The sequence below is a fragment of the Pseudoliparis swirei genome, chromosome 6 (genome assembly GCF_029220125.1).
Source record: "Pseudoliparis swirei isolate HS2019 ecotype Mariana Trench chromosome 6, NWPU_hadal_v1, whole genome shotgun sequence".
Taxonomy (NCBI): domain Eukaryota; kingdom Metazoa; phylum Chordata; class Actinopteri; order Perciformes; family Liparidae; genus Pseudoliparis; species Pseudoliparis swirei.
Genome location: NC_079393.1, coordinates 14,202,071 through 14,346,249, shown reverse-complemented (window position 1 = coordinate 14,346,249; position 144,179 = coordinate 14,202,071). Strand labels below are relative to the sequence as shown.

The 144,179-nt window shown below is 42.6% G+C and overlaps 6 protein-coding genes and 1 long non-coding RNA gene across 9 annotated transcripts; 5 read left to right on the top strand and 2 right to left on the bottom strand.

The window, feature by feature from the left end:
- Positions 1-336: 336 nt before the first annotated feature.
- Positions 337-2,790, bottom strand: LOC130195561 (uncharacterized). The gene is made up of 4 exons (XR_008832087.1): positions 2,723-2,790; positions 996-1,042; positions 495-653; positions 337-367 (listed from the first exon to the last, which is right to left on the bottom strand). It is a non-coding gene; the product is annotated as an uncharacterized LOC130195561 (long non-coding RNA).
- A 311-nt stretch (positions 2,791-3,101) lies between these two features.
- LOC130195601 (anoctamin-2) lies at positions 3,102-19,030 on the top strand. The gene is made up of 28 exons (XM_056417226.1): positions 3,102-3,209; positions 6,182-6,349; positions 6,546-6,851; positions 7,582-7,677; positions 7,906-8,078; positions 8,806-8,860; positions 8,949-9,000; positions 9,111-9,166; positions 9,438-9,485; positions 10,052-10,116; positions 10,502-10,636; positions 10,737-10,897; positions 11,209-11,291; positions 11,623-11,634; positions 12,176-12,250; positions 12,464-12,520; positions 12,855-12,929; positions 13,343-13,544; positions 13,759-13,870; positions 13,955-14,012; positions 14,109-14,209; positions 14,359-14,522; positions 14,976-15,128; positions 15,366-15,418; positions 16,309-16,487; positions 16,723-16,828; positions 17,092-17,671; positions 17,772-19,030. The coding sequence occupies exons 2-28, from the start codon at positions 6,203-6,205 to the stop codon at positions 18,437-18,439; spliced, it is 3,972 nt and encodes a 1,323-aa protein (XP_056273201.1). The 5' UTR covers positions 3,102-3,209; positions 6,182-6,202; the 3' UTR covers positions 18,440-19,030.
- A 3,529-nt stretch (positions 19,031-22,559) lies between these two features.
- cfap161 (cilia and flagella associated protein 161) lies at positions 22,560-26,469 on the top strand. The gene is made up of 8 exons (XM_056417550.1): positions 22,560-22,631; positions 24,009-24,098; positions 24,209-24,426; positions 24,531-24,612; positions 25,118-25,153; positions 25,359-25,481; positions 25,620-25,693; positions 26,195-26,469. The coding sequence occupies exons 1-8, from the start codon at positions 22,560-22,562 to the stop codon at positions 26,379-26,381; spliced, it is 882 nt and encodes a 293-aa protein (XP_056273525.1). The 3' UTR covers positions 26,382-26,469.
- Positions 26,470-34,988: 8,519 nt separating this feature from the next.
- LOC130195541 (high affinity choline transporter 1-like) lies at positions 34,989-47,123 on the top strand. The gene is made up of 8 exons (XM_056417128.1): positions 34,989-35,172; positions 35,274-35,387; positions 38,494-38,649; positions 38,753-38,901; positions 40,121-40,267; positions 43,771-43,924; positions 44,936-45,153; positions 45,986-47,123. The coding sequence occupies exons 1-8, from the start codon at positions 34,989-34,991 to the stop codon at positions 46,499-46,501; spliced, it is 1,638 nt and encodes a 545-aa protein (XP_056273103.1). The 3' UTR covers positions 46,502-47,123.
- Positions 47,124-50,106: 2,983 nt separating this feature from the next.
- igf1ra (insulin-like growth factor 1a receptor) lies at positions 50,107-122,348 on the top strand. The gene is made up of 21 exons (XM_056416107.1): positions 50,107-51,138; positions 58,955-59,518; positions 99,559-99,859; positions 100,796-100,932; positions 101,736-101,880; positions 102,551-102,759; positions 102,958-103,084; positions 103,652-103,887; positions 104,027-104,194; positions 104,697-104,904; positions 108,359-108,645; positions 108,759-108,901; positions 109,204-109,369; positions 109,488-109,590; positions 109,823-109,893; positions 109,975-110,204; positions 110,952-111,056; positions 111,279-111,438; positions 111,662-111,791; positions 113,527-113,661; positions 116,790-122,348. Exons 1-21 carry the CDS (start codon positions 51,033-51,035, stop codon positions 117,376-117,378), a joined length of 4,320 nt encoding a protein of 1,439 aa, XP_056272082.1. The 5' UTR covers positions 50,107-51,032; the 3' UTR covers positions 117,379-122,348.
- Positions 122,349-124,812: 2,464 nt separating this feature from the next.
- Positions 124,813-133,090, top strand: synm (synemin, intermediate filament protein). The gene is made up of 4 exons (XM_056417619.1): positions 124,813-125,727; positions 127,152-127,276; positions 128,912-128,991; positions 129,192-133,090. Exons 1-4 carry the CDS (start codon positions 124,930-124,932, stop codon positions 131,435-131,437), a joined length of 3,249 nt encoding a protein of 1,082 aa, XP_056273594.1. The 5' UTR covers positions 124,813-124,929; the 3' UTR covers positions 131,438-133,090.
- ttc23 (tetratricopeptide repeat domain 23) lies at positions 133,077-143,750 on the bottom strand. 3 transcript variants are annotated; one of them, XM_056417628.1, is made up of 11 exons: positions 143,472-143,750; positions 143,063-143,231; positions 142,095-142,218; positions 141,649-141,805; positions 141,425-141,550; positions 136,469-136,640; positions 136,210-136,315; positions 135,750-135,877; positions 135,378-135,527; positions 133,653-133,735; positions 133,077-133,503 (listed from the first exon to the last, which is right to left on the bottom strand). In XM_056417628.1, exons 1-11 carry the CDS (start codon positions 143,528-143,530, stop codon positions 133,389-133,391), a joined length of 1,389 nt encoding a protein of 462 aa, XP_056273603.1. In that variant the 5' UTR covers positions 143,531-143,750; the 3' UTR covers positions 133,077-133,388. The 3 variants fall into 3 exon arrangements, with proteins under 3 accessions (XP_056273603.1, XP_056273602.1, XP_056273604.1); XM_056417627.1 differs by lacking the exon at positions 143,472-143,750 and adding an exon at positions 143,347-143,448; XM_056417629.1 differs by lacking the exons at positions 135,378-135,527; positions 143,472-143,750 and adding an exon at positions 143,347-143,448.
- Positions 143,751-144,179: the final 429 nt, after the last annotated feature.

Genomic DNA, 144,179 nt, shown 5'->3' with positions numbered 1-144,179 from the left:
ACAAGGAAATGTAAATTGTCACTGTGTCCACACAGCTCCACACAAACACACACACACACAGATGCGCGCACACGCATACACACCATTCTAGTAAACATAATATCTTAGATACACCTTTGGAGAGAACATTTCTTCAAATTGAAGGTTGAAATTTGGTGGTCAAAGGTCACTGTGACCGTACAATACATAAAACTCTGGCCATAACTCAAGAATGAATATGCTAATTATGACAATTTCACACAAATGTTGAGGATAAGATGCAATTATAAGAACTTACAAAGCAGGTGTGGTAGAAGTGACTTGGGTCATCACCAAGCAGAACAGGAGGCCTCGAGACGAGGGTTCGCATTGCCGTCACATCTGATGTCTGGAAGTGGATAATTTGAAAAAAGTACATTGTTATGCAACATTAAAATCTGACAGTACGAAGCTGTTCGTCAATGTGACAATGAAACAAGTATCATAAGAATGTTTGTTTGACAGTACAGACTTACCCGCAAATCAATTTGCTGCAATAACTCAGCCAATGTCTCTCCAACGCTTCCTTTCTTGGACTTGTAGATTGCTACAAAGCGGGATGTGAAGCGGTCCAGAGCATCAAAGAAGTTATTATGCAGGTTTGTGGTGGAGATCCGGTTGAACTCGGCAAACACCTAGAACACAGGAAAAAAACATACAGCGACTAAATCAGCTTGGACCATTGTAGAAATTTAAAAATATATATAATCTGCAAACAAGAGCTACGTCATTACACTGTTCATTTGTAGGTAAAAACTAAGTTGATATGGGTAGTTGGGATTATTCCCTCAAAATACACTGCTTACAGTTCCACTGCATCTGCAAGAAATAATTTTAATTGGGGAGAATCTATTAATTATCATATAATTGTACCATTGTAAACCCTTTGTCAAAATCTCTAACAATGCTCTATTGCTGATTATAACTTATAAAGAAGAAATATCCTCCAAATTAAAGGCTATTGGCTGGTGTCTTACCTTTAGTGAACGGCCCCTCCCTCCGGCAGTTGACGTCAGCACTTTCTCTGAAAAGGACAAAGAAATTTAAAAGGAAGCTGTACTTACAGTATATACATATACATAAACACACTATTTGTATACATGTAAATGCATGTACATACATATATTTGAGGCCATGTTCATAAACAAATTCAAAAATTGAAATAAACACAAGTAAACATAGCTGTCTTGTCATACTTCCTGAGGAGTTTATACAGGTCAAAGAAGATAGCCAAGACCACCAATATCCCCTGTCTAATGTTAACATAAATTGCAGATTGAGATTACACCTTGATTATCTTTTACAGGCATCTTATTGTAGCTGACAGCTCAAGAGGCGCATATAAAAGGTCAAATTAATTTGCGCATTCTCTGAGGCTTAAGAGGTATGCATGCGCAACTGCAGCTTTAATGGGGACTTTCACCACCGGATGAATTAACGTTGCATGAAGCTGATGACTGCTCGCGTGTTAACTATGGCAGTTCAGATTACTGTATGAAATCATTTCGGTGATGCTAATATTCAGAATAATGAAGCTATTTGATATTTGTGTAGTATGTATTTTCCACAATGCAGACAGTCCCTGCGCCCCTGTGCGCACGACTCTCGCAGCTGGCCGCACATTGAAACCAATGTTATTCGCCCAGCTCGGAGAACCACCCGTTTTGGTCAAATGAAGGTTAGCTTGTTGTCTGCCAGAGAGGTGTTCTTTGTGTTTTAACACCGTTTCGCTAATGAGTTATTTATCCGGGAAACCCAAATCTGTGAATCTCTTTCCAACTTTACCGAACTAACTTTGGCAGTGTGTTGTGTTGTAAAGTCTTAGTTACAACGGCACTAGTCATTCATTAACTAAATACACAGGAGTAGCAAAGACCAACCAAAGTGTAAAACCCCTACATTACATGCAATATATAGCTCGCTGCTAGCTAACCAACGTTACACATGTAGGCTAACGTCTTACACCAATCACTTAGAGTTAGCTAGTGTAAAATACTATAATTCCCCCGCTAACAGTGGCTTTAGTGACAAGTTACCTTCCTGTTGCTGCAGCCCTCTTGCACATCTTCAACACAGTTGCCAGAGAAACAGTTGTTGGCTTTACAAACAGTACAATGTGTCTCTTAATGACGTGGGTGCCACCCGTTTCAACAACACCTTAACGGAGCTTCAGCAGAAAGCACGGGCATGCTGCATTCACTTGTAACTCGGACTTTCCAGTGTCGCTCAATGTCGCGCGCCCTGTGACCAAAATGCGTTCGTCAACTTTTGTTCAGGAACAATTCAAATCGTTTGCCAGGCGACCCGGGAGCAGTGTGTGTGTGTGGAGGGGGTGGGGGGAGTCAATCTTAAGGTGACCGCCAAAACACGCCTGAACAACTCTGCCAATCGACTAGCAGGGCTCAGCTCGATGACATTGCGGGGGGAGCCCGTGCGGCTCTCTATAATACGCTTGCTACTGCGCGCGCCTCTCTTGGCAACCGCACGCCCGTTAACCGCGACTGGATGTAGAAAGCGGAATATAGCGCCAAAACACGCCTGAACAAAGTCTGCTTATAGACTAGCTAATGGACAGTGAGTGTAAGCTAACGCTAAGTCAGCTAGATTTGGCTAGTTACCTTAGCAAACTCACGCTAGCTAACATTAGCAGCAGTAATAAACACTAAACATTGTACACACAGTTATTGTTTGCTTGATAACTTACCTTATTGTTCTTCAGAAGACAAAATGAGACTTTTCACAACTTAAGTCTTTATTGCACAGCTTCCAGTCGTGTCTTGAAGATGGACTGACTGTCCGCGCATGCTCAGACCCCAGCCGTTATTTGTTACTTGAGTGTATCAAGTTAGCTTTACTCAAAACAATTAGTAAATTGGTTATTTTCTACCTGTAAGTAACTGTTACTTGGTAAAAACTAGTAAGAAGTGATATTTTTGATCGCCGAGTAAAGTATACTCATTTAATGTAAGTGTCGACCACTATTACATTTTACAGTGTAATATGCAGCACCGCTTCTTTCCCGACCGTATGAAACGGTCAGGGAATTAGCCGCGCTGTGCTCGCGCGTGTTAAGCCATCGATACCGGGAGCGCGCGCGGATTGTCCACCATCTCAGCACCTCGCCAGGCTGTGATTTCCACGCGTCTTATTATCTATCTCCATTGAGAAGCCCTGATACTCCACGAGCACTGGTGAGTTCACTTTTTCCACTTTTCTTTCATGTGAAGTGTGATCTATAAAAGTGCGCAGTTGACGTTGATCACTCTTACACTCTCACTCCCCCTGTCGGCTTTGACAGCGTCTTTTTGCACTAGTGCGTTCATTAATGAGTGCGTGTGTGTCCAGTCGGCCTCCTCGTGGACAAAGCGTCCACTGAACGCCTTTACGCTTCCTCTCCCCGCCAGGCTGCTGAGGCGGGTTAGTTGATCTCCGTCTGGGTGCAGACAACTGTTGCGTCCATGAGCGTTTGAATAAACGCTCATGTGTCGAATAAACAGCTCGTGACACCTGCTCGACAATACATCAGTCATAATGGAAATGAATTAGTTTGATGTACGCTGTGTTGTGGATGTTATATATAACAATGATTCTTACAGACAGGTATAAATTCAAAGTTTGCTGCAAGTCTATTTGATTTTGATTTGATTAATCACATAACATAAAGACATAGGCTACTTTCAAACTAAGGTCTTTGTTTGAGTTGTACGTTTTCTGTTTTCTATTACGGCAATAAAAAGCAAGCAGCTTTTATAATGAGCAATGTGTAATCTGTTGTTTTCCGGGAGAGGCAGCATTAGACCTCTGGCCCGTTAATGTTACTGAGAGTGTGCAGCTGACACTGTTGCCTCGCCTTTGAGCTCTCAGAGGGCTTTAGGCCTTTAAGCCTCGCGCAGAGACACACACTTGGACGCATGTTCGGGTTCCTGGAAGGATATCAAATAAATGATATGTGGGCCTTAAAATAACACAAACATTATCTGGTAAGAAATCTAACATGAAAACTAGAAAAATATTAAAACACAATGAGGTCTATGTAATATTGGACCTCATGGTAAACATTTTTTACACGTTGTTTTGGCAGAATTATATGATAAATAACTATCATATCTGACAAAAATAGAGTAATAACATATTCATGTGTGAATTTCCAAAACCCAAACATATTGTATATTTGGTTGTAGTGTAAGGAGAGTAAAAAATAAGAATAACAAATAAAAGCTGCAGGACATGGTAGTCTGTCACTTATTCTAGAGATGCTTAAATCATGTTGCTACAAAATGTGCATGCAAATTGATTACCATGAGCAATATGAACATTCTTGGGAGCTGCAAGAATAAACTCAGCCATTGTAGAAAAGGTATCATGACAAATAAGCTAAGTGACGAATGTACCATATGGAGCATGCGGCTATAGCATATGCCTTCAGTTGGTTTTTGGCAGGTTCCAAGCCAAAGAGTTGGGGAACCACTGATACTGTGTGCTGGTGGAGCCATCATTTACATAACATCTTTTCCACCAATTGAACTCTAAGAGACACATTCTCCATTTCCATCTGGGCTCTGTGTTTGCCAACACAGGGTAAACTGGGATTATTTTGTATGTGTGGGCATATGTAAGGGGATTAACGGTTGAAGCCCTCTGTATGTGCTTATGTGGTTGACTGTTGGTATATCTGCATGTCATGGCTTTCCCCGGTGTCTCCGGCGGCTAGAACATGAAGTGTAAAACTGTTGTGGGACCATTGTTGCATGCAATACTCTTTTTCTTTCAATCCCCTTTATAACACGTACTAATGGAATCTGTATCGCACCTTTTACTCTGTGTTAATGATATATCCGGTACATGTGTCAAAATAAGATTTAAGTCCAAAACTGTAGCTTTCACTTCTTACTGCCTGATCACAGGGTAGAACATTTCCACTACTTGTTATATATCAAATAATTTTATTTTAAAAAGCAGTAACAGTCACAGGTAAGAGGTGTGAAACCCAAAGCTATAGTAACAATGCTTCGTGTCACTGAAAGATACATTTTGTGACAAACATGAGATGATCAAAAAAATGAAAAATGTGTCTCATTTAGAAGTAAGCACATTTGGCATTGAATTGATGGGCAGACTGCCTTTGAATGACCGATGTGTCACGAAAAAATGCCACAATGGTCTCCAAAATCAAATAAATGTCTTGCAAGCACTGAGAAACATGTTTGTTGAGAAAATTAATTTGACCTTTTAAGGAATATTAGCTATGTTATTTTCACTTAAACACTTGAAGCCTGGGGATCATCATGTGCTTCTGTCAGTGTGAACTTGTATACTTGGTTTCCTCTTAACACATCCTGCTTGATCTCCAGAGAATGAGCCCAGTGACCAAATTACCCCAACAGATTGTAAACTGTGCCGCTTGGATTGAACTGTGAGATTAATCTGAGCCTACATCTTCAATTGGGTGAAAAAGAGAAGAGACAGCTTAACCTTGGCTCACTCTGTCACTCTAAAACAACAACTACTACTGTGTGTGATATTGCAAACACGTATATTAAAGTAAAATCAACGTCAAATGTATCTAGGTGTAATGTATTTTAGCTGGATTTACACACGGATAACTGCCACATGCCATAATCGATCCTTCAAAATAAAACAAATGCTGTTCGTTCAAAGCAAAATGCAGCATATTGGATAAAATAGTGTCTGAAACAAATGTAAGCACATTTTGCTCCTAGAAAACATACTTATAAGCAAATAAGTCATAGTTGTGAAAATAAAAAGGCTTAGTAATATGAAGAAAAGAGGAATGAATTGAACACTTTTTCCTCCAAGTGTCATTCATGGTTTTCTATATTAACCAGAAATTCAGGAATTGTGTTTATTTTGTCAGAGTTTGCTCTGTTTACTTAATTCCTTGAGAATTGTTGGATTTTACATTTATCATTTTTAAACCAGGAAAAAATGTACTACTCTACAGTTCAGTCACAATCGTCGCACAAAGACTTCACTTCATTTTATAAAAAAACATTCGGGATCAATGTGATCAAATATTTTGTTCCTACAAGGAAAAATGTTTCATCTGCAAATTTAACCTTTTTCTTAATTTGCAGCCTGAGCTGGCAGGTCATCACAATGTCTGAATATTGAAATCTTTGTTTTTATCTTCATATACCAACAGTGATGAAACGGAAAAGAGCGTATGCCTGTCACCACAGAAATGAGTGAGTCGGCGTCTTTTAACTCAGTGAAGCTTGTGTCATTGGCCCGATCGCTGTCCGAGCTCGGGCTGGATGCTGCCAACGGACGCTCTATCACCCCCCCTGACAATGACGAGCCCCCTCTTCCGGTACGGTCTCCTCAAATCCTGAAGCTTTAACATCCTACTGCAATGTGTCGGCTCAGGTTTCCCCTCCCTGAGCCGACACATGAAGCATTATCTAATTGTCCTGCTCTTACATTATATTTCTCCCTAAATGATCTTCTTGTAACCGTCATCGCTGACCTCGTTAATTACCTGTGTGTGCTTTTGGGCTTTTGTGTAGGAGTCTGGCATCGACCTCGGCCCTGGGCTTTTTTTTGCCGATGGCCAGAGAAAAGTGGATTATGTCCTTTGCTACAAATACAAAAAAAGGTTTGCGTCCAAGGCACGCCTTTCCATTACATCCAATGGGACTATACCATTTCCAATATCGGGCCGATGGGAAACGGAAGCAGAGTCTGTGGAGGCAGGTGCACCAGTAGGAGATGTGGAGGAGTCAAAGCTGTCCGAGGAGGAAAAGGCTGTAATGAGGGAGGAGTTTGAGGCGGGTTTATTGGATGCTGGGCTACAGCTACAGCGTGATAAAGAGGTGTGTATGCTTTCACCATGATTAATTTTTCGTCTGCTGTACACTCCTATAGACAGTTATGGGCCAGATTACAGGGCCTTGATAGAGAGTGATCCAATACTCGGAGGTGTGTGTGCTGACATATGAATGCACATTAGGGGAGATTGGTAGGTTACATTTAAATTTAAATGGGTCAAAGAGGGACAGTCACTGTACACCGTGTGCTGTATCATGTGTTTCTGTGTGAGGTCAAATATGATTAGAGTTTATTTGGAATATAATAATATATGTATTTATCCTTAACTTTAACTTGATAAATTTGAAAATTTCTGATCAGAATTAAAGTAGTTTGACACAGATTTTAGATTTGAATGCGACCACCATATTAGACATTAGACATTTGAGGTGTAGCAGGAGTTGGTTTAACATGCACAGTTGTATCTGCCTTGCATTAAGGTAATTACAGCAATTTAAATGGTGCTGGGCTTAAAATAATGGGATTTCATACCAACCAACAATCTTCATTCGAACATAAAGTAGCATAATTACAGGTTTAGGGAAAGCTCTTATGGCTGCTTTAAAACAAGTAGCGGGAGCAATTACATGCACACAAAAAAAGGGAGTGAGGAAGACAGATACACAATCAATATGTCCATTTAGGCCTGTAATCTAAATCTAATATGAATATGTACAGTTGTGAATGTTAAAATATGATTTAAATCTGTATGTTAATATGTGTGTTTATTTGCAGAGGGCAAATGGCCTGGGGTTTATTCGGCTGCATATACCATGGCCAATACTGAGCCGAGAAGCCGAGCTTCAGAAGATCAAAGTTGCTGTGAAAAAGGTCAGCAGCCATTTACACACCCTGGTCTTTAATATTCTATAATATACCATATATTTTGTATATTTGCATAAGATTAATTTGGGTGCATATCAAAATCCCATATAAAGACTAATAAAGTTGTATGTCACAAAGTTGGGCCATTACATGAATAGTAACAGATATGTGGAGTGGAGTAAATACAACACAGTGTGACTGAGTAATTAATCCATGCATGTTTTCATTGAGCAGAAGTTTGAATTGCGGAAACGGATGGGCATCGCTGGAATATGGGATTCCATAATGGGCAAAGTCAACATCCCGTTTCAACCAGACGTCCCTGAGTTTGACATTCACAGAGATTCAGAGACACACGTCCGCTTCAAAACCCTCAAACACCCTTTTATCAGAGACAAGCTCCACCTGTGAGTCCCTGGACTGTCATGCACACATGCACACATGCACAGATGCACACATACTCACATGCACACATGCACACACACTCACAAGCACACATACTCACATGCACACATGGATACATAAACACATGCACACAAGCACAGATGAACACGTGCACACATGTACACAAGCACACACGCTCACATGCACACGAGCACACATACTCACATGCACACAATCTTACTTGCACACAAGCACACATGCACACATGTAGTGGAGTGGAATCGACAACCTACCCCCCTGTAGGAGTGGCCTTTGCTGGGGACACACATTCCTTTCAGTTCAGTCATGGGCAGTGACTTAGATACAACCCTGATATCTACGTCACCTGCAAGCGGCGTGCTTTCATCATAACATGGTGGAGCTTTCATAGAAATTGAATCTTTACTTGTATTTGCTTTGTCCATAAATTGTATTTAATCTTATGTTTTTAGTTTTTTTGTTGACATCTGGCTCTCGGGACTACAGATGAAAAAAAAGCCTCTTGGCTAACTCTGGCACATTTATAGAAATGTTTTTATTAATGTGCACTGTCCCTTATTAAATATGTATACCAAAGTTTAAAAAACTTAAGTTTACCAAACTATTTGACTCAACAAAATGTCAAAGAGCAAACAGTGATCCCGCTATGATCCATACATTTGGTTAACACGTCTATTTTTAATATTGAACTGTTATCGTCATTTCTTGCAGGTACGACATCAACTCAACAGAAACTTTATTTGATAATGCAACACGCAGCAGAATAGTGAGTCCAAGAACAAATATATTTTCATTATATATTAAGAGGAATATGCTGAGTATGTATTTGGACTTTTTGCTTTGTTTGTGTCTAGGTCGTTGAGATTATTTCACGTACTACCTGCAGACAAACTTGCCAAACCACTGGTGAGGTCTAACTTGCTGTCGTGTTATTATGTCAGTCATATTTCATGCTTTCAGTCACAAAACTGAACGTGTCCATGACACTGTGTGGCTTTTCCTCTTTGTGTCATAAGGCATCAACTCATTATTGGCTCGGGGTGTCTACGACTCTGCCTTTTCTCTGCATGATGTGAGTATAACAAGAAATGCACCTCCACTGGCCGATGTGAACATACATTAGTGTGTGCTACATCTAATGTGCACAGAAGACTTTGTTGTGTCATGCAGGACAGGTAAGTCAATGTATCTGCAGGATGGACGTTCATACAAATAGGGGGAAAAATGGAAAATCTGAACAATCTCAATGGAAATATACTCTTCCCAATCCAGAGTTGCATACAACATGGCATTCAGTTAGGAAGTGCATCTCTATTTAAAGATCCTACATATTTTTTCTTCAGGGGTCGTTCACAAGGAGAGGACGGAAAGATCAGCGAAATGACAGACAGGTGAGATGAGTGTCCTCTAATGGGTCTTTGACAAAGTGTTTTCAAAACTACCCTGCTCCTAGTATTAGTCATTGGAGATGAGGCCAGTGACTCTTCCTAAGGCGAGAACCGACAGATGTTTGTTCTGATTTTACCATGACAATTTATGGTGAGCTTGTTCTAATCTTGCAAAATAGGGCCATCATCAGTTGGCACACATTATCTCTTTAGTATGTCGTGGTTTTGGATTATAATCTGCGGCATCACTGTTGAGCTTCAGACTCGTCAGACCTCCCACATAAATACATCAGACATGTTTGATTTTCTACAATCTAGAAACAGTACAAATCTGAATTTGACACTGTAGTTTGAGCTAATTAACAGTTTTAATGTTATTACTTCTTGAGAATTATAATATGTTGATGTAAAGGGAGACTTACACATCAAATCTAATTAAATTGTAGATCAGGTAAAAATGTATATGAGCCTAGTTGCTCCTAAAAACAACAACATTACATTGACAGAATGTGTAGAATATTGTATTATTGTGTCATTAACTGTTTTTACTGTGCTCGGATTTCCTTCAGCTCCTTCATGACGAATGGGCTAACTATGGAGTCATGCATAAATACCAGCCTGTGGACCTGATCAGGTATTAAGCAAACAAGTGAATTAAAGTCTAGACAGACTAAAGAAGTGTTGCTGAACTAATATATTGATGATTGAGTGCAGCTCAACATTTAAAATTGTCCTAATTGTAGGTCAATAGTGTTATGACCACTGCAGAGATGAACGATTGCTTTTTTTTTCCTCTGTTGTTTTTTTAAATGGTGTGTTTATTCTTTGTCTTTTGTACTTGTTAATTTCTATGAATCCTGTCAACTTCAATGGAATAATTGTTTCTCTAGCCATGAAGATACTGTTTACCACTGGATTCCATCATTAAACCGTAGGCTCTGTCGTAAGAGGGGCACATTATGAATCTGTGAACCTGCAAACCCAGACAGCTCGTTAATGCAATGGCTTTACCTTAACAGGAAGTACTTTGGAGAGCAGATTGGGTTGTATTTTGCCTGGCTGGGTGTTTACACTCAGCTCCTCATCCCTCCCTCTGTCCTGGGCATCATTGTCTTCCTGTACGGCATATTCACTGTGGATGACAATGTGCCAAGGTAAGTAGATAAAAAGCTCTTCATACTTGTCAATGCATATCAAAAGTACATTATAGTGTCAATATGCATGTGTTTATATGACTTTATCTGTGTTGTTCAGCCAGGAGGCATGTGATGACAACCTGAACATCACCATGTGTCCCCTGTGTGATGGAGTGTGTGACTACTGGCGTCTGAGTACGGTGTGCTCTCTGGCAAGAACGTCATACCTCTTTGACAATGGAGCCACGGTCTTCTTCGCCATCTTCATGTCTCTGTGGGGTAACTAAACATCCTTATGCACAGCAGGCTTATTTGAGTAGACAAGCTCCTAGAGACTGACAGGAGGAGTGACAGTCAGAGAATGATGGGACACTATGAGAATCACTCGTTCTAATCGTTGTATTTAGGTAGAAATCAACATTATGCAGCTACCCTGCATGTTAATGTACTTCAGGTCAACTTCAAGGTGGCTCATGTTTCTATGAATTATAGAGGAATGTGTTTCTGCATTGTTTTGAGTGTTTTTTTAAAATCATTTTCTGAATATGTATATATATACAGTATATATATTTCTGTGTATCGTCTTGTAGCTGCCTGTTTCCTTGAGCACTGGAAAAGGCGACAGATGTGTCTGAAACATATGTGGGACCTGACGAGCTTGGAGGATGAGGAGGTACTAAAATAGATTCAAGAATACTGTCCAGAGCAATAAACACACACAGATTAATGTAGTCTTAGTCGGTCTAGCCTTCACTTGCTTTGTCATTATAAGTATGAATCTTTCTGTTTGTGCCTAATCAGTCAAAGGGAGAGTGTTAACCTCCTGGTCAATCATGACGACAGTTGTGGTTTGCCTTGCAGATTATCATTTGTGTCAGAACAGTGCCCGCCCCCTAACGCACACATAAACATATACACATGGCCACCCATGCATTAACCCTTTCCCTCTAAGGGGCAGTAACTCTCTCTCTCTCTCTCTCTCTCTCTATGTCTGCCGCTTGAAGGAGCGAGTCCAGGTGAGAAGGTGTCTTGAAGTAAACACAATCTGGTTTAAGAAGCTGTATTATATTTTATTTTATAAAAATATCATGGCTATTTTGGGGAATATTTATAAGCAGTTGAAAATCAGATAACACAAATCAACCCTGCAAATTGATTTTTGGAGTCCAAGCTTTTCTCTTGTATTTGAGAAGCATATTCTGAGGTGTTGATGAAGAGACCCTGTTTACTCTTGACGGTGGTGAATTGTGACTTCTAATGAAGAAACCGGAAGCAAAAGAGCTTTTGTGTGTTTGGAGAAAATATATAATCAAAATCAGTCCTTTTACAAATATTGTTGCTTGAACCCATCTAAACCTAAAACTGCAAATGTCATGTAAAAGCCACAAATCATGTCTGAATATAGCTGTGTTGAGTGAGTGTGTAGCTTTAGATTGATTTGGCTGCATGGATCCACCAAACTGGGAATTTGCGATATTAAGGATTTCTTTCATACTGGGTGTGATCCCTTGTTTTAACATGTGCATGTGTTTAAACTTGTACACGTGTGTGCTACAGGAAGAGCTCAGGCCTGTATATGAAGAAGTCCTCCAGGAGAAGAAAGCTAAGATGAAAACACAGTCTAAGAAGAAGGTATTGTGTCTGTGTGTGTGTGTGTGTGTGTGTGTGTGTGTGTGTGTGTGTGTGTGTGTGTGTGTGTGTGTGTGTGTGTGTGTGTGTGTGTGTGTGTGTGTGTGTGTGTGTGTGTCTGTGTGTGTGTGTGTGTGTGTGTGTTTCAGATACATTTGTATGACTTAGTTGAAATTGACAGGTTTTAACTGACAATTGTTTCTCATTGTGTTGCAGTTGACTCAAGCTGAGGAAGGTTTGGATAAAGAAACAGACCAGATGCTGGCCTCACAGGTAACGCTGCATTAAGTGGACAGAGTTGCTCGTTGGAGACGGTTTATTTTGGTGGACAAAAATGAAACGCCTTCACCTGCAGACTCACCGGTGGTTGAGTCCAAAGCTGTTTACCTTCCTGAGATTAGCCCAGATTACTGATGGTAGCGAGAAAAGGGAGGAGGGAGAAGGGAAGGGGATTTCTGTCCTATCAGATGGCAAACATGCAACTGCCAGACAGAAAATATAATATGTGCACAGAACACGTGCTCAGCATTACTGCACATAACATATGTGTGTGTGTGTGTGTGTGTTTGCACGTGCGCCCAAGTAATATGCATATTTTTCTCGACAGCGAGAACCAGAGACCTTGGACATTGAGGATCACCTGTCAGGTTATCTCATCAATGTGTCCACCTTACTCCTCCTGGTACTGCATTTAAACTCTTTCCATGTTTTCACATCACTCTAAATTCTGTCATTTATTATGAACATACTAGTCATTTTACAGAAATGTGCAGTGTTTCCTTTTGTTGACATTATATCTGTGAGTTTACCAACATATTTGAATATTTATTATAGGTAATGCTTCCCTTAACGTATCCATCAATTTCTCATAAATCTAGTAGTGACCGGATACATTTTTTTTATTGCAAAAGAAATTATTCCAGAATGAGATAAATCCATTCTTACGATAAAATTGATACAAACAAGAAAACAAAAGAAATATTTCTATGAACCAATTAATAATAATATAATTTCATCATAAAGACTTCTCTTTGAAGAAAGCAAATATTCTTCGTCATCAGAGTCATCCAACTTGTTTCAATCTTGTGTGTCCAGATCTTCGTAACCTTCTCAGCTGTGTTTGGGGTGGCAGTTTACCGCATCTGCATGTTAAGCGTTTGGTCCATGAACCCTGATCCTGAAGCCAAGGCCAGCGTGAGGATGACCGTCACCACGACGGGCATCATCCTGAACATGCTGGTGGTTCTGGTGCTGGAGGAAGTCTATGGAGCCATCGCTGTGTGGCTGACTGAGCTGGGTATAGTATTTCATGATAACTCACATCGTTATATGCTCCACTGGAAACAGAATGTGGCAACATGTTAGTAGAGCTATGGAGCATGAAAGGCCATGTTACTGGTTTAGGAAGCACACGTTTGGTTGAAAGTCACTCACTGTGATTGTAACATACTCTTATGAGCAGGTCTGCTGAGCATGATGTGTTTACGTTGGTTGTGTCTCTCTTCCGATAGAACTTCCAAAGACGAAGGAAGAGTTTGAAGAGAAGCTGATCTTTAAATCTTTCTTCCTCAAGTCAATGAACGCCTTTGCACCTATTTTCTATGTGGCCTTCTTCAAGGGCAGGTGTGTGTCCTTTTTTAAGACTCACTTCCCTCCAGTGTCTTTCTTTCCCTTTTTATCATGTGACTTGGTCCTCTCTTCATTCAGGTTTGGTGGGCGGCCAGGCGATTATGTTTACGTCTTTGGAGACTACCGCATGGAGGAGGTGTGCTCAGTTACACACATTAGTTGTTATTGTTTATGTATATGTGCAGAAAATGTGCACCCATGACTTGAGTACATGTGTGTTTTTTCTCCACAGTGCGCTCCACCGGGCTGCCTCATCGAGTTGTGCATCCAGCTCAGCATGATCATGCTCGGAAAGCAGCTCATCCAAAACAATTTGTTCGAGGTTCTCATACCGTATGTATTATATCTATATACGATATATATATCTATACATTTATATATTGTTTACTTTTTCCTGCAAAGAATACACTCACAAAACATTTATAACATTTAAAGTATTTGCTCTGACGTCCTCTGTTTCGGGTTTTCCTTTTTTTTTGCAGTAAGCTGAAAAAGATGTACAGAACAATGCAGGAAGAAAAAGTAAATAAAAGAGCGGCAGAGAAAGAGCAGAATGATCCGGAAGAGAAGAGACCAAAGCAACAATCGGACAAAGATTTCGCTCTCGAACCCTATGAAGGCGTGACCCCGGAGTACATGGAGATGAGTGAGTCTGTTTTAGGCCATGTCTACACGACTGCGTTTCTATTTTAAAAGCCTTTCTTTCGCTACCTTTACACTGAGCGTCCCACTGCGCCAACGTTTTGGAGCACCGAAAATGGATTTGTTTAGAAACGCTCCCGAGGACAGATAAGTTTGAAATCTCCCGGGTGGTCACGTCCTTGTGTAGACGGGCGCAAACGGATAAGTTTAGAAATGCTGACGGAGACGGCCACGTTTGCTACTTAATTGGGTCTTAGCAGTCACAACCTGTCCTTCCCTGATTTGTCACGCCACGATCACATGACCCTTTTCTGTAAGAAAACAAATGGCCAGGTCTACCAGTGATTCATTTCAGCGTGGATGACATGTTTCTCTGAGCAACAGTTAATTAATGGTGTGAATGTAGCCTGAGTATAATTATTTAACTATGTGTGTGTTTATATATATGTAATTACAGTTATCCAGTATGGGTTTGTGTCTCTGTTCGTGGCCTCCTTCCCGCTGGCGCCAGCGTTCGCTCTGCTCAACAACATCATTGAGATTCGACTCGATGCTTCAAAATTTGTCACCGAGATCCGACGGCCGGATGCTGTGAGGTGTAAAGACATAGGTACAGACGACGTGTGAGAGTGCATCCACTGTCTGTCTCTGTGTGAATGTGAATCAAGCTCTCCTGGGACTTTTAATCACTTTGTCTTCCTTTCCTCCACTCTCCCCCTCCGTTTTTGTCTCTTTGTCTCCATGTCTGTCTGTCACTTTTACACAAATACACACACTCACGCACACACACACACACACACACCTCCTTTTCCCGCTCTGTCTCTTTTCATGCACATGCTTTGTCCAGGGATTTGGTACAACATTCTCTGTGGAATCAGCAAGTTTTCTGTCATTACCAATGTAAGTGTGTGAGTGAGTGAGTGAGTGAGTATTACCACTGTGCCCATAACCTTTGACCTCTGGCAGAAAGTGTCCATAGAAGTTTTCAAGGAAGGAACAATTTGCTTGAATGAATTTACCTTTGTGTTTTCTAGCTGGCTGTGTTGTTCTCCTTTGTTGGTGCTTTGCTACACTCCATCACCTGAGCCACCTGTCTATCACTGGAGTAGTAACACAAACCAGTGGCAGGAACGTGTATCACATCACAAAAAGGGGACTACTCATAACTTTAGACCATCTTGTGATGGGATTGCACCAGCGGCGTGAGGGGGAGGGGCAAAAAGACCTTTTAACACAGCAGAAATGTTGGACTTGTCTGGGCTTGAGGAATGGCACAGGTGTATTCAATAACATTAGTGATGGCTTCAATCCACTTAGAGGTCCCGTTATGGTGCATGCTGGCTCACTGGAACAGCTTACTGTGACAGCTACTGTCAATTCAACATTAACAGTCAATTTCTCCATGATGACAAACACACAGACTTACAAGATGAAAGGAATACCAGCGCTGTCGGTCACGGCTGGTACAAACATAACTCTATATCACTACTGATGGTCAAATATGTCACAGAGTACCTTTAAGTCTATGTCTGAGTCAGCCTCAATAATCATGGGTACAATGTCATCTGACAGTAAGAGAGAGAGTAATAGAGGAATTTGGAAATTAAAAAAAATTATTATTCAAATGAATCTAGTTGTTGGAGGTAGATGTCAAAATAATTATATGAGTACAGTTTAGCCTTTTAAAGTGGAATATAGCTGAAGACGAGTCAATGTGCCGGCAGTAACTGGTACACAATGATGTTTCATAATACAGTGTTGTCATTTCCACTCCTTGTTTGTCTTCTCAGGCGTTTGTCATCTCCTTCACGTCAGAGTTTGTTCCACGCATGGTTTACCAGTACATGTACAGTGTAAATGGCACCATGAATGGATACACAGATCACTCCCTGTCCTACTTTAATGTCAGCAACTTCCCACTGGGCAGCGCGCCCACCACCACCCTCATCACCGGAGTCTCTATGTGCAGGTCAGAGTGACTCATTTAACCCAGACACACCTGGATTTTCCTTTGAATCCTTGAGCCCAGCGGCTTAACTCTTACTTACTAAATCTTAAACATAACTGGAGTTTTCTGAAACTGTCAAATGTGGCTTTATGCATGGTTTTACTGAGGCAAATAAGAATAAGGATAATGAGATTGTTTTCTTGTGGTGTTAACGTGTTCAAGATTCCTCCTTGCAAATACACTGTTTGTCTTTCAGGTATAAGGACTACAGAGACCCACCTTGGGACCCAGATGCCTACACCTTCTCTAAACAGTACTGGTCGGTCCTGGCTGCAAGATTGGCCTTCGTCATATTCTTCCAGGTATGGAGCACTTTATTAGCACTTAAATGGCACTTACCTATAGCACTGTGTAGTATAGCTTTATTGAGGAAATTGTACTTTCTTGATTCTTGTTGTTCTGAGTGTGTACTCCCATGGTTGAATGCACTTATTGTAAGTTGCTTCGGATAAAAGCGTAAGCTAAATGAAATGTAATGTGGGGACATACTATTTACAATTGTGCATATGTTAATGTCCGTCTGAGGTCAGGGATCTCTCAGGGAAACCTTTCTTTTCCCTTTTAGAACCTCGCCATGTTCCTCAGTATGTTGGTGGCCTGGATGATACCAGACGTACCGCGATCTCTGCGAGAACAGCTGAAGAAAGAGAACATGATGCTGATGGAGTTTCTGCTGAATCAAGACCAAGAACAAGAAGCACGTGCCAAATCTCACTCCCCGAAACGCTCCATCCACTGCTTTAGCGCCAACATAGAGATTGTGGTGGAGGCACCCCCGGAAGAAATAGAGGAGCAACAAGTGGAGGAGGAAAGGGTTGAGATCAATCTGGATGAACCGAGGAGGAGGAGCAATGACGGTGATCCAGAGGTCGGGAAGTCATTTGAAGAAGTCGAAGAAAATGGACCGGAGAAGCAAGGAGGAGAGGGAGAAGAGGATGGTGCAGAGGTAGAAGGGGGAGAAAAGGAAAAAGATGAAGACGTAAATAAAAAGGATGGAAAGGGAGATGGTGAGGAAGAGGGAGGAGAAGAGAAAGAGAAGGTAGATGAAAGAAAAGAAGAAGAAAAGGAAGTTGACGATAAAGCACTTGAGATGGATGATTTTACTATCGACCTGGACAAACTCATGAGCGAGCTGGGCCTGTTAGGTGAGAGGAGAACACCGTATGTCTCTGTTGTCTACTTTCACTGGTCTTGTTTATGTCTTGAGATTAATTTTTTCTTCTTCTTTCTTTTATGCTCACATAGATGAAGAACTCATATCGAGCCCAATCAAAGATACAGAGTTTCCCCGCTCAGACTCCCAACAGGAATGCCAGAAACACCAGAAGTCTCTGTCACATCCGTCATCTACAAGAGGCTCATCTCAGAGTCTGAAGAGCTCCGGGGCAGAAATGGCATCCGATAGTGAAACTAGGCTTTTCTCACTACTTGCTCCTCCTCCCAGAGAGCAAGGCTCAAGGGCAAAGGCCCGCTGTTCCACCCTGCCTTCCCGCCACAAAGGGGCTGAGGCTTGCTACAGCCTGCCGCGGCCAAGCCACTCCACCAGCCTCACGAGGTTCCAGCAGGCAGCCACACTTATTCCCCTGGTTCCCCTGGTTCCCCTTGGCTCTACATTGTCAGCCTCAGCCAACCCGTTCCCTCCCCCACACACACCGGGGTCAACATCATCTCCGCATCCCACAGAGTCCCCATCAGCCCAACAGCCCACAGAGTCCCCATCAGCCCAACAGCCCACAACTCCCAGTGAACTATTCGCGCTGAAAGGCCCTCCGACTCAACAGCCACGCTCCAGGGGCAAAGCACGGTGCTCCACCCTGCCTCCACGACACAGAGTCCCTGGTCCTGAGGAGCGCTCCACCAAGCCCAGCCATTCCGCCAGCTTCACAAAGCTGCATCCCCCCTTTCCCCAGTGAACTGAAATGCAACACGCCAGTATGAGGAGAGCTGGAAGACAAGGGAAAGGGACACATTGTGGCAGAAGGAGGGGGAGGAGTATCCAGATAAGCTTCTCCCGTCTGTGCCTGGAGACCTCCGTCTGTCCTCCGTATTTGCATAGATAATACCTGGGGTCTGAAGAGAGACCATCCAGATCTACTGAACGTCCTTTTGATCCTCTTAATGTTCATGGAGATGTTTACGCCACTCCGTGGTTTAGGGCTGACACTGACAAGGAGACTACTTGACAATTCAGAGAAAGACTGCTCAGAAACTCTCCCGACCATGCTCGAGAAACAATACCAATTGAACTTTAACCTCTTCTATTTCCATATTTTGTATTATTCTTATTATATTTTTTTGATGGTTTGTTTTCACAGCTCAATAGCCACTGCTCCTCTGTTTATCATCCACACATATGCAGCAGTGCTGCCTTGTAGACCAGATCAATAAGGACACATATACAGGACAGCTAGTATATACACTGATGCTTGTAGCTCTACTGTTTATTTTTAGATGTTTTGATATATAAAAATGTGAAATTACAATTAAAAAAGGACAACTTTTTATATCTGCTTTTCTCTCTGAAATCTCAAGGTCATGGATTTTTATTCTGGATTTATTCACTTTGATAACTGACAGCAAAGGCAACATTGGCACTATTATATTTTTGCAGAAGAATTCCTCCATATTCAGAAAATATAAAAGACGCTTATTAACAAAGCACCTTTTTTAGAGATGGCAAGCTGATTAAAGTTGTTAACACGAGACTAACAGCAACACACCCATCATTCATACAGAGTAAATCCTGATTGGGAGCTGATGACAGTCTACTGTGTTGTATTTGTTGCCCCCCTCTGGTGTGTAGTGAATGATTGAGCAATTATTCTGTATGCTGTATTTTGATATGTATACTCAGTGTGTTCTTCAAAATATTGAGGGAACAAAATTATTGCAGGTGAGAGTATCTATCCCACATTTCAAAGACTGCTGCAGCTTCACATTTACAACAGCAAACATACACTACCGTTCAAAAGTTTGGGATCACCCAGACAATTTCGTGTCTTCCATGAAAAATCACACTTTTATTTATCAAATGAATATAAAATATAGTCAAGACATTGACAAGGTTAGAAATAATGATTAATATTTGAAATATTAATTTTGTTCTACAAACTTCAAGCTCAAAGGAAGGCCAGTTGTATAGCTTATATCACCAGCATAACTGTTTTCAGCTGTGCTAACATAATTGCACGGGTTTTCTAATCAGACATTAGTCTTCTAAGGCGATTAGCAAACACAATGTACCATTAGAACACTGAAGTGATAGTTGCTGGGAATGGGCCTCTATACACCTCTGGAGATATTTCAATAGAAACCAGACGTTTCCACCTAGAATAGTCATTTACCACATTAACAATGTATAGTGTGTATTTCTGATTAATGTTATCTTTATTGAAAAAACAGTGCTTTTCTTTGAAAAATAAAGTCATTTCTAAGTGATCCCAAACTTTTGAACGGTAGTGTATATATGCTACTTGAGCAATTTCGGGGAGTCCAGCGATGAGCAGAGCAGAGTGGGGGGGAAGGAGCCAGTTGCTTCTGTCCAGGTGAGCGACCACACGCAGGCTCAAAAAGTCGACATGCTCCCTGGAGCCTGCATCCTCACACACAACATGAGGTGCAGTGTGCAGAAGGAAGCATTCACTCATGATTACATATTTACCCTTTTTCTCTTTTACTTTTTATGCTTTGAAGAATGGCTCCACATTAGCTAAGACTGAACATACTGTCTATAATCTATTTAGGGCTGTTATCGGATGTGGATTATGAAGTGCAGTACATGAACTTGAAGTAACCGACTGGCTTCCCACGGGCCGGTCCCTGTAAGTCTCACAGTGGACATACTGAAGGTGTGTGTGTGTGCGTGTGTGTGCGTGTGTGTTTAAGTGTTAATGAATGTACATACATTCATTAAAAAAAATATTCTTTAAACATGCTACAAAGGACTGAATATTCAATCCCTTTTTAAGTAAACTGGAGATTTTTTGTTTAGGTTTAGGTTCCACACTATATTTTACTTTAATGGACTTTGTCACACACACTCTGTCTGGGTCATCCATCTTCCTCAGCTTCCCTCTCTTCGGGTTGGTACTTGTCAAGACCAAACTGCTGCAGGTATGTATACTCCTTTTCTGATGCTGACTTATTAACTAAAATTGACGTTCAGAGACACTACTTAATATGCGTAATATTGCATTCCAGTGAAGAAATCTAGCCATTACAGGAAATATATTGAATTATTTATAACCATGATTTCTCCTTTTAATGGTAGTTTTCTAACTATTAATAACATGTTTTTATCTACACTCTGTTATGGGCAGAGTCCAGAGAAAGGACTTTACTTCTCCTCTAATCTTTTCCCCTTTCATTGCTCTTGACCCTTCTTTATCTTCCTTGGCCTTTGTTATCTATTGTACTCAAGTAACTGCATGTTTTCAGAGTAGGTGTACTGTAACAGAAGTGGCCACCGCTGAAAAAAAGTGCTGGAGATTCAAGAAAAAATATGATTTTGTTAACTGTATCAGATGACACTGAACAGTGGCCAATGTCCGCAATACTAACATCATAAATGAGGGATATTTCTGGAGACATTACAGCTGCTCGCTAAGCCGCAGCACTCCCTGTTGAAATGGGATCAGAAGCATCAGTGTGAGCATCACATTGCATAACACGGACAGTTTTATAACACTGACAGTTTTAGGGAGCTGAGTGGCTTCTAGCAAATCGGGCACGAGACACCGTTGAGAACAGAGCCAAAGTCGTGCACTACACCGACAGCATAACGGCAGTCTTTAAATGTGAACTGTTTTGTCAGAAACGCGCTTACAGGCTTCCGTAAGAGCCACACATCCTGATGCCAACTGAGGGTCATACGATGAGACTACAGCAAACTACCAGTTCCCCATGGACACATCTGTCCAGCACCTGTATCTGCAAGATTACAAGTTTACCACTTCTAAGTGTTTGTTCCATCACAAAATAATGTGTCACCGGATGGGATTCTTTTTCCAATCCCTGGATTGTAGTATAATTCAATTAAATTAAATTCAGTTTTTTTGTATTGCCCAATTTCACAAATTACAAATTTGTCTCAGAGTGCTTTACAATCTGTACACATAGACATCCCTGTCCCAGAACCTCACATCAGATCAGGAAAAACTCCCAAACAACCCTTCACGGGGAAAAAAGGGAAGAACCCTTCAGGAGAGCAACAGAGGAGGATCCCTCTCCAGGATGGACAGGTGCAATAGATGCCATGTGTACAGAATGAATCATTATACACACATTAAAACACAGTAACAACACAATCAATGAATATGACAGAGTGTATGAATAGTTGGTAGTATTCCACGATCCAGACCTTGATGATCCATCAGGCAGATGGAGGTAGAGAGGAGGAGTGGGTGGAGTCTCAACAGTAAAGCTGCAGGCCAAGGTCCCAGAGTTGTTATTTGCTTTTCTATCCAGGAATAGGGTGATCAGAACGACACTACTGCAAGTCAGACATGACATACCGATGATAAGATAACATTTACTAATTGGGTTTGGTGAGTTCACATGGCCATGTCTGCATATGCTCGTGGTTAAGCGATAGTATTTATCTCAAGAACAACATGATAACATGATTGCCACAACAATAACAGGTTAATCCTAGATGTGGGAATGTGATGGTTTGGCGGGGCACATCAAGGCAAAGCCAAAGCACAACAGGAAATGTTTTGGGAAATGAGAGTTAATGTTTGTGTATTTATGTTTAAAAACTTTATATTTCAGTACTTTCTCATGACTTGACCTGCTCGCTTTGGACACAGAGTGAGCAAAAATATCAAGAGATCTCGCCGTCTCTGGATATCAGTTGCTGTACCAGCGCGCCCTCTCGCGACAATAAACGAGAACTGACCGAAGACGACTGGTCATCAGTTACCATCGAAACCACAACACACACCACGCGAATGCGACACTCACAACGTCCAACACAGTAGGTAAACGTGTTATATTATTAGTTTACAAATAGTTGTCAGCAATATTGCCAGAATGGCTCATATCAGTACTTATCGCTCCAACGTGAAGATCGGAAACTGGAACGAGGACCTGCGCTTAGAAGAGGTTTGTTCAAAGTAAAGCTCTCAACTTTTAGCGAGCAAGGCCGACGTCCAGTGACACAACATGTCGCCACGGAGCCAGTGTGTTATGGACCATTAACGAACGGTTAACATTATACAAAACACATCATATTTGGGTGGATTTTTTTTAAAGGCTTGGTAATCGAAAATATCTACCTTTGTAAAGAAATGAAACAAATGGGAATATTTCACAAGAAGAAAAGTGTTGCTTTTATGCAGCGCAAAATGTAGTCATCGTTTGTTAAATTGCACATTCAGTTTGGCTCTTCAGTAACAAAGAAATGGATGGAAGAACACTGCGTTCATCACACTGCCAATATGAGGAGTTTAGAACAAGAAAGATGCCTGAAACTTGACCCGATGATGACACAATGATATTGTTAACATCCCTTCAAGATCCAGTTACCCCCTTTTTATAGTATTATTCATAACTGTCTGACTCTTCCCCAGACATAAATATAACACTTTACTGCCGTAATCCTGCATAATTCCCCACTGCGGGATTATTTTACGTTATCTTATTTTAACAACTATATGACAAGGGCAGACCGACAGGACAGGTATTGAAAGAATAGGTATACATATAATTACTATGTAAATATATGTAAAAAGGAGCAACGGCCAACAGTGAAAGAAGAAATGTCACATCTGCAGTTCAAGTGTTCTGTAAATTGTAACCAATATAGAACAGAAATAAGTACTTAATGGATGGCTGACACACACCCTCCTTCCACGATCCTGAATGCAGGTGCAGTGGGGGGGGGGGGGGGGGGGGTGAGAGAGGTCCAGGTAATCGTTTGATGTCGTAGTCAGAGCAGGTAAAGATCTGCAGTATAACACAGGGGCCGGTTAATGGGACTCTTGAGTGTGGAAGGATCGTCTTTTGTAGTAGGTGATGTCCTTCCAGGTTTTTCACACTGATAAAGGGTCGTTCTTTTTTTTCTTCCAACAATCGGAGTAGCTCCTCTTCGCCACACTGATATTCTTTGTCAGTGTGTTTCTGTCCTGGCTGTACAGGAGTCTGTGTCCACTACTGTACGCCTCCTTCTTGGCTGACCTTTGATTCGGCACATATACATTTCCTCACAAAAAACAATGTAACATGTCGCAGTGTAAATCGAGACATCTGAGGCCTGTAACTCCGGCTCTGCCTTGTTGGTCGTTCTCTTCTTCTTTTCCCGAGGCTGAGTAGATTTGAGTTAGTAGAAGATGAACCAGACAGTGATCAGAGCTGCTCGGGGAGCAGAGCACTAGGGGTCCTTCAATGAGGTGTAGCAGGGGCCCAGTGTGTTATTATTGTTGGTGGGACACTTGATATGCCGTCTGTAATTGTAATTATATATGTTGATGTTTTTTTCAGGATGCAAAGAAAGACTATCTGGAGAAAAAGGAGAAGGGGGAGCTTGTTGCCCAGAAAGTAGACTTCCTCAAACAGAACATTTTGAGACCGGTAAAAATACATTGAATCGACAATAACAACACTAATATCACAACGATGAAGGTCATGGGAATGATGATGATGATGATGATGATGATAAGGGTGTTTGTTCACGTGTGTAGGTGAATCTCACTTTGACAAATGATGGGAGATTGCACTTCGGGGATGTTGTGATGCTGGTGAACATGGGAGGAGGACAGAGGGAGCGCAGTGCAGTGAGCATCAACGCTGACATTAACAGTTTGAGGAGGACTCCTTCGCCGGGCGTTCAAGCTCCATGTGGAGTCAGTGCAGGAAGAGGTATTCAGGCCTGCGTGCGCACCGCCTTCGTCATTACCAGGTACACGCACAAACACACACAAAAACTGCATCGACAAACGCCTCAACACACACGGCAACAACTCTCCCAGATGTGAACCTGTGATGCTGCTTGTGTGACGACAGTGTCGATGGCAGTCCTGAAGGGTCCACTCTGCACTTTGAGCAACCTTTTGCTCTGAAAACAACAAGTGGCTTTGCCGGTGGTGTAAGTGACACTCACATGCACACACACACACACACACACACACACACACACACAAACGCACATGTAACTAGGTACTTTACACAAAGACTGACAGCTATATGAAAGAGGCACCCCGGTTATTTGACACTTGGAGTAATCCGTGAGGACTAATCCGCAGCCTGTGATAACAGTTGTGTCACATCCTCTGTTGCTCTGAGGGGAGCTTTTTAAAGTTTAAGAAAATAACCTATTATTATGAAACCTGTTATTATGGATCAAAGTTATCTCTGTTGGGCTTTGAGGCTAGGTTTTAATGATTTAGTTTATTGTATGTGTTCTTTGTGTGTGACTGCAGGGTGGTCATTTAAATTCAGTTTCACAAAAAGGTGGCATGGTTATGTTACACAGTGATTTTTGGACGACAAATATAACGAAAAATTGTGTCCATCAATATTTCTTCTGTCTGTCCGTCTGTCTAGAAACTAGAAACGTTGTTTTCGTTATTTTTCTTCCTTTGTCTCCACAGCTTTACCTGATTAGTGACCTGCAAACTTTTCAAAAGGTAGATACATTTTTAACGTGTAGTATTCATTGAAGATCATCGGAATACATTCCACTGAACAGACACCATCTGTGATGAGAAGTTTAATAAAGCTGAGCGGTGGAAATATTACATGCATAAAAATACAAAATGTAGCAGTTTTTTTGTCCTTTTCACTGGATACTCTGTTATTGTGAGTCTCATTTGATTGTGACTTCTTTTAAAGTCTGCCAAGAAGTCCCGGCTACAAGAAGTAAACTTGGATGACAGCGGTTCTTTTATGTCATGGTGGAAGATAGTCCACTTTGACCCCCAGGAGAGGCTTGAATATGAAGACCAGCCTGTTCCAGTCAGTATTACATGAGTCTATATGTTTAACTATTACACCTGTTGCAACATCTGCATTTTGTGTTCTGTTAAATCTGTAGCTGAACTGTAGATTTCCTTTAGCTTTGTGCATTGAGCATGTCTGTTCCATCGTTTACAGGCTAATGTGAGCGTGCTGATCATACACTGCAAGACAAACCAGGCTCTGGCTGTTCTGGGAAATCATGTCCTTTGGTATTTTCCATTTTCATTCTTAAAGTAAAACTCTATGTTATCGTGTTTAATGCTTTATTGAAAGGCTTTCAATTTGATGTTTGATGTCAATTTGGAGGTCTACTGAAGAATTGGCAGAAATAATAATTGAATAATATGTGAGATCCAAAAAGGAGACACCAGAGCAAGAAAACTACGATGTTAGTGCAAATCAGCTATAGGTTTAAACCAGCAGCCTGATGGGCATTTTGTTTTTACAGTGACATGAAAACCCAACTCTGACCCAGTCAGACAAAATTGGCTTTCTTAATCCAAACTAAATATTTGATATAGCTAAATAAAAATAATCAGTCCTATCAAAATGTAACAGAATCACACAATGTAGATTCCAATTTGGTCAAATTGTTGTCAGCTTTTCACGGCCACTCAAAAGACCAGGACCTCCAAGATGGCAGTTAAAGGTCATGCCACAATGCCGGCACGCCGTCTGTCGTTCTGCATGTAATGGTTGTGTCTCTGCAGGACCGCATATGACAAAGAGTACGAGCTGACGGCTCACACCTTCCTGGACTCGCACAAAGTCGAGCAAGACAACAACCACTGGATAATGTGCACTTCGGACTCTGCAGGGAAAGGGCTCGTAATTCTCAACCACCCACAGTCAGAGGCCGACCGCGACGAGCTCACACAGACCAACTGTGATGTCTAAATCCACCGTAACACAATTCACTGTCATGCGGTAACAAGTAGAAATACAGCAGATAGATACCACATCGTTAATAACACCTAAATGTGTTTCCAATAAAGGTTGTTTTTGTTTTGTTTCAGTCACTGGTTTTATTTTCTTCTCGTACAAAGAGATTCCAGGATGAACTCCAACCAGCACCATCAGGTTATTTGATACACATTAGCCCGCCAAGCCGACAGGAGGCTTCGCAGAAAGAATCATTTGATATGTTTCCCCAAACAACACTTTTATTGTTTTAGTTGGCCAGCAGCATAAGAAATGGATTCGGATATTTGACCGTTGGATGATTTGGGTCTATTTCACATGCATTTGGAATTTTCATTAAAATAGATTTTATTGGAGACATCGATGAGATTATGGATAACGTACAGGCTCTGTTAATATTACATTAATATTACATGTCATTTAGCCGACGCTTTTATCCAAAGCGACTTACAATAAGTGCATTTCAACCTAGAGTACAAACTAAGAACAACAAGAATACAGGAAGTAACATTTCCTCAACATAGTCGAACTACAAAAGTACCATAAGTAAGTGCTATTTAAGTGCCACTGAAGTGCAAATCTGTGTTTTAATCCAGATATAGTCGGAAAAGGTGTGTTTTCAGTCTCCGACGGAAGATGTAGAGACTTTCTGCTGTCCTGATGTCAGTGGGGAGCTCGTTCCACCACTGAGGAGCCAGGACAGCAAACAGTCTGGTTTTCGAGTGATTAGCTCGAGGTGCAGGAGTCACAAGTCGATTGGCTGTTGCCGGCGGAGCGACGTGCCGGGGTGTACGGTGTGACCATATCCCGGATGTAGCGGGGCCCGATCCGTTCAGAGCACGGACGCCAGAACCAGTGTTTTGAAGCGGATGCGAGCAGCCACCGGTAACCAGTGAAGAGATCGGAGGAGCGGAGTGGTGTGGGTGAATTTCGGGAGACTGAAGACCAGTCGAGCTGCTGCATTCTGGATGAGCTGCAGAGGTCGGATGGCCTTAGCAGGTAGACCAGCCAGGAGGGAGTTGCAGTAGTCAAGGCGTGAAATGACCAGAGCCTGGATCAGGCCGCCTTCTGAGTAAGAAGAGGCCGTGTTCTCCTGATGTTGTGCAGCATGTACCTACAGGAACGCGCTGTCGCAGTGATGTTGGCCGTCAGGGAGAGTTGACTGTCGAGTGTCACCCCGAGGTTCCTGGCAGTCAGGGTAGGGGCCAACACAGAGCTGTTGAAGGTGGTAGTCAGGTCATGGGTGGGGGAGCCTTTCCCTGGAAGGAATAGTAGCTCGGTCTTGTCAGGGTTGATTTTCAGATGGTGAGCAGACATCCACTGAGAGATGTCAGTCAGACAGGCAGAGATTCGCGCCGCCACCCGTGTTTCGGACGGTGGAAACGAGAAGATCAGTTGGGTGTCATCGGCATAGCTATGGTAGGAGAAGCCATGCGAACGAATGACAGAGCCGAGAGAATTTGTGTACAGAGAGAAGAGGAGGGGACCCAGGACGGAGCCTTGAGGAACCCCAGTAGTGAGAGGACAAGGATCAGACACAGATCCTCTCCAAGTTACCCGGTAGGTGCGGTCTTTAAGGTAGGAAGAGAAAAGAGCGAGTGCAGTGCCTGAGATCCCCAGGTCCCGTCTCCCATTCTCCAGGCTATTGCTCCTGACCTTCTGACCTTCCTCACCCATCTTATTAACAGCTCCCTCTCAACTGGCTGCTTCCCTAACTCTCTGAAGGAGGCGAGAGTCAACCCTCTCCTGAAGAAACCCACGCTCGACCCGTCTGAAGTCAGCAACTACAGACCGGTCTCTCTTCTTCCTTTTCTCTCCAAAACTCTGGAGCGAGCTATCTTGAGCCAAGTGTCCTCCTATCTCCACAGTAACAACCTTCTTGACCCTCACCAGTCTGGATTCAAGGCCGGCCACTCGACAGAGACGGCCCTCCTTGCTGTCTCTGAGCAGCTTCACACTGCTAGAGCAGCCTCTCTCCTCTGTCCTTATCCTTCTCGACCTTTCTGCAGCATTTGACACCGTGAACCACCAGATCCTGATCTCTTCTCTTCAGGACCTGGGGATCTCAGGCACTGCACTCGCTCTTTCTCTTCCTACCTTAAAGACCGCACCTACCGGGTAACTTGGAGAGGATCTGTGTCTGATCCTTGTCCTCTCACTACTGGGGTTCCTCAAGGCTCCGTCCTGGGTCCCCTCCTCTTCTCTCTGTACACAAATTCTCTCGGCTCTGTCATTCGCTCGCATGGCTTCTCCTACCATAGCTATGCTGATGACACCCAACTGATCTTCTCGTTTCCACCGTCCGAAACACGGGTGGCGGCACGAATCTCTGCCTGTCTGACTGACATCTCTCAGTGGATGTCTGCTCACCACCTGAAGATCAACCCTGACAAGACTGAGCTACTATTCCTTCCAGGGAAAGGCTCCCCCACCCACGACCTGACTATCACCTTCAACAGCTCTGTGTTGGCCCCTACCCGGACTGCCAGGAACCTCGGGGTGACACTCGACAGTCAACTCTCTGACGGCCAACCACGCTGCGACGACGCGTTCCTGTAGGTACATGCTGCACAACATCAGGAGAATCGTCCTCTTCTTACTCAGAAGGCGGCAGGTTCTGATCCAGGCTCTGGTCATTTCACGCCTCGACTACTGCAACTCCCTCCTGGCTGGTCTACCTGCTAAGGCCATCCGACCCCTGCAGCTCATCCAGAATGCAGCAGCTCGACTGGTCTTCAGCCTCCCGAAATTCACCCACACCACTCCGCTCCTCCGCTCTCTCCACTGGTTACGCGTGGCTGCTCGCATCCGCTTCAAAACACTGGTCCTGGCGTACCGTGCTCTAGACGGATCGGGCCCCGTCTACATCCGGGATATGGTCACACCGTACACCCGGCACGTTCGCTCCGCTCGGCAACAGCCAATCGACTTGTGCCTCCTGCACCTCGAGCTAATCACTCGAAATCCAGACTGTTTGCTGTCCTGGCTCCTCAGTGGTGGAACGAGCTCCCCACTGACATCAGGACAGCAGAAAGTCTCTACATCTTCCGTCGGAGACTGAAAACACACCTTTTCCGACTATATCTGGATTAAAACACAGATTAGCACTTCAGTGGCACTTAGATAGCACTTACTTATGGTACTTTTGTAGTTCGACTTTGTTGAGGAAATGTTACTTCCTGTATTCTTGTTGTTCTTAGTTTGTACTCTAGGTTGAAATGCACTTATTGTAAGTCGCTTTGGATAAAAGCGTCTGCTAAATGACATGTAATGTAATGTAATAAGGATCTGGTGGTTCACGGTGTCAAATGCTGCAGAAAGGTCTAGAAGGATAAGGACAGAGGAGAGAGAGGCTGCTCTAGCAGTGTGAAGCTGCTCAGAGACAGCAAGGAGGGCAGTCTCTGTCGAGTGGCCGGCCTTGAATCCAGACTGGTGAGGGTCAAGAAGGCTGTTACTGTGGAGATAGGAGGACACTTGGTTAAAGATAGCTCGCTCCAGAGTTTTGGAGAGAAAAGGAAGAAGAGAGACCGGTCTGTAGTTGCTGACTTCAGACGGGTCGAGCGTGGGTTTCTTCAGGAGAGGGTTGACTCTCGCCTCCTTCAGAGAGTTGGGGAAACAACCAGTTGAGAGGGAGCTGTTAATAAGATGGGTGAGAAAGGACAGAAGATCAGGAGCAATAGCCTGGAGAATGGGAGACGGGACGGGGTCAAGGGCGCAGGTGGTCGGTCGAGCGGAGGTCACCAAGCTAAGAACTTGATTGGGAGACAGGGGTGAAAGAGGAAAGAGAGGGGGATGAAGAAGTTAGTGTTGGTGAGGTGATAGAAGATGGATTTGTAAAGGAGGAGCGTATGTCGTCTATCTTGTTTGTAAAGTAGTCGACAAAGTGGCTCGGCAAAAGGGTGGAAGGAGGAGGGGGACAGGGGGGGGATCAAGTTTCAAGTTTCAAGTTTTTATTGTCACATCCCCTTTTATACAAGTATAATCGGTTTGTGAAATTCTTATGTGCAAAACACCCGACAGCAGTAGCAGACTAAAAAAAGAATAAGAATGAGAATAAACTATACAATATCCACACACAAAAAAAGAAGAAAGTATTAACAATATATATATATAAAACAATGTAATAGAATATACATCATGACACGGTTGGAAAAGATAGAGAAGAGTTTTTTGGGGTTAGAGAAGGAAGACTGAATTTTGGTCAGGTAGAACGAGCTTTTGGCTGCAGAGATAGAGGAAGAGAAGGAGGAGAGGAGAGATTGATAGAAGAGCAAGTCTTCCGCTTGATTCGATTTGCGCCATTTTCTTTCCGCCGCTCGCAGGGTGGCTCTCTCGGCGCGCACCGAGTCCGACAACCACGGAGCCGGAGAGGATTTCCGAACCGGTCGTGTCTTAAAAGGACAAAGAGAATCAAGAGATGAAGACAGGGAAGAGAGGAGAGTGTCTGCGGCAGAGTTAGGCTGCATGAGTGAGAAGCAGTCAGTTGAGGGGAGAGCAGATAGGACAGAGGAGGCCAGAGAGGAGGGGCAGAGGGTGCGAATGTTGCGGAGTACAGGTGCAGAGTCTGTAGATATGGGTGGGTTGTCAGTACCAGAGAGCGAGAGAGAGTAAGAGATGAAGAAGTGGTCAGAGACATGGAGAGGAGTTACAGTGAGGTTAGAGGTAGAGCTGTGTAATAAGAATATAATAAAATAACGTGATATGATGACTAAGCCATCATCCCTGATGAATAACACCTCCCACCCCATGCAGGACCCTCTGGCAGCTCTGTACACCTTCAGCCACCGTCTGCTTCACCCCCGGTGTGTGAAGGAGAGGTACCACAGGCTGCACAACCAGCTGAGCTCTGCAGTAGACAAAACACACTTCAAACACTTAAAAAACACTTCAATCACTTCATTCACGCATTTCAGCGCGATGTGAAGGAGACACCGGCAGCACACGCGCTCCACATACACGCGTTGTTTCACGTCACGGGCGCGCGCCGAACGCCTCGCGCGCAGGTGTGGCGTTTCAGATGGAGACCCCGTCACGGCGCTGAGCAGCGGAGGCGGTAACCATCCCGAGCGGCAGAGGCACCGGAGGACGGGATGCGGGCACCACGTTAAGGTAACGTTCCGTTAGAGGCTCCGCGTGGGAGCTGAGGCCCTTCACCATGCGTGGCTCGTTGTGCCGGGTCTGCGGCGTAAAAAACCCACGTAAAACATCATGTTTTAATTAAAATATTAGATTAATTCGTCTCATTTGGCTGCAGGTTTTATTCCCACTGCGCTTCACTATGTCTGTCACGTGAAAGAGTTGAAACAGTGGAGCTATCTTACCGACGTTAAACGTGCACTAACGGGACCGGTCTGCGGTTCTTATTTCAGCATGAATGAGAATAAGCGCATCTATTTGAGCCTGTTCATATCTGATAACACTTATGTTTAATGTATTCAGAATAAAGCATCTCCATGTGCAGCTCCATGATGATGATGAGGAGGAGGAGGAGGAGGAGGAGGAGGAGGAGGAGGAGGAGGAGGAGGAGGAGGAGGAGGAGGAGGAGGAATGATAGGTGCATCTTCATGGTGTCTGGTCTGTCCTTTTATCGGTAATGTAATGCGAAGGCGTTATTTATGAGATAGACACGACTTGGCGATGTTAATGTTCCACAAATAAAACAAAAAAACATGTACGATAGTTCTTATAAATGCAGATGATAGATATATTATCGGTGAAGGCTTTCTCCTGGTTGATTTATTAAATGTCTAAAGAGGTATCATCACGTTATCATGTTCCTGAGTAACGGCACAAGGTATTTGACGTTAAGTGCACTGAAACAACGTTACATTTCACAGAGACAGGCACTTTTAACTGCACGTATGTCCATATAGTTAACAGTAGTTGCATTGCAATGTCACTTACAAAACATCCGATTATCTTATAAACTATTCTGTTTTACAACAGTATTATCCAAATGTTGAATACCCTGAAAACCTATTTACTTAGTTAAATAATAATAATATCTCTATGTAAAAAAATACAGCCCACTGATGTGCTTTTAAAGTATGAGTAATTTTACAATATTCAGATTAACATGATTTATCTCCTGCTAAACATTTTAGAAAATACAATTCACCATGTGACTTAGTGATAAGTAACTCGTGGGACTAATACAGCATGTGTATATCTAGTGTATATTAAAAGAGAAAAGATGTGCAACAGTCGTTCGTGGGGATTTAAGTGTTAGAGTCAGTCAGTGGGTGTTCCGGGCTTTGTTGATGAACCCGACTGCCGACGAGAAGAAACGGGAAGAAACGGGAGGAAATGGGAAGAAACTGTCTCTGGAAGTCTTGGTCCTGATAGACCGCAGCCTCCTCCTGACAATAACTTATCACTGACGTTATCAGTCACTCTACGTTGACATGTGCATAACGTTTATTACCATGCATAAGATGACCTTTGGCAATCAGGAAGAACAATGTCTATGAAATCCTTAACAAACTACAATGCACAGAATGCATTCCCACACTACTTTGCTAATCCATCGAACAATACAATGTGGCTGAAAGAACCAGGTACATACGATTTCAAAGCCCTACTGGGAAGATAATTCTGGTGAAGAAAGACTGAATCTTGATGGAAAAATACTAATCTTTTTTTATATAGCGCTTCTCTAGATACCCGAAGTCGATTTACAGAGTCCAGAGTCCAGTAGTCATACACACATACAGTCATACTGGTGGTGGTAAGCTACATCAGTAGCCACAGCTGCCCTGGGGCAGACTGACAGAAAAGCGTGGCTGCCAATCAGCGCCTACGGCCCCTCCGACCACCACCAACATTCATTCACATCCATACGAACCGGGGTGAGGCTGCGGCGCATATGTCTTTATGATGGTGGGGGAAACCGGAGTAAACCCACGCAGGCACGAGGAGAACATGCAAACTCCACACAGAAAGGACCTGGAACGACCGGGACTCGAACCCACGATAGGTCGAGTGAGATCTCCAAAGGAAAAAACTAGCATTGCAAACCTCCACTTTCTGCCTTTGTGCCTGTCTTTGCACAATCATGTTTTACTATGTTACTAAGTTATCTATGTGGAGCTGGGTATACCCGCTTTTAGTCAACCAATTGTTCTGAGACTTTATGGTCTCTGGAAAACCGGCAGAGGTTATTATTTGGGATTAGTTAAAGGCAGATACTTCCTCTTGGGCCACCCGTGTACACCCCTTTGTGAACCCTTTTCACTGCCGTGATACGGTGTGTTCAGTCAAGATTAGGGATGGGTATCGTTTGGGTTTTTTCTGATACCGGTGCTAAACCGGTACTTTTAAAACGATACCGGTGCCTAAACGGTGCCTGAACCGATACTTTTTTTAAAAACACACAATGAGGACATTAAAAACCTCATCGGCCATATTCCCTCTAGAAGCCGTTATCATGGAGCACTGACACACAACGGATATCAGACTGTTAACATACACAACACATGTTCTCCATTATATGATGTGATATGTATTGTCATGTGCAGACTTTATAGGGTTAATCCTGTCACTGTTTTGATGGGCAAAGAGAACAACCAATCAGAGGTACTGAAGATGACACGTGACAAATAACGTTTTGCTTCTGACAGCCAGAGTTACACTGAAACAAAGTGATGCCCCACGGTCTTTATTCCTCCGTCATTATATTCCCGGTAACACCGGGTATACAGCTGGGATCGCTGTACATCAACACATCTGCTAGCAGACTGTCACGCTCGTAGCTAGCGCTAGCTACGAGCTAGCTTAAACATGGTTATAATGGCTAATTTATTATTTCTTGGGCTACTTTTAGGAATGCAAGACTTGCAATCAACGATACGGTACTAATCTGAGTTCAGGCTGCTCGTCATAATCGGTCTCCACATGTTCAGGGGGACCGGTGACGGTCTCCCTGTCGCGCCCAGCCTGACGCTGGTGTGCTCCACACGGCCTCAGGCCGTCACACACGGCGCAGCCTCCGCTGTCAAAGTTAAATATTATAGCCTGTCGTAACCTGCTGACAGGGCGGAGTCACCAGACAAGTTCACAACAATCGTTTTTTTCAATTTCAATCTGCTCAGGCACCGGAAAGAAGCACCGGAATGTTCCGGTACCCAACCCTAGTCAAGATTACGAGCAGATGTGCCAATGTTCTTTGTCAGTCTCAAATAGCAGCTTAACAGGTGAGCGACAGTACGTGTTTTGATTGGTCACATTACTCTGGCATACGTCTTGTCATACTGGGCTCAATGATGGGCTTGTTTAATTCCGTCTGTCAATAGTACAACATTCTGTTCAAAATGAACCTCAATTCACTGACAGTTATTTGCCATAGAAGAGGAGATTATAGGATCAGTGAGTGCATTGAGTGATGGGGCCCATGCAGGGCCTATTCTAAGCCTGTCAACTTCAAGTTTAACCTAGTCAGTATAAAAGTGTGTCTCTTTTTTTCCTGGAGATTTCTAAAGACAATAGTAATAATACACCACATGGTTGACCGTTGATAAACTAACTACATTATTGTTTACATGCTCCTATTGTGTTTTATATCTTGCATTGTGTAATCAGACAATCATGGCAGTGAATGTCCCCGGACTCGTGGCCGTGGTGGTTTTCTATATTGTCATCCTTGCAATTGGGATCTGGGCATCTCGAAAATCCAAGAAAGTGGAGAAGACATGTACCGGCGCTAAGAGCGAAGTTGCCATTGTTGGTGGCCGCAACATTAATGTCCTGGTCGGGGTTTTCACCATGACAGGTAGAGCTTTTACTTAATCATACTTGATGTACTTATTGTCTGTGCTCTACACTCCTTTCACTCAGCTACAGTCTTGATTATTTTCTTTGCTGTTCTTTTAGCAACATGGGTCGGAGGAGGTTACATCATGGGAACTGCTGAGGTTGTTTATTCCCCTTCTCAAGGTCTCATCTGGGCCATGGGGCCTCCTGCCTATGCTATCACTTTTCTTTTGGGTAAGTACACAGTAAATTCCCCGGTGTTAAAAATTCAGTGTCAAAGTATATTAACTATCTCAGAGTTAATACAACACTAGCAAGAGTAAATAGCCCCCAGTGTTGGTGTAAATATTCAGAGTTAATTCCTCAGTGTTAAAAATGCAGTGTTGAAGTGAATTGACTGTCTGGGTCATTACAACTCGAGCAAGAGTAAAACCCCCAGTGATGACAACATTCACTGTCACTCTGGAAAGCTCCGCCTCCTCCTTCTCCTTTCAAATTAAGTTTCATCACCATGTTTTAATTCTGGAAAGACTGCAGTAAGTTTCTCTAAATCACTTTTTTATATCAAATGTTGATATTTCAGCAGAAGCAACATTTTAGAATAGTTATATGAGTTCAACTTACACTCGAGCTGTTTTTGTGTCTTGAAATACCGAATTGCAGACAGCTAATGTGACCGAGTCAAAAACTGCCCAGTAAAATTAAAGAGTACATTAACACTAAGCCAGTAAACATATGGTCCCTATCTACAGAGTGTTAAAGAGCCACTTTGGGTCAGTGGTTAGCAGGTCCATCTTATTACTAACTTATTACACCGCTCCAAGACATTGTCTGACATTTTAACACATTTGTGTTGTTGTTTTTTAAAAGTAGTACCACCCTGTGATTGTGCTTTCAGCCTCACACACTAAAATATCATATAATGTAATTAATCTTTTCAAACTCTCCACCAGCTTATTTTTAATTAGAGATGTTGTGGCTTTTTGGCCTTTCACTGATCTTAGTATGTATTGGACTAGATGCCGGGTCGACCCAAAGTCTGCCAAACCTTTATTGCTTTATAAAATGCAGACGCCTTGCCTGTTGTTGCAGTAAAATACACCTGAAAGTCAACCGCCATGGCTAATGAAAAATTAAAAGACTGCATTCCTAACATTGTCAGTGTTGTGAAAGAGGGACATACTTTGCTACATGTGCAATGGATTGGACTTGAAACTATGATGCATAATTGACACATTTAAGTTATTCTAGCCAGAGAAGTACACATTGTAATTATAGATACTCATGGTGGAAACGGCCCAAATGTAGCCGGCAGATTATATTATGCAACAGCATTATTTCTCCCACTAAGAGTCTTTCATGCACCCTACAGCAGATTGATGGTCTATCTGGGCCTTCAGGCAGACATTCACACGTACGGATTCACACCAACAGATCATTTAAAAATGTTCTACTTCATCTAACCTGTTTGTTCGTTGACTGTGGGAAGGACCCCTCAAACAAAAGGAAGATTTGTACACAGATGTTTTCCATCTACTCCAATGACTTTCTTGCCGTGAGGTAAACAAACATGCAGCATTTAAGTGAAAAAAGGATCTCAAGACATTCAAGTTTTTGTTTGTCATTTGTGCCTCGACCAACAGTCCAGACCCAGACAAAAAATGCAAAATATAAAAGAATACACTATACAGAAGGTGGTAATATGTACAAGAACAAGCAAGGTGCTTATATGTACAGTTTGTGATACAGTTTTAAATTACAGATAAATAATATGTCACATATTGAACATGATAAGTGTAGTGTGGTAGTGTTGGGACTTATTACACATATTTCAATAGTTTTGTTTTGCCATCAGTCTGACTGTGGCAGGGAAGAAGCTGTTGAAAAAACGTGTTCTGCTGTGTCTCAGCTTGTACTTGAAATGTTTGTGTCTTGAGCAGAGAGTGAGCTGGGAGGAGTGAGTCTCTGATGATTCCCTCTGCTCTTTTCCGACAGCGCTGCACATACATAGAGTCCATGGAAGGACGTTTTGTCCCTCTGATCCTCTCCGCAGACTTCTTTTACATTACATTACTTCTCTGTCTGTGTGGTGTTACCATACCAGACAGTGATGTCTGTGGCGAGGGTGCTCTCTACCAGTCCTCTGTAGGTCTGGGTGAGAGGGCGACGTTTCAGACCAGCTTTCCTGAGCAGCCTGATGAAATCAAGCTTTTGCTGGGCTTTTTTCACTGTGGCTTTGGTGTTAAGAGTCCAGCTCAGGTCAGATGTAACCTGCAGTCCCAGGAATGTGTAGCTGTCGGCCCTCTCCACCTCAGTTCCTTTGATGATAAGAAGCTGTAGAGGGGGAGGAGTCCAGTATTATTTCTTTGGTCTTGTCTTTGTTGAGGATGAGGTCGTTCTCCTTTCCGTAGACAAGAATGTTGTTTACCACGGTCCTGTACCCTGACTTGTCCCCGCCCCCCTTGATGAGCCCCAGGATGGTGGCGTCATCCACATATTTGATGAGGATTGTGTTGTCCTCGGTGGAGGCACAGTCATGGTTGTACAGGGTGAAGAGTTGGGGCTAAGGCAGCAGCCCTGTTGGGATCCTGTGCTGACTGTGAGCTCAGCAGACACCTGTCCTCCCATTCTCACCACCTGTGTTCTTTCTGTCAGGAAGTCTAGGATCCAGTTGCAGATTGGAGTTGGGACGCCACGGTCTGTCATCTTCTCGTTTGCCCGGGTGGATGGTATTGAAGGCAGAACTGTAGTCTAGGAAGAGCATCCTGTCATACGTTCTGCTGCTTTCCAGGTGTTGCAGAGTGGTGTAGAGCTATTGCTACCGCGTCGTCCTGGAGGGGGTCGACAGTGTCCGGGACCGTGTGGTTGATGTGTGTGAGAACTAGGTTTTCTTGACACTTCATGGCAGCTGGTGTGACTGCCACTGGCCTGAAGTAATTTTGAGTGGGTGTGTTTGGTCTTTTCTTGTATGATGATGGATGATTAAAAAATACGGGGGACGACAGCCTGTGATAGTGACAGGTTGAAGACAGGTTGAAGATGTCAGCATACACACCAGCTATTTGTTCCCCACAGGCCTTCAGAACATTTCCGCCAATAACTAATTGTCAAAAAAAAATTAGTTTCCAGTGGCCATAGTGGGGTCTGAAATGAGAACGAGGGAGAAAACCAGATACTATTCCCATTTTAAGGAACTTTGCAGTTCTAGCTAAAAAAAAATGACAATGATTTAGCATTTGTTTCATCATTGTTTATTTAAAATGACTAATTTATCATTTCTGCTTTACTTTAAATCATTAAAATATCATTAATGACAAAAAAGTGCTCTCTACTTTTTAAGGAGGATTGTTTTTTGCCAAACCGATGAGGTCAAAGCGCTACGTGACCATGTTGGATCCCTTCCAGCATCGCTATGGCAACATGCTCACTGCAGCATTGCTGCTTCCTGCTTTGGTCAGTGATATGTTGTGGGTTGCCTGCATCCTTGCTGCTCTGGGTAAGTAACACTTTGTTCAGATTTAACACTATGATTCTGCCATAATCCATCACATTTCTTATTTGTATAGCATCCCTAATTTAATGTTCTGTATTACTTCCAGGAGGAACAATGAGCATCATTCTTGGGCTGTCATCTACCATCTCCATCATCATCTCGGCAGCTGTCTCCATCATCTACACATTGTTAGGTGGTCTCTACTCAGTGGCATATACAGATATCATCCAGCTTTCCTTCGTCTTTGTCAGCCTGGTGAGAAACCCAGAAATACAGAACTACAGAGGGAGTGCAATAAAATAGCGAAATAATAGAAATGAGAGAGAAGAGAGAGCAAGGAGGACGGAGGGAAGGCAACAGAAATATGAGACTTACTCCTCTGAACCCCAAGCATTTACTATACGTCTATGGAAACAGCCTGGCTAGAAGTAGAGATAATAATAATAATAATAATAATAATAATGCATTTGATTTGAAATGCACTTTTCATTCAAAAATAATCTCAGAGTGCCAAAGAGCCAGTACATAGTTAATACAAACTAATAAAAAAAGAAATAGCTGACAGTGATTTAACACAAAGTCATAAACGCTTTTTTAAAGGTTTTTAGTCTTAAGAGAGTCCAGTGTCTGTGTTGCCTTTATGTGGTCAGGGCCCGGTCGGAGCTTTGGTGTTGGGGATCCGGAGGAGTGAGCTGTTTGTAGAGCTGAGGGTGCCGGGAATGGAGAGCTGGACATTAGAGAGCGAATGTGGTTCACCGTGGATCTGAGAAAGTCAATGAAGCTGTTGCATTGCTCCTCTGTAGCCTCAGTTGAAGAGGACAGTTGTGGCTTCAGAAGATGGTTCATGGTGGGAAAAAGGCAGTTTAGAGTTGCCAGGGTTTTTATTAATGAAGCAATGGAGCAGGAAGCTGTTTTTATTGTATGCAGCTCATGTGTGAACCAGGGAGCAGAGCGGGAGAAATTGACCTCATGTGACATGACAGGGGCATGGAGATCAAAAACACTGCTCAGGGATGTATTAGTTCTACTAATTCATCCATTGATGCAGAGGCTGGGCAGGTGATGAGCTGGAGATAACTCAACATTGTATTTTGAGCAGTATAAAACAACCAGAAATTAATCAAATAACAAGTGGAGTTTCTTTGATAATTTAAATCACAAAAATTAGAAAACACTGGAATCTAAATCTATGCATGAACTACATTTTTACAGCATCTACTTTTAACCTCTCCGGTCCTCTCCTCTCGGTATTCAGTAGCCGTTTTCATACATGTGCTCAAGGACTATCGGAGAAATGAAGATACAACACTCATGTCTGTCTTTAGAGCTTCTCTCTATGATGAATGGTTTTATTTGGGCAATTACCGGGGTTCAGAGTGAATGCATTCAAGTTGAAGAATGTTAAGAAATGTAAGTGATTCAAGGGCTGACTTGTCACCAGTTTTGCTATAACAGCCGTTTCTTTCTGTTTCAGTGGCTCTGCATTCCTTTTTTGATACTCAGTCCTGCAGTTACTAACATCTCGCACACAGTCCACCTCAACCAAACACTTGGAATCTCATGGTTGGGAGAGTTGAAGCTGGAGGATGCAGGAAAATGGGCAGATGAGATGCTGTTATTGGTAAGATTTTAAATTGTATTTTGTCTCACTGTGTGTGATTGCAGTGGAGATCAGGGCTTGAATGGACACCTCCATAGATGTATGATTGCACACACACTCAAAAACGATTCAAGCCCTTCTTAGAGGTGACACATTTAAATATTGTTTGATACATTTAAATAAATCAATTACAAAACGAAGATATTTATATTGAATGGGTGTAACACAAAATGTATGAATACTTTCATTTATTAGATTTATTTAGGTTACACTCACAAAAACGATTCAAGCCCTTCTTCGAGGTGACACATTTAAATATTGTTTGATACATTTAAATAAATCAATTACAAAAATAGATATTTATATTTAATGGGTGTAACACAAAATGTATGAATACTTTCATTTATTAGATTTATTTAGGTTAGATGGTGTGCATATCAACTCAAAACTAGAAAGAGCATTTCCTTCTGAAAATGCGTTGGAATGCTAACATTTGAAAGCTTGAAGCTGAAAAATAAAAACAAAATTGCTAAAAATGTTTGAAAGTAGCTGAAAATGTCTGAAAATAGCTGAAATATGAAATGAATAACTGAAAATGTCTGGAAATAGCTGGAAATGTCTGAAATTAGCTGAAATAGCTTTTTTTATAAAGCTGAACATAGCTGAAAATAGCTGCCAACAGCTGAAATATGCTGAAAATAGCTTAAACATCTGAACATATCAAAAAGGGAAACTTCCTGCTCAAAATAATGAAGCACAAACATATTGGGTGGAAATGTATAACTGGAAAGATAAGCAAAATGTTATCTTCTAAATATTCAAAGATATGAATCACAATCCAAGAAATGAGAGAGAGGGGGAAAAGTCAGACGTGAGATCAAGAGAGAGAAAGAAATTGAGAGTCAGAAGGAGAAAGATAAAGAAAGAAAGAGAGGGAGAAACCAGAGTGAAGGATAGACGATCTAAACGCCGAGTGGATTTTCTACAAAAGCATTTGTTAAACCCTGTCAAAAAAAACATGATCAAATCACCAAAATAGTAGAATCAATAGAGAGGAAAGATTGAGCCGAACGCGCCGATATGTTTGTTATGTTTGTGGGTTAAATGAGACCTGAAAAACTCAAATGCTGGTTCTCTATCTCTCCATTTAAAGACACATGCGCGCGCGCACGCGAGCGCACACGGGCAGAAACGTTAGTCTGTGTGGGGGGGGTTCAAAATGTGTGAGAAACAAGAGTGTGTGTGTGAGATCCGCCCTTGATTAGCCTAATGTGAAACACCTGTGTGAGTGAGGGACAGACAGCACAGAATCTGATGAAATCAGCCTGTCAGAACATTTGGATTTGACAGAGAACTATAACTCCGATCCTAGAGAAGTCTACATTAGGAGATGCTCAAGGCTTTTGTGAACGTTTACATGTCCTTAAATATTTTTTTGGTTAAGAAATGAGAGTTTAATCGCAGTTCAGAAAATGTTCCTGTTTGCTTCAAAAAAGTTGAAAGGTGCTCAGAATTACAATGGAGATGACTGAGCAGAAAGGTGGACTTCCTCCCTCTTTAAGGCTTCTCTAGAAAAATCTGGGAAACTGTTGGATTCCATAGTCACATGTCTACGACAAGCACAAGATTCCCTACTACTTTATCAAAAAATTATGCAGAAAGAGTAATAATTGTGGCCGTAGTGACGATATACAAAAATAATTTCCGCTTGATCCTGACGCAGCTGTCCCCTCTAGCGATGACGTCACAGCTCTAAGGTCCCACACACACACCCATTGTAAAGTCCAGGAGGAGCGGAAAAACACATAAAACTAAAATTGTAACAATTAAATAACTATACGAGATATGAAAAGAAGCTGAATTATAAAGTTATAGCTAACACTTTTGTCAACATTTTAAAGGTAAAATTGTGTATTTAGCTGAATGTATGCTGATATTGTAAGCTTTTAAAGTTGAACAAGTTGAAGCGGATTTGAAGATTTCCCTCATTGGATCCCATTCATTATTTATTCCATAGAAAAATTAATAATTAGAAAATTTGAGAAGATAAAAAATATTTGAAAATATACAGTAATAGCTGAAGGCTATCTGAACATTTTAAAAATGTAATTGCTGAATTTGCTGAAAATATGAAGATACTGTAAGCTTTCTAAAGTTGAAGATTTTCTCCATAGGAACTGATGAATTAAAAATAGCATAAAAGTATTTAAATATACAAAAATTTGAAACATTTGAAATATGAAAAGTCATTCCCCTCTATTCCTGAAGAAGCTGAATTGTTTAATATTTGAATGGTTCAAATAGCTGAATATATGAAGGAGAAGAAGAGGGGCAAAAAAGGTACGGAAGAAATGGAATAATAAAAAGTTTAACAAGAGTTGGACTGCTGAAGCATTCCAACTAATAAAGATTACAAGAACAATAGTTGGACTGCTGAAGCATTCCAACTAATAAAGATTACAAGAACAATAGTTGGACTGCTGAAGCATTCCAACTAATAAAGATTACAAGAACAAGAGTTGGACTGCTGAAGCATTCCAACTAATAAAGATTACAAGAACAAGAGTTGGACTGCTGAAGCATTCCAACTAATTACAAGAACAATAGTTGGACTGCTGAAGCATTCCAACTAATAATATAAAGAAGTTTAATAAAGAAGACAAGAACAAGAGTTGGACTGCTGAAGCATTCCAACTAATAAATGTGTTTCATTGAGGACTACCCTTTGCGCATGCGCCAGCTGAAAATCAGTTGTTTACATGAGGTGAAGACACTTTCTTGGCTGTACGGTGGTGTAGTGGCTCGCAAAACTAAACATGTTTACGACTTTGTACCAAATTTGCAATCAATCACTCGATTACATTTTCTTACGGCTTTTATCTAGGCCCCTTTTTAAGTGTTAGGAAGTGTCGTCGCTGCCAAGATGGTGAGGGCCGGAGCCGACTACTTTAAGCTTCACAGCGGCTCTTTAGACCCCTACGGGGGTCGACATGCCATATGTGCATATTTTATGCAGGCCATGAGTAAACTGTATCTCTATTGTTGGCTTCCAGTACATCCCTGAAAATCGGTAATTCATCATTGGAGATGTTCCCAAAAGAAAATTCTGAATTTACCAAAAAGTTTTAAAATAGCAATGTTTTCTGTTTGTGTTATTTATTTGAACACAATTGGTCTGATGATGTCTTTGTGTGTCAGCTGATAAGATACAGCTCTAATCAGGGTACAAGGTAACACCAGACATTTGTAGAAAAAGAACATGTGCATCGAATAATATCAAAATGTCTCTCTTCTTTTCCGGTGTCTTAGTAATCCAGGACAATGTGAGTGATTTTCCTACTGTGAGATGCTACAATGTCTTCTTTGATAAAAAGTCAATTGAAGTAGCACTTCAGTTTCAAGTTCAAGATCACGTACTAGGAAAAAGACTTATAATTATGTCTTAAACATATGGTTTCAGGCAACAACCAATCATCCATCTGTTCACTGACAAAGTGTGTGGTTTTTGTGCCGGCATGTTGTAGGCTTTAGGGGGACTGGCCTATCAAGCTCTCTACCAGAGGATCCTCTCTGCAGCCTCCTCGACTCAGGCTCAGGTCACCTGCTTTGCTGCTGCTGGGGCAGCTTTCATTATGGGAATCCCCTCAGTTATCATTGGAGTAGTGGCTGCCTCTGCAGGTATACATGAACGTTAACACTCAGTTGCACACACACAGTACACACACCACACATTCATAACTTTACATCGGAAACATGTTCAGTTAGTTCACCATTACCGTGGTAAATGGCACGGGAGGACTTGTACACTACCGGTCAAAGGTTTGGAGTCCCCCGCCGCAAAAGCTTGATCCACTACAGCCTTGTTCTGCTCTCAGCCACCGAGAAGTGTTTTGTTCATGGAGAATAAACCGCTGTTCAACGGTTAGACCAGAGTGACTTAGCAACAGCTGAAAGAGAATAGGAGGAATCACCAGACATTGGTCAAATCAAGTGGAAGCTTAGCATCAAAAAGTGCCGATTGAAAAAGAAGTTCCTGTTTCTGTGTTAAGTGCAAACAAAGGCTTGTAAAAGTGTGTTAATATTAACAGCTATTCTTATAACATCACAATAGAAATAGAATGTTAGTATATGGTTTGCAGTTTTGGAATTGGATCCATCAATAGCAGATGGACGAAATATGGACAAACAAATCACAGTGTAAAACTATTCAATCCCACCACTGAGTCGACTGCAGAGGGACACACATATTTAAAGCCCAAATGCACCACAGTGTTTCAAGAATGAGCTTGGATCATTAATGCAAATTCAAAAAACAAAAGGTAATTGGGGAAAATAGTATGCAACCGTATTCTCCCCTGGCATGTAACATGGTGGGGACTTTGACCAAACACAAGTTTTATTCAAGTAATTCTTGTCCTCCTTTTGGAGCCCAAACTGTTACAAATATAAATAATACATTTTGTTCCTGAATTTTTGTTTCTAAAAGTCTTCATTGTCTGTTTGTGTAAAAAAGAAAATCTGCATATCATACTAATTATATTGGGACATTTGCCTCTTCATTTTATTTTGTTGCCATCACCATAATCTTAAAAGCTTCTTCCCCTGCCATTATTATTTTCCTCTCAACCCTGACCGTCTCTTTCTCTACCTCTCTGCCTGCTCCTCTCTCTTCCTCTCCTGTTCTCTCAGACTGGAACCAGACAGCGTACGGTCTCCCCCCTCCTTTTGAACGAGGGGAGGCAGGGAATATCCTCCCACTGGCCCTGCACTACCTCACACCCTCCTGGTTGTCAGTGTTGGGCATTGGTTGTGTGGCGGCGGCAGTTATGTCCTCCATGGACTCTGCGCTGCTGTCCTCAGCATCCATGTTTACACAAAACATATACAAGACAACTTTGAGGAAGAAGGTGTGTGCGAGTGTGTTTGTGTGCATGTGTGAGTGTGTGTTTGGTTGAGCATAATTACCTTCGCATTGAAAATGCGGAAGGTTATGTTTTGATCGCCGTGTATTTATTTATTTATTTATTTATTTGTATGCGTGTTATTCGCAAAACTCAAAAAGTATTGAACCGAATCACATGAAATTTGGTGGGATGATTGTTTATTATCCGGGGACCAGTTGATTAGATTTTGGGATCGATCGGGTCAAAGGTCAAGGTCAAAGGTCATGAACAGGTCAAAATCTTTCGCAGAACTCAAAAAGTATTGAACCGAATCGCATGAATTTTGGTGGGATGATTGTTTATTATCCGGGGACCAGTTGATTAGATTTTGGGATCGATCGGGTCAAAGGTCAAAGGTCATGAACAGGTCAAAATCTTTCACAGAACTCAAAAAGTATTGAACCGAATCGCATGAAATTTGATGGGATGATTGTTTATTATCCGGGGACCAGTTGATTAGATTTTGGGATTGATCGGGTCAAAGGTCAAGGTCAAAGGTCATGAACAGGTCAAATCTTCTTGAATCACATGGAATTTGGTGGGATGATTGGTTATTATCCGGGGACCATTTGATTAGATTTTGGGATCAATCGGGTCAAATGTCAAGGTCAAGGTCATGGAAAGGTAAAAATCTTTTTTTTACCATAGCACGATACATTTTTGTCCAATTGGCATGCAACTAATGCCAAAATGTTCATAATTCAATGCCCAATCTTGTGATATGCGAAGGTATGCGCTCTACCGAGTGCCCATTCTAGTTGCATTTGTATTGTCCCTCTCCTTTCTGTTCTTGCAGGCCTCGGAGCGAGAGCTGCAGATAGTGATCCGTATTATCGTGCTGCTGGTGGGCCTGGCTGGATTAGGCCTGGCCTTTGGCGATGACAGCGTGTTCGCCCTCTGGATGGTAAGCGGGGACCTGCTCTACTGCGTGGTCCTCCCGCAGCTCGTATGCGTGCTGTACTTCAGCCGTGCTAATAGCTACGGTGCTATCTGTGGCTATTTAGTAGGACTGCTGGTGCGTGGGCTGAGCGGGGAGCCGCTGCTTGGAATCCCCGCTCTCATCCTGTACCCCGGCTGGCGGGAGGTGGACGGAGTTAAAGTGCAGTACTTCCCCTTCAGGACAATTGCCATGCTCTCCTCTATGATATGTATTATTTCAGTGTCCTGGCTGGTGGAGGTCGCCTTCCGTCGCCAAATAATTCCTCAATCCTGGGATTCACTGGGGGTGTTTGATGAGAAAAAAGAGGCAGAGAAGGAGCAAGTGCCTGCTCCTTGTGAGGAAAATAACTCTAGCCTTAATACAAAACTCTAGGCTTAACTTAAATACAACATCAGCCAAAGTATACGTAAACCTTTTTTTATGCAAATTCCTACCAACCTTCTTCTCTGCACATTTCTTACATGTACTGTATAATCCACGTGTTTAATACTGAATCATACGCTTTATATGCACCAAACTGACCAGCAGTGTGGAGCGGGAGTCAAGAAAGCTTTGATGTGTGATGGATGTCTTTTTGTAACGGAAGAGGATGAAGGCGACAGAGGATGACCTCAAGATTGTGATCTTAATGCCAGGAGTCAGTCCTCTTTAAATGAACCTATTTCCTCAATTGTTAATTGTTTATCGGTGAAACAAACATTTTTGTAGTTCCTTAATTAGGTCTCCCCTCAAACCTTTTCAGTAAATTAAGTTCAACCCAGGTGTTGTTATTTAATTGTGTAATCATTGTCTTACTTTCTAAGAAGTTTTGTCTCTTTGCATTTATCAAACACTGAGGGAACAAGCAATCTCAATATGTGATGCAATATGATGAGGTTGAGTATTCCTCCGAAAACAAAAGAATCTAGCAGCAAGTGCCTGCATTTTACAATATTTTACAAAAGTATTTTACAATATTTTATGCTTTAAATGGATCCTGAATGAAGGACCATCGAAATAGAGAATTTGAACTGCTATTTTTTAAATGTTTTGTGATTGCACGGGTCATAAACAAAGTCTGATGGAATTTGTGTCTTTGAATGTGTATTAATGTGTGAGAGAGAAGAACACAAACACAGGTTACTTGCTCTAAGTTATATATATTAATATACAACTTTTGTTCCATCACCTTTAAATGATAATGGACCGTTTGTTACCTACAGAATTGAACTACACCCCGGAAAGGTATTTACCTTTTTCGCCTCATAGCACAGTTTTAAATGTATGTTCCAGTAGTTTTTTACATTTGCTCCAACAGCTGCAATGCCACCTTTGTATCAACAGAGGGAAGCACCGAAACACTGAAGACCTCACCAGAGGGAACCTCACAGATGTGCTCACCAAAACAAATACCCCAAACTTACGTTTGACGATAAATAAATAAATAGAGATATTAAAAAACAGCAAATTGGTTCAGTGTCACTCAACTACGTTGGCACGTGCTGCATGTACGTCCAATTCAATCGAGGAGAGATGTATGTGTACTTCTGACCATCACTTTACCGCAACAACATATCAGAAGACTTAAGTATACAGGCTCTTAGTTTTATGACTTTATACAAATAAATGTATTGCCCAACCCGAAACTAACATTATTGTTATGTTCACATAAATTGTGCTACAAATAGAGCATATTTCCTCCTGTCACACTTTACTTATGTCTTTGACTAAAGTTGAGATTTAGTAATTAAGCTTCAAACGCATTTAAATGATAGCAGGACTCGGCTGATATATTGTTGTTTTTGCATTTTATTTGGTGGTTATATTTTTTTAACGAAAGCAATACCAGAAATAGACACATCCTAACATGTATTTAAATGTATTGATATTTCCCAATATAGAGAAGAACATGGTTCGGGATATGCCTATTCACAAAGTGATTTATTTTAGCGCTGGAATATTTATTCTGATTACGTAATAATTAGAATATGATTATGTTATAATCTGAATTCCCCTTCAATTCCACGTTTATGTATTAAAAGCGAATACAAATAAAACGACACGGGAAAATCCACAAAATACATTCAGGTGGGGTTCAAAAGTAAGATGAGACAATGTTTCAGTCCAACACTCAAAAGCTGATGTTATGTGAAATTAACTAAATAAAATAAAATAAATACCGGTATACTGACTTCCTCATTGTCTCGGAAGGCATCGCGGACGTGTGAGCCGCGCGCGGTGTTGCTGCGCGTGTCAGCGGGATGAATGAACCACAGATGCGGCCGCTGGGTTCAGTCCTCCTAGCCGAGGATCCATGTCGGGTCTTTCTGTGGCCCCGTGACGAAAGCGGGCTCCAATGCACGGAATCGACTTCAGATCTCCCTGCTGGTTGTAAAACAATGACTGATGGCGGGACTGTAATAGTCTTTTGATTGTTGGAGTAAACATCATTACATTAACGGAATAGTATGAGATATCTCTCTGGTGAACACTTTATAGCCTTTTTCACACTCTCACAATGAAAAAGTCCTGATTTAAGTTATGTAAAAACTGACTTCATTAACCCAGACGTATTTAATTTAATGGCTATTAATGATGTGACACATTTTGAATACCAAAAGCAATGTTAAAGGCCTACTCTTCCACATTGTGTGTGAAGAGTCCAAATAGTCTGACCGTGTTGTTTGTAACCAATTGTTTATAAAACAGAAATTCAACATCAATGCTGAGTAAATGTGAACTGCTCATACTAAAGTTGATTCCCCTGAGAAGCAACAGTAGATTAGTGGCAACAATGTTTCACTCCTGCAACGATGAACAACCCTGCTGTAATCGTGTTTATTGTGTTGAAGAACTCACTACCCCCTTTAAGCCTCTTCGCCTTTAGGAATGTCATTTTAACTGCATGAAGTCTCACATATTGTCATATGAACTTTAAGAATGTAACTCATTCAAGCATGAGTGTTTCTTGCTGATGGTGACCTTGTTTTTTTGACAAACAAAAGCTAATACAGCTGAGCTAATCTTGAAAGATGTGTATGCACACACAAATCAAGTACAAAGTAAAACTTTTAGTGTGAACAATGTAATAATGTAATAGTTTCTCTCTCAGAGACACATAGCTATTCATTCAGCAGTGAACAACCTTGGGTGAAAGTAATCTCAGATGGTCTGGATATGTTGATGCATTTCCCAACAATGTTATATTTTCCAACACATTTCGCAAGACATAACATCTTCCAATCCTTAACCGAGACAATATATTAGTCCTATCAAGCAAACATTCTCAATTGGCGACAGTGTAGAGTTTTGTAAGACCATGGGCATGAAGAATGGCTGAAGGGGCTACTAACCCCCTCATGTGCTGGATATCAGTGAATGCTTCGATGCAACACACATCAGTAAAGAATATATATATATATATATATATATATGCATATGCACCATGTAATATAAACTGAAATAACTCGACATGTGCTATATCGTTGGCAATGCACACGTTTTAAAACAATGCTTCCCAGCCTTGGAACCCTTATTATGCATTACATGTATATGCTGCCGGCACATTATTCGACCTTAATCATAACCCGTGCATTGTGCATTCTTCTGAAATGTTCTGCAAAATGAGAAATTAAAGAACATTTTGATCCAAACCCTTCCTTTTTTATTGTAACTATTGCAAATAATCATCACACTATAACGTGGCATGTATAGACGGTGACATCGCGTTTGTTTCCCCAGAATGAAAAGATGAGAGCCACTCATAATAACACGGCTGCCGGGGGACAGCCAGGTGGGGTTGTGCGGTATCACCACTCGGCGTCTCCTGTGGGGGTTGGAGTGGGATTCGGGAATCCCAGAGCGTGACTCCAGTCCGGGTTTTCCTTCCTGCTCGCGGCCACCTTATCCGTAGCACTATGTGTCTCTGTGAGAGAGAACCCGACTCTTGTTTACAGCAGAGATTCCTCGGAGGAGCGGAGACCCAGTGGCTGCGCTGACTGCGGGCGAACCGAAGGATTTCAGCCTCTGGATACACACGCGACGGGACTTTCTGTTTTCTCTCTTTTTTACGAGGACAAAGACAGAACACGGAGCACTCGTAAAGAGTCACTCCTTGTGGACACATTCTGCCTCCCAGCCCAGCCGAGGTCGTGTAGCTGGAGAGCTGGAGACCCATTCTCTTGCGTGGCACAAGTCTGGTGTTTTCGTTCAGCTGCAGATCTCGACTGACGGCAGCGATAAGTCCGCCAATTGGGTTAGAAAGCGACTTCTCACGGAGGGCCACGACTGCTTTGAGGGGATCGAGAGCCTGTGCTGGTTGAATGGCATCAGCAAAATAAGATAGAAAAAGGCTTTTCATTCATTTTCGACCTCGCAGCCACCACCCCTGTGGATCTGGACGTGTTTTCTGCCCCATTTCTCCCCTCATACTCAACCACGGGGGGATCCTTGTTCGCGACACTGGCGTTTGTTTATTATGGCGGAAAAGGCTCGCAATAATAACATTTAGTGTTTTGTATATTTGTATTCCCAGGCCCGTTCGCACTGTATAGGCGCACTGCTGTTTTCAAGAGATGGAGACTGAAGATGGGGATTACCATCATTTATCCAGTCAAATCACTGGCGTGTGTGCCGTCCCAGCCGACGTCAAAGTATCCTGTGATTGTCAAAAATAGAAGACTGTTTTAGTATTTTTTTTTCTTCTTCAAAGGAATTTCTTGTTGTAGCGATTTTCTACACATTTATTTATAAATCCTGGAAGCCACGCATTTGCAGGCTATATAGAGTAGCCCTTTTGGGCTACAGACTTTTGTTTTTTCCTCTTTTTCATATCTATTTTTTTGGAGTGGATGTGTGCAAATTTCGCTATTTCATTTCAATTATATCCCTGCCTTTTTAATTTGTATTTTTTGAGAGGATAATAATGTTAAAGAACATGAGATCTGACACACGGATGGGTAGCCCGACCTTGTTTTGGGGTCTGATGCTCTCTGTCTCCACTATCTGCATCTGGTCCACACATGGAGAGAGTAAGTATTTTTTATTATTATATTGTGTAAAAGTTACAAAGGGGTTTGCCCTAATAGAGAATGAGCTGTTTGTGTCTCAGTTCAACCTCTTGTAAAGCAGTATTTTGCTCATTGGGAGCAATAACGGGTTAAACTGTTTATTAAAAGGAAAATTAGGGGAACACCTTCTCTTTGCTTTTTTCTTACATACTCAATAGGGCAAACCGATCGTGAGCATTTAGCTTTACGACCTGCATCTTTTACTTCGCGTGTGAGCGGAGGACCATGTGGTCCAGCTGCCCGTCACTAGGTCAACACATTAAGGCAACATCTGCTTTAATGTGCGCAATGTCGCCTCGTTCGATGAAGCGGGTTAGTTTATTCCGAAACGGGCAGCGATGAAGACACACGTCGCCGTAATCTGCACGCGAGACACCCGGAGAGCGGAGGATGAATCCAGGGACCAGAGCTGAAGGTTACTACGACCATGTGGCCATTTTGCATTTCGTGGTGTGGCGTCGCTGCGCATGAAAAAGCTCAATCACAACACACACCGTGGCTCCTTAAACGCCACAGATGAAAACAACAACAACATGCAAACACAACATAAAAGGCGGACTTCGGTCGACGATGTTCTCAAACAGCCGCCATGATTAAAACCACTCCAGCTTAACGTCGGAAGTGTTGTCGGTAAACTACAGAGGAAACTACTCCGTGTAAAGCTATGCATGTCGCGGTAATTAATGCAAGCCTTCACATGTGCACGCGCGTTTCCGCTCCAGTCCCGACCTCATGTTTTCACGAGATGAATAATGGCTTTTTGTAAAAGGAAAAACTTGACATTTTAGTCTTGAACAATTTATCGTAGGAGGTGCATTCATTCATTTTCTTTGTTCGGATTTTAGTTTGAGTGCTTTTGTGTACTTTGCCAACCAATAACAGAGGGGCACTGATTATTTCTCATGGAATACCCTACATTGTAGGTGCTTTTCGAAGTACTTTCTGTCTAGTCATGTTAAATGTCCCGAGCTTAAAACCATTGCAGTGGCCTTGCTGTGAATTCAACGTTTTGTTGTATGGTTTAACATTTTAGAACGTGCTCATCAATGCCTCAACGAGTACACAGCACATTTATCATCCATTCTAAAGCAATCTTAAGTAATCATATCTAGCAGCTAGAACCAAGAGTGCAGTTTTTGTACCAATGTTATAATAGAACGGCTGAGAATTAACAACGAAGGTAAATGAGAGTTCCTTCTCAATTCATTGCTCAGCATATAACAGCAAGCTGTTTGAAAACTCTACCTGCTGGGGGATGATGTGCATTATTAGGCTTTTCAGTTGAATCTTTCTAAATACCATGTTGGGCAACACTAATGCCAAACTAATCCGTCTTAAAAAAATCTTAGTCCAAAACTAACTAATTTTAGAAATGATTTGGCCAATTTTGGTATACCTTCTGTGCATAATACAGAACATTTCTAGACAACTCCCACTTTAAAACTTTGTCAATGTCATGTTCTTTTTGAAGTAAGAGAGGTTAATAGTGTGTATTTCAATTAAAAGTCATTTGACTGCTGCTCAGTAAACATCAAGACCCCTCCATTTGCATCGTTCAACCTTGAGTACAGAGATTGTGTGTCTGCGTAACCTGGGTGGCATGGCTGATTTTTGTTTGTGTGTGTGTGTGTTTTAAGGGGTAGTGCGTCACTCCTGTACTAATTTACCTGTTTCCTGAGAGGACATGTATCCCACATGTCCTCTCATGAAACATGTAAATTAGTAGGTGGAGACAACTTGACTTGGGAAGGAGACATGCAGACTAACCTCTATTTGCATTACAATAGAAGAAAAAGCATTTCTTGTCCTATTGACCAGTGGTCCGACCACAGCCATGTGGGGGTGCATTTCTGTGCAGCCTCCTGAGTTAGTAAGACACCCAAGAACGCAGCAGGGGGCTGGGAGACGAGTGGTTGCTCTCAGATCTTGACGCTTTGTGGTGTATAATACACCACGCTTTTCACAACAAAGCATCCAGAGACAAAGACTGTGGTGAATATCAAGACGGGGATGGCTCTCACCAGTGTATTGATGTTTATTTCCCTGGGCTGCAGAGTCAGAATTTATATCATCACTGAGTGGAAAATTACAGATATTCAAAAGCTCTATTAGGGGTTTTATTCATTTTGATAATCTGTCCACACCAATATTCTGTAATTAAGATCCCTTTTAACTATCACCACAGTAAACTTTCCATGCTGTGGCTTCCAAGTGTATGCAGCAAACAAGTCTCTCAAAGGGAGGGAGAGGTAGATAGAGACTCGATGTTTGGAAATGTGCAAAAATACACTTGCAAGAGAAACAGACTTGGTTTTGTTGATTGGAAGAGTGGAGAGTTTGTGAACTGTTTTATTGGCTTTTGCTGTTCATACGCAGCGGTCTCCTGTCCAGACCGATGCGCTTAACTTCATCACTTGGCCCCACTACTATTAGGGTTATAAATAGATATGTCACCAACAACATTGGCACAGGGGTTGTGGGAGTACAGGCACCCTCTGTCCCGTTCAATGAGGGCACACCAGTGTTTTTGTTTAGTTATTTATGAAGGGACATGTTGCTCTGGAAAACTTGAATGGCGGCATAAATAATCAAACGTCAGCAAGCATTGTGCTTGACAGGCACCGCTCCCATCGTTCCATTTGGGGAATGACTCTCTGTCGTGATGTGGCTCAAATAAATATATATATATAAACGTATATATATATATAAACACATTGCACATGTAAAATTTCACAAACTGACATTTAGAAATAGATAGGGATTCAGGGGATTCAAACTAACGTGCCAGAGTCAGATATGACTGCTGTAACTCTACTCCAAGGTGCCCCACTCCATCTTGTGACCGGGGCTACGCGGTTACATGACCTCCCCCACCCCTCCACCACTCCACCCCACCCACCATGCGTTCCTTTCCCCTATTCTTGGCTTGGCTGGATGCAGAAATGTCTTGTAACACATCCTGCCAAGTGTAGTGAGTGTCCATAGCAATCGTGTGTGTGTGTGTGTGTGTGTACTAGCGTGTTTGTGTGCATGCATGTGCGTTTATTGTGCAGTTCTCTGTGTGTGTACTGCAGCAGGACTCGGCCTGACAGCCCGAGTCAGTGGCGTGTTCCTGTGTGAGGATGTGAAAGTGTGTCACTAGGCTAGTTTGCGAGAGTACAGTCAAACGCTGTCCTGCAATTCCTCCAGGCAAACAGCTGAGGTTTACAATGCTTAATTAAACACTTTATTTCAAGTGGCCTGCTTTTGGATTTGCACAAACAGTCTCTGGCCAACATCATCATAGGCTGCCGATTTATTAGCCTGTGGAGTATAGTACCATTTATGAGATGATTGCAAATGTTAGCTCTTCCATTGGATGGCACTTGGTGTCTCAGTTGAAAGTTGTTCATCAAGAACTGAATGTGGATCTGTCCCGAGTGGAGAATTCATCAGCCAAAGATTAATCTCAGAGGTGTTTTTAGATTATCAGCGAGAAACCTCTTTATTGTTTGATGTTATTGTTGTTTCATTCGTTAGGTCATGACTTGGTAACTCGTGTTTAATGAAGAATAAAGTAAGGCTGTATAAAGAAGGGAAGTTGTATTTGTATATGCATGAGATTTTAGAGCACAGGTGCATACAGTATAGCAGTAAACTGTCATAAAGGGTTATAGTTTCAGACTAATGTCTGAAATCATGTTTGATTATTCACTTTGTTTTCTTTTATGGATTTCATTCATATACACCAGAGAGGCCATGTAGTGTACCTGACAGAAACTTGTGTTTCTGTTCACAAACAGCTGCATCCTAAGCAGTGGTGGAACAAAATATTTTGGGGTGACTCCAAGAAAATATTTTTTGCTACAACTTTCCAAGAAAGTACTACATTTATCACCACTTAAATTTAAATACTATTAAAGTTCTTGAATTTCCCTTTTCTTATTTTGTAAGTTTCCTGCAGACTTCCTTATATCCTTGCAGACATTAATATAAAATCCTTGCAAACCATATTTCGCTGTAATTGAGGAGTTAATAAAATGTGGTTGTTGACTGATCACATTTGACTGTTTATGTAAACATAAGAGTACGTTACCTCCTCCCCTCTCCTTATTTTGGGAAGGGGGAGTCTTTGCGTGAGCTTTGTTGTGATGGAGAGTGTAGTGTTACTGTTTGGGGTTTTGGTGAAATGTGAGCCACAGTGTTTGAAGTAAGGTCCACTGAGGGGAAGTGGCCCACCAGACCGCTGGTCAGATGATTTCCAGTGTGCCGGGGATTAGAGCCAGTTGATGTGGCAGGTGTGAAGGGATATGACCGCACAGTGACCGGCTCCCTCACTGCATCAACTATAACTGGATTTTAGTGGGAATTCTTTGTTCAGATTTTTTAAAATATAGCACATTAGAAATAGGTGGAGCTCCTTTAATGCTACAGAATACTACTAGTGTCAAAATTAGTGTGTGGGCGTGCATGTGCGTGTGTGTGTGTGTGTGTGTGTGGGTGTGTGTGGATATTTCCCTGGAGGGCAAGGTTTATCAATCATAAACATGAGCCGATGGATCGCATTACGCTGTGCAGATATGTGTGTTTACTCAGCAGTGTGAAGAGCAAAGAGAGAGAGGAGGGAGAGACACACACATGTATGCAGGCATATCCCTCTTTCTGGACTCAAATGTTCACTTCTTGGTCATTATTATATGTCAACGCTTTCATTTTTACCCCACCACTATTTCCTGTTTATGTGACAATAAATATAGGGTTTGGGCTCTACATTTGATTCAAGCATTGTGGTCTTCACAACAAATGGAATGATTGGAAAGAATCAAAGAAACCTGGAGGTTTCGGCGACATCCAAACTAATAAGCTTCGGTTAGTTTGAGGCAACATCCTATTCAATCCTTTCCCAAGGAAATGATTGAAATTCCTGGTGCTTAACATGTCCGATGAGTAGAACAAGGAAATCACAAAAAGGAGGAGTTCCTTTTGTTCTGCATTTCTTTGCTCTATTGTTCTCTTTCTTTTCAGCAGATTTAAGTATACATGAATTGGAGGTCGTGATAAAAGACACAGGAATATTTTACACACATTTAATACATTTAGCAGTTTCTCTTTGTCGTGTTTTTACACCAGTAGGATGGCGACACATATTTCTCTTTCATCGGTGTCTTTTCGCTCCCCCTCCTCCTCTGGCCAGATGCCTCCTGATTTTATTAATGCCCTCATCAGGAAGTGGGGCCTCTCTTTACGAATAAACAAATTAGTCTTTGTATTTGAATGGCTCCACCCATCCTCCCTCTCTCTCCGGCTGCTGAAGAAGCCGGGAGAAATTCTCAATGAAACAAAGAATGCATGCAGTTCGATGGCTCACAAGTGGAGCCCAGGGGCATTGGTGTTGATAGGAGAAAGCAAATACTATTTTCTTGTGGAGTAATTGTTTCCGTTCTAAATTTGGAGAAGTGAAAGACCCTGACGGGACTAAATATAGCCCACTCACCCATAAAAACAATGCAGCTTCTATTTTTGGCAGAATAGTTTGACAAAGAACCTCAAACATGGCCTTTTTTTGTTTCTAGAGGTGAAGTTAATTTACTCAAAGGGACTTTTTGAGAGCACTTACACGTCATACGGTTAAATATATGCCAAAGAGAGGTCACTTTTATCATTTAAAAAAATCTCTTCAACCATTTTAGAAAGACATCTGCTGGCACAGTATTTATTTGAGGACCAGAAACAGTTCAGCTCTTTGCGTTATCCCTGGTGATGATGAGGACCAAAGACTCTTATTGAAAACATGGCTGTTTGTCTCTTGGACAGGCGCTGTGCTGACTGTTGAACCTTCTTTTAGACAGTTAACAATATTATGCAACCCGTTAGCGTCAGTATGTGCCAATTTTGGAATTGTATAAATCATTTATTCTTCATAAATATTTAATGCAATGTATGTCTATAAGGTAGTTTAGAGATTTGAGACTTTGTCAGTGGCCTTTGAGCAGTGATTCCCAAACAGGAAGGCAGTTGCTTGGAGATACGTGGAAAGATTGCACAGTGACTTAACAAAAAACTAGAAAGAAATTACTAGAAATCACTAACTGAAAATATATCTGCACATCTCAGTCAGCTGGAACACCTGAACACTATGTGTTGCAATTGAGAATTCAAAACTAGTTAACACGCAAGCAGAGAAGTCCAAACAGTGGGCCAAAATGAAAATGAATGGTAGAAAAGGTTAATGAATAGTTAAAGGCTGGAAAGAGACTGCTACAAGTATTGGATACATGTTTTAAATAGCAAAAGGTAATGGATAAATACTTCAAAGACTTAATGGATAAAATAAAAAAAATGCAATGATTAACATAATAATGGTTAAATTGTTAGCTATGTAAGGGTTAAATGAAATATTTAATTGAAAGTAATAGACACATGGTTAAAATAGTTAGTCTGATGACATTACTGCTTCCATAAAGTGAAGCCAACATATCTTGGTCGTTTCCTGTTGCTGGCTGCACTGTAGTTCATAAATCTGTGTAACAGAACATACATCAATTTGATTTTATATCCAGTTAGTTGTAGAGATATTATGGTTAGTAGCAAAACAGCTACTGCGATGCTATGGGTAGCAGCGAGCGAGGTGAGGTTGCTCGTGATTGGCTCGGGCAGCTGTGTGGGCGGGAACTTGATATCGCGATTCCGCCGCTGGCGATACGTCCAATTCAAAATGGCGGAAGTGGAGGCGCGTAGACCATTTCAGTCAACTACGGGTTAAACGGGCAGCTGTATAATGGATTATATGTTGAACTAGTTAGCTAAAAGTAAAGGTGGATGATTGAAACTTAAAACTTCTAATTTCCACTTCCAAGAGGTACGAATGCAAACGTCACCACATCGACCAAAACATTTCAATTGCATGAATAGAATGTTACGATACCTGTGTAAAATATGATACGGCGTGACAGTTAAAAAACGTATTTATTTGCAACTTGACAGTGGCGTCGATGAAGCGGCACTAGATCTCACTTCATTAGACAAGAGTGAAGACGTATCGGACAAAAAAAGGTAATCGAACCACTGCATTGGAGCACAATTACATTATGAGAATATCATCTACCATTAATTCCCAGGTGTAGTAATTGATATGCACGATTAGCGGGAGTTGATTGTCATCAATAATAAATGGTTTGTTTGTCATTGCTGTGTGTGCGTGCGTGTGTTGGAGAGCGCTCCAGACACTGGTTTCAAGTGCCGTTTTCCGAGGACAGAGGAATAGCTTATTCAAGCGCTGGGGTTATCTGAGGTGACAGACACCCATTTTTCATGGAACGGTTTGCATTTGATACGATGGATATGAGTACAGAGGGTTAACCTGTGAAACTCATTGTAAAGCTAAATAAGTCACCTCACTCTTCCACATGTCTTCACCCTGATGATAACACATATGCCATGCTGCGATAAACATGCCTGAGAGAATGCAAACCCGTGTTATACGATGTAGCCTGACATGTGGTTTCCGAGCGCAGCGCACACTGTCTGTGTTGTTTGTATGTGTGACATGTTGCCAGCAAAGTACCAGCCTCACCATCTGGACTAACAGGATTGTATGCCTCAAGAAGATTATTCTAATTCAAATATTTTTGGCAAATGTAATCTGCATGAAGCATCGCTGTATTTCCTACCCAACATTTCTGTTACATTCATTTCTGATCCAAAAGAAAATATTGTATATGCTTTTTTGATGACATGTTTTCTTGGTTAAGACAATGAGGATGCGCCTTAATGTGCCGTCTTTCTCTGTCTATTCCAGTCTGTGGTCCGAGTATCGACATCCGGAATGATATCGGCGAGTTCAAGCGGCTAGAAAACTGCACGGTGGTGGAGGGCTACCTGCAGATCCTCCTCATCAGCGACAAGAACAACAACATCCAACCGGATGCCTTTCGCTCCCTGAGTTTCCCAAAGCTGACCGTCATCACCGACTACCTGCTGCTGTTTCGTGTCTCGGGCCTGGACAGCCTCAGCACGCTCTTCCCCAACCTGAGTGTCATACGTGGGCGCAACCTCTTCTACAACTATGCCCTGGTGATCTATGAGATGACCAGCCTGAAGGACATCGGCCTGTACAACCTAAGGAACATCACCAGGGGAGCATTGCGGATTGAAAAGAACCCTGAGCTCTGCTACCTGGATTCAGTGGACTGGTCTCTTATTATGAATGCCGAGTTCAACAACGTTATTAATGGGAATAAGAAGGTAAAGGAGTGTGACAATGTCTGCCCAGGCATCATGGAGGATAACCCTCTTTGTCAGAGGACGTCGTTCAATGAGAACTACGACTACCGCTGTTGGACCTCCAGCCAGTGCCAGAAAGGTAAGCAGAATTATGTTCTGTTTAAAAAAATACTTTATCCCAGCACATCATGTTGAGAAAGAATGAAGCGGCTTTCAATGGTATGTTTGCGATACACATCTTTGCACGGCAGTGTGCACATTTTGTGATACAAGTACAGTAAATGTCGATGTGACTTTGATCAGTGTAGGTGGTTTCCAGTCTTATAAACATTCTGAAATTGTGCATTTTTTTCACTGGTGAACAAATCCCATGAATCTAGGCAGTGTTTTTCCTTCATTTCCGTCAGGCTGCAGGATTGTCCACGGGCCAGTGCAAACATTTCCTCTCCGTTCATTATGGAGACCTTGTCTTTAGATCAGGCTATTTGTGGAGTGAAGGATGGCTGCAATATAGAGCACCAGGTATTAGAAAGGCATACTCAGTTGAGGTTAATTTAGCTCTGCCAAGAAATGAGCTAGTCTACCTGTCTGGACCATGTCAGTTAAATATTTGCCTTGGGGACTTTTTTGAATTCATGAAAAGGGGTGTATTGAAGAATTTTGGGGAGGGTCATCCTTGTATAACTTCTGCCCCGTGGTAGGGTCATGCATTTTTAAAAACAGTTCAGAGGAGGGTCATACTATCTATTTGCGTACAGCTCTCAAGGCGAGTATAGCAGCTTGTAGTAACGTCACATATCTTCAGCACGTTTACTCTATCAGCTTGTACATTTTGATTAGACATTGGGACAACCAGATCCGCTGTCTCATGCCTCTTCAAAACTACTGGAGCAGGCAGTTCAAGCCTTTTTAAATGGACTCCTGCAGCCTGTTTGACACAGACTGACTAAGCTGAGCTGCTGATGAAATGTTTCATTCCGCCTAACAACCAACATTTTAAAAAAATAAAAATGTTTCTTGCCTGTATTGCCTTTCATGCAGCTTTTTTTTTTAAGATATCAAGCTGCTAGTTGTTTTGTTTTTCGAAGAGGTAGTTTTTTTTTCCCCCTCAAAAATATTTCACAAAGAAATACAGAAGTATTCTGGAGGTCGTTTTTATGTGTAGAAATCATTAATGAAAGGCCTTTTAGACATTGCTAACTAGATTTAATAGGAACACGTTATGGCCTTCTATCTTTCTGCTGCTTTGCTTCAATGGATGTTTTTTATTTGAGGTTTGGATGGTAATGGATCAATGCTGTGAACGCAATGCATTGGGGGCGGCTTTAGCTCAGTGGGGCAAGTCCTGCAAGCCACGCGGGGGGGGGTTCAGCCCGCCCATTAGTTGCCCCATTAAGTGTTAGTTGCAAGTGGCACTGAACCCGAAGTTGCTTCCCTTCGGCGCTCACCGCAAGCCCACGCTCCTTAATAACTAAGGATGGGTTAAATGCAGAGAACTAATTTCCCCTTGGGGATTAATAAAAGTGTATATTCTATTCTATATTTCCCTTTTCATTTCTTAATTTTTCAGACACAGGTTTTTTTGGTGAAAAGGAATTATGTCAACCTAGACTTTAGTTTTGGCCTCAGAGAGTTGCAGACTCCTGCTGCGTGCCCTTTTCTCTGTCCTCTTACCTGTGTGAAAGAATGCTGGGAACATCTTCCTCAAGCCCTTTTCAACTAAAGATCTGTGTTTAGCTCCCATGGTCAGTTGGAGTCTTAAACACCACCCTCCTTCACCCCCGGGGACCCTCACAACGAATAGTGGAAATCAAGCTTGTGTCCTTTCCCTGGTGGTAACCTCCGTGTCTGGAGAACAGCTTTGGTGTTTATTGTTATGCCTCTGATTATGCACTGACCTGTCTGAGCTCCCTGCATGTTCTTATTGATTCCTTGATCTATATGCAGTTGGCTACGGGAATGTTAGAAATAATGTTCTGTTTTATATGAATATCTCTGTTCAGAATACAAAACAAAAGTCTCTGACATTTGCTTTTTTTAGAAAACGCTACATTGTGAATGACCTTCAAGTCACGTCTGCTCTTCCCCCACGGGGGCGATACGATGTAGTGTTTTGCAGTCTGTTGTTCTCACATGCCGGACTTGAGAGGCAGAGCAGGAGTATTGTTTGAACCGGTTCACATCTCTGTGAGGCCCAGGCCGAGGTCAGGGTAAATGCATTCATCTCGAGGGCTCTGAGGTCTCAAGGCTGCAGATAAAGGCTCCGGGGAGCAACACAGTGGGGGAAAAAGGAGGAGTTACTGATGCAATATTAGGACAGAATGAAGCTAGAGCAAGTCTATGAGGTCTGTAAATATTCCAGGCTTCATGCACAGATAACATTTCTCATCCTGTCTTTTTCTGGCTTGATGTGTCTACCTCTCTCCTTCCTGCTTAAGATTCCTCTCTCCTCCCGCCATCCCTCTGCATAATTGTCTTGTTTTTCTCCAGTACAGATGTTCCTTCAAGGGCATTCAGTGGTTTTATAGTCAATAAGGCCCGGTCTCCTCTTTAATTACACTACTAGGAGGGAGTGCTGTCTGCTGCTTTAGCCTCTGGGCCTTAAGTGCTTCAAAGAGCAACAACAAAATTCCTCTTTCCACATGTTTGTCCACCTACCAGATACTTCTTTTTCCCACAATAGTTTTGCCTGTATTAGATGTATCTATGATGCTGGACAGACACAAATAATCAAAGGTTTTTTTTTGTACATGTGGATGGATGGAAGTGAGTAAGAGTGACTTGGCTGCGATGTGCAGATGGGAGCAGAGGTTCTTGGCGCTTTTTAGTGTCCGACAGCGATGCGAAGAGAGGCCCTGACTGAGGAGCCATACGCAGGAGGGGAAATGTCAGACAAATGTCAAGTATACACGCTCACTAGCAAGCAGTGCTGGGTGGGTTGAAAATGTGCCCGTCCCTCCCCTTTGTTTTGTAACCCCCCCCCCCCTCCCCCGCCCATGACTCCTCCTAAATCCTCACGATATTCCCCCACCTCGTACTTTATCCATCTGTTTCTTCCTCACTAACAATCTCTACTCTGCTTAGCCTCAGCCTGGAACTGAACTCGGTTTATACTTCGACTCTAGTTTTTCCTCTATTTCCACCTCACTCTCTTCTGCAGGGCTTATCGGGGGCTGTTAACAACCGATATCTCTGCGCTGTTTACTTGTCAGGAGACACTCTCTCATCACTGCAGTGGTTACAGCCAACTGGCTTGTTTGGCCAAGCCTTGGATCCTTTGACATCGCACACTGTTTGCTTTGCGTTTTGGGGGATCCCGTGACTGAAAACTGGCCTGCTTCAAATAGCCCTCTCAGGTCTCTGTGTCTGTGCTTTCTGCCCCTGAACCCGAGCCAAAGCCAGATAGACAAGAGGCTTTAGAATTAGGCAGACAAGCAGGAAGCCATGCTGCTGTGTCCATGCCCAGTCTCAGGGCAGGCTCGTCTTCATAGCTCCACGGGGAGGCACATGCTTTCACACGCGGTAGTCCTCACACAGCTCACATGTCTTCTTATGTGATGGACTACAGTAGTTTGTCTGATTGTAAGAAACATCCCATGCTGAATATGGTATTTTGATATCAATAGTCAGAAGATAAGTCTGACTAGGAATGTTGTGAATGAATCAGCTGGAATTTTAGTATCTGAGCTTTAGTGATGGAAGGCGAAATGTGTTATGCCACAGACAGTCTGTGCTATGTGTATCCTTGAGCTGGACCCAGAAGAAACCAAGGCAGCCATGGAAGATGAGAGCTCTCCACTGGCCTGGGAGACTTTTGCAATTGATAATATGTTGACTCCCTGCTTGCCAGAGATCCACTAGATATCTTTGGTCTGAGTCCTCTGACCTAGGGCCACTTCACAGTAGAATGTATTTTTATACTCTTTCTGCTTTTATACTCTTTCTGCTTATCTTTTGATAGTTGATAAGGCTGTCAATATTCAATTATTTTCTGACTGTCAACACATCCAATAAAATAACCAAAACAACTATCTTATTTCCTAATGCTTTCTCATTTCCATCTGTCTGTGGCCCTTTTCCCCCAACCCCATTGGTGCCTACAAAAGATGTGAATCTTAATAACGGTTCACAAATACATACATAATGCCATACATAATTCAAGCATCTTTGAGTGTCTAGAAAAGCACTATAATAAGTATTATACTGTCATTTACATAAATAATGCTCTGTTATTTTTTAAATCTCCCATGAGGAAATGGTGAATTTGTTCAGCACTATTTTCAGCTGGGGATTTGGTGCACTAACAAGTATTTATAGCACCAGAAGAAACTCCAGTGCCCATGTTCAGAAAAATAAAGGAACCCAGTGCAGCGGTGTGTTTGACACTATGCCACTTTAGGAAGTGCTATGGCAGGCTTTGATTACACAGACAATACTAGGATCAATTGTTGGTTTGAGTCTTTACTTGAGATTTATTGATAATTTAAAAAACAACACAATATCACAAGGCTTATCTTTTTAAAATGCCATGCAACAGAGTTAAATCCAACTCATTGTTAAGATAATTTGTATTTTATTCTATTTCCCCTGTTGGTTGGTTTACTGGCTCTCTGCGCTAATTAATGTATTCAAAATGTTATTGACAGGAACATGATTTAATCAGAAATCAGAATGCAAATCCTCCTTTTACCCTAAGAGGCTTTTGTAAATTGATTTCTGGAGCTAGCACATAGCTCCTGCTTCTTGTTGTCGAGATTAGTTGCGGAAAGTTCGAACGGAGTAGAAATGATGCCTTGTTTGTGCTGGCTAAGAGCGAGATGTATTGATACTTTAGGAATAAGGCATGTATGTTGACTTTGGTGGAATGAGTCTGCCCCTTTAAGTATATAAGGTAGAAATTCCTGATAGCTTACTCATTGCAGTTGTGAGGGGAATATGAGAGGGGGAAACACAGCACAGGCTGTCTGTGCAGACTACATGTGCAAGGCCATACAGAGACTATTTGTTGGCAATAAGTCTCAGCCTTACTGATGGTGGGGCTGATTTGGATGTCTGTCTATGTTGTGTTGGATTGAGGTGGCGGACCGAGTTCCTATGTCAGTCGTTTTTTGTTTAACCAACATCCAACAGCAGACACGGGGAAGCTCTTAAATATTTAATGGGTTTTCTGAAGCTCATCAACGTTCTTGTGGTCCTCGGGACAGGATGTAAGAAAGGCCTAAAATTCCAGTCCTGCCGGTCCGTTGCTTTCCTGGGGGCACATTCTGCACCATGACTCAGTACTCGCACATCTGATGTTTCCACCCGGCATGAGCCCCTCGCCCGCGCTCTGCTCCATTTTGTACAGAGCTTAGACAGCGTGCCAGTGTTGGTGCCAAAGAGATGGCACTCATGTCGATCAGACTCATTCCTTCCTGACGAACCAACCAGACGAAAGATGGAAACATTCGATCCATCATGTTCTCCACGAGCACGGACATATTTACTTTCTGTTCTCCGGGTCATCGGTGCGGCTCCCAGCGTCCTGGGCCTGTGCTTTTTAACTGCCGCAACATTTCAACCTTAAGGTAACTTCAGGAGGAGGAACTCAACACGGGAGACCCAGTCATCCTGTTCAGTTTGTTTGCGCGCACGCCCTTGTCTCTTGATATTTCCCCTGAGGACTGGGAACTATTGATTTAGTGTTACAACTCCACGGTGTCATTGAAATAAATACATCAGAGAAAGCTCTCTCACGGTAGCCTTTTGTTCCCTTTGTGCTCTTAGACGCTTATGTCTTTATAAACAGCGGTCTGAGGGCCAGAGAAGCAACAACTGGCTGTAAATGGGGTTCTGTGTGTTTGTGTGTTAGAGAACGAGCGTGGACACAGTAGTTTCTCTTGTTATTCCTCACTGCTGCTCCTTCAGCGCACTGTCTCTCAATGGGGAACTCTCTGACTTGAAACATCATCTTATCTATTCATTTATTATTGACTGCCACAATGTTGGAGACACATGTTCATAGTGAAGTGGAAACTAACAATTTGGCTTGTAAAACTAAAATGAGCAAATCCTATTTATACTAACAATGTGTTTATAATAGCAAACAGGCAGTAATGTCAAAGATATATCATAAAAAATTATATTCACATTTTTTAAAGGAATAGATATTTTTATATATTTATCTCGAAATTTATATTCAAGATTTTGCATGGATTTCTCAGTACCTCATGTCTGTACAGTAAATATGAAGCCATATATAACAACTCAATGAAATGTTTGCTTGAATTAAACAATTGGTTTGTTCTTGAACTACTACTGTGCTGGTTGTTACGTTTGACCAGCTGTTTCCCTCTGGTACCAGTCTGTAATGCTAAGCTAACTGCCATTACCTTCATCGTAGATAAAGTTATACATTTTAATATTAATGGTATTCATCACAACTTAAAGGGGTGTTTCATAGTTGATAGCCATGTCAGCAGATATGAGTTTTTAGGAAAACCGGCTAACAATAGGCAATAGACTCCTTTACCATTGATAGTAGACGAGTACGCCTTTGTTTATTATTCTCAACCCTTTTTTATTCATCTATGCTTTTAATTTGTTTTATCCGTTACCGATTTATTCTCTCATTAAACTTGGTGCAGACAAATTTGGAACCATTTTCGGCCACAGCTTGGATGGAATTTGTGGCCGAGATGACAAAGAATGGGTTGTAAATTAGCGTGTCCACCCGAGTGTCATGTTTCTATCACTGCTGAGCGGAACTGGAGCCGATAAATACCCATGACTACTGCAGAGTTACTTGTCCCAGGAATGAATGCTGATTGTAACCTCCGTCTCTATTCCTGGCCTTTGCCACATTTTCTCCCATCTAGGTCACATTCGTAAATGTAATTCTTGGGAAGTGTTACCGGCCGATGTTATTACATTCACCCAAAACAGAGACCTTCTTCACTCCGTAGCTAGAACCTGAGCCCTCGTAAAGCAAGGGGGAAAAACTCTGTTTGGTTACAAATAGTTTTTCTGCTCGATTAGTTTTATTGGTTGCCTTTGGACTTTTGAGAGGCCTGGAGCATGAGTGGCAAGTGTGATTGGTCAGTATGGAATTATTTTGCCTCTCGCTTGAATTTGTTTTGACTTCGTCCCAAACGCAAAATTGGAACATATTATATTTGCCTCACTGCTTGAGTAGAGTGTGGCGAAATTCAGGAAAAGCCACAGACACGTGTCGACTGCTATTGCTAACTTTGAATGTCAACAGCAGGGTCTTTCTCTGCAGAGTTTCAATTGGATTATTTCAAGTTCGCAAAGTTCATTCATGATGACATGGTAATACAGTGTGTTATTGTCCACGTATGAACAGCAGGGCTTATTGTCCATTGAGAGCCGGCGCCGTGAGTTTATCTGAGTCCTGTCCACTGTGGCCTACAAAGGATTCCTCTCAAAGCTCTGACAGATTGGCCTCCTTTCCTAGGTTTCCTTTAATAGACTTGATTGACTAAAATAAGACTTGTGTGTCATGCTGCTAGCCTCCGATGACACTGACTGATACGCAGGCACGCACACATACACTCCATCTCCTCACGTGCCATCACTCTCTTTACACATTTTCCCCAACTTGTGTGTGCCCGCTGTGACCGTGCCTGCTGGGTGTGTCTGTGTGTGTGTGTGTGTGTGTGTGTGTGTGTGTGTTTCTGTATGTGCCAGCCCCGTGTGTAGTGCATCTCCAGCCTGCTTGATGCCTATTTGAGCCACCCAGTACCTCTGGTGATAGGCTGCCTGCTGCCTTCTGGCTGTACAGCTCGCAAGCTGTGACTCATCCTTTGCTCTCACCACTCATTCATAAATCCGCGTGAATAGTATAACTTCCTCTCACAGAGCCGTGGGGCCCCCGGCTCTGGTAAACTCCCTTCACTCGTGCTCCAAATGGCAGGAAGGATGAGGTCTATCTCCGCCTTTTAGTGACGCCTCTCAGGGAGGTGAGAGAGATGAGTGTCCACTCCTACTGTCTGTGACTGCCCTTGGCGCCTGATCTGTGCCTCTGCCTGCCTGTCTGCCCCGGCTGTATCCCTTCATATAGTGCAGGCCAAACCAGCCATTTATTCACTACTACGCTGGCTTGGCATTGCTTCCTGGGAGATAATGTGCCATTATTGCAAGTATCTCCTGCTGACAAATCTCTCCTGCAGAGGTGAGGATGTATGCTGGCATTTTGCAGAGAGAGAGGAGAGTATCGTGCTCTGCCAGAATAGTTAGTCAGGTTCACTGAGGTCATAGAAACACTGCTCCTCTATTTTCTTCCCCTGTTGTGAGTGTGTGTGTGTATGTGTGTGCGTGTGTGTGCACTCTATCTATAAAAGAGATATCATACAGGCCCCAGCGTGCCAGCAGTGTTTTGCCATCTGGTTTTTTTTTCCGAGCATGTGCACAATGAGGAGATACAAGAACATCATAAAATTACCAAGGTAATCTCATGAATTACACAGCTAAATTAAATGCCTGGCACAACAGCAAACTCTCCCTCAAACCCTTTTATTTCAGTTTCCTCTTAGACAGCCTGAAGATTGACGTTATGTTAACATATCAGCTTTTTACAAATCCTCCCCCGTATATCTTTCAGTGTCAACAATCCATAAAGTAGCCTGGCTTGTCTCTTGTCATTAGTCTACTTTCTGTCAATGACCTTGACCATGTCTGGTACATCCCCCTCCCTCTCTCTCCTCAGCTTGTTTGGGTGGGATCCCCAGGGCCCAGTGCAGTTGTCAGCACGCAGTCTAATGGGCACAGGTGGTTGGGGCTCCTCGGCCTTCTCCAGCCCTCTTGGCAGACCGGCAGCTTCTTGGCCGTCCGCCTCAATGGGCCACTCAAACACAGAAATCACCAGTTGGTGTTTTGTCAGCATTGGGGTGGCCCAGAATGAAATATGGCTCTCAACTTTGAAATATGGCTCCTCCTCGAGAGAAATCCAGCAGCGTGTGAAGCACCGCAGATGAGCTATGTAGTGCCAGAATTCAGTGAATTTCTTCTTCCCGTAGACGTGGATGCAAACGCAATTATACTCATGTTGACTCTCAAAGTGATGACATGTTGCTGGGTCATCCCTGGTTCCCTCCTCACTGGCCATAGTCTGAGAGGGGATCGGGAGGGCCCCGGGGGGTCCGGTTGAGGAGAAACTGTACAGCTGTACTGCACTACGCAGCAGTCAGACCGCAGCTTGTTACTGTGTCAGATAAATATAGAGGTCTCTGGAGCCCCACTGCAGCTCTATCTCTGCCTGCTGCTTGGGGGGGAAGGAAAGGCCGCGTCACCTGGGAGCTGCCACTATCCTCATTCATCATCTCTAAATTGGCTGTAGACTCGCAGGACTTTAAAGATTATTGTGACTCTATTGTGGCAGATAGGTACGAAAAGGTGACAGTACAATGTTGTCACACTTTTCCTGTAACCCAACAGGACGCATGCATGACAACACAGTGCTTGTAAATAATCCATGATTAGATCATCAGAGCCATATGTCATGTAGGCTAGGGCTGGGGATGTAGTCCGAATAAATAACATGAGAATGATGTTTAGGTATGCAAAATACCATTTCAAATAATGTATCATTTGTCATTGCAGAGCCCCACCAATACAATGCCTCTATTGTATCCATGTCCACCTGTGAGTTTTTTGTGAGGCTTTCAACCATATTACATTTTCTTTATTCGTTAGAAAAAGCCAAGTGGACTTGCATAACTGGTTTGGGACTTGTTATTTGGTTTAACCAACCCTTTAACTACAATTTTCTTAAAAAACAATAACATAATCCGATAAAAAAAGATCAGATTACAACACACACAGAGGGAGAGTGACTTCATATTCGGCTCAGGTGGACATTACTATATCTTTACATTGCAAATAGCTGTTTTCTGCTACTAATTTAAGTCTGCTGGGTGTATGCATGAGGATCTTTCGTTCAATGATGAACTTGCGTACCGATTAACCAAACTCATTGACCCCCACTCTTTTTCTTTGTTTGTTTGGAAACTATCCATCCTCCGATGGCAGCCTGGCTCCTCGGGTCTGCTGCTGGTGGAGCAGAGTGGATGCTTGATGGAGATGGAGGTGCATTAGCGCTCCTTTCATATGTTCCGTCTTCTTCTGCCTGATGAGAACGCATTTGTTGATAAGCGTCCAGCAGTCCTTTTGAAGTCCCAGTCTGGACTCGTCCCGCTTTAGTTCCAACTCCACTCCCACCACCAACTCCCATTAGTGCATCAATTACAGAGACAAGGCTTGCAGGGCTTGTTTGTACTTGAGTGTGTCAGGAATCGTCCCTCTCTCTGTCTCTGTCTGTCTCTCTGGCTGCCTGATAAACATGACAGACACTAGCCCACAGCTTGCATGTAAACACCACCCATTCTCATTAATATTTTATTACTCAAACTCATTTACTCAGCGTAGCTGTTTAACTGTGATGTGGTCAGTCAAAATCGACCATCCCACCATGATCCGGTAAAAAATACACTTGTGTATTTTCTGTGTTGTGGTCCTTGTCTTGGCCCTTCCCAGCAGTGAGACACTGTTCTGTCCTATATGTGATGTTGTGAGCACTTTTCCAGACCAGACAAGTACTTGCTTGTAAAAAGCTTGTTTTTGCATTCCACCTACCTCCCTGCATAATATATGGTATTATCTTCCAACCCTTTTCTTTTCTTCTCCCTTCCTCCGCCTGTGTGTGGGGTAATGACACAGATGCTCCTACTTAGGAAAATCCCCCAAACTTCATCCTGCTTTGACTTTCTCTCTTGTTTTCCGAGCCGGTAATGGAGGGACCACAGCATTTTTTGTTTATCTGCTTTTTAAGCTTGAAGCTACGCTATGGACATACGTAAAAAACATCAGATTTCAATGAAAAGGAATGATTCAATAGTGTTGGTAGAGAGGCAGAAACAGAGATTCTTGGTTCAATTTAAGAACATGAGTGTCTTGTTATTTCTGGACATGTAAGTAGCCATAAGTAAAGAGGAGAAGAGATCAATTATTTTTAATATATCCAAATGCTACATTAGTTAAAGCCTGTCTCAGTTTTCTTACATTACAGTGAAGCTAACTAACAGGTCTTTTGTAACTTGTTTTTATTGCCTCACTCCCACTGCATGGTTTGGCTTGACTGGACTCAACTCACTTTTGGTACCAGGTCCTTTTCTCTCTTTAGTTTCTCACTGCAGATAGAACCTCCTCAGTGTCGTGAGATTTCCAGCTGATTACCAGAGCAAAACTGCGTGAAAGTACCCTGACATCTTAGAAGCAACACTCCAACTAAACAAAACACTCCAACTAAACAAAAAATAGGAAGTACAGTTGAGAAGAGAGCTGCCGTACCATGCAGTGGAAATGTGTCATGTGACGGCAACACTTTGTATTTTTGTATGTTTTATTAACTGAACAGGGTGTAGTGCTAGTTTTTTTTTTCTCCTTTTCAATGCAGCAATGTACCTAGGTTTCCTTTTAGAAATAAATCGGAATGGTTGTTGTAAAACATCGACATTCCAGACATGCTTTCGACATTCTTTTGTTTAAAAGGCTTTATCCAAATCCGATTGGAGGTCATAACTCAGTTTGAGAGCTGGAAACACAAAAGAACAGTTTTCTCCACGTTGTCAACTTGATGAACTTTTCTAAGATTACATTTATTTACATTTAAAACCCAACTACAGATGTGTGAGAGGGGATGTGTATCACTGCCCTCCAGTATATGTATGGCATGTACTGTACGTCTTGTATGTACGTGTCTGCATGACTACAGCCGGCTATGGCACAAAGTAGCTTTGTTGAAGGAACTGGAGCATTGTTTTTGCTCTGCGTATGTAAGTCATTCATCTGCACTGCAGAGTATACAAGTCGAGACTTTCCCCCCCTTTTTATGTTCCATGCCATTTTACAAATGAGTGGCTAATTTTGTTTACATCATTAGCGAGCGCGATCAACTTTCCAGAAAGCCAGTGGTCCAAGCCCAAAGACCATCCGCATTGTGCCACACAAATGGACACATGGTTATCATAAGATGAAACATGTAACAAACCTTTCATTTTCACCCATTTCATTATTTCTTTTGTTAAGTGTGTACATTTATACTAATTCTGTGGTACTCTATAATTAGTGTCTCTGCTGAAACCAGGGTTTTCTCTTAGACATTTGTGATAAATGTTATCTTTAGCAACCACGCACCTAAGTTCAAGTGTCTACAACAATTGAACATGTGTACTTACTTGTATTGAAAGATAGAAACACACAATTGAGCTGTCTACACAACAATGTTTAAGAGTTCTGCATCTCTAAGTTACATATGATTTTAGCATGGTTAATGCTGATGGAGACTGAGCCAGAGGTAGACAGAGGGTTTAGATTCAGGCTAAACAAAGACATCCAAAACCCTGATATTTCCTCTCAGTGGTTTTCTGGCCTGCCACAAAATGTAAAGATTGCATATAGCACATTGTGCTCATGTAATATCATGTATAGTCCTTGACCTGTTTTTATCTCCTCTCTTCAGTAGATTTGGTTCCTAATTGATTTTAGAGAGTAGTATCATGTAACTGGATATTACAGTATGTCATTTCTACTACTCATTCAGTTATGTTCATTTAGTAACATCCTTTCACCTGCAGTCCCACTGAGAGCAGGTGCAAGTACAAATTAAGCTTATCAGAATGCACCACCGTAAGCCACTTGCGTGACACTGTTGATAAGTGTCAGATTACACAATGGCTGTGCAGACATTTCCAAATATTTGTACAGCTCTGACATCCTGTATATACAATGTATAGTGAATGAAACCAAATGTCAGTTTTTGGTCCTCAATTCTGCCATTTCGTCTGTGACAATTATGCCAAATTAGCTCTCATTTGGAGCCCATTGCCAGGTTTACTTTACCAATTGAACCTCAACTGGCCTTAGCCGGCTTCTCTGGCAAGCCATGACTTTGTTTGTGCACAAGAACAATAGAAAGAGTGCGGGTAGTGAAAAGAGCATGAGACGGAATCTGAATCCATAACACATCTTCAAGTACAGCGATGAGATCGGTTGGTTCAATGGGGGGACTTATTTAGATCATTATGGGTTATGGCCATACATGTGCACTGGAGCTGGCAGATTCATGTGATATCATAGGCCGGACTTCCTTAATTCTCGGAACAGTTCCAGCTGCATGGAAGACTATAAATATGTGTCCGTTACACAAAACTTCAAACCCCAGCTCAGTTATTGACTGTGAGCGTGACCGCTAATAAACTCAAATTCCTCTCCCCTCTACAAGGACAGTCCTGGGTCGACGGGCTGTGTGTATGAGTCTGATTGTGAGCTACTGGGATGGCACCAGTGGCAGGAATGGCTCATAAAGGAACTTTAGATGTACTGGGCATTTAGGAGTGGTATCAGCATGTTGTGTGTCTGGTTACTTTCTGCTTATAAAACAACCGAGCTGCTCCTTGGGCTGAGACACCATTTAGAATCACAAACCTTTTAGTGTACTGGCCAATATTTGAATACATATGAAAGCCTAAAGTGGCTGGTGTAATTACACAACTATGATGGCCTAAGTGAAGGAAAAGCTTCAGACCACCAGGGATGCCTTTGAGACCACAGTATTTATTTCCGTTCAATCGACGTAGCAGCACACACTAGCCGTTTGTGATTTTTCATCGGAGTAGTAGATGTAAATTGTTACCTTCTAGTATGTAAATACGTGCTCTGCCCTACTTGCTCCTTCGTGCTGCCTTCGAGACAGACACATATTTGACGCTTCACTTTATGCCTGCGGGTGTCAGAAATTGCTGCACATAAGCATGTGTTGACACTCTTGGCTCTTGTACAGTGGGCGGAAGCGGCCTCTTAGGGAACAGCAAAGTAAAGTAGTGTGGTTGCCTTTCTTTTTTTAAGAGCAGTGATGAAGACGCAGCCCCTGATTTATGGAGTGAGTATGAGCTGGGCAGGTCATGTCCTGCTTGAGAGGCCGGCTACCGAAATTGAAAAAGGATTGAGGCTAAAAGAGACAAGTGGTGGTTCTTATATCCCTGCAGTGAGGTCACATCCACATTGCTATCTATATTAGACAAAGTCAAGATCAAACAAGTATGTCAACCCCATGGTCCTGGAAATACCCTCAGAGCTCTGATCTAAATGCTCAGTGATGAAGCTTTCCTTCAACTAATCAACACCAGCCAAGGCCACTGAAACATTGAGCAGAGACGGAACGCAAATGTAGATTTTTAGAAATCAAAATACTGGCTGGAAGATAATATTTATACATTTTATGTATAGAGTGCCGGAAAACGGTTGATTGCTCCCTCCAGGTGGGGACAGAGTGTCTACTCCAAGCGAATGAGTTCGGACATCAGGAGGGAGCTTGGAGTCGAGCCGCTACTCCTTCGCGATGAGTGAAGTCAGCTGAGGTTTGTTCGGGCATCTAATTCAGATGCCTGCTGGACGCTTCCCTTTAGAGCAGGGGTCGGGAACCTATGGCTCGCGAGCCATATATAGCTCTTCCAGTGATGGCATATGGCTCCCAGACAATTTTGAGTTGAAAAAAAAAAAAATCTCCGCCCGGTCCCCCTGAAATTTTCTCTTTCGCGCCAAATTACAGCAGAAATAATTTAAGGTCCCTTTTCTTAAAGACGTCTTTGTTCTTTTATTAAACTTTATTAAACTAAACAGCCGTGTGTTATTGATCGTCTCTACACACCAGCATGTCATTTCTGTCTCTACGTGTCGCGTTAACACTTATCGGCTCGCGGTCTTGCCCCCCCCGTAGCATCATGCAGCACCAGAAATCGCATTAAAAGCAAGACATATTTAATATTTATAATACGTTAAAAATACTATATGGCTCTCAATGAAATATATTGAGAAATATTTGGCTTTTATGGCTCTCCCAGTCAAAAAGGTTCCTGACCCCTGCTTTAGAGGTTTTCATGGCACGTCCAACTGGGAGGAGACCCCGGGAAGACCCAGGACACGCTGGAGGGATTATATCTCCCGGCTGGCCTGGGGACGCCTCAGGATCCCCCAGAATGAGCTGGAAAATGTTGCGGGTGAGATGGATGTCTGGTTTAGCCTGCTGGGTCTGCTGCCCCCGCGATCCGACCCCGGATTAAGCGGATGAGGATGGATGGATGTATAGAGTGATTTTCTGGGTACTCAAATACACTTTACTGAAGTTAAAAGATCATAGCAATAACACACACAAAATATATAACACAAAACAATAATGAAACATAAAAAGTAGTTCTACAAAAGTGAGTTTTTATCTGTGAAAACAGAGAAATCTGTCCATCTTTTGGCATTATTTGTTTTTTTTGGTGTATATTTTTGTGTTTGACTGACTGAACTGTGGAATAAGGCTTTTGTGTGAGGGTAGAGACGCCAATAAAAAGTATCTCGGTCTCTGATGTGTGTCTGTAATTGCAACAGAGGCATTGTGCCGGGAAGTGAGTTTGTCTGTGACATTATTTCTTTTATTTTCCTTTCATTTCTTCTGCCAACTGAGTGACACACCCATTCCAGGAATCTCTGGGGGTTTTACTGCCTTCAATTTTCTCATGTAAATACTTAACCTCTGAATGGCCCAAATTAGGGTTATCGTACTGCAGATTGGTTCAGGAGATTGGCGACAGGCCACCGTGGGGATGGTCTGCAGCGTGGCATTTTTCTGACATGGAGGAGGTCTCGCATGTCAGCCTTTGTGGTGGAGAAGTGTGTGTGTGTGGAGGAGGGGCCTAAAGAAACAACGGTGACTGCCACTGGGTCTGTCGCCGGTGCCATGCCTCTTGGCAGTAAACTTGATCAGCGAAGAAAAAATACACACTCTGCCTTTACAATGCAGGCTTTTGTCTCTGGTCGGCATCGGAACCGTCAACCATTTTGGGAATAGTTTCCAGCTTATTAAAATGCTTCCAGACCGTGACTGTTGAACCATTGCGTTTTCTAGTTAATTGCTTGGTATCCTTCCCCATCTTATATCTGTCCTGGGCATCCTCAGAGAGTCTAGGCTTTCTGATTGGAATAACAATGCTGAGGCTGATGTTGTCATCCTTTCACATGGAGCAGGGCATCGCTGGTCTCAGACAACAGCATTACATGTGCTTTATTGTTTAAAGTTGCTCTACCGTTCTGAACCCCACCAGTTCCAAGTCATGGCGGAAGGAGGTCAAGTGTGGCCTCATCCCCTCAGTGCCATTGTTCTGTCTAACTAAACCGCGCTACTCAGCAGAAATGAATTAGCCTCTTATAAATGGCCATTTATGGTGTGTTAGTTTATTTCGGACTCTTTATCGAAGTCTGTTAAATCATAGACTCTATTAGGCAATGCAGTGATTCTAGAGTCATTGCACTTACAGTTAATATAGGACACAGAGCATCTGACACGGTTACTTGGATTAGCACTAAACCCAAGATGGCTCCTCATTGTTTTCTAAATTGACAGTGGAATTGCGGTTACATTGAGAACGTAATTTAATTTTAGTGTTAGAAATTTGGCACAGTCGTGTTTTATTTAATCTGAGTATGGGTTATCTTTGCTGCCATCACTTCTGAATAGATCCCTTCGAGCTAATAGGTGCATGGCCCCTGTGTTATTGCATCTATTGCCTTTCATTGCTCATCTGGGCAGCCTCTAATTATTGGTAAATGCTCCGCTTGCTTCTGTGTGCTTATGATCACAGGCAAAAGGACCATCAATCTGCTAATTGAGTTTTTCTAATGTTTGCTTCTCCATTAAATCCATGGAAGAACATGCCTGGACTAGGAATAAACAAGAGCACATGGATGTTATTGAAAAGAAATGCCTCTCCTTTGATGTCATTGTCTTTATAGTCTTAAGTCCAGAAACATATTCAGTCTTTCCTGGTCACTAGAAGCGTCTGATGCCCAACAATCTATGATCTTAGCATCTTATTTCTGATAGACCTCATATTCTTTTACAGAATTACAAACAAAGAAAAATCGACGTATTGTGTATGAAACAACATTTTGACTAGAGGATTCTTGCGCTTCACCATATCTATGTTTTTGTCTGCCCTGTAACGTTTTACCTCCTCAGCCGGGGTCACTTAAGTTCCGTCTTGTGGCCAGTCTCCTTGCTGGCATTCTTGTTACATACCGAAGATTCCTCTGTCTATGGGAGAGATAAGGAGAGGAGAAACAGTAATGAGGAACGGGGGATGCCAAAGAGAACATACACAGTGCAGATTGTGTTAAATTAGCTAATTGTTATATACTTAGGCTTACTGCGTCTTACATATTCTCACAGTGCTGGTGATGTAATGTGTGCCTCATGGAATTGTCTGTTGTTCTTAAAGCTTGTGTAACACACAGACTCTGCTTTGAATGCTTTTGTAGGCACAGAATGTCGGGGGGTTGTCTGACCCTCTTGGGGAGAACCGAAAGAATGCCTATTGTTTTCTCATTCCTTGTTTTGTCTGAAAAACTATCGACAAACTATATGTAAGCTGTCAACACTCCATGGTCAACTCACCGCTCCCTGTTCTCACCCGACTCCCATCTTAAACACTTTTTCCCTCATTCGTACTCCCCCTTCCTCATCTCTTCCTCCTCATCATCCTGCTGATCTGGAAGAGCTCCTCTCAGCCTGTGGGCACTGTTTGCCTGTTTATTCAGGATTAAACAAAACAGCCCTGCTCTGGACAGGGAATATATAAAAGAAAAAAGTATTTGCTGTCAGTACAGTTAATTTCCTCAGTTACAAAACACTGGGGCCTTTTATGTGATGGATTGAGAAATGAGAACAGGGGTTGTCCTCTTTCTGCCTGTAACACCACCTCTCGGCTTGTTCAGGCCTGTGGCAGCGCAACAGCCTAGCTTTCCACCATGTAACCCCCATTCACTGGATCAGTATAGTTATACAATGTAAGCCAGCGTGCCACCTTGGTGACTCATTAATTTTTTCTTTGAGTCACTTTTTCTATCAAATGAAAAGCATGGATGAGTTCTCAAAGGTTATCACGTTGGGTTTTCATTATAGACGTTAGAGCTTTGTGAGGCTTTGTAACAGCCGATGTCCGGAATTTACCACCATGGACCCGACTGGTGAGAATGTAAGGATGCAGCTTTTGTTCAGCTGTTGCACCACTTCAAGCCCATATTCTCAGAATGGTTTCGTGAGGTTACCTGGGGCAATAAAGTGTCACACGGCTCAAATAAAGAATGTATGACGTTAAGTGAGCTGCTGAGACGTCACTTGCACTCGGATCATCTTCTCCAGAATGCAGAGTTTAGCCTCTAAGACCCCAACAAATCACGGTATTTTTTGAAAATTCCACTCCTTCTTATTCCCCTTAATAGTGATTAGTCAGTGACGACACATCTTTATTTTTTTCCCGACTTAAGTAGCAATATTGAGCTGTATAGTACAAGGCCGTGTTTGATTGCCACTCAGGTACTGCACATAGGCACATTGCTCAGTGGTGTCGCTTTTCCTTTACATTAAATATATATATATTTTTACATGCACTGCTGATGTCGCATTGACCCATATTTGGACTGGGTCCAATTCAGCATGTAATGCTTGTGTGTGGGCTTGGCTTAGAGCTGTATGGGCTGCTGGTGATTTCTATACGCAGTGTGCAGTGGGAATGGTCCAGCTGTAATGCCATTGTTGCTCTTGGCATGGCCACTGACATTCTTCCCAAACCCCAGAGATATATGATCATGTTCTTTGGATGTCATGCCACCACGGGATCTTCTTCTGGGCCACTTAGTGTCTCTCCGAGTCAGTGCCAGCTTTCCTTCTTTTCTGCTCTTTCCTCCCATGTAAATATGCATTAATAGATATGGATTTCTCCATCTCTCGCATGTCTCACACTCCAGGTTTAATTGTTGTGTCTATTTCATCACAGGATATGAGCAATGGGCTGGAATTCAAGTCCACTTGTAGGTCAGGCGCAATTAATTATTCCACAAACTTTCACAAATGTTTGGACTGTTGAACCCTTTGAAGTCTCTGCTGGGTTGACGAGAAGCTTTTCTAGTCTCCGTGGGATCCGAGGATAAGTGGGATGGATACCGTGGAACCATTTCCCTTGTTTAAATCTGTAACTGGATTAGAGGTGCCCTCTTGAGAAATGTGCCATTATGACACAGCTCTGCAGCACAGCTCTCCCACACCGTCTGCATGCTGATGTTTTTGGACAACAGTGAATCTCCCAGATGTGTGGGTAAGTCCATGTATCACGGCTGGACACCTGTGGCTGCTTTGATACATGGTGTTCATTGCAATGCACCTGCTGTGTGTTTTTAACACCACCCACAGAGAGAGGAAGACTGAGGGGGAAATGTGTGAGAGGGGACTGAGAAAGACGGAGAGGTGTGTGTTTCTTCACTGAGAGTTGTGGTTGACTAACATGGGGGGCTCACCTCTGAGGAGAGGGGAGACCACGAGACCAGACGCTGCCATGTGGCCATCTGACAAAGTGTGGTTAAGAGCCCACTGCCATGTTCCATTAGGAGCTTAATTTAGAGCAGGAGACAGTGGGGGCACCGGCACAAATCGTCTATCAAGCATGGTCCAAACTTTGTTGTTGTTTCTGTAACCGTACATGCATGCACATTGACACAGTTGTACAAAATGACCCTGCCTAGCACACATTGTTATCTTTTGTGCACAGGGCAAATCCCTGAGCTATCGAAGACAATACAAGTAGTCATTCATCTCACAGAACTATATGGTTGACACCAGAGAAAATGTAGGCCGGGGGAGGAGGGATGGGGGGGTTGTCGTAAACTGATGAGGGAGGTCTAACAAACTCTATCCCACTGAGTAAACTGTTTCTTTGCCAACCTAAAATGACAAGGATGTGGAGGAAAAGGAAGTACTGACACACACACACACACACACACACACACACACACACACACACACACACACACACACACACACACACACTCTCTGCAGGAAGTTTACTGATGGCTCTGGTTTGTCACACCTCAGTGCTGCATTGTAGGAACCTACTCTATATAATACTGGGAACAAGGGTTAAAGTTTAGCAAGTGCTTTTTTGTTTTGATTTGTTTTATTTAAGAATCTACAAGGTACAGCATGTTAAAATTCTAGCACTTATTTCTTCACAAAAGCACATAACATCAAATTTAACACAAAAAGAATATCCATCAAAATACAACAATAACAAACTCATTAATGACCCAGGAACCTTTTAAGCTCCGGGAAACTTGCAGCAGAGATGTATGATGAGGATAGATGTGTGTGTTTTTATCCCCTGGGGTTTTAATGGAGGAAGCCAAGCACAGGTTCTTTGCTGTTGTCGTGATTTAATTTTGGCGGTTGGTGCAACAGATGGGAGAGGTGACTGGAGGTCGGAGTGCATTTACTGCTCCCTCCCTTCTTAAGTGGGTGAGTGTGTGCGCAAGGTGCTCTCTAGTCTGTCTTTAGGCAGACAGACAGCTGGTCAAACAGGCTTAGGAGAGGAGTGGGCAGTCTGGGCTCCGACTTAAGCCCATTAGGCCCTCTTTATTCCTCATTGGTCAGCCCAAGTTCAAAACTATTTTGATATTATTGTGGCGGGGGCACCAGGTTGCACATTCATTTGTCCAAACGGTGGACCGAAATCTTTCTGTGATGCGTGAAGGAAACCGATACTCCGAAGATCAGGAAACGTTCCAGTTTTCCTGTTCTGCCAACGTGTTTTGAAGTCTTTGTGTGTGTGTTGGTGGGATTGAGTGTGATGGTCTGTGCTGTGAGGGTCGTGGCCCCCTCGACCTGACCCTAAGTAGTTGTGTCGTGTAGCACATACGCTTCTGGAATGCCGGACCAATCTACTGCTTCCCTCGTGGCGGGAGGAGCCAGCAGAACGGGTAACAGGAGGGTGCAGGGGCGACACAGGAATCAATGGAATGTGCTCTGGAGTATGTGTGTCTGTGTTTGTGAGACCAAAAGAGAAACATTACATTTAACAGGCAAATTAACTTGAAAAAAAAGAAGCTTTTGAGACATTCCTCTAAGCACTTTTTTTCTTCTTTTCGAAACCATCAACTCGACTCAGCTCAGGGTCTCATCTATTAGCTAACGTAGTGCTGGGCAACAATTCAACAAGATATTTCAGGTCTTTCAATGGAATCATATCGTGGTGAAATCATATATATCAAGATATCGTGAAAGACAATTACATCGTCTTAAATGATAGCAATACACGCACAATTTGAATTGATAAAAGTTCTGCTGATAGGAAAATTAGGTAGGTAAATTACACTATTGATTATCCTTGAAACTATAATCTTCATTTTGCCTATTCTTAATAAAATGAATTACCTTTTAGTTTGTCAACTATTTAACTCACACAGGAGTTTTATTATTATCTTTATTTAAAAGGGACCATTTACAGTTAAAACATGAAGGTCACCATTTGATGCACTGTACCAGATTGTAGCTGCAGCTAATTTGCATCTTTAGTCACTTGACAGACCACAACAAACATAAAACAATAACAAACAGTATAGGATAAGACACACTACAACAGTATATGTGGTAAGAAGAACACACAATACACACAATGCCAAGCTACAGTACAGAACATTAAAAGTAATAAAAAACATTAAAAGTAACTCAAGCCATAATAATTTTGCTCAATGAGTACAGCGCTGACCAGCCGTTTACAAAAAAGGAGGTTATTTCATATATTTATTCAATTACCAGACAGCACGCTATATCAATATATTTATATCCTTATTGAGTGATGACATTACAGCACCAACCATGGCTGGCTGTGTTACTCTGTTCACAACATTTTATTACAGAAGGAACAGAGGAGAATATTGACTTACCCAAAGGTCTGATTTTATTCCAAGAAACGTGTTTATTCATTCTGAGATGACACTGATGTACCCCTCCTTGGTGAACTGATTGACTCCTTTTGCTTTCTCCTTTGCTCCTGTATCCATTCTCTTTAAATACAAGCCAGCAGCCATCGGTCAGCCAGATAGCTATTTTATTTGAACACTGGCCCGACTGTGGGCACCAGTTATTTGAGTAGAAGGCACATCATTATACCAATACACTGACAGTGAGGTTTGCTGTGAAATACTGGCGTTTCATTCTGCTTGCTTTAATCAAGGCTAATCTCAATTTGTTTTTCTGGGGTCTGGATCGTGCTCTCCTTCCTTCCTGTCCTCTCCTCCCTCTGTGTGAAGCAGACCCATTCAGGAACCTGGTCAAAGCACACATATGTTGACGTCACTCGGGCTGCTTGTGGGCTGACATCGGTGTTTAGACTCGAGCCATATCAGAGCGGCGAATGGGCCCCAGTCAGTGCGGCTGCGTGCTAGCAGTCCACACCGGCTCCCGTTAAGACCTCACGACCCACAACCGCAAACAGCACTTTTGTGTATGTGTGCACGTGTTTGCGCTTGCAGCACCTTTCTCATGCCACATATCGCATCAGTTTGTCACCTCTTGACGATACTCTCCTTTTACTGTGGAAGAGGCATGGCTGTCGCATGATAGGGCCAGATGCAACTATATTGCTCTAGTCTACAGCCTCTTTGGTGTCTCTTCCGTCATGTCCAGAGGCGGTAAGGGCCTGACTAAGACAGAAGGACAACAAGCAAGACACAAAGAGGTTAAGTAATGAACGGACCTTCAAGATTCTCCGTCATTTGAACTTATTCTACTGGAAAATAACGAGGGCCTTCTCCCCTATCTCCCGTCACCTTACATCTGTGAGAGCTCATTCTCTGGATTGATGATGTGTCATTGAATCCTCGAGTAGATCAATAGGCTTGTGGCCAACTGGGGGCCTGCCACTGGCAATCCATCATCAGGGGTCACAACACATTTAGCCCTGTCTCACAAGCACTCATTGTCATTCAAGTGCCATGGTCAAGCAGGGGGAGGAGGAAATCAGTGTTGAGTTATGTTAGTTGGCTGGCTGAGAGCTGCGTGATTTAATCTTTGAAGCTTCTGATAGGGCTGTGACCTTAGCCTGTAGGAAGAATCCTGTCTACCTGAACCACTTCACCACGTGAATCACCCACGCAGCTCGGCCGGGGCCAATGAAATATGCCCAAAGATAGTTCCAGCGACAGATTCAGTAACCACAGCTATTTGATCAGACCTATTATGTGCATTAATCTACACATTGTTGCTGTGTTTTTATTGTTGTTTTTTCTTTACCTCTAAATCAACAAAATGATAATTCACTTGAATTTGCTCTTCATCACAACAAGTCACTCTTTTAAGTCAATTTGTTGTTGTCCTTGTCATGGTAGACTAAAGTAGCGGTCTCCTAAATGACAGCGTAGTAGCAGCAGAACCTTCGCTGGGTCCAGGCCGCCACCTTTCAGTCGGGCTGCTGTCTGTCCTTCCTCTCACATCTGGATCCAATAGAAGCGGCTTCCTTCTCTGAAGGAGGGACACGTATAAATAGCCAGGCAGCCGTAACCACACTATGCAGCACAGCTTGGATATTGGTTCAGTCGTTTGCCGCCGTCCCTCTTTTGCACTGCCAGCTCAGATACGGTGTATGATGTCGCCATTCCCCTGTATCCCACCCCCGTGTCCCTCAACTCCACCTCTGATTCTCCGATTCCTGGGCTGTGGTGTGGCTGACGCACGTACACTGGGTGCTTAACGCACGTCCACACAGCTCCGTGTCCATCTGTGGAAAATGTGAGTGGAGTGGGGCCAGGATTGAAACGCATGCAGGCAGAGGGTGGGTGGGTGGGTGGGCTGAAGGTGGCCTGCGTGGGCTGAAGCCTGTGGGCTGAGGAGGGGAAATGCAATATCCTGGTTACAGCTGAACAACTAAATGTGCTGCTTTTCTGAAATGTAAACGCATAGTAACGGTTCCATTACTAGTATAGAGATTATATAACCAGATCATACCTTTTCTTTTAGAAGTGGATATATAGTTAAGTCTGGTGTCCTCATTTAGATGTATGTTGTAGAAACAAGAGACATGTCATTTGAGAGGAGCTGTATGCAGCAAAGAGTAAACTATGTGGTTGACTCTTTCTCTCGTATCCCGAGACTGACCCTTGTCACTATGTCTGCCTATTTGTGCGTGTGTGTGCGTGTGCATGCCATTGACTAAACACATGCCCCTTTTGTGTGGCACATGTGCATGTCCTACCACGGAAGCCCAGCCCCACCCTCCCAAATTAAAATTTATTCCAGCAAGAGGTGGGTCTCTTTGACTTCGCTGCGGCCTTTCCTTCCTTTCTTGTCCTCACGTCTGCGAGAGGAGAGGAGAGGAGAGGAGAGGAGAGGAGAGGAGAGGAGAGGAGAGGAGAGGAGAGGAGAGGAGAGGAGAGGAGAGGATGGAGAAGGGGGCAGCTAAAGCTCTTGCTTGAGTGAGTTTTAATTTGTGTGCTTCCAGCAGAAGATGCTGCAAACGGCATAGTGGGGGGGAACAGATGCATTAGCGCTAATGCACTCATTCACCTCAGACTAGATACACACACACACACGCACACACACACACACACACAGTGACACGTATTATTGTACCCTGTGGTGTTGTCTGAATGGATCTGCCACTGAAGTCTTTGTTTTCTCCTTCGACCCAAAGCCTGGTGTGCAGTCACACTGTCTGATTGATCAGCTTATGAAACTCTGTGGCAGACTGGAATGAGCTGCTCAGGGACACAATCTGTTTGCTCTCTCAATGTGTTGCTTTTGCACAAATGCCACCTTGCAAAATGTTTAGGACAAATCTCCCGTAACAGAGAGAGACGAGAGTGGGGGGGGGAGGAGTACAAGTTATAGCAATGAATCTCATGTTGCTTTGAAAGCCTCGATAGTCTGCATGTGATGTGGTAAAACTGCAGAAACATGGAGGATGTGTTCCAGGGATGGAACTTGAGAATGTCCCCGTTCCCCTCTCGCTGGCCTCTGAGGAGGAGCCACCAGCGCTCGCTGCTTCCCCTGCTCTGCTCTGCTGTTCCCTGCCAGACACATAGCTTCAGTTTCCCTCACAAGTCATGAGGGTATCAGGTTTGTTTTTGGAGGGGAGGGGGCAGGAGGAAGGGGACAGGGATGAGGAAGGCTGGTATATGTGAGGAGGAGAATTAGGTGGACACAAATGTTCTTGTTGGTGCGGGGTGCAAACGGTTAGCCAGACAGAGAAGGGTGCATGAAGAGATGGTAGGGAGGGGGGAAATAGAACAAACACGTCCCTCCTGGCCCGTTACTGCCCCCTGACCCCTCATCCTCAAATTCCGTGCCAGCAGCTGGAGTTGTGAAGCGGCCATTTTATGAATGAGGGTGGGAAGGAGAGCGCAAGAGACCGAGAGGAATAAGGAAGAAGAGAGCGAGAGGGGAGGCAGGTCAGGTTGTGTGTTGTGTGTGAGTGGGTGAGACGCGGCTCAGAGGCGCTTGTGGTGGAGTTGGTTATGTGTGTGTGTGTGTGTGTGTGTGAGTGACTGTTTAGGCTGAGGAGGAGCCTGGGGTAGGCCCACACACATCCACTCTTGCCTCTTCACAGGCTTTGTGTTTGTGTTGTGTCCGTGCCTGCTGAGACACTGTGCCCAATTTGGGCTTTGCATCCGCCTGAGGCTGCTCGATTAGCAGCTACAGCAGATCAGTCATCACCATGAGGAATAACAAGCACACCTGAACGCTCCATAAAGTTTTCCTGTGTTTGAGATGCATTTGTTAATCCGTGTGGTGTGAATTGTCTGTAAACATCATTTCTGTATGCTCCCCCTGATGTCCCAGTCACACCATAAAATGTACCCCTCTGGTGTTTTCCCACAAGGCAAGTGCACACTAGTTTATTTGCTCTATTATTTCAGTTAAGTCTGAACCATTTTTATCTTCTAGGTTGTGTCCGTCCCTTTGAAGGTGTTATGCACATTTATTCATGTTTATTTGAAAAACGGTTTGAGAGATCTTCTTTCTTAGTGGTAGCAAGAACAATAGAACGATGAGTGGTTTTTTTCCTTCCTTTTGCTATCTCACCCTCTGTTTCTGTCTGTTTTTTCAAAACCTTCAAGAAAACTGTATCCAAGCCAGCACAGATCCCTTTAGGATTTTTTTTTTTTCATTGTCTTTGAGGTCAAAGAGAGTTGTTACTCCTTTTCCGAGACGTTCATGAAATGAGGCATTGAGCTGCCAAGATCTATTGATCCCTCACTCGCATTGCTAGCCGACTTGTGTCTACCCTTAAACCGCTGACACAATGCTGCAGCGACCGTCCTCGGGTCTCTGCAGGGAGTTGGGGGCGTGCAGCTCTGTTTGATGCATGATGGGACCGGGGGGAGGGGGGTCTTGTGTCAAGGGAGAGGGGTTGGACATTCAGGCCTGCGCCACCCTTTCATTTGTATTTCCCCTAGCACCGTAGTGCTATCCAAATAACTTATGGCCGTTGGTGAATAAACCGACAGGACCTTTGTGAAGAGAGACAGACAATAATGACCACTGGGAGACGGACTGTGGAAGGGGATGAAAGTTTGGTTCAGCTTGTTTCCATAATGGCAGTCATTTAGTTTAGTTTTTTTTGCTTGGAGGCTATTATATCCCCTTATTTCTGTAAACTATAACTTATTTATATTTAACACATCAAGAACAAGACAGAAATGGGTTACTTATGTATAATCAATTAATATGCCATTGTCTATCTTTATAAGGCTTGTGGATTATGGATCATACAACTTCATCCATAGAGCAGAAGGTAGCGGGTGCCGTGAGCCAGTCAGCCAGGCAGTGCTGTCATGGGGCGCTGTAGGTAATGAGAGCTGACACAGAGTGACGGTGCAGACAGCAGGACATGCTGTCACTGCCGCTCAGGGGCACGAGGACGTCCTCTGGTGTTGTTTACTCCTCACTGTGTATATTAATTCTGCTGATCCCGGCCAGCCTCAAGAGCTGCTGCGCTTGAGTCCACTTGTCACTGTTCTTGTTTCAGACCTCAGTCTTTGTGCTACTATAATGCTTCAAAGTCCCAGTGTGTTGCGTCCGAGACGGAATGGGAACATAATGTTCACATTTTCTCTCAAGACAACACAGTTAACTGGTGCTGTTGCACCTTGGGGACAGGTGATGCAGTAATAACATGATTCAGGTACAATGGGGCTGGGAACCAATATTGTAATGTGTCTTTCATCAGGTAGGGTGTGTGTGGGGGGGGACTGACTGTCTTATGTTTGGAAACAATTATTTATTTATTTTTAGATTGAAAGCAAATTTATCATCAACAATTCTGATGATCAATTAATCATTTCAGTAATGTATGAATAACAAAATAAAAAAGTGTCATATCTTAGAACTTGTGATCATTTCTCATGTTGTCCTCTAACTCAAACTAAAACACCCTTTGGTTCTATTTTTAATTCATTGGAAGTATACCATTGAACATTTTCTATATTTCCCCGATAATTAGTATCAATTATAGAGTCCTGACCTGAAAACAATAAAAAAGTTGTTGCAAGATTATTGTTAAGTGTTAACCCCACAGAATCAACAGATTACTCAGCAATGATGACACTCTTCTGTGATGTGTTGTGTTCACCATCTTTCCTTCTGGTACCAAAAAGACAACAGAGGTATGCTACCACATGATTGCTGCTGCCTCCTTTCCTTGCCAGCCTTTTCACGGTCCCTGGTTGTCTGAGAGTACAGTAAGGCCCTGCAGCACTGGGCTAGTTCGGATAACAACAGACTGTATAGGACGCACACACACACACACACACATACACACACACTTCCTTTGAGAGGGGCCAGGGTAGAGTAATAGTAGCTCTAATCAAACCACCTCAAGACGAAGCAATGCCTGGAGCCAGAGCCAGCACTTTGATGGCTTTCTCTTGAATGGTAGCTAAAGGATAAGGTCTCCTGTTTCCTGTGTTTCCTCCGTCTCCGTGTGTGTGTGTGTGTGTGTGTGTTTGTGTGTGTGTGTGTGATGGCTCATTGATTGAGCAGCGTGCTCCTATTCCCTCTCTCAGACAACTATCCATCCCCTTGTTGTCAGAAGCCAGCCGGCCCACCATCGGCTGTTCAAAAGTATGTGAGTGTGTGTGCACATTCATGTTTGTCAATCTGGAGGAAATCACTGATCTAGCAGGTGTAGAGCCCGCTCGCCTTCTGGCCACTTTTTAGGGACTCAATGTTCAAAGGTAAGGACTAGATGATGTGTAACTCACACCACCGTCAGTTGCTGGTAATATTTAACAGCAATTCATGTCACGGAGTAAAAATAACAATGTATTAAGAATTTAAATGCAACTAAGAGGTCTTCATATCATCATCTTTGGTGCAGTTAAACACTTGAATCACCAATATCCTCTGTTGCTCAGAGAGCTGCAGCAGTGCTACCGTGGAACAGTAAATACAACCTTGAGGTCTTCCAGTTGTTACAGTTTATGATGTTTAATTTGGTCTTTCTCAGTGTCCTCTTTTTGCAGATTCTTACACATATGTCAGAGGAAGAGAGTAATCTCTTCAGCATGGCATAAAACAGCTGGGAAGTAGTTTGTTTGGGAAAACCCTCGGGCTCAATGAAACTGAGCTGGAGGAAGGAGAATAAGTCTGAAATAATTTGACGAGCAAAAGATGAGGCTGTGAGGAAAGATGTATTGTTGAGCTCATCGGTCTCACTCATCAAGACTGACTTTTCTCACATTGACTAGTCATCAACAGTTAGATAGATCATACATTTTGGATCACAACAAGGGAAAAGGAAATGCTGCCCGGACTTGTAGACTGGCATTCTCAGCGGATGGATGTGTGTCACATGTTTTTCTCATGGCTTAGGCCCCCTGTTGGTGCTCTAATACTGTTGCAGCCCAGTCAGTTGAGCTGTGGGAGGTCTGTAACGACAAAAAGACAAAGATATGTTTCTGAGTGGGGGACTCCAAAGTGGGCTGCAGGGTTGCGTGGCCCCAGTCTATGTCCCAACTGAAGGAGAAAGTTGTCCTTGCCTTGAGAGCAGAGGAAGAGATGGGGAGGGGGGATAAGGCCCATTGTTTTCAAACTGTCTTTATGTCTCCCCTGACTGAGTGTGCCACAGCATTTCACAATGGAGGCCATTATTTGTTTGGGGGAGAAAGCGTGGGTATTTTGTTTCAAGCATCTCTTGAAGTCGAATGTTTGACACAGCAGTTCCTGCAGTTGGATGCCGGCTTTTTCTCTGTGTCATTTTCCCCTGATTCTCTCCTGGCATCTGTCTTCCATGCCCTCTGTGCCATCATTGAAATGCTCAAATTGACTGTATATTCACACTTGTGGAGTAAAACAAATCACATTTTGGATCCTCTTCATTGTAGGACACACTAGATGGAAGGGAGTTGTAAGGCTACTGGCCTGGGCGACAGGTGGTTTAATGTCTAATCTTTGTAGAGTTCACACAGAGTCGAGGAGATCCTTCTGCCTCAGTATCAGCAAACCCCTCCGCTCCATCCATACTCCCCACTGCAGCCCCATTGATTCTGCCTGTGGTGCTATGATGACATTTGACCTTTATATGCGCAATATGTGCTCTCCTTAATCCGACTAGAGCTAAACTCTCGTGGAGGGATGTGATCCTGGACTGAACACTGCCTCTGATCATAGCAGAGAAGAGGAAGGTCAGCTTACTGGCATAGACACCTTCCCCCTCCCTCCATCCTTCACCTCCACCCTAATTAGACATCAGACATGGTACACCTGTCTGGCACAGGTATCGATCTCAGTGATTAAGACCTCCCCAAACAGCCACATTCCTTCGCTCCAGGGCTGTTTCAATATACTGGCTAAAGATGTTGGATTTCTGTTTTTCTTTCAGCACATCTTTTATATATTAAGCAATTATTTCTCAATATGCCTCCTCCTAGGGTCTTTTTCTCTCTGTATATCTCTCCTTCCCCGTGAGCATCTTTTTGTTTCATTACTGGAGACATATCACAGTGCAGCCCAGCTGGTAATTTAGTGAGCTGTCTGATTGTGAAAATGTCAAACCTAGACTTTCACAATAATAGCATGACGTGCCAACCAAAACTCCACATTATTCTTGTGTTAATTAAGAAAGGCCTGCTTGAAAAATATGACTGCGTGTGTGCGTGTTATTTTTTCGTTTATTTGTTTTCTTGCTTTTTCCTTCCCTCTCTCTTCGCTCCCTGGCCAGCTGAGGTCCCTAAAAGGGAACATGAAGTTATGTGTGTGTGTGAGAGATAGAGCGAGAGATACAACCTGGTTATGTGGCGAAGAGGAGGAGAAGGCGGAAGAACTATCGAATTATCCGTTTCATGTAAACACCTTTGTTCGACTATGTGCGGTCCGACTACGATCCGATTAACACCCCTGGATAACTCGATCCGATCCGGTTGATAATTCGACTATCGCGGCATGTAACGGTGAATTGGATTAGGAACTGGACTTTGCGCATGCTTGAGATCCCGCCGCCCTCCTCCCTCCCATGTCGTGACCCGGAAGTCGAAAGAGACGATAAGTTGTCACTGCCAGGAGCCTGGCCGGCAGAAAACAAACAAACAACGGCAATAGCGCCATTTGCATTCGCTGTACTCCTATTAACATCATGCAAGAATAGTAGAGGGATGTAGCTTCGCCTTGCTCTCTGTTCGCCATCTTTCTCGAAATGTTGATGTTGTTGTTGTTGGTTGTTGTTGGTAGTGGTGAAGAGGTCAAGCTGAAATGGCTGTATCACCACGAGTTGTAATGAAAACAGCGCCGCCTATCGTATCGGATATGACATGCTTTCGGCCAATGATTCGAATTACTCACTGCCATGTATATTGGGATAACAGCAGATCCCCCAAAATATAGCATAGTCCGACTAAAGCAAGATTCGAATTATACCATCATGTAAATGCACTGCATGTGTTTAAGATCACAAGGACATGTTGGACTTGTGTCATGACACATTTTTATTAATGCAGAGACTTAAGTTGAAACTCGGGCCTGTATTTGTGCTGAGCGTGTTAGTTAAACTCACTAAATGTGACGTAACCCCCAATTAGTTCAGAGATGTGTAAACAGTGATGTTTTTAACTGCTTGGGCTTTGTGCAACGGCCATATTTTGTGCTGTTGTTATAGTTTCCTGAACTGTGATGGCTTTTTTGTGTAATTGGTGCCTTTACATTTACATGGTAAGCCACACCGGCTGTTTGATTGTTATCTACAATAACTTGGAATAAAGGAGATGTTTAAGGAAATAAAGCCCCTACTTTTGGTAGACAGGTACACTCTTTAATGTAAAAGGATCAAGTGAAAACCAGCCCATTGTTAAACACCGCCAAACATTTCCCATCAATGGCCCTCTGTGTTCTTATCAGTGTGCAAACATGACAGAAAGTCGGCAGGAAGTGCCTTTATTCTTCTATGTTGTTTAGCTGTTCATGAAGTAGCTGCAAGCTTTTAACTCCCTGTGCAGAAAGCAAATAGGCAAAACAAGCATGAGGTTTTGAATGAAAAGTGAACCCCATGAAAGGTCTCTTTCATGTGAAATGAAGCTTTGTTTGTGGAGGACAGATACTGGATCAATACAATACCGTTTTACTGTGATACCATCTGGGACTGTTGTATCTTATCAGACCACTTGAAAGGACAAGCCTTAAGTCTCAACACAGGCTATCCAGTTGGAGAGAATAGTCTCAGTGCCCCTGTTAACAGATGTTAACTCTTGGCACAACTGTCCCTGCTGTACCGAGAACGTCCTTTTAAAAAGCAAGTGCAGCCTCACAAAAGGGTACTGTATGTACCCGCAACTGGGAAAATGTAATTAAGTTGAGGAAAAAGGAAACCCTAAATCACAATGTCATATTTGAAGTAGCTAATAGGCCTGTACAGAATGTCAGGCTCCACTGAGGTGGCAGACACAGAGGCGTATATCCCAAAGAGAAGAGGGAGATGTACTGGAGAAATGGGCTGAGCGACAGCATTTACCGCAGTCTGTCTGAGTGAGCCAACAACCACCCACTGTCATCTGACAGAGACTGCAATGTAAGCTATGCATACATTTTGGTTACATGACCCCACATGTACACACCCACATGCAAACATACACCAATCTATATGCACTCTCTCTCACACACACACACACACACACACACACACACACACACACACACACACACACACACACACACACACACACACACACAAAATGTAACCAAACTGAACTGTAATTTCAAGATGTACAGTTCACTGGCTGTCAGCTCAACAATTGACTAAAGACCTTTTCAGTGTTTGCAAAGCACTCTATTTTAACCTGGTAGGAATGCTCGCATTGAACACACACTTTTATCCCCATCAGCTCTTTAGCTTTAGGCAAATGTTGCTATGCGTAATCAGGATTAGAGCCTCCCTGAAGTCGATACAAAATTTAAGATGTGTCATTTTGAATCCAGACATCGTGCCAGCAGGAAGAATGTATGCTGGACACCGTGCCAGTGTGTAGTCTGGTCACCGTGTGCTGCAAAGCTGCAGATGGTAATCTGCAGAAAAAGTCCTTGGCTTCAGCACCACTGCTATTCTGATGCTTTGATGATGATTGGCTGAACCAAGTTTTGGTACCTAACTATAACGCAAAGAATCTCTGACTGTCTGTCTCGCAGTCTGCATGTGGCCATGTCCTTCGCATATCTGAGAAACGATCCACTTCACACTTGGCAGCTGTATTGTTTGGAACATGCCGTGTCACAGCTGGTACAATATGGACTTGCGACACGTTCAATATTAATACACTTTGAATAATCAAGAGGGGGAGGGGGGGGGGGAGCGGAGCAAGGGAAGGAGTCAAGCATGTTGTTAGTAGCTGGCGTTTAAAGGCCACAGCTCATTGATTTTGACTCTGACACTGGATATACTAACGTTACAAACTGAACCATTTTTATATCCCTGGGATCTACAAGCGATGCGGGCGAGCAGTTCTTGATCAACTGAGATAGGATTTTAGAGTTTTCTTAAGCTGTAAGCCATAATCAGCAATATTAAAAGAATAAAAGGCTTGCAATATTTCAGTTGATTTGTAATGAATCCAGAATGCATGACATTTTTGTTTTTTTAATTGCATTACAGAAAATAAAGAACTTCATCACAATATTCTAATTTTCTGAGACAGTCCTGTAGTTGCTTAGCCTGTTATTAATGGTAAGTAGATTTTCTTTCCCCCACCGACACACTGAGAAAACGTGCCCTTCTCTGTCTCGCATTGGCTATTACTCATTGCCCTCTTGGCAGTATTTGTTATGTTTATTTATGGTTGGTAGGTTAAGTATTTCAACTCGGATGTGGATATTTTCATCATCATGGCAACTGGCTTGAATATTCTATTTTATATATTCATATATTCAATGATTATGCAAGTAAACTTTTTTAAAATGTTGCTATGGCTGGAAAAATAATTACGGATCCGTAAGAGATATACATTTTGATGTGCTGTCATAATAAAACGTGATTAACCCTGGTAAACCCTTTTAAAATAACTTTTTTTAAAGGGCACATCATATCAAAAAGGTCGGCGATCCCTGTTTTATACCAAGCATTAGTCTTCTGTAATTTTCTTCATGGGTGTTTCCACTACATTCACACGAGGGATTAGAGTGTGATGTGTACGAGGCTGAAAGGATGTGATGCCTTGACACGCTCTCACTAACCCCAACCAGTCACCCAGCTAGCAAAACAGCCAGCCAACGCATCTCGCCAGCCAGGCAGCACAGCTGCCAGAAATCACACTGCATTTAATGAAGCAGATCTGGGAACTCAGGTATTTTTAGAAGCTACTTTTAGTGAGAGGAAACACCTCAGAATCTGTGGAAAAAAATAAAGAAGCATTGCCTGAGTTCTCCCCGAAGCTGCCTCTCCCCATACTAATGCCCATCTTAGCATCTGCACTCAGCCAGAGGGGCGAAAACAACAAAAACATTAAACTTGCAGATTGTTTGTTCTTCAATTGACCAAATCGGCATGCTACATCTATTTGCCATTTATTGGGTAGTAAGAGTCACAGAGGAGATATCTCTGTAATGATATTTGATTTAGACTTCTGTAATGACTGTGTGCTGTAAATGTGTACGATGACGGGATACGTTGGAGAGTTGTCTGTTTTAAGGAGCAAGATTGCCGCAGAGGCTATTCTTTATGCTACAAATATAAATCTGAGGGAGTTTCTGTAGTGGGAGGAACTATATTCTGTGACTTTGGGATTACGAAAAGTCCATCCTACAGGGATTCAGAAATTCAGCTGTAGGGTTAGTTACAGGGTTTGATCCCATTGAGCTCTACACGTGATGTAGCTCCTTTTTAAAGGTTCACAAATGGATTTATTTGCACTCTGTTCTGAATCTTCGTGCCACATTTATTTCTATGCGTTTCTATAGATTAATTTAGAGTGTTTTGTCGGCACAATTTCAGAAAATAGTAAACATTGCTGATTGCAATTTCTTGCTTGTTCTATTCAACAAGCAATCCAAAGATATGTACACCACTAAGATATATGTCAAGGATAAGCATTGAATCTGAGAGGTGCAATTAGTTTACATTTAAAAAACATTCCAGAAACACCACAGTATATTTATATAGTATTTCATTTGTTTTCTGTCAATCATTTATCAAACAATCCGCAAATCATTTAGCATTTGATTACAATTGCTTAAGAAATTACTAGAATGATTTAATAGGATATAGTGTTTAATATCACCGCACTACTGAGGTATCTGGAGCGTGAGCTTTTGATTGCTTAATACTTTATACTTGCAATCAATAATGTTACATAATGTGACATTATTAATTTACATTGTATACATCATTGTTTTGCTAAGTGTTTTTATGTACCTTAAATAGCTTTCAGACCGTTCTCTACCTCTTTAGAAATAAAACAAATTGGTTTTACATGTGACCTTGCTGCATATGTGTCAATTACCAACAAAACAACAACAACAACAGCTGCAGAGTTGGCCAGGCCTGAGGGTAGTAGGAAGCTGTATGTGTGTTGTTGTTGTGACTGGATGTGATTGAGGGGGAAATGCCGCGCATGCCTGAACACACAGACCAGCACATAGTTGTGTGAAAAACACATTGATGGTCTTTAGTGGGCATGAGAGCGGAAGAGACCCAGAAACACTGGGACCGGAAAGGAATGGACTCACACACACCTTTTGTGCACAGGACTGAACAGAGATTTAGCCGAGCTTTCCTGAGCCAGCTGTCTGCATGAGAACATCATCATGACGCTGTGCAGTGTTCCCCCTTCCGAAAAACACCCTCTGCAGAAAGTTCACGTTTGCCCGACATGCACAGCCAGACACACTCTGTTTGAAAAGGTGAAAAACACCACTTTAGATTAGATCAGTCCATCCCGGCACTTGAGACTCTATTGCTGTCGAGGTAAGACGGCGCTGGAATCTCTGATGCGGTTTGCCTTGGGCTGGAAGTGGAGTAAGCATCCTCTCTCTGGCCGTCTTGGCTGATGTGGTTTAAACAAGTGTCTGTAGTGATCCACTGGGGGCTCCCAGGGAGGATCGGGTTGCCGGATGAGGATGTGGCCTGATGGAGCTCAGGGAGCTGGCGGGTCGGCCTGTGATATGGGCTGCAGCACCCCTGATGGGCCTTCCTTCCGTGTGCTACTGTGCGCCTGTTCTGCTACCTTACTGTCTGCTACTCCTCTCAGCTCTCGTAACCTGAGCTCACCGGCCCTGAGTCTGCACAGAGTGGGAGGCTTTGCGTCCCCACAGTGCAGTGGATTACCGTAGTGTGCAGCAGAGTGAATATTTCGGTAAATTGAGACGATGTGGAGATACATAATCACTTCTAATGGAGCTATGTGCAGCTACGACGGTAACCTCCATCACAATCATGCTGTGAAGGTTATGTTCTTATTTCCTGTGCAAACTTTTTTTTAAATGCACACCATATTTATACTCTTGCATTTAATTAAACAGTTTTTAAAATCACTCTCAGTAGGAATGTGATATTTCCTTCAGAATACCTTTCTTTTTCATCCTAGCCCCCGAGTCATGTTTTGTCTTTTAGCTGAAATCCCGGTTATGGGTCAGCAGTCAGCACTATTTACAAGATTAATTGGACTACAGCTTGTTGTTGTTGTTGTTGTTGCGTAAGCTACGTTTGTTCAGTTTTTCCCGTAACTTATGATTCATCCCAAAAAGAAGAAAAGCCATGCTTAATCACTATTGTTACGACTCCCCCTCTGAATGACTGCTCAAGAGAGGACTTGTTTACCATCTCTGCTCCAGACTCAATAACATGTCAGTCATCAGGATTAGAACCTCCCCTTCCCAACCTGCTATTGGTCCAGCAGATAGCTCCCAGTTTAGCCCCCACCTTCCTCTTCCCGGACACCCTCCTCCTTGTCATCCCGCCCCTCGAGCCCTTCTGTGAATAATGAATGATTTCCCAACTGTCTGCCACGCTTCCTACTTGTCTTCAATGACGCAAGGAAAACATACCATGCTTTGATATGTGACAAAGAAGTAACTATTTCATCTTTCATCATTTTTATGTTTCACTTGCTGACACCTACGATTGGTTTGGGGGAAATTATACCCGTTTACCAAACTCCTTTTATTTTCACACAATACTTCATCTTCAGAGTTGGCAGTGTCCTTTCTTGCAGTAAACGGTCACCAGCCTCCCAATGTAAACAGTGGAGTAGTCCCATGCACAGCGTACTCTCTGGCAAATGGGGCATTCACATGAGGAGCGTTGCAGCACTGCACCCCTCTCAAGCACTAACCTCCTTATTCGCTAAAGTAATGCATTGTTTTGAGAATCTAACTTTTAAGTTGAACCCCCTCACCCATCCTCTGCACACAGACGCACACACACACACGCACACACGCACACACACACACACACACACACACACCCTTCCCCCAGGCAGACAGTGTTGAAATTTAGCCATCTTGTTATCAGATTGAAGCAGCTTTTTTTTGTCAATGCAGACTGTGGGGAAGGAGGAGGGGGATTGTTTGGTTGATGAGTTTTGGGTTCCTGAACCCCCCTTGCCTGCTGTGCTTTAAGAAGACAAGTCCAGACTTACTGAGGAATGCATCCGAAGCTTGCCGCCTCTTGTTCTAATGCCGTCCCATTTGGGTCCGAAACTGGTACTTAAATCCTTGCATGTTTTTTTTCTTACATTTAAAAAAAATCGTATATGTTCCTCTTTTCTTATCTCGAATTACACCTACATAATCCTGTTTGCTGCCAAATTAACCTCCCCATCTCAGGTTTCCAGAAATTCCTTGTGTTGTTATTGTGACGTTGCACCGAAACGAGAACAACATTATCCCCCTCAATCCTTTGCGGCCTGAAACATTCTGCAGATTCCTCACATAGTCTAGCGACTGGAGGATACCGTCAGAACAAAAAACAGTGCACTGTACGTGTCTGTCTGTCTCTCAGCCTGTCGGTGATGCCTCTTCCTCACACTGCTGCTGTATTAGATGGCGGTTGTAAGGCTGCATGAGCGGCTCGAAAGGAGACTCGTGTTTCCTCGTTTACTATTGATGAAATGGACCTGGCCTCTCCACGTGTCGCAGTGCTCTGGCGAACACCAGGGGCAGGCTGGCAGTTGGCTACGGTGTCTGACCTGACTGATCAGGGAATGAGCGGGAGGGAGGGGTTGGTGAGAGGAACCACATCATAAACCTCCCTATCCCCTACTGTGACTTATTTTCAGATCATTTTTAAGGTTTCTGTTTGCATTTGGTTCTCTGCAACAGTTGCTTTATGTGATAGTGTGAAGTTAAATAAGGTCAGATCCCAACCTGCTGATGCTCTTAATTTATTCCCGTTCATATTAAACATATACTCAGGGGACTACAAGAATGATAAGAGGAGCCCCTTGTTATGTGGTCCCTTTCCTTTGAAGTAGTGGAAACCCACAATGCCCTGCATAGCTATGTGTTGAGAGCAGTGGGATGGAAATACTCTCACATTAGGAGCATCTATAATTGGAGGTGGTATCCTTGATACCACGGGTTGTTTGGTCACACAGTGAAACCGGGTTGACTTATATGAATTTAAGGCAGCAGCTCCCCCTCCCTCCGTTTTCTTCTGGCGGAAGGTATGCATGTTTGGAATTTCTCTTCATTGAGGAATGTGTTAAATGGATGCAGAGCGGAAGGGGACCTCCTCCAATGAGGCTCATTAGAGTTTGCCTGGGCTGCCCCCTTTTGGTCGGATTCCAAGAAAATAAACCCTCGGTGATGTTTCTCACTCGGCAAATGTGCAGCACTGATGTCAGCATCACATTTCCACTCATATCACTGCTGTCATGTAAAATCCTGATGCGCTAGTTTTAAAGAAGCTCTCTGCCGTTTGTCTTGGACCAGAGCCAGAATAGTTAGAGACACTATTCATGCAGTATCCTCCTGGTGTGACAGGGCATATACATCGTGTGAGTGGGAAGCTATACAGAGCACAGGATAAAACTTAGAGGTAAATACTCTGCTCACTCATTTCATCATGACAATAACTGCTGTTCACTGGCTGTCTTATCAGGAGATGGTTATTATATAAATGTATGTAGTACTTCTGTGTAGAATTTTAAAAAATGGGGGGGGGGGGGTTCTTTCGGCATATTTGACTGAAAGTGGGTACGAATAGCACGTATTTGACTAACAGTCCGGAGTAAGAATGATCATTCCTCTTTGTGACGCAACACTGGAGTTGGCACTTTGGGAGTATGTGAGTATGTGTTTGCTCTGCGGCATTACTGGAGTGCATCATCACATTCTTTATCAACAGATTTAGTTGTCAAGCAACATGAAATATTCATCAAGAGAGGATAAGCTGCAGCCGACATCAATTTCTTGACTGATTCACAAAGCGAACCTCTGATGCTCCGACACCCGCGTTCAATTTAAAAGCAAATAAACAAGTGGAGCTGCTTGTCCTCTACACTCACATTAACATGTGCACACATGTGTCACACACACACACACACACACACACACACACACACACACACATTCCTCATTATGCAGTAAAGTAATATGGGTCGTGTCTCATAATAACACACTTAAATGAGGGGTGAAATGTGTGTTTCAGTGTACTTTTGTCTGAGCGTGTCTGACTGTGTGCGCATTTCCTTCCAGCCCTGGCTTTGCACCAGGAGGCGGTTGCTAAGGAACCAGGACTTTGCTGCCTGCACAACTTATATATTTTTGTACAAATTATCATAGATTTCTTATGTGTTACACATTTCCCAAAAGAAACCTGAACCTTTGACTCAGTCACTCCCAGAGCCGCTCGTTATGCAGAGAAACAATCATTTGTAAAATAACTGTTGACAAGGTGCTTTCAGCAATCATTCACATCAGATGCTCTTTCTTTAGTGGACTCATCTGAAACTAGGACACCATTATCTCAAGATGAGTTGGCATTGGGCTCCATCTGATTTCTAACCCTACACCTGCTTTTCCAGAAGTGCTACTTCATAAATAGGTTACAACATTAATAGCAAACATTCCATTTGCCATTTTCATCTCTGCCATTTTCAAGTAATTTATGTGTAAAAGTGATTAGATTATCATGAGTGCTTTGCAAACCTACAAACGAGCACTGGCCTATTATTTTGCGTTATTACCAGGATGACTTTTCTCCTTTCTGAATCAAAGTTCAGATTTTGAAAGACCTATTTTCTAGAGAAAAGGTTGATATATTAATGTTCATTTTGTAAGCTCTGTTCAATAAATCTGTCAAACTGTAATGATGCACTCCCAAATGTCCAATATGTCTCAAGCAATGGAAACATTTTGCATGTTAACTTATTGTTATGGGTTTTGGTTTCTCAGTGATGCTCAGTAAACAGAAAGGAGCTTTCATCATTCATGTTGTTCAAGTTCATTTTAAAGTCAATTTCTTTTTTCATAGCCTGGAAGGATTTAAAGTGGTTCTTTCTTAGAAGTGACAGTGGGAGCTTTATTTTGTTGTGTGTATGTATATGTCTATATACGTGTGTGTGTATATGTATGTGTATATATAAATGCATATATACATGCATGTGTGTGTGTATATATATATATATATATGTAAATATGTATATTGACTTTCTGGCCTGATATCATGCAGATAATAACAATAACGCATCGTTATCATCATTAGCTCTTGAGTTATTATACATATTGTACATGAGAGCTTAATTATGTGCTTTAGTTATGTAACAGTGCCCAGCAGTGCAGACTGTTTCCACCCAATCAAAACTGACCTCTTCCTCATCTTTCTCCATTTCCTCCAGTATGCCCCGAACACTGCGAGTTTTCCTGCACAGACCAGGGGGAGTGTTGTCACAGCCAGTGCCTGGGCAGCTGTGCTGAACCCAACAACGACACGGCCTGCTCTGGCTGCCTCCACTACTACCACGAGGGTCACTGTGTGCCGGACTGTCCCCCAGACACTTACAAGTTTGAGGGCTGGCGCTGCATCACCATGGACCTGTGCTCCCAAGTGCACCTGCTTGGCGATACTCACTTTGTCATCCACGGGGGCGAGTGTATGCCCGACTGCCCCTCTGGCTTCACACGCAATGAGACAAACCGGTAAAGACTTTCATTCTAGTGCCGGTCCTGATGTTTTGGAAACGCCTTGCCAGTTGACACACTGAATGTACTACATAATAGCTCCTTAAAACATTTAGCGTTAGATTTATTAAGTATTCCTGTTTAATGTTTTGTATCTGGATTTGTACGAGATTATAACCGTCATTTTTTCCCAGAGCGAGCCAGAGGTCTTATTATTTCTTTCTCGTTCATTTTTCTGTGAAGCAGTGTAATTCACAGACACCAAAAGGGTGCTGCTGTGTTTACCTTGTACTTTTGCATCATTAATTAATTTGCATGAAATATCCTTGAGCTTCACCTTCGCTCTTCACACATTCCTTCCTTAAAGTATGACTCAAAGCTAGAAGTGCTCAAGGTTAAGAGCACGTCGAACTATTAATGATTCAAGTTTAGATATCCTAGACTGTTAGACGGTGCTCAACAGAGTGCCTTGTTTTCTTCACTCGCCACCAGTAGATTAATACTTAATCGTTTAAAGGAGAGTCCACTTGAAATATCCACTTGACATTTCTTTTGTTTGACATTCACCTTCAACAAGAACACTTCTTTCTCTGCAACTTTCCTCCCTGTTTTGTCTCAATTCCCAAACTTTCCATGCCGACGCTGTTGCTGTATTATTTGGCCATACCACCGCGGTTTTATCTCTGAGGTCAAACAGTGAGTCACTCTCTCACCAAATTCAGACAAGGGCCCATAAAAGATTAAACTCTGCGTGTGAGAGGTGACCTTGTATCATGGAGGGAATGTATTTCCCTGAATCCCTTGGAATGCTTGGGAGACAGGGAGTGGACAGATGCTTTCAGGGCGAGGTAGAAAAGTTCACATCAGATTTTGTTCATTCTCTGACAGGTCTTACTTTTTTCTCATATCTCTGTCTTCTCATTCTCTCCTTCCCTCTGCTTCTGATGTAAACAGCATGTTTTGCAATGCCTGCAATGGCCCGTGTGATAAGCCGTGCACGTCGCCTGTCATCGACTCGGTGGATGCGGCTCAGTCCCTGAAGGACTGCACCATCATCGAAGGAAACCTGGACATCAACATCCGCCGTGGAAGTGAGTGCAGCTACACAGGAGCGCAGTGCTTATTCACCACATGTTGCAGTGTGACTGAGCTTCGTTGACAATGCTACGCTACATTAGCCGACATCACATTCAATGTTTAATTTTCCATACAATATGCTAGAGCACAGGTGTCAAACACAAGACCCACCACAACATTTGATGTGGCCCCTGAAGACTTGAAAGACATATGATCACCTTTTCTTCAAGAAATTGAAGAAAAATATCCCGCGCTTTTATTTGGAAGGTTTTAAATTAAATGGATTTATCTTGTAATATTAGAGACATTTTCTTATGTACAATATTTCTACACTTAAATAAACAATAATCAAATGCAAAGAGAGTTATTTAACAATATGTTTGAGTAGTTTATACAGTTACAATCGTCTCTGTAAGAGGCAGCCATGATGCTTGATGTGGCCCACGGTGAAAATGAGTTTGACACCCCTGCGCTAGAGGAATCCTTTCCTGACTGCATTATATTTGCTTTACTACAGTATGTTGCACTTGACTGCCCAGCAAATATCATGATTACAGAGACGGATGAAGTTGAAGTCGGGCTGCACTCTAACCTAATTATCCCATTATGCTATTATGCTTTGTATTTGCTCAGTTGACAGGGTACCTCACAATCTAATCTCCACATATGGACACATATACAACTTAAAGTAGTGTTCATTCAGATAATTGCATTAAGACCTAGTATGGGTGGAAAAGCAGCAGCAGCCGATATCCCTGTGGAATTTTTAAATGTGCTGTTTTGTATCTGTGTGTGTGTGTCCGTCCCCTGTCCCCAGATAACATAGCGTCTGAGCTGGAGAGCTTCATGGGATTGATTCAGAAAGTGACGGGCTATGTGAAGATTCGTCACTCCCACGCACTTGGCTCGCTGTCCTTCCTCAAGAGCCTGCGTTACATTAATGGGCAGGAACTCATTGAAAAGTATGTATGCGCTGTGTCGGCACTATTTTGTCTGTGATTGTATGCGGCTCTCAGCCCAGCAGGGAGGTTGTCAACAACATATCATCAAAGTGACATATTGTTGAACAAGTGTTTGCCCTGCAAGGTGGCTGTACATTAATGCACAGGGAACAGTGTCTAGTGTATTGTAGAATCATTACAAAAACGAGTCGTGCAGACAGCCTGATACTTGAATGTGGCTACAAAGGTAAATACGTTGTCTCAGGTCCATGAAACTGTGATATCAGCAGCAATCTTAAATAGGAGGGAAGGCTTTTTTGGTTATGACCAAAGGGGTCATGTGAAATCCTGTCACCCTTCTTGTTGTCGTTTCTCCCAGGGTATACAGTTTCACTCAGTGGAATGCTATTGAGGGTGGCAGAAATTCCTTTAGCTCTGGAGGTGTTCAGCTGTGTTCCTGACTGACTTGAGCTCAGAGTGTTAGCATGATCCTGTTTCTGTCCTCAGTATGAACCCAGGCTGTCAAACAGACACACAAACCTGACACCTGTTCCAGTGCTTAACGCTGCCAAGGTGGCGAAAAAAGCTCATTTTAACCACATTTCTGACAACTTCAGCTTCCATGCTTTTTTGTTGTTGTTGATCTATGTGGGCTGGCTGTAACCTCCTCTTGATCTCCTTCTATTATCAGCATGTATTCGTTCTCCGCCATCGACAACCAGCACCTGCAGTACCTGTGGGACTGGAGTCAACACAACCTGACGATTGGAAATGGACGTCTCTTCTTCCGTCTGAACCCCAAACTCTGCATGTCTGAGATTCACACGATGTGGGAGAAGACGGGCATCGCTGTGAAGCCAGAGGAGGGAGATTTCCGTAACAACGGTGAACGAGCCAGCTGTGAGTATATTCACATTTTCACTCATTGGTCTAGATTTCTGTTGTTGTCAATGGTGTAAAAAAAGACGATCTGTCATCCAGTGTGTCGGGACAATAAGAAAGCGATGGAATGTTGTCTTAATATTGTATGTGTCTCATTATAGTACTATTGGGCTATACACAATAAACTGATTTGTGTGTATTGCTCTGTCGCAACAGGTGAAAGTCATATCTTGAAGTTCAAGTCTAACATCACATCGAGCCATACGATCAGGCTGACATGGGAGCGCTACCGGCCGCCAGACTACAGAGACCTTATCAGCTTCATAGTCTACTACAAGGAGTCGTGAGTATAAACAACTTGTTACCCCTCATAACACATCATATACAATACACTTTAGAGTTGGTATTTATGAAGCGTGAACATAATCTTTTTTTTACCATTCAAGTCAGATTTTAATCTTTCAAACATAAAATCTGAGCTAGTTTATGTGAAACAAAATCTTAAATGATCACATTACAACTAACTTAAAATGACTGACAACCCCTGATAACAGATGAGCAGCAGAATAATTCCTCTATTGCACTATAAAGAACCACATTTACTTCACCATATTCACGACATCCGTGTCTACTTGTTGTGTGAGATCTGGGTTTAAATGCCAGATTTTTCAGTCAGATTTTCTAAATAAACTTTTCCAAAGCAAATCAAGTGGCTGCCTTTCAAGGTAGGTGAGCAATACATGTCCAGTATGCTTTGTACAATTTTTTTTCGGAAATATTGAAAACCATTAACAGATGGGCCAAAAATCAATGTTAATAGTAGATGTCTTATTTTGTGTGAATGGTGAACATATAATTTGTAGGTGAATTCCGCTTTCTCAATGTACAACTCTGTTTCGTGACTTTGCAGCGCGTTCGAGAACATCACCGAGTTCGACGGGCAGGACGGCTGCGGCTCAAACAGCTGGCACATGGTGGATGTGGATTTCCCTCAGGAAAAAAGCAATGACCCTAAAGTCAGTCTTCAACAACTCAAGCCCTGGACCCAGTATGCTGTTTTTGTGAAGGCCATTACCCTGCAGGTGGAGGACAAGCACATTACTGGAGCAAAGAGCGATATCATCTACATTCGCACACGCCCATCACGTAAGTCTGACCATCACCCTGTTCACACAAACACTGCCATTGTTGATTATATCTAATGCTGTTTGTGAATTATTAGTGATTGGAATGCAAGCTTTTCAGTAAATACTGATGTAGCAGACTGACTTTGGCCCTATTGCAGTGCCGTCCATGCCCAAAGACGCCCGTGCATATGCCAACTCCTCAACCAGGCTCATGGTGAAGTGGTCACCTCCGGCCTTTCCCAACGGCAATCTCACGTTCTACCTGGTCCGCTGGCAGCAGCAGTCTGAAGACAGGGAGCTCTACCAACATAACTACTGCTCCAAAGGTGTGCAATACTCATTCTACAAGACAATAACTATCTTTTTTTATTGTCGGAGCATCCTACATTCTTTGTTGTACAACAATCTACAAAAATGACCAGACCTTTGGGGAAATATGTTTAATTTATTTCTTGCCGACGGTAAATTTAGAGGATTGATACCACTCTAATGTCTGTGAAATATGCAGCTACAGCTAGTTAGCTTAGCTTATCGTAAAGACTGGAAAGGGATGGAAACGTAGTTCCTTTTTACACAAAAACAACGTAGAAAGTTAAACCGTGAGCTAACTATCTGCTGGATATAGCTTCATATTTATGTACGGACAGAGTAATATAAATGTTCTCATCTTTCAGCAAAAAAATAAATGTGTATTTCCTAAAATGTTATACTATTCCTATTCTATTAACAAATCTGTGCAGGAAATGTATCAACAAATATTATCAGCAGCTGCTTTGATAATGCAGAAGGTTTCCCATTGCTAAATACTCTTGCTTTCTCCTAAAACAGAGCTGAAGATCCCGATCCGTATCCCAGCCACAGGGTTCACGGACATGGAAGACAACACCAAGCCCACCAAGTCAGACCTGGCAGGGGCGGAGAATGGCCCATGTTGTGCCTGCCAAAAGACGCCTGAGGAGAAAGACCGGGAGAAGGATGACCGGGTCTTTTTTAAGATTTTCGAGAACTTCCTTCACAATGCCATCTTTCTGCCAAGGTAAAGTAGGCCACAGATAGAGTGAAGATTATAATATCCGTAGCCATACAGTCATCACCTTGAACTGTTTACAGCTCCTGCTCCTCCTTTTATTCTGTGGAGACGGCGATCCAATTGCTGAACTTGTTTGACTTAATTGGTCAAAATGAGGAGTGAGGTGGCGGCCTCGGCGTTACGGCTCCTCAGTGGAGCTGCTAGGATCCGAGCATGGGGGTAGATGGACCTGACGGGGGTTGAGCCGGCCTGCCGGGCTCTGCTTGCCGGGCTCGGCCTGCTGGACTCAGCCCTTTTGTCAGGGTGAAGATGAGGAGTCATGCTGAGTAGGATCCAAAGCCTTCTTGTTCTTGTGGCTTTATATTGCCATAGCAACAGTGGCACGGGGGATGTGAGACCCAAGTCGGCAGCAATTTAGGCAACACAAACAAACCCAGGAGAGAGATGTGATTAAGGAGTCTGAAGGGCCTAGTTTGGCTGCACACCCGTGGCTGCTTATGCTTTTGTTCTTCACATTAGGGACTGACATCTGTGTTGTGTTATCATTTAACTTCGCTCCTGGCTAAGGATGTTTCACTGTTTCAAAGACTCCCTCTCTCCTCCCACACTCCTTTGATCTCATATAAACAGCCACAAACAATCTATGCGTTTGTGAATTGATGCCCTAACTGCATCTCCAACATCTATCACGGTACAATATGGAGACCTTTGATAAACGTGTTGTTTCCCACCAAGAACACTCAGCAGGTAACCTGTAAATCCATACTTTAAACGATGCCTCTGAGTCTCCGAAGTTCATTCATTCAGACAGCGTTACGGTGCCCTTCTCTTTTCCTTTGCATTGCTCTTGTGGAATTGGATCGATGTCGTTGGAGGAAGAATAATAAAACCGCTTTATGTTGTAATTTAACTCATATCTGCCCCCCTCCCCTTCCTTCTCTCTCTGGCTGTGTTGATTTGTTTTAGTATAGCTGTCTAAGAAACAAGCGGATGGCAGGTCTCGGGCCTGCAGCGAAGGGCTCAAGCTGTGTATGTACAGACTCTCCACTGTAACAGAGCCAGCATTATACCAAACCACTCCAGGGAAAGAGTTGTTTTTTTCAAAGGTGCAGGGTTTAGACCCAGGGTGAGGAGAAAGAGGGTGGCTGAAAACAGAAACCGAAAGGAGAGGAAATGTTTTCCATTCTGTCCTCTCCCCCCGCCACTCCACTCTCCTCCTCCCCTTGCACACTCTCTTTGTCAGGGACTTGTTTTTTGTCTCTAGCCCTCTTTATTCTTTCTGGAGTGAAACAGCTGCCAGGAAATGGACAGTGAATCCACCTGGCATTGAAATGAATTAGGGACGAGCCCCATCAGCGCTAGACAAACAGAAAGTAAAGGAAGGCAGACTGATTTGGGGCAGGAGAGAGAGGATTGCTGCACAAAGAGGAGAGCGGCCAGTGTCTGTTTAGGAGACTTTGTGGTACGATCCAAAACCTGACTGGAGTATTTATTTACTGTAATCGCTTCCTGTTGAAAGTAATGATGAAAGTGATCTCTTCCTTTGTCAGATGTTGAGCCTGCAGCATGTACCTTACTGGCTACAGGATTGATGTGTAGTCAATGCCTTACTCTCTGGATTTCATTGCTTGCGTAAAGGTAAATCTTTTTTTAGCAGGCGAGGTCAGGACTCTTACTGTAGTAACTCACTAGTATAGGGTCATGCTTCAGTCAGCTGAGGAGCCGTCTCACAGTGTTCAGACTGATCTGCTTAACTAACTCTCATTGCACATTCAGAAACTGGATCCCATACGTTTTCTTTCATCTGGCCTCAGTCTGGTCTTCAATTACTTCTGTCACAGTTTAATATTTACTTGAGCAAATCTTCATCTCTCTATCCAGTCACATATATGCTGGACTTTAGATTGTACCGCACCATATAACGTATAACTGTGGGAGAGGAATGTTGACATGCCAGTGCGACTGGCCTTTCCCACGGATCCGTCTGTGTCTGTCCTCTCCTCGTGTAGGTGTATGTCTGCTCAGACACAAAAGATGCCTGACTGTAGCTTTGCTCAGTTAGGTCTCTGAGTTCACTCCTCACTTTACTACGTGTGGTAGAGCTGAAACGATTTGTCAACAGAGAATAATCGGCAGCTATTTTAACGGGCAAACTGTTACTTTAAGCAAGTTTTAAAGCAATAATGTCAAATATTCTCATCTTAAAGCTTCCTAATTGGGATGCTGTGTAGCTTTCCTTTGTCTGGTTTCATAGTACTTTGAATATTCTGGGAGTTCTGGAGTGTTGGTTGGACAATGCAAGCCCCTTTTAGATGTCACCTTGGGCTTAACCCTTGTGTTGCCTTAGGGTCATTTTGACCCGAATCAATATTACACCCTCCCCCCGCCTTAGGATTAATTTGACCCCATTCAATGTTTAATGTCTGTGTTCTTTCGGTAGTCAACAAACAAACATAAAGTGCCTCACACTTAAACTTGGAAAACAATATTAATTCTAATAATTTTCTGGAGGTTTTAATTGCTGGCGTAAAATTGAACCCAAAGGGTAAAATATGTTAGTAAATATAAAGGTAACAGGAGGGTGAAACATTGAATCGGGTCAAAATGACCCAAAGGCGGGGGGAGGGTGTAATATTGATTCGGGTCAAAATGACCCGAAGGCAACACAAGGGTTAAGGTAAACACGATGGGCATTATTCATATTTGATGGACTAAATAATAAATCTATTCATTATGAACAAATCATTAAATTGATGAATCCGTTAAATAATTTCTGGTTGCAGTCCTAATTCCCAGTAGCCTATACAGTTTAAATCATGTGCGAGCGGTTTCATATGCTGTACTACAAAACCTAGCCGCCTGTTCATGCTGTCCTCATTACATTTCCAAACAAGCCCTGAACATGTAGCTCGCTCTGTAAGGGCTCCATACACCTGTTGTTGTCACAGCTTTCATCTTCCAACTCACTCCTTTCCTTTGTCCGTCTGTCCCAGCTGACCACCCTGCAGGTTTCATGGGTAACTACAGTTGGTTAGGATCCCAGTGGCGTCTGTTGTGGCTCTGCTGCAGTCACAGCTGTCAGCGCCTGCTTGTCCTCAATAATGAAGACGATGTCCAGCTCCAGGCGGCTCCACAGCCCTGAGTTTGGGGGCTGAAAATGGGTCATTACGATTGGTTCAGAATGTCACAAAGATATACGCCATATTTTCATGTCATGTCACCTTTTTTCCCTTTTTAGACTTTTCTTCTGTGTTGACTGGGATTCATGAGAAAGCGATGAAGAGATTTATTTTCTCCCTGTGGAACAATCTCTGTGTGTCTTTGTCTTTTTCTCTGTGTGTCCACCTCGCTATGATCTCTCAGACCTCATCCGTCACACTCTAAACTACATGTATTTAAAAACAGTGCTCACTATACTTGAAACAACGTTCTTAACGCTGTTTCATCCTCTGTGTTTCAGGCCCCCGGATCGTCGGCGTAGGGATGTTTTTGGTTTGGCTAACGACACACTGCTCCACGGCGGTGTTGGAAGGGGGAACATCACCCTTGATCCAGGGGATAACAGTACAGATGGCATTCCTCCCATCAGGGAGTACCCCTTCTCAGATGAGAAAACATCAGCAGAGTATCTAGAGATCCCCAACCTGCGACCTTTCACTGTCTACCGCATTGACATCCATGCATGCAACGAGCAGGTGGGGCGCTGCAGCGCTGGAGCCTTCGTCTTCTCCAGGACCAAACCGGCAGGTAAGAAAGTAACCTGAATACAACCTATGATAGAAATGTGGCACAGTGTGCTGGAACCCCTTCTCCTACAGGGCATGGTAGACACATGCTTGTCGTGCTTGTGTGTTTCCCAGTCAAAGCAGATGACATCCCTGGAAAGGTGATCCATGAGAGGAGTGAGAAAGTCGAAGGTTGTGTGATGCTGCACTGGCCGGAGCCCGTCATGCCCAACGGTCTCATCCTGATGTATGAGATCAAGTTCCGTCCGGGGACAGAGGTGAGCCAGGCTGGGTACAGTCAAACCTCCCCTCAGACATGTTTCAAGACATTTCAAAATGCTAAGATACAGTCCAGCATCAGCAGATTCGAGTGTCAAACTCTGCACAGACAACATTCTGCACTGTGACACTCAAACAGCCAATGAAGCAAGGCACATTATTTTGCAGAGCGAGACTTTTAAACTGATCGATCTGCAAGTCCGCATGCTAACTCCCTTTTTTAAAAACAGAATGCACAATGCAAAGTTGTATCTACCAATCGTTCACATTAACCATCATGTGTTTGTTGTTTTCATTTCAGCCTGAGAAGCATGAGTGTGTGTCACGGCAGCAGTTCCGCGAGCACCAAGGAGCCCGGCTCACCAACCTGGGCTCGGGGAATTACTCTGCTCGTGTGCGCGCCACTTCACTGGCAGGGAACGGCTCCTGGACAGAGGGCGTGTTCTTCTACGTACCTCCACCCAAACGTAATACTAAATTTCTCGCACATTAAATACTGATTAGTAAAAAAACATGTCGACTTAGAAAAGAAATTACACTTTTAGTCAATGCTGATCACGTTTAATTGTGTGTTCTGTCTGGCAGGAGACGATGGAGTTACGTTCTACTTGGTCATCATAATTCCCATCATAGTGACGCTTTTCATTGCCAGCCTCACCACAATTGTCTTCTTAGTGAACAGAAAGAGGTAAAGTATCTTCATGAACATGCTTTTCACTTTGCTGGACAACGTCTCCTGATAATGTTGTTCTACCTCGCTATGCTCATAAAACTTAATGACCAGTGTAATGTCAATTAGAGTTAACAGGTATTGCTTTCATTAACATCCCCCTGAGCTAAAGGGTAGACTTCTTAAAGAGAATTACACGACACATCCACAATCAGAGCTGCTGCTGACTAACTGAGCTTTGTGTTAATAGGAATAACGACAGATTGGGGAATGGAGTCCTTTATGCATCGGTCAACCCTGAGTACTTCAGTGCTGCTGAAAGTAAGGATGTGCAATATCTTTTTTCTCTAAGTTTGGCTGTGAATGCGTGTTGTTGACCCGTTGTCTGCTGTGTTGTGCCAGTGTACGTCCCAGATGAGTGGGAGGTGGCCAGGGAGAAGATCACATTGGCCAAGGAGCTGGGTCAGGGCTCCTTCGGCATGGTGTACGAAGGCATCGCCAAGGGAGTGATCAAGGACGAGCCGGACACTCGAGTGGCCATCAAGACGGTCAATGAGTCGGCCAGCATGAGGGAGCGCATTGAGTTTTTGAACGAAGCCTCCGTCATGAAGGAATTCAACTGTCACCATGTGGTAAGAGCGACGCGGCCTGAACCGAGTGGAAAAAACCTGAAATAAATGCAGATTAATCGTCACAGTATGGCTGGAAATAAACCAACACCTCATTTGATTGAAAGTACTCTTGGTTATCATTTCCTAATTACTCTGCATAGATGCAGAGAGAAAGTTCACAGCAGGTCATAAGCACTGAGCACACTCTGCTTTACTCTGCTCATGCAGCTACAGCCTTCGGCAGGGTTTAGCCTCCTGGAGGTTGTGTAGATTCTCTCATCAGTGTGATCACAGCCTCATTAACTATGTTAAACGGATGTTTGAATGATTTTGCCTTTAGAAAGCTGCTGTTACAACCTGTTTATCAAGTCCGGCTGCTAAAAAGACCAATATTAAATTCAATTTAAAGTACAGTATTTTTTTATAATCTTCTATCCAAGCAAGTTAAAGATACACTTTATTTTCTAAGAGGAATATAAGTTACACAATGATTGCTGGCAAACTACAGTGCAGCTGAGAGAATTGTAAGACTTCAAACTTGACTATCTAATCAACTAAACAATATATTGTTTGTTGCTTTGCAGGTAATTTTATGCGAAAAGGACATTTTAATATAACATCAAACTCACTTTAGACCCACTTTCAATAAACGTCTTTTCCCGCACTTGTACACTTTGTATTCAAAACCTGCCTTGATTTAATGTGTCGGATGGATTTGAGACTTTTGAATCGTCATAGCTGACCTGTGCTGTGTTGTGATTGGTTAAGGTGCGGCTGCTGGGCGTGGTCTCTCAGGGACAACCGACCTTGGTGATTATGGAGCTGATGACCCGTGGAGATCTCAAGAGCCACCTGCGCTCTTTGCGCAAAGAAGTACGGATCTTTTCCTCACACATTCACACACACGTTTCCACTCTGAGAGCGCTTACATAAAAAGGTGATGGTGTGAATACATACACACATCCTATCCCCATTTTTTCTCCCACACACACGTGCACATTTCCTCACGTAGCATCCATCCCTCACACAGCTGTAACCAGTATCCGGTGTTGTGGTTGACTGTACACTGTTTTTTTCATCTCGCCTCATCCCCAGAACGCCAGCAACCAGGTCCTACCCCCGCTTAAAAAGATGATCCAGATGACGGGGGAAATTGCCGACGGCATGTCGTACCTAAATGCCAACAAATTTGTCCACAGAGATCTGGCTGCCAGGAACTGCATGGTAGCTGAGGACTTCACTGTGAAGATTGGAGGTAAGTCAATACTATGCCTTCAGCCTCCCCTGGTTGCTCAATGCTGAACTGAAATAAGTGCTTGGATTTCAGTGAGTGCCTGAGGCAGTGAAGTCTTAATGTAGATGGACAGAGGAAGGGAGGAGGAGAGCGAATTGATGAGCTCTCAGGAGCAGCCTCTTTCACAGAGAATGAGTGCTATTTAGTGTTTTCTCCAATCTCTGTTTTGGTTTTCTTTCTTCAGATTTTGGCATGACCAGAGATATTTACGAGACGGATTACTACCGAAAAGGAGGGAAGGGCCTGCTGCCTGTCCGCTGGATGTCTCCAGAGTCGCTGAAAGATGGCGTGTTCACTACAATGTCTGATGTTTGGTATGAGAACACATCACTCTTACACACATGCACAAGCCTGTGGATGCACGATTGAACCTGCCCTGGTCCAGATGGCCGGCAGAATATTCCAGAAATGTCTCCAAATTACTATGTGTACGCACACACTAAAACACACACACACACACACTTTTGCCTTTTGCGTTTGAACATGCATTTCCTGCCCTCTATCCTCTCTGTCGATGTTATGACATCAAAACCTCCAAAACCATCACAATGTTTTGGCTCCCAGCTGGTTTCAGAGGATTGGAGAACAATATCTGTATTACACCTTTATTTATGCCAGTTTGCAGTGAAATCTCAGTTTACAGTCCTGCCACATTTTTCTATCTGGAGCAATATTGTTGTACAAAAATATGTTTACTAGCTCCCATGCAATTTTTTGTTTCCCAACTCAAAATGTCCCGTGGGTCAGACCTTAACGGTGGGCTTAAACTGCTCCAGATGTTCTCAAATGAGAGGTTGCAGTTCCAGCAAAAACCCACCTCCACGTTTGCGTTCTCTATCTTCTTCTTTGATGTTATGCAGATGAAGTAACGCGTAAAACAAACCCATTATGGGCTTCTTAAGAATCCACGAGTAAGTGACTTTTATTTTGTTTGATCGAGAAAATCGGACTGAATTGGTCCGTCTGTCAGCACAAGACTGTTTCAGCCACTTATATGCAACGTTGTAATAAAAGACTGTTGAATGTAAACTGAACTCATGACAGTGGTGAAATTATGACCAGCAGGAGTGAGCAAATATTGTGCTTTTTGTTAGTCAAGTTAAGAATTTTCTTCATGAATAGTATCATAGTAATGTAATTACAATGTAGCTTGAGGTTAAACTGAGGTGACGTTCACTGTACTGTAAATACTTTATACCGAGCCTGCTCCTGCAGCATGACATCCTTTTGATTTACTGACTGGTACGCTGATACACGGCTGATGTTACTCCCAAGACGTCCTCTTAGGTTTAAGGTTTAACATGACGTAGATGACATACGGAAAGGTTTCTGCTGTGTGCTGCTTCCCTCATGTTGTTCTCCAACTGCCTCTGCTCAGTAAATGCCTAATCTTGCTCTGACTATTATATTTCTGTTAACAGGTTACTTGTACTCCAGATATTGTAGGGATTTAAAGTTGCAGCATTTCTAATTTTTTCTTGGCCACTTCGGAGCATAAATCCACAAAACCTAAATCCAAAAAACACATACTTTTATAATCAATTTCTTTTTTTCGTGTTACCGAAGCTTTTTTGTGGGAAAAGCATGCTTTGAAAGATGGTTAGCACTAATGGAAAGTAAGTGTACATGCTTTGTATTAAAGGGGAAGGTGAAAATTCTGCACACAGTCGACTACTTGTAATAACTCAATTGATTATGTTTTAGTTCTCAGACCTTTATCAGGGACAATTCAATTAATTAATCAATCATGTGATGAAGGCCTGATTTGCCAAAACATTCTTTGATGAAGTGAGTACAGTGTGCATGATCTGTGTCTGTTATAGGGAAGAGTTTTTGATCTCCCACACACCTGTCACGAAGACTTATTCCTGTGCAATAAATGCATCGTAACACACACATTGTAGAAAATGGGAACACACCAGTCTGGTCCTTTTTTTAAATGGAAGAATGACGGACAAGTAATACAACAAACGACTCTCTGTGCTCGGTGGTGTTCACTTTAACATGTTCTGCTGTTGTATCCAATGATTGTTTTATATCTTACCGCAGGTCATTCGGTGTCGTGCTGTGGGAGATCGCCACCTTAGCAGAACAGCCTTACCAGGGCATGTCCAATGAACAAGTGCTGCGCTTCGTCATGGAGGGAGGACTCTTGGACAAACCTGACAACTGCCCTGACATGCTGTAAGCCTCCATTTATCTGTGATCAATAACTGTGTACGGTCTTTGTGTCAACACCCTTGAAGGGCCTCGCACGGCCTGCTGGCCCATTAGTATTTTGTCCGGCGTCTATTTTAAGTTTTGGTTCAACGTGTGTAAGATATCATGTGGTGTGTATGCTTATGGAGAGCCAAGATGAGGCCTCACATTAACGTCACGGGTTAAATGTGGTCTGTTGACAACATGGCACCGGCGGTCAGCTGGCAGTGAGAAGCCTCCTCACCCGTCGGCGTCGGCCCATAGAAGGGCTTCGGCGTCTTGTGGGTGGCATGAGCACGGAGATGATGTCTGTCTGTCAGCAAACGGAGTGGGAGAGACAGAGAATTATTCATTAATGAATCATCTCGCCTGTAAGAGAAGATAAATCACACCACAGCCGGCTTGTCAGCAGCAGGCAGCGCTGCATTTATGCATTTCTCCCCTCTCCCACTCTGACCTCAATAAGAAGGCATTCTGCTTTCTCCCCTCCCACTCTCCATGGCTGACCTCACCTTAGAAAGAGAGTGCGAGTCGAAAAGAAAGTGGGCCGAATGTTGTGCAGACACAAACCTCTCGTTTCTATGGCAACCTGACTGTTTTGTCCTGATTGCAGGAGTGTGTGGATTGTGTTACAAAGGTGGTGGTGACGGGGTGAGCCTCCTGTTCTGTGAGCAGCACACATAGTTTTCAGGCCTTTTGTCGCTGGTCACCTTCAATGTAGTGACTTCATGGAGAGTTCCAGAAGACTGCTGAAGTGTGGTGAAGCCAGACGTTCATACAAAGTGGATATAAAGATACATGAGGAGAAAGCGGGCGGGATAACAGACACAAGAGATGAGTCATATTTGGAAAGCCTTGAATGTCGCCTCCTTGTACGGCCTTTCCCATCGCCAGGTAGCTGTGGCTCACTGATTGGATTTCCCAGGTCTAGAGTTTCTGATGGAAAATGAAATTCAGACTCCGTTATGATATTAAACACAATGATTTATTGTGGAATGTGCACTATCGCTGACAGTACTATGATACATCACGGTTTCGCCACATGGGGATGTATACCATGGATGTTTGGAGACCGTTCTTTACTCCACTCGGCCTGAAAGTGTGTCTGTTTTAGATTGTTATTTGAGTGTTACAAGATTTCTTTTTGTCCAATTTATTTTAGGCTGGTGACATTTCTTCTGTGTCTAGACTGCTGCCAAATTAAACTTTGAAAGCCAATTTTTTCACAAGTAATTTGCTTGTTAAAATAGCCATTTATTGATGTGACACAAAAGATCAGACACATACATAATCATGAGCTATATTTGTGTATATATATATATGTGTGTGTGTGTGTGTGTGTGCAGCAGACATATTAACAGGGCGATACAAAGACGGAGGTACAGCAACAAAGCTGTCAAGCTAAATGGAACAAATACAGAAAAACAGTATTACAGAACACAGAAGAGGCAGGCAGTAAACACTTTGTACATTTGGATCGTTGAAATGGAATTACAGTTATTGAATTGAATGAAGAGGTAAACAAACACAAGTGATATCAAAAGAAAACTGCAGGCAATACAGAAACAAATAGATATTTGACCTTGACTAGTTATGTCATAGCACAAGTACATGCACAGCTCATGTGCCAGTGTAATCCTAGCCTCTGTTGTTAACGTCCCTGTACGTGCATTTATCTCTGTGGTAATAGCGTGTGTGTCTGTGTGTGCCATGATTGGCAGGATGCTGACAAGAAGTCCAAATTTACTGCAGCGTTTGTTTTCTGAATATTCATCGACGTGCCTCGTGCGCAGCAACAGATGGTGGAGGAAGAGTGCCGGCCCCTCTCCGAGCATTACACGTCTTTTCACGGGAGGTCTCTGCTGCCTGGGTTCGGATACTTAGCGTCAGCTTTAAGACACTTGCTGCAGTGCTGAAAAACAAGCCGGAGTGGCACCCCCTGCTGCTTCAGTGTGAGGCGAGGCGCGTGCTCTGGAAAAGTTCCCCCCCGTAATTCCTCTGTGTGGAGGGGAGCCTGCATCCAGCTGCAGAGGCTGCTGTCGACCGCAAAGAGACTCCGGGAAGAGAAGGAAAACCAGAGAGAGGGAACAGCAAGTGGAGGAGAGATGACTGAGGTGTTAGTCAGCAGGCCTTGGAGAGTATTCTTAGCTTGTTTGTGTATAATTGAAGTTGTGGTGTGCGGTGTAGCACCACACAAAACTGTAATAATTCTTTCTTTCATGATGTTGTTTTGACATTCCCAAAGCCCGGCTGCCGGCCTGGCACAGTAACCTTACGTATAATTGACTGCGCTGCTGAGTACATGCGGCATTACTGATCCTACTTGTAATGCCCAGTTGTAATGTCAACCACATTTTTAATATCCCATTTGAACTGGCGTGTTCACTAAGAGTACCTTTCAAAAACAAACCTGTGTGAATTTTGATCAGCAAGTCCAAGAGAAAGGCAGGTAAAGGTAATTCCACACGTTTTTCATATGAGCTGTTTCCATCAGGCTAAAGGTACAAACAGCATATTCACACACAAACACTAATATAGGAATATTATACACAGGTTTGAAAGGCACAGAGAAATTAATCAAAGCTATTGTATCTAACATTTACTGTAGAAGTAGCAGTAACGTGTATTCATCTAGTCTACAGTATGAAATGTTGTATTTTCTACAAAGTTAGATTTTCAAGCTTAACATAGTGAATTGAGCTTTAGCTTTAGTGTCTCCTGCCACCTGCTGGTGAGAAACGTGAAGTCTCCCTCCCCTAAAGTTTTATCGTGTAGGTTCATGTTTTGTCCAAGTCTGTCTCAACACAACACTCCCATGCCCGATGTACATCGTCTGTGAAGGAGCACAGTCGCACTCTGAGACGGGGACACTCTCCACAGTTCTCATGTTGTGCAGACAAAGTAGGATTAAGGCTAAAATGACGTATGCTGTACAGTGAGTACATTACAGTTGGTGTCTTCCAAAATATCTTTTTAGAAAGATAATTCCTGAAGTTCATAATGCAAAATATATGCCTTGTATTGGACTTCAAAAAAACAGAACCTTTTCTTTTAATGACAACGATCTACTGCACATTACTGACCCTCTTTATCTGTGTGTGCATCTCTTGCAGGTTTGAGCTGATGAGGATGTGCTGGCAGTATAATCCCAAGATGCGTCCGTCGTTTCTGGAGATCATCAGCAGCATCAACGATGATTTGGATCCTCCCTTCAGGGAAATGAGCTTCTTCTACAGTGAGGAGAACAAGCCGCCGGACACCGAGGAACTGGACATGGAGGTAGAAAACATGGAGAACATTCCACTGGACCCTGCATCCACCAGGCAGCCCGCTGCTGCTTCTGCCGCCGCTGCTTCTGCAGCTGCTGCCGCCTCCGCTGCTGCCGCCGCCGCCGCCGCCGCCAACGCACCTTCGTCAGGGTGCGCAGGAGGCACGCCGCCCACTGCTACCCAGCAGTTGGCCTCCATGAAAGGCCCGAGTACTTCATTATTGGGACCCATGTCTCCCTCCTCCCCCGGCCCGGTAGCCTCAGCCTTGCTGTCTCCAGGACAAGCCTTGGACAAGCACTCAGGACATGTTTCGGCCAACGGGCCTGTGGTGGTGCTGCGGCCCAACTTTGAGGAGTTGCAGCCCTATGCACACATGAACGGAGGCAGAAAGAACGAACGGGCGCTACCACTGCCCCAGTCGTCGGCCTGCTGATATCAGACCAGGCCCTCCTCTTCCTCCTCCTCCTCCTACACAGGGTAAAACAAACCTCTCCTCCATTTCTTAAGGAGGGATGGGTAAGGTAAGAAATGACTCTTCTACTGTGTGCCAGTAGATGGTCTCTCCACTCCTTTAAAGTCAAACAAAAACTCTAAAAACTGAGAAAAAGTAGAGAAACCTGATAAAGCATTTAGGAGTTTGGTGGCGCAGACTCGACACTGGGGAACTCCTTCCTGTGCCTCCTGTGTTTCAGTCGTTGTTCCTAAGTCCTTCGAGAAGGAGAACAACACAGACGTGAGAACAATACAGGCAAGTATCCTGACATACAGATTAAGACATCAAATTCATGAAAATCTTTTTTAGCATATCTGCCAGCAAATCGAACAGAAGAGCACTTTTTTCCTGATGATTTCAGACCGGATGTTGTGGATATCCGAGTGTTTATTTATACAACACACGTGATTCTTTCTATATCATGGCTCCATTTCTAAAAGACTCTCCATCAAAATGACTTTGTTTGCACGAGCAGGCCGGCTCATGTCACATGGGGAGGCCTGGATTAGAAAGTTTGGACTAAGATCCTTGTTTCTTTTTCCTGTTGATATTTCTATGATCTCGTCGGGAGCGGGTTAAGAGGAAGAGGAGGGCCTTTTTTTGTATCTGCCAAACTATTGCCAAATCGAGCTTTCTCTTCAGTTTCATACAGGTCTCCCTTGTTTCAGGCGGTGATTCAGAGTTTAGCCTGTCTGTTAAACTGTTTGGTGGTTTTCAGACGTCATGCTTATTGTGAGTACGAGCTGCTCCTGGACCAGCCGTGCGTGTCGGCTTATCACAGGACTGAATACAGAGTTACTGTTGAGAAGCTGCATTCCCTCCTGCAGTCAAGGTTTTCTCAGCATATGCAGCATCTGCATTGGGGGTGGAGTAAATCTAGCAAGCCTTGAGATACTTGTACGACATTTCTTATCACGTTTCTCCTCGAGTTGAACTGCAAAAATAGAGGCCAACACAAAAGCAGGGCTGTTTGATTTAGGATTTGAATTTTCAGGCCTCTTTTAATTCAAAATTCACATTGTTCAAATCGATTGACACAATATTGGTCAAAATTAATCAGACAATTGTTATTTAATCCAAACAGGAATTGTATTATAGAACTGTGAAATTCTATATTTAAATAACATTATGATTAAGTTGACACATTTTTTGCAAATAATTTTTATAAACAAACATGGCCAGATTTCATTGGTTCTCCAGCTTCTCACGTGCAAGGATTTGCTTGCATGACTTGAATCAGCCAACTCTGAATCACAGCCTCAGTCTGTCTTTGTTTTAGTTAAAAAAGAAAAAAACTGATCAATCATCAACAAAGCATCAAAAGTCACTGAACTTCATAAGCAAGGAATACGCCACCACTTCATATATTCAGACATCTTTTGAACTGTGCATTTCATGTGGGAGGTGATCATTTTTCTCTGATACTGCTGTTAAAATTAAATGGCACCAAATATTCCACGACAGTCGAAGACCAGAGACAGAAATCGAGAAGGCATTGGATCAGATTTTAGTAGCCTAGAGACGAATTTTAAATCTCAGCAGGTCTCTTAAGGAATAGTCATTAGTTTCTCTGTTTCAAACACATATAAAGGTCTTACAGTTGTATTTTAGACTGCAGGATCATTTTTATACACATCATTGGTTTTATCACTTTTGTAAACCTTTTTACAGTTCAAAATGTTTGCCTCTGTCTGTACAGAACAAAGCTGCTATTTTATTGTTTTTCTCTTTTGGATGTGTATATATATATCTATATAGATATATATATATATATATATGTGTATATATATATACATATATATATATATTTATATATAAAGAAATCCTTCAGGTTTGGTATGTTATGGTCTCCACTACAGTCCATTTATTATATCTTCAAACTGTTTTAAAAAAAAGAATAAAAAATAAAAAAAGATACATTTAGATATAAAAAGCGTTTTTTTTCATTTACCCCAAAGGTTTTTTTGGAATACTATTTTGTTCATTACCTTTTTATTTTTATGGAATCTTTTCTCCTGTGTTTGTTTCATGGATGTCTATATTATTATTATTATTATTATTGTTATTATTATTATTATTATTTGGATTGGACACCTAAGCTCGATGTGCGAGTGTGTACTTTCTGCACCCTTTTTGTACTTGTTGTCTAGCACTGCGCCTAGCATTGCCCTCTAGGTGCAACTCAATCTCAGGTCAAAGTAAAGGCTTTGCTTTCTCCACACATTCTCATGATTGTCCTATACTTGTCTCAAGTTGTACCCTCATCCCCCCCATCATGTTGTGTCTCTCCCCGCGGTGCCTCCTTTTGAAGTCTGTGCACAAGATATTTACACCAGATCTGGTATTTTAACCCATCCATTTCTTGCCGCCCTTTGGATAAATAGGGCTAATTGAGATGTCTTATTTGCCTTAATTATGCCAACCATCGCCCCAAAATCAGATATGTTTTGTCCCTTTAAAAAATATATATATTTAAACACTCATAACGCCACTTCTGCTAATGTTACTTCATCAAAGAGAAAACCGATATTATTGTTTTTCTTCATGATCACTGCTTCTGAAAACCAAATAAAGGATGGGTTAAAGTCCAGGGAAGGGAACGCATTTCACTGTCATGAATGGAAACGGTTCTTAAATGGAGGCTGAATAGTGAAAGTGTTTTGAAGGATTTCTCCTAGTCTTTTTTAAAATATTGCCTTGTGATTCTTTTTTCTTTTTTTCCCCTCTTTAAAGTTTTTTTTTCTCTGTCAGAGTGTTATTTATTAATTTTGTATTTTCCTTTTGTGATATCAGTTTAAATCACTGTATAAATGCCCCATGAATCAGTATAAAGTTTGATTTTTTTTTAATGTATTTTCTTTGGTGTCATAACTGGGGGACTTTAAAGTTGTTTTTTTTCCTTCAAGTATTTATCTACCTCACTCTTTTCAAATGAACGTGTATGTAAAACAAGTACATCTCACTTTCATCAGTTTGTATAGAAACCTCATCTGGATAAAACCCACGGGGATCTAGATGAATCTCACAAAGCCAACTTGGACATGAGATGGAAAATCTGTGTTCCCATGTCAGGCCCAGTGGTTTACAAAATGTATGTTTATATCTGAGAATGCAGAGGAGTGGATTCTGCTTTAGTTCCCCGCAGAATCTGTTTAAATTGGTGTCAGGTATACGACATAATTAGGTCAACCTACACTTTCATTTGACTGGATACAGTGTAAGAAGCCTGAGCGCACAGCATCAGCATCAACTATCTCATCTCCACTGCCCACCAACACATTTTCACAACCTTAAATCCTCAGAAAACAGAAACGTTCATGTTGTCATCTAAATGCATTTGTATAGAAATCGGTTATCAGAAGGAATATTTTAAAAGGGAAAATTTATTATTGACCTCCAATAAATAAATGTGTTGTCTGCAAGGTAACGGCACAACCCAAACATCCAGATGTCATTCACACGCTCAACAATTATATTCTGTTATGTCTATGGATCAGTGCTGTGAATGTAACGAGGACCGTAGAGATAGCAGCAACTCCACCTACATGTTTCTATCTTCAGAGAAAATGGACAATTTTCAATTATTTGTAGGTCAATGTTTGATTACATTATATCCTTTTTTGCCTTGTAAACTCCTTGTTTTTAAGTGCACACCATCACTTACCCTGTCCAAGTCTATTTTCTGTGCTGAATGCCATGGGAGTAGAGCTCTCGACATTTCCACCATTGTCTGGCTTGTTGCTCATAACGATGCCTTCATGGCCTGTTTCTCCTGCTCCCTACACTAATGCTGCTGGTTAAACCGTCACCTCAGTGGATCTTATACTGTCATCAAACTGTTACATGTGAAGGTGGCAAAGAAGCTTTTACATCTCCAAAAAATGTCACTTCTACTCACAGCTGTCTTAGTGCGAGGGCTTCTGGGCAAGAGGCACACGGTCATTTAAAAATTCCTGTTAAAATGAATACCCAAAAGCAATTTAAAAAATGGGATTATAGATAGCATAATGTGATATCTGCGTCCTGAATTTAGGTTATTCTTACGCATTTTATCTGTGCATGATTTTAAGAGAATCAAAGAGTGAAGTTTTGGTTGAAAAACAGTCTGATTGCTGCTGAATATCACAATAGTACAGAAATCACCACTGACAAGCAAACAGCTTCTGTAGTTACTTTACATATCTGTGCATTTATGTTTTTTTGGATGTATGTAATGATAAAATACAAAGTTTCAGTTCCGGGAGTAGACATTACATTGATCTGTTGTGAGGTGAATCACTGGAATTACTGGTTACCATTAGATCCCAAACCTGTCACAATTACAGCATTTAAATAAACATGTGGACATGTATAGGACAGGGATGTTGCATAGATTACGGGTAGTCATGGTTAAGAGTAAACAACATGATTAGAAAAAGATGATAGTTCTAGGTTTACGGCTTCACACTAGTTGCTTTTTTGCATTACCAGATTTAATTGGAAACACAGAACATTCAACTTATTCATCTTTATCATTTTTATTCTTCTGAATGCAAACCTCAGGTTTATGGAGGATGCTTCAGTGCATTCAAACTGCAATAATAAGTTTGAGGTTTATCATTATCATGCCTCTGTTTTTATGATTTGCATTCCTATACCTTCTGAGTGGGCCTTGATTTACTGCTATTACTTTATTTCATTACTTTCACAAAATCTGTGTTCATTACCTGCTTGGGGAAAGAAAGAATCAAAAAAACTTAACTAGACTGTCTTTTTTTCAAGTTCTGTATCTGAGGCCTCAACATTTTTTTCACACCTATAACTGAGACGGGGTGTTTTTGACATGCCATCTCCAAATGTGTACCTGAGAATTTCTTGTATTTTCTTTTTTTTCTGGAAATTTTGAATAAATAAATGAATGAGAACTTTTACTGGTGGTTCCATTTAATTCCCTCCGAGACCACGGCTGCCAATCCACATCATTCATCAGGGATACGTCGGTGTTGTGTGGAATGTCTTCATTAGGTGATCTACCTCGCTCTGACCGCTGGCTTGAGGAAGTCATCCTCTCTTCATGCCGTTTCTAAAGGCTCCTCCAGCTGGGACAGCTACGTGTGAATGAGGGTCTGCAGCAGAGGACCCGGTCTGTCAGCTGAGGTCAGGCTGCCAGATGAGGGCACGTGGTTGAGTGCTGCTCCCCTTTGACCGTGATACAGTGAGCAGTAATAAGCAAAATCACACAGGTAGCTGAGAGGAGGGCGGAAAACGTTATCTCATATTGCAGAGGGTCTGTCTGTCATCACTGCAGGAGCAGATGCCGACCTGCCAGCATCTCTGGAATAAATGTTATCCTTCCCCGCTTGTTAGGACTCTTTGTTCACAACTGCACTCATGTTAACAACCGAGTCCAGTTCCTCTGGTCCTCCTTCCACTCAGCAGTGACTTTCAGGACAGAAGCCACATGCATCTTTGTCTCTGATACACTCTGCTTCCCCGTTTGCTCCAAAAGGACGACACAGGAACATCTGGCAATGCCCAGATGTTCAGCAAACTGGGACCACACAAACACAGAGGGTGAAGGGACATATTCACCTTCTCATTCCATAATTGGGGTGTAATTATGTTAGCTAACATTCAGGACGCTGAGGTCATGACCTCAGTAGTTTTTCTGTGAATTTGGGAATTCTTTACCAACTGTTTACAGATGAAAACCGCGAGTGGTAACGCCGCTGTGTGCATCTCCAACCTGCACACTGTTGCTGCTTTGCACCCAGAAACACAGTTGGATTCAGAGCTACCAACTCTCACGGTTTCGCCGTGTGACACACGCTTTTGCATGTTTTCACACACACTCACGCCACACAACCAATTTCTCACGGCAAAAGAAATTCTGATTTTGGGCCGAGACGCGTTGGTTCCTTTTCAAACTCCGCGACGATAGATGGCGCTAAGGAGCGCATCTATAAACCTATTCGCTGCATAGACATCCTATTTACCCCAAAGAGTCCCGAAGTTAGCAACAGAAGAAGATTTTCAAACAGACACAACGAGCAGAGACTACGGTGTGTTCATGCAGGGCTCTCAAGTGTCACGCATTGAGCGTGAGACTCACGCATTTCGGTCTTACGTCACGCACTCCCGCCACACATCGTATTTCTCAAGCTAAAAAAACTCTCGGCTATTTAATGTTTTAATGTGCCGCAGCACGCAAACATGAGCTGGCCGCGCTGCCCTCACCGTGGAGGAATCAAGCGCTCCCCTGGAGTTCTGCTGTGAGGAGCCACTTATCAGCCATCAGCTGATGGAAATGTCACTCTTGCCTGTCTTCAAAACTTGAGAGACCTGATAAACGTTTGGAAGAGTTTGCCAAATCGCAGCAATGATTTGCTGTCGCTACATAACTCACTGGCCCCTTAATCCCAATCCGACCAATTTCAAGCCCTTAAATAAAACACATTAAACATTAAAGTCTCCCAATCGACATTTAATAATAACCAAGTGGCACTATTTTTTTTTTTTTACAAACTACATTACCTGGGCAGCTTTCCAACTGGGGTTCATACGAACTTAGGTCCAAAACCTAATGGAGGAAATCAAATGAACAGTGTGTGTATTCATGAGTGAACTCTTACTGCTTTACCAGTGTTGCCATTAGCCTACTATTTCATTTCTATTCATAACGCAGTCACATTGACACAGTTAGTAAGGGGGATAGTTCATATCAGGAGACTGGAAAACAACCAGGCTTAGTGGAGCTGCCGCAGCTCTGTTGTTGTCCTCGGAGAGGAGCTGTTCCCCGGCTAATGGAGGACGAGAAGCCCACGTGGAAGTGATGGGCTCAGGTGAATTCTGACGTTCAAATGAAAGGTCTAAAACAAGTCACACATTTCATTACCATAAAGACTGAAACGACGCTTGTTTTTCCCGCCATTAAAACCAAATAATTATCTCATTTACTTAATACATTTCATGATTAATTATTAGGCTAAAACATCTTTAGTGTGTTCTTTTGTATCTTTTGGTTTTAGCTACAGGCATTAATTTAGCTACACTGTCACATCTTATATACATTTCAGGAAACAGAAACTATAGTCTCCAAGACAATCGTTTAGACTCATGTCCTTTTCCGTTTCCTCATCTCTACATTTAATTTGAATACATGAAATATTTTAGCATCACGTTTTTTTGTTTCAATCGCAAAGTGGATTTTACCACATCCTTAGCTAGGCTGTTGCTTGGAGATTATAGGGTTAATATTTCAGACAGCCCTTAAACGCAACATCTGCCAGGACGCCGACGCGCTTTGGGCCATCCCGTGAGGCTGGACACGCCCTCCTCCTCCTCCTCCTCCTCCTCCTCCTGCACTTGTCAAAGGGCTCTGATCGCAAATTACATCACAGTCGTACCCACAGACGCCACGCAAATGACACCGGGACAACCTGTCTGCTAGAGTATTGGGCTCCGGATAGGACATTTTTTTAAAAATCACGTTTTTTCCAATTAGATGCCACAATGTTGCCTTTCAAAATAACTTTTGAGAGCGAGAAGCAGCATCTGCAGGAGCTCAACGACAGACTTGGCCAGTATCTTTCCAGAACGAAGCAGCTGGAGCAGGACAATGCGTATCTTATCACTGAAATAAATAAACTTAGGCAAGGGAAGAGGGCGGAATGGGAGCCGAAGCGCATGAGTGAGGTGCGGGATCTGAGGAGAATGGTGGGGCTGCTGTCGTTTGAGAAGTCCCAGGCCGAGATGGAGAGGGAGAAGCTATGGCGGGAGTTGCAGATGGTCCAGTCTCTGTGCAGCGAGCAGACTGGGGTGTGCAAGGACATCAGTGGCGAGCTGAAAGGCTACGAGACGGAGCTTCAGCACGCTCACAAGACGAACGGTGAACTCCAGAAGCGTTTATTTCAACTAGAGAACGAGTATAAAAGCCTGGAGGATGTGCACAGGCAAGAGAAGGATCATCTGCGGCGTCAGGTGGAGTCCCGGGTGGTACCCATCATTACGCAAACCTATCGCGGGCCACCGGCGGCCTCCATGGAAGAGGTGCAGGAGTACGCCCGCGGACTGTCCGAAGGGTGGATTGAGACGGTTGAAATGTACCAGCTGAAGGTGGAAGACATGGAGCAGTCGATTAAAGCCGACCAGGCGAAGCTGAGTGATCTGCAGAGGGAGAAGATGCGGCATGCTACAGAGATGGACAGATTACGCACAGAGGCGGACAAACAAGGTCAGATTCAATTCTGTCTGGAAGAAGAAGTGATGCACATGCAGGAGAAATTCCGGGTGGACTTCAGTGAATATCAGGTGAGGAACAGTCCATCACAGGCTAATAAGAGTAGGAAAGCTCATATGTACACTCAAAAAAACGATTCAAGCCCTTCTTAGAGGTGACACATTTAAATATTGTTTGATACATTTAAATAAATCAATTACAAAACGAAGATATTTATTTTGAATGGGTGTAACACAAAATGTATGAATACTTTCATTTATTAGATTTATTTAGGTTACACTCAAAAACGATTCAAGCCCTTCTTCGAGGTGACACATTTAAATATTGTTTGATACATTTAAATAAATCAATTACAAAAATAGATATTTATATTTAATGGGTGGAACACAAAATGTATGAATTCTTTCATTTATTAGATTTATTTAGGTTAGATGGTGTGCATATCAACTCAAAATAAATGTGTTTCATTGAGGTCTACCCTTTGCGCATGCGCCAGCTGAAAATCAGTTGTTTACAAGGTGAAGTACAAAATAAACTGAATTGAATTTATATTTTAAGAAGTCCCAACATACATAATAAATATGATAGAACTTTAAAAATATACAGACAGAATAATATACCCGTTATCCCACTGAGCCATGCAGGAGGAGGGGGAGGGTACTTCCTCTCTCACTGCCACACCCACGTTGCTGAAAGGCACTTATGCAGCTGCAGCTGTCAGAGGCAGTTGTCATTCACAATCTATGAATCAATGTAATTTCTATCAGGAAATAATATGACTGATATTTCCGCTCTTTCTTAAACCATACACACTCAGAAGATGTTGACTCTGAAATGAATTCATTTCTCCCTACCTCAATACAAAGACAACAACAACATGAAGTGATGCCTGATAAATATACGTGCCACATTTGACCTCACACAATGCTCTAGCTCCCCAGTACTGTCGCTGATAGATTATACCGGCCACTTAACCCAATTAGCTGTCAGTCTGACAAATCCTTATTAGCCTCCCCAAGATGCAGCCCTTAGCAGGTCAGTCAATTACAATGTTTACACGGTAGGGATGTCTTTAATATTGCAACAAAAAACACATTTCATACACACAAGTACAGTGAATACCATGTGGTAACATATAAGTGAGCATGTCATCTGTCCAAGAATATGAATATCACATGTTATTGGAAAAGGCTCATGCACACAGTGCATAAGTAGTCAGATTTGATTTTGACTAGAAGTGTTCAGCCAGTTCGCCAACTTTCTGCATTAGTAAACAAAAATAAGATCCCGGGACTAAAAACCAAAACAACACAGATTGACACAAGTTAACAAAACTGTAGGCTGCAGTAAAATAACAAGCAATCCCACAATTATATATATATATATATATATATACACCAAATGGACAGACCACAAGCTTGTGTTGTGTCTATGTGAAGCCATCTATGTGCCTACGTGAATACGTATTGTTTTTATTTTCCATTCTTCCCTCCAGATAATTATTGAGAAGCTGGAGCATGAGAGGAATATGATGGCTGATGCTATTGCAGAAAAGATGCGAGAACATCAGCACCTTCTCCGGGTTAAGATGGATCTGGGCATGGAGGTGGCTGCCTACAGGTGAACAACTTATTTGTTTTGTCAGTTGTCCAATCAAAACAGATTTTTTTATATTGTCACTTTCAATTAAATATACTTACACAATAATCATGTTGACTATTAAGTGTTACTACTAACATTTGCTGCATTCAATTCCAAGTGTCCCAGTACGACACTTAATGGAATTCAGCCCCCTTTCATTATATTATTTACACCTGTTGCTTTTGTGTCCACCATACATTTGCATAATTATTAGACACTCAGAGAAAATGCCACGTGATGACGTAGTCGAAAGACATAAAGGTGGATGGGTCTGTTTAGAAGTGATTTTTGTGATGATTGATTAAGTTAACGTAGTTATTTTACGCACAACCATGACACTTTTTACGCCCAAAATCTGCAGTTTCGTTGCCAAAACCTAAGTAAGTGTTTTTTGTTTAAATTCACAACACAGTACAGCCAGTACACTCTGAAATGTCTCGTTTTTGGTCATAAAAAAAACATTTTTTTGTGAATACAGAAAGTCGGCTAAATTAGTAAAATAGTAACATCCTCTCTTTTCAGTGATATTTACCCACCCCCCCCACACACACACACACACACACACTGCCTGAAGCTACTCTTCGCTTAATTAGTGATTTAATTAAACACAAAAGTAATCAGCTGCTTCCTTCCTGTTGACACAAAGTCATCTGAAATTCACTTGGATAAACTCAAAGTATCATCTCACATGTCCCATCTTATGAACAGCACATGTACTACACATTCATTTTTAACAAAGGTTAAACTTTAGCTGTGGTTTATTTTAAGTGTTTAAAGGGGGTATTAATATCTGCCATTTCATATCCTGTAATAACGCGGCGTGGCTCGTCTTCATGTTCCTTACATAGCCAGATCCCACAAGGTCACATACTAACAGACTATTTTTACTGAAACTATTTTTATGTTTGAAGGTACACTCCAGTTTTTTTTCCCAAGCGATCCTTGTTACATCATAACTTCTTAATATTACCTCATATCACAAAATGTTCTTTTTGAGGGATAAAAACATGTATTAGTAGTACGCCAATTCCCAGGAGGTTCTTGAAAAGACTATTTGCTCCAGACTGTCTCGATATGGACGATTCTCTTCTGGCACTACTGGTGTGTTTTGAATTTTTGGAATAGACAGAATATTTACGCAGCGAGGTGACAGCGGCATGTGTTTTTGTGCGTCTCACGGGTCAGCTTTTGCTTTGGGATTCGTAGGGAAGTGTGGACACTCCTGCGTTGTAACTGTTATTTTTAGGTCAGTCTTTGGGAAGGCAGTCTCCGGAGAGGTCGTTTCTTTTTGAGGCACGCTGGTTAGCGGTTGTATGTTTGTTGAAGCATTGCCAAGGAAAGGTGAGCTGCTAAAGCAAATTCTTTATGAGCCTACATGAGAGGCTGTTTATGTTGTGTTGTAGATGATTACCAACTTATATGAGGCCAGGTGCTGCATTCATACCGTCTTCAAGCTTGTTACGTTTAGTTTGAGGGCGTTGAGATGGCAGAGCTGAATGATGTACATCATCTTGGAAGGTATTTGTCTTTGATCTTTTTGTTTTTGTTTTTGAAATAACCAGTGATTTTATAATAGTCTTCAAATATATATTGTCGTGTCTCTTGTTTGATCAGGGCTCTCCTGGAAGGGGAGAGAGTGGATTTGCAAGATGCTCATCGGAGGGTGACTCAACATCAAAGAGAAAGAATAATAGGTACTGTATTTGAAATGATTCACTGTTGCAACATGAAGTGTAAATTAGAAAAATAGTTTAACAGTTTGATATTTTGGCAAATATGCTAATTTTCCTTCTTGCAGCTAGTCAGATGAGAAGATCTTGCCAAATAAGCATATTTCCCAAAATGTCAACCTTTTCCTTTAAGTATCTACTTAATTATTAATTATCTGTCTCAGATATAAGGATGCCTGCCAAGCCCTACACTCCAAGAGCTTCCACCTTAACCCACAGACCATCTATGGATATCAGGTACACGCCGCCAGCTTCACACCTGAGAAGATCCCCTGGGCCTCCCTCTGGGTCCATGAGTCCCTCTAGGATCATTCCTATTTCAGTTGCAGGCAGAGCTCAGAATCAGAGCCCTGCATCCAGGAGGGACATGCTCTCATTCACCAAAACCCGGGCTGCCACTTCTGCCCCTGCTACCACCACAGCGAAAGATAAACAAACAGGCCAGAGTGAAAACCCAACAAGACAACATTTACAGAAAACAGCAGCAGAGGAGAAAACTGTGGAAATAAAACAAGTCTCTCAGGTAGAGAACCAAGTCAGTCCCATCAAGTCATCTGCTACCGAGACCAAATCAGTGAAACTGGTATCACCACCAATGATGAGCCTGAGCAGGGAAACTGAGACAGAGAGCAAAAGGCAAGTGTCAGATGAACAAGAGAAAGATAATGTTTATGGTTGGGAGTTCAAAGATGAAGGAGAAATAGAGCCTACCATGGGCACAAGTGAGAAAAGGCAAGTGTCAGATGAACAAGAGAAAGATAATGTTTATGGTTGGGAGTTCAAAGATGAAGGAGAAATAGAGCCTACCATGGGCACAAGTGAGAAAAGGCAAGTGTCAGATGAACAAGAGAAAGATAATGTTTATGGTTGGGAGTTCAAAGATGAAGGAAAAATAGAGCCTACGATGGGCACAAGTGAGAAAAGGATATTAAATCCTGCGTCTATAGAGGAGATTGTCGAGAGAGCGATGAGACCAGCAGGTTCAGAAGTTATGGTTTGCCCCTCGGGAGAACCAAAGATAAGGTATCATGTGGAGAGAACTGAGCAAGAGGATGGAACGACTAAGACGCAGATCGTGTTGGAATCCAAAGTGGAGGAAGAGCTGGATTTTTCTGAGGATTCTGCACTGGAAGAACTACTGAGCCATGGGGTTAAGAAGGTGTCACTGGAAGACATCAAGGACACAGCAACAGGAAGCATGATCAAGAACCTGCTAAGTGGCCTGCATGGAAGCGAGTACTTGGAAAATAAGTCTGTCAATGTGGAAATCATTGAGGAACCGGTGGAGTCGTACAGTGAGGAGGTGTTTGAGCATGAGCAGAAACTCAGATCTAGTTTTAATGAGCCCTCCTCAACATATTTCCAAATCGAGGAGCTTGAAAATGTCCCTCATGATGCTCAAGTTCAGAGGTGTGACGTCGATGCCATGAAAACCTTCATGACAGATACAGACCATTGCAAGGGCGGCTCTGATCAAGCCCAAGAGGTTTCTAGAAAGAGTGAATCTTCATATTTCTCCCATAACCAAGAGCCTGACGATTATTTCGTCTCCACACCAGATGATAACCTTTCTGAAACCGAGGTGCGTGGTGGCATTACCTCCTATGGCCATTACGGTATCGTCGAGGACCTGTCAGATGAGCGGTATTATCAAGATGAAGGTCTTCTCTCGAAACGGGTGATTGTCGAGGAAAGTGACGAATACAAGTCAGGTGATCACTCGTTTGTCAAGGAGAGTTTCCCAGAGTGCATCATTGAAGAAGAGGTTTGTGTCTCCCCTATAGTGCAGGAGTCAATGCTTGAGTTCCTGAGAGAGGACTCTTTGGAGCCCAAAGAGCAACTCAAGGGAGCTCTAGAGAAGCTGCAAAGCTCAGTGTCGGGTCCGCTGAGGGAGGAGTTAGCCTTCCTCACAAAAATGAGTAGTGATGGTTCACAGACTTTGTCTGTTGATGTCAAAAAAGTGCAACAGTCAAGCGACAACGGCACCATGACTATAGTTGCAGAGCTGAATGTCTCTCAAACCCTGGAAGACTCAGGGCTGCTGGAGTCAGGAGATGATCTATCTGAAGAGCCGATCATGGCAGCGCTCAGATCTTCTAACCCTGGGCTTGAGAAAGCCTTCCAGGGTGGAGCAGGAGGAGGATACAGCTTCAGAGTATCCAAAGAAGAGGATGTTGTGCACGATGAAGAGTTTGAAGGCTTTGCTAAAGAAGAAGGATCTGAAATCACCGAGAGGCACATACAACTGGGGGCCTCAGAGAAGTCCTTCATCTTTAGGAAGGACGCACATGGCAGCCAGGATGAGCCCTCAGAGCAAGAGCTGCAATCTCACCCCTTGGGAACCCCAATTAAGATTGTGCAAGAGAAAAGAGTTGCAACAGTTTACCTTGAAAGTCCACTTGATGACTGAAGAAAGAAATCAGCCTGAAATATTTTCAAGGCAGAGTGCTTACCAATGTTACTCGTTAAAGTGCACATTAGAGATGTGGTTCAGTCCACACAGCTACATGGCTATGCTCTATAAGCAGTAAAACATGACATATCTCATTGATTTTGGTGCACTCTTTTGCTTAACCTACTTAACGTGTCACCTAAAACTTGGTGTACCTAACACGAGGCCAGCTAAATTCAGTTATTCTTTACTACTTTGTTGTGGTGTTAATTGTGACTGTTGTCCTATTAAAATACTGAGTATGAACTAAATTGGGCTGATTTAAGTTAGGCTTGTGCTGGAATGTGTATAACCTTTTTACAGCTTGCAGTTTATCTTAAAAGAGGTTTGTTTATTCTACCTAGATTTCTCTATTTTTGTCCTAACTTGTGCCGTGCATCTCATCAGCCCATTCTGCATTTTACATCATCCCATCACATCCCGTGTCTGCTATGTTGTGGAATCTGTTCCAAACCAACATATGACAGTTGGAGTTATGATGTGCTGTGAACTGTTCCAGATCAGGGCTTCAATTTTTCTTTTGACTCGGGCACTGCTGCCATTACAAATAGTTTTAGTACTTACTGTATCCTAAAGCAGAAGTTTAATAGAAGCAGTAGTCAGTGAAGTGTACAGAATATAGTGAAGCTTGTAGCTAAGGTCAGTATGGTGGGGGTGGGAACAAAATGTGGTGATCCGTTTTAAGAAACTTTGAGACTGTTAAATCTAAGTGAAGTGCCACTTTAAATGTGCCACTTAAAAGTAGTTATTAAATTCCTTGGTTACGTGATCAATATGAAACATGTTTGTAAAATGTGTATCTTTAAAAGGGGTCAATACCATACGAATCAAATGTTATGATGCTAAAATTGTGGTTTTGAACATGAGAAAAGGGTGTTGGGAATTGAACATAGTGAATTTGACCATTTAGAACTCCAAAAAAGGGTTTTCAATTAGAAAAGACAATAGTTAGATGAAGTAGTATAATCTTAAGGAATTGAAAAGGTTCAATGATTCCGTTGAAGAAAATATATTCACAACTGGTCTTGATGAAGTCTCATGGATGCCCTTTTGCTTGTCCACATTTGAGGGTTATCCCAGTGTTGGCTGGAAGTATTCACCTTTGCTGGAACAAACACATGTCCAGACCGTGACTATTTGTGGATCATCTGCTTAGTGGCATTGACTGTCTATTAGGGTTTGTTGTGTTGTGCACTAGTTGCAAAGGCCAACATGGTCCACTAAGATTAGTGTGGTTGCACATTTAGTCTAAGTGGCATCAGCATGTGCACTGTGTAAGTATTGCGTAATGTATTCACTTGGCACTGTCACATTAAAGAAATGTAATGTTTAGCATGCATGCCATGCTTTTAGAAATGTGTTAACGGTTATAATTCTACAAAATTAAATATCAATTAAAAAGACATTTCATTTAAGTGCCCTGATACAGCATATTTCCTTACATTCTCATATGCAAACTAAAAACAGTGCATCTCAATTGTGGCTTAATAACACATCTTACAATCTTGTAAATAAGTGTTATCTAGAAATGTGCAATTTCACAGCATACAAATGTGCAGTGTGTAAAGAATGTGTAATGATTCAAAGATTCAATAAATATTGGTCATCATGGCTAGTCCAATTTATTGCTTTTATTAACATTGTTTTCTATTGAACACATGGCATTATTTCTTTGAACATTTCTTAATATCTTAAAACAATTAAAATACATTTTTTCTAAGTATGAGTATTTTTTTCAACCCGACTAATCTTACCTAATGTACAAAATTAAACAAGATCATATAAAATAAGTGTGAATCAAGAACAGCCTTATCAAACAGAGCAGGCGGTTACATTAAAACATGAATGCCAGTAACTATTGGTCCAAACTTGCAAGATTCTTGTAGTGGCAAAATAATAAAAGACCATTTCAAGAGTCAGACATTGAGTTTCCATCATTGCCACTGCAGGGTTCACCAGCAAGTGTGTGACGTTTTGTTTTCCTTCTACCTTGCCTGTGTTGTCTCTCAGCCACCTCTGGTGCCCTACAAAACATACATGGTTGCATTACTGAAACATGCACTTTTCTGTTATTTAAATCATTATATTACTGGAAATACAATCAATTGATTGGGAATGTAACACCGGGAGAATTGCATTGATATAATATGAAGTACAGTTGAATTAGTTTTACCGCGCCAGCATGTCCGCTGCTTTTTGTGTAGTTTTTGTCTTCTTGTGCTGAGGACCGTACAACAGAGTCTGGATCTCCAGGCACTAAAATACAAATATTATGATCTTAAAATATATATATATATATATATATATAATGACAGCAGAATGAGTGGTCAGTGGAAGATGAGAGGTATGACTCGTACTCAGAGGGGAATAAACACTTCCTAGCAACATGTGAAGGCACTAAACATCCCAAAATAACCTGTTGCAGACCAAGGTTTAGAAAACACCTGTGCTGGCCACTCGGGAGTGTCGGGTCAACAAGAAGATCTGCTTGATTTATTACGGGGAATCAAAATCAACAACTCAGACATCTGAGGTAGTTAATAAATGTAAGATGCAGCCTGAGCCATTTTCCACTCTACATTTAGTTTGGTCCTACTTCATGACTTTGCTCTGTGACACAAGAAAACATTACCCAATTTAACAGAATCCAGACAACTTTCTCCCATAAACACACGTAAATGATAACACTGTGCGCAGATACAGTCGCGCAACAGACATGATAAAAGCCAGTCATTCCTGCAATCGCCTTAAATAACAAGATGTGAAGTGAACTTTGTTAAAAGTAGGAAAAGAGGGAGCAACAAGTTTCCTCCTCGCCAGGGAAAGTAAAACACTCGGTAATCTGGAAATAATCCATTTGGCCTCCTGGATGTTTTCACTGTTTCACTGTTGCTAAGGTTGATGTAATGGAAGGCTTTTTTCCCCACTATCACTACATATGAGGGGTGAACTGTCAAGTGTATGGCTGTATGTGTGCACCATTGTTCTCTATGTTTTCTTTTCGTACATCTGAAGTTCTGTATCTCCTGTATGAGCCGGGTTTCCTTTGGAAAAACAAAAGTCATCTTGTCGTTTTGCAGATGGTGTCATGATGACAGGAAAAGAATGTCCTGACACGCTCTGTGTCAGGGGACTTCAGAAAGGTTACGAGTCGGACGTGTCGTGGAGGGAGTGAGCCCTCATGTCCTTAAATGTCATAACAAAACAACATAGCAACCAGGCTCCTTTCCTAACAGGCATGCCATTACTTGTATGAAGAAACCCCATTCACTGGTGTATTTTAATATGTGGGATGGGCTGCAGAACTGAGCTCATATGGAAAACATGTGCAGTCACACTGTATGTGGAAGAAAACATATTACATAAAGGATAAAGTAAAACAGTAACAGAAGAGGAACATAGTCAAATTAACTAAAAAGCTGCTGTTCAATCAATGTACGTGTGCTGAAGAATGTCACTTTTAAGGTTATGTTAAAGGACATAATGCCATGCCTCACTCATTGTCGTCACTGTCCATTAAATTGGCAAACTGCTATTCTGCTTGCACAGTGTTGTTGTCCATCTGTCCGGCTCCTTCTACTGAGAAACACAAAGCCGGCGAATGCGGCTCTGCACACTGCACTATTCCAAGATTAGCATGCAACCCTGATAACACTGAACTTTAGGGAGGCTGGTTAAAATAGCTCACCTCATTCTGATAGGGACTCTTTGTGTGTTTATTTTGAACATGCCTCTCATTGGTGGAGTTGACCTGCTGACTCCTGCCCTATTATTAAACCCTCCCAAATGCAGCACTCTGGCAGGGACACACTCGTATCCATCATTTCTAATACGCATCTACAGATCGTAGCCAAGACAGACACGAGTTGTGCTGTTTGTGTTCTGTAACTAGGGATACCTTTCTCATGGTCCTGTGGGCCGGCTTCAGTCTGCCCTCACTCATCTCCACACTTCCTAAAAGCTGAAGGGTGTCTGCTACCTCAGCACTCAAGTCACCAAAAGTAGATCTCTTTGTAGCGAGAGAAGCTTTCTGGATCTCCACACATTTCTGAAATGGTACATTGAAAACAGATGAATCATCTCTCTCCATCAGTGGCGGGAGCCACATCCGGTTACGCAGGTGAAATAAATCCCCCAACAATCACTAACCCTGAGGGCGTTGCCATGACGCAGCTCTCATGAACAAACAGTCTGTGAAAATCTGCTTTGGGTTTCAAAATTACAAGTGCAAATATATGCAACTAAGTGCATGCGTTTGTGTATGTGTAACCTCTTGCTGGCCACTGAGGAGGAGAAAACGACAGAAATCATCCTGGGCTGTGAGAAAGGCCGGATCTTGTGGACCTGCTGAGTTTTTATATGCACTTAGACTCTCCTCAAAGTAGCAACCTGCAGAGCCTACACCAGCATGGGGAAAAACACACAAAGCAGGTTAACTTGAATTTCATCAACAATAATAATAATAATGATTAGTATAATATAAATGGCAATATCATTTTGGGATTTAGTTAGTTTCCAGATGTTTTACAAAGCTACCATGAAGCATATATTTTCCTTGACACAGTTGGCTTATGTGAATCACACTGACATGACTGAACGTCAACATGGCTTCAATGAGACTATTATACGTCTGGTTTCCATCACGCCATCTCAGATATAGGAGGACAAATCCTAATGAACCCCTTGATGCATATCCTTGGGGCCTGTTCTGTGTCTGAGAATAAACTCACCATTGTGATGTGGCTGTGCTGCAGCAGAAAGGATAAGGGCCAGGCTGTGGGAGATCTGAGCCCCCTCGAGCTCCTCTGGGCTGTGAGTCATAGCAATGGCATGGGCCTAGCAGAAAAACACCCACAGGATACAGCAGATCACATATCACCAAATAAGAGGTGTGGGAACATTACCTCATGACAAAGCCTGGCACCATATTAAGAAGCCCCTTGTGTGTTTTTATAGAATGATGGGCTGTGTGGTTGGCGGGCCCCTTACCTTGGTGAGATGCTCTATGGCTCGGTCCACATGGCCGTTGTCCTGTTCGATGGCGGCCATGTCTCTGTAGACCGAACACGTCTTCTCTGGCTTACCACAGTCCTCCAGCCATTGCAGAGACTTCTCACACTGGCTTAAGGCCTCCTCTGGTCTGTTCTGTCTCCTATAGACCCTATAGAGCCGGGACACACACATGGAGAGACTGTCAGAGACGGAAAGACACCAGTAAAGACAGCAGGTCTACCACTCTAGGAGGCAGCAGTATGATGTAATGATGAGAAAGTATCCACTTCAAGTTGATTGTCTGCATCCGTGTGTTTAAACATATTTGCTCTGCCCATTTGTAGTTTATCAATACATTATAACCATTACAAATTGTATAATACAAAAATGATGTTGAATAACACTCTTTATTTATAGAATCAATTGAGTATATAAGCGTAAGCCTGTTACCTCCTTAACATGAGCCTGTTTCACAATACAGAAGTAACTGCTTGGTCTCCAGCCAACCAGCAGAGTGGTGAAGGCTGTTGGCTAATGGCTGCATTTGAGGCCTGCTGTTATACTATATGAGGGAAAGCTTGCACATTGCCCTTTATAAGTGCTTTGGGTTGCATCCTTTCACCAGACTCTAACCGTCTCCTCTGGGACGGAAGGTTACGCTGCACTAGCACCATTTTAGAAATCACTTTCCATTTAATAATAAAAGGCTGTGCTTGATACTTAAGGTCTTCCTCGATATACTCAAACCTATTTCAAACTTAGTTACAAGGCAGCAGGTATTGCTCTATCGATCTCTCTCACACAGACACACACACATACGTTCCCCTTGGGGATTAATAAAAGTATATATCTATCTCGTATACATATATATACACATATATATATATATACATACATACCGACATACACAATTTACTTTAACCCTTGTGTTGCCTTCGGGTCAATTTGACCAGATTCAATGTTTCACCCTCCTGTCGCCTTCGGGTCAATATGACCCGATTCAATGTTTCACCCTCCTGTTACCTTTATATTTCCTAACATATTTTACCCTTGAGGTCAATATGACCCCAGCTATTAAAATCTCCAGAAAATTATTAGAATTAATATTGTTTTCCAAGTTTAAGTGTGAGGTACTTTATGTTTGTTTGTTGACTCCCGAAAGAACACCGACATTAAACATTGAATCAGGTCAAATTGACCCGAAGGCGACAGGAGGGTTAAATATTGAATCGGGTCAAAATGACCCGGAGGCAACACAAGGGTTAAAATAAACACTTACAAATCAAAGTTTTACAAGAATATGGGTCAGAAATGTAATCTAATGTTTATTTTCTTCTGGTGGCGTGACGAATCAGGTAAGGACACGTTGCAACCGTTCGAGTAGCGAACGCAGGTTTTTACCCCATCAGTGTCAACCGTCCCGTTTCTGCCCGGCAACACTACAACGCAACCCCAGAGTTTTCAACTAACACAACGTCGGAAGAGCTTTTCCAACGCCTTTTTTTGGGGGGGGGAGGGGTTTAAAACTCTGGAGTCGTGTGAACTACTAGATGCAAATGTAGCAAAAATGTATTTATCTTTTAAAAGAGATTCACTTCCTTTCATACTGTACTATGGGGTTGCTTGGCCCTCAACAGAGCAACAAGGGGGCGGGATGATGACTCCAATAGCCACTGCAAGGACTCTGGATCCCATCAGGCGTCTCTACTAACAGACTAATGGACTGAAATGTAATTCAGCGCTCCAGTCAAGGGGGGTTCAGAGGACGCACCACTCACTGCGATACCATCTCTAGCTACATTGTTGTCACAGGAAACACCTTCTCACAGACTCCCACATTCACACTGAGCAGAGTATGTGTTATCTGCCACACTGAGGTAAATCAGTAACAGCATGGCATTTGATTTAAGGTTTCATCTAATGTGATTTCCAGTATCATGAGTATATACAGTTGGTTTTAGCAGAGGCAGCATGTGTGGGAACCTAAAGTCTAGGCGTGACAATATTATGTCATGCTCACATCCCAGGGCCACATGGGTGTGGTTATTCGTGGCTCCATAGTTAAATGCCAGCAGCACAAAAACACTTTGATTACTTTGACTTTTCCCATGAATCCAAGTTTACCCTAACACACTGAGATGGATAGGAGTGCCCCACCCATAAGTGTTCATGAGGCAGGCACTTCAGGTCCTTTTAGGGCAGCAGTGATGGCTGAAGCAGCGCTACATTCCAGCATGGCTCGAGTCCTGCCATTCTGCCTGCATGGACAAACAGAGACAAAGCCCCTCTATCCTCTCATTCACTCTGCATCTTTACGCACCTCCTGCAGGACGGTAATATGCCACAACACACTGAAATATACCAAGAGTCCACAGGGCAGGGAATTAATAGACTTAAGGATTTGGAGATGTGTTGCCAAGCAAGCCACATAGACCTCTTTTGTAAACTTTTCCAGAACATAGTTGACGTAAGTTTGCTCTGGGCTTTCACTCGGAAAAAGATACAGTAGGCCAAACCAAAGTGGAAACAGAGGAACCGCCTCCTACTGCAAATCCACTGTGTGGTGCTGTAAACTGATGGCATTCTGATTGATTGATGAGCTTGTGTCCCTGCAGGTGGGCGCGGCAAAGGGTAATCAGAAGAAGGGAAACACCTGAGGTAATCAGCAGCACTGGCAACACCTGGGCCTTGTGTGCCAGTGCTGCATTTAAAGTCAGTCAGTCAGTCAGTCTCTCTCCGACCCCGTTTGACTGTCTGTAGGAGAGTATGGTTTGACCCAACACGACACAACATAGCACACACACTTCCCACGCATGCGCTCACCTCCACCACTGAAAATATTGACTCCACACACCACTGTTTATTCTACCTAAGTTATGTTCTGCTACCTAAGTTAAATAAAACCCTTTTTTGTTAACTACTACTTGTGTGTATCCCCTTTTGTTGGCATGGCCGTGCAGCTTGTGACACATCCAACTAATCTGGAACAATAGTACATGTAAAATATGAACTACCTTCTGGAAAAAATACAGGCAGATGCCGAACCATAATAACACCTCTGGAGTTTGGCTGACAGTATCTATGCAGTGTGTTTATACTGTGACTGTGCATCAAGGATTTAGCGTACATATCCACAAGGAAAGGGGAACAGAGCATCTGATTACAGCAACGACACAAATGTGAGAGACTATTTGCACAAAGTTGTTAACGAGTACAATTCAATGATGATGAACATGGTGATTAAGGGTGGAGATGATATTGAAGATTAAGATATCCTTCTAAAAATGTTGTCTAAGATGTAGATTTCTGACAGCTGTTATGAATCGACGAAAAATAAATGATCTTAGCAGCAATGACCAATTCTGAGAATATGAGAACAAACAGATTCAAACCTAAGAATAAATATCCTATATGGCTGATCTTAACCCTTGTGTTGCCTTCGGGTCAATTTGACCCGATAAAATGTTTCACCCTCCTGTCGCCTTCGGGTCAATATGACCCGATTCAATGTTTAACCCTCCTGTTACCTTTATATTTACTAACATATTTTACCCTTGAGGTCAATATGACCCCAGCTATTAAAATCTCCAGAAAATTATTAGAATTAATATTGTTTTCCAAGTTTAAGTGTGAGGTACTTTATGTTTGTTTGTTGACTCCCGAAAGAACACCGACATTAAACATTGAATCGGGTCAAATTGACCCGAAGGCGACAGGAGGGTTAAATATTGAATCGGGTCAAAATGACCCGAAGGCAACACAAGGGTTAAGTGCCCACCTGTGAATCTAAAGCCAGGCAGAATGTTTAGACCAGGATCTAATGGAGCTTTATGGGAACATTATCTTCCATCACAACAGTCTTGATTGACGGAGCTTTAGAAGCACGCCAAATTCATAGCCATCAACTCACAAAAGAGATTTAGCAAGCTTACACACCAGCCAGGGTCTGCAAATGTTTTCAATTTCACACGTCAAGTCAACAAACCATGACTCTCTGAAACAGACACAGATTGGCATCACTCACACATTCCTATCAGTGTCGCTAACCTCAGCCACTGATAAGACTCGTTCACTGTAGATTTTACAGGATTATTGCTTCAATTTACCTCACATAAGGTCACCTGTAAGATGGGGTCCCCTGTAAATATACTGTCCTACTGTCTTTGATGACATACTCCTTTATACGAGTTTTTCGAACTATAGCTAAGAAGACTATTTAAAAGAACTGAACCATATTTTGACAGTATCTTTCCGTTTGTTGTCGTTTTTGCTTTGACGGGTTAAACAATGCACTGTGGAAATGATACCTTTAGACATTAGCTGATCTCAACCCAGGTAAGAGTATACTTTATTTCCTGGGTTTGCTGCCAATTTTACCCACAAGTAGCTGCTATTTTTATGTTGCCAGGCCACACAGTTTCCTTAACAGACTATCAGTCTCTCTGAGGTCTAGTGTCTGTGCTTGTTGTCTCCACCATGATCCACTTAGTCTTTAATCTTTTCCTGAGCATGTAATACTGCACTTGGGATCTCTGTCAATAGCGCCACCAGGTTACAAATGCATATTGTAAAACACTAGAGACAAATCAATAATAAGAGGGAAAATACCTCTCTTCCATCTGCAGTGACTGTGGGAGTGCACATGCAGAAACAAATCAAACCCAGCAGGGCTTTAAGCATCATTACAACACACCCACGCTGACTGCTGAGTGGACAGGACAACAGGGGGAAATCCTGATGTGTTAAGTTGTTGTTTGTAAGAGAAGAAGAAATACTGGTATTTTACTGGCATTACCAAGTTAGCAAAGAAAACATGTGATTTCATGCCAACGTACGTGAATATATCACCATCTTGTGGCCAAACTTAAATGTGAAACACTATTTGAAAAAGGAGGGTTTGAGAAAAACAAATCAAACAAATTCCTAGAGATGTATTTTGTCCCCCAACTGAACCTGAATAGACCACTGGAGATGTCCAGCTCAGTCTTCATCTTTTCTTCCTGGTTGATGCCACTGAGGTGATGAAGCTCCTCAAGAACTTGTTCTGCCTCCAGAAAAGAGGATTCGGCCTCCTCAAGAGTGGAGAAGAGTCAAGGAATGTTTCAGCTTGGTTATTTGAGCTAATGCTTCTATCCAATTCGCACACGTTATTGTAAACCATAACATGTGAAGGATATTTGGCTGTGAGCAGTGAAGCGCCTCCCTGTGTGAGGTGTACGTTCAGGAGACACAGAAGAACCTCAAGCTTTTCCTCTCTGCAGGAGGAGATGGAGGGGCAGAAAGGCAGCAGCTCTCTGGCCAGAGCCGAGTGCTCCCGGGCCTGCAGTCCCCAGCCTCAGGAAACAAAGAAGTTAAGAAACATAAGCCAGCAGCTCAGTATCACCAATTAACAATCAATTCATTAGCTTATTAAAGCAAAGCACAAAGTAAAACCACATGTGAAATTACAAAAGTAGAAGCTTAATCTCTATAACACGTTCTACATGGGCTGATCATACTGAGTCAGGTTCTCACACTTTCTTTCTTTTTTAACACATCGGTCTTAGGTGGAAAAGATTCCTAAATGTCATAACATGCAGGTAAAATGTACAAAGTGCTCACAGTATTATCTTCTTAACAATACCTTTGAACTGGAAATATGCTTGAGCAAGTCTGACATGGGCCTGGGCCAGTTTCAGATGTCCATCCCCATATACCAGCCTACACAGAGCCACACAACGCACCAGGTCCTGGATGCAGGCTTCAAACTGAGCAGACACAGTAAATAACCGTCAGAATCACTTCTCTTGATAGCCCACAATGCATCGGAAACCATATTGATAATACCTCTGTGTGACAGTTTAAATTAGCATTTAGAAACTGATGACAATCCTTCATCTGCCTTGTTGTCAACCTTCGTGAAAACGTTATGTTCGAAAACAGGTTAATTTGCATGTGTGTACAACTGAAATGTCAATTTATTCATTGATTCGTTGACTAAAGGAACATTAAGTGCCTGTCAATTGGATTATCACTTGATTTTTAAGTAATTTATAATGTAGAAACAGTCAGCAATCATATGTTCCAGCTTCTTGTGTTTGAGGAATTTACTGCTTTTCTATGTTTTATATAATTGTAATGTGAATATATTTGGGTTTTGGCATGTTGGTCAGACAATACAAGCTACCTGGAAAAATATTGTTTGACTAATGTCACATGTTGCTCATGGAAACATCTTATCCCGTCTGAAGAAACCTGGATACTGCAACTCCTTATCCTTGTTTTGAGAAAATGATCATAGAAGGATAGGACATGCTACCAGTTGTAGAGAAACCGAGAATATGTGGCACGATAACACATTCTCCACCTTTCAGATCATTCTGTGCTGGGAACGAATTTAGTGGTGTGGGTGTTGATCAATCAAAACACACAGAGGGTAAGGAACACCTCGACACTATGTTTCTTGTGTCCATGACCAAAACCAGGATAAGACTCAAACCAGGATGCTCTAATGGACAAACCTGGTCAGTGATTATTATTAGTTGCAGCTACAGGAGTGCATTCAGCTTAATTTCAACAAATAATATAATATTAATGTGTCACTGTACCCACCTCTTGGTTGTCCTCACGTGCCAGAGCTCGGCTATCAAAGTATTTGAGCTTTTCTTCAGGTGCCATCATAATAAATTCCTTCTGAGGATATCCAGTCTGAGGAGAACTCAACACATCCGAGGAGCAGGGAGGGGATGGAGTCGGGCCCCTGTTGCTGCTTTCAGGGGATCTACAAGTTTGGTCAAACAAGGTAGGTCAGTGACAAGGCGGACGCATTTGAGGGAAACCCCTTTTTAGTGTTTGTAAAACTCCTGAAAACCCACAAAGATATATTGCGTACATACCGCGACACAGTAAATATAGTTATCATGCTCTGTTGTGTATTCTCATCGTATGTTCTGTGGGTGAGTGCCATCAACAGCTGCCTTCAGTGAGTTTAACAGAACCTCAGAAAGAAGAAATCACTCACTCGGCCGTACGCTCGGAGAAACTGGGTCGTGTGTTGGTCATCGCGTGGACATCAGCCATTACACACAACTCATGACATGTGTGTTCGCTCTGTTTTTGTTTCCGTGGTTACACGTCGCCTTCTACTCCAGCTACCGTAAGCGGAGCATAATTCACGTGACCACACACGGACGCTAACTGTAGCTACTCTCACCGAAATGACTAGTTACCTGACCTTAAATTACGGTGCCTACAACGTGACTCAAAGTATTTCACGTACAGGAAGCCTGTTAGTTGTGGACTGTGATATCGTTGCGGAAGCGTTTCCATCACCAGAAACGCTTTTCCTGAACTTAAATTACATCGGCAGCGTGGAAAAAAGAAAGTGGGGTGCATTCAAGAGCCGCGATGTTGTTGAATACTATTATATTTGAACAGTGTGATTGGTAATTATCACCACAGTTTCTAACTACACTGTTTTAGGTAGGTAAAACGTAAGTGTTTAACATGTAACGTGTGCTACTTTACTTCTTGCTCAAACAAGTGTGATTAACAGCTGTGTATCCCTGTTAGCTGGGTAGCACCTTGTTAAGACATTTGACATTTACACCATTATCAATTTTTCTTTACACTGTCATCTTTGTAATAGTTTATATAGTGACATGGAGTGAGTCACAGTGTAACTTCGAGTCTTACTAATCTGGGTAATTTTATTTGAATGGTATGATAA

Excerpts from the sequence above, each read along its gene's own strand:
- LOC130195601 (XM_056417226.1), top strand. The coding sequence starts at position 6,203 with ATGCCTGTCACCACAGAAATGAGTGAGTCGGCGTCTTTTAACTCAGTG. Across the intron at positions 8,861-8,948 it reads ATGCAACACGCAGCAGAATA|GTCGTTGAGATTATTTCACG; the intron begins GTGAGTCCAAGA and ends GTTTGTGTCTAG. Across the intron at positions 14,210-14,358 it reads TTGTTCGAGGTTCTCATACC|TAAGCTGAAAAAGATGTACA; the intron begins GTATGTATTATA and ends TTTTTTTTGCAG.
- cfap161 (XM_056417550.1), top strand. The coding sequence starts at position 22,560 with ATGGCTCATATCAGTACTTATCGCTCCAACGTGAAGATCGGAAACTGG. Across the intron at positions 22,632-24,008 it reads AGGACCTGCGCTTAGAAGAG|GATGCAAAGAAAGACTATCT; the intron begins GTTTGTTCAAAG and ends TGTTTTTTTCAG. Across the intron at positions 25,154-25,358 it reads ACCTGCAAACTTTTCAAAAG|TCTGCCAAGAAGTCCCGGCT; the intron begins GTAGATACATTT and ends CTTCTTTTAAAG.
- LOC130195541 (XM_056417128.1), top strand. The coding sequence starts at position 34,989 with ATGGCAGTGAATGTCCCCGGACTCGTGGCCGTGGTGGTTTTCTATATT. Across the intron at positions 40,268-43,770 it reads CAGATGAGATGCTGTTATTG|GCTTTAGGGGGACTGGCCTA; the intron begins GTAAGATTTTAA and ends GGCATGTTGTAG. Across the intron at positions 43,925-44,935 it reads AGTAGTGGCTGCCTCTGCAG|ACTGGAACCAGACAGCGTAC; the intron begins GTATACATGAAC and ends CTGTTCTCTCAG.
- igf1ra (XM_056416107.1), top strand. The coding sequence starts at position 51,033 with ATGTTAAAGAACATGAGATCTGACACACGGATGGGTAGCCCGACCTTG. Across the intron at positions 59,519-99,558 it reads CTCCAGCCAGTGCCAGAAAG|TATGCCCCGAACACTGCGAG; the intron begins GTAAGCAGAATT and ends CATTTCCTCCAG. Across the intron at positions 100,933-101,735 it reads CATCAACATCCGCCGTGGAA|ATAACATAGCGTCTGAGCTG; the intron begins GTGAGTGCAGCT and ends CCCTGTCCCCAG.
- synm (XM_056417619.1), top strand. The coding sequence starts at position 124,930 with ATGTTGCCTTTCAAAATAACTTTTGAGAGCGAGAAGCAGCATCTGCAG. Across the intron at positions 125,728-127,151 it reads TGGACTTCAGTGAATATCAG|ATAATTATTGAGAAGCTGGA; the intron begins GTGAGGAACAGT and ends TCTTCCCTCCAG. Across the intron at positions 127,277-128,911 it reads ATGGAGGTGGCTGCCTACAG|GGCTCTCCTGGAAGGGGAGA; the intron begins GTGAACAACTTA and ends TTGTTTGATCAG.
- ttc23 (XM_056417627.1), bottom strand. The coding sequence starts at position 143,417 with ATGGCACTCACCCACAGAACATACGATGAGAATACACAACAGAGCATG. Across the intron at positions 143,232-143,346 it reads ACTATATTTACTGTGTCGCG|ATCCCCTGAAAGCAGCAACA; the intron begins GTATGTACGCAA and ends CCAAACTTGTAG. Across the intron at positions 136,316-136,468 it reads CCATAGAGCATCTCACCAAG|GCCCATGCCATTGCTATGAC; the intron begins GTAAGGGGCCCG and ends TTTTTCTGCTAG.